Source organism: Saccopteryx bilineata, chromosome 10 (genome assembly GCF_036850765.1).
Source record: "Saccopteryx bilineata isolate mSacBil1 chromosome 10, mSacBil1_pri_phased_curated, whole genome shotgun sequence".
NCBI classification, from domain to species: domain Eukaryota; kingdom Metazoa; phylum Chordata; class Mammalia; order Chiroptera; family Emballonuridae; genus Saccopteryx; species Saccopteryx bilineata.
Window position 1 is genome coordinate 52,114,401 of NC_089499.1, and position 114,909 is coordinate 52,229,309.

Below are 114,909 nucleotides of genomic sequence, written 5' to 3' on the forward strand. Positions count from 1 at the left end.
GAACCAAGTTCATATGAGCAGGTGAATGCTGTTCATTCTATAATAGATAGCAAGGAAGCTCAGTGAAGTCAATGAAGTTTATATCACAGGATTCAGGACAATTTTGAACAGGCTACCAATGACCGCAGATGACCATCAGCAAGGACAACCCTGCAATGGATGAAAAGTTATCAAATACATTGAAATACAGAAATTCATAATGAAACTTAAAATAATAATTGATCACCATGAGAGGATGCTAGGGAACCAACTCATTCTTTTGAAAACTAATGAATAAAAAGGAAGGCTCAAGCAATTTGTTCTGTCTTTGTAAGAGCTCTAGCTCCGGCTAACCTAAGAGCAGATGAGGGAAGGTTTCTCTTTATAGAAGCACTCCAGCTAATAAGTGGAGAAAGCACACCAGAATAGGAATATTACCACGTGGCAGCCCTAATGATTTAATGGATCTATGCCCCGAGCAGTAATAGCTGCTAGCATGGCAAAAAAAAAGAACTGGTCTTCGTGTGCTTCCTAACAGAAGTCCACAGATACCATCTGTGATGTATTAATAATTGTGCAAAAAGAAAAAAACCCAAAATAAAAAGTTTTATAACGCCTCCAAATTAGGAGTGAACAAACCTTCTCTGTAAAGGGCCAGAAGGCAATATTTTGGGCTTTGTGGAGTAGCTGTGTCATAACTATGTAACTCTGCCAATGGAGCACAGAAGCAGTGATAGACAGTATGGAAGCAAATGGATGCGGAAATGTTTCAATAAAACTTTATTAACAAAAAACAGGCAATGTCTGGATTTGACCTGCAGGATTTGCTGATCTTTGCACTAGACCCAGCTGCCAATTTACAGGAAATTCAGAAGACGGAAGAGCATCACAGTCAGCAAAATCCAGGCTGGAGGAAAATCTATAAGAAAAGATACCAAGTTCTTCAACAACTAAATTGCAATTAAAATAGAGGAAGTGAGGGGAAATCTATAAATTAAAAGAGACAAAAAAAATCAACCAATCCCAATGTGTAGATCTTTTTTGAATCACAATTCATATAAACTGTTAAAATAGGGAAACAACTGAAAATTAGAATCCTTTCTGGATATTTGATGATATTAAGAAATTATTGCTACTTTTTAGGTAGAAAATCATGACTATATTTTTAAAAAAATAAAACAAGAATTCTAGGGGAGATTAGACCCCTTGGAGATTCTGCATTTTTTCCATTGATGCTACATTTGCTTAAAAAAATGTGGGAGCCTTGCCTTCCAAACTATGGTACTGCCTCTTCAGGAAATCAGCTCATTCTATCTGCTTTTACACTCAACTGCCACCCCTGCACCTCAGTTTAATCACGCACTTGTTCCAGTCTCTAGATTCTGAATAGCTTCTTACAGTTCCAAAGACCAAACCAGGGCCCACAGCATTTACACAGTGCTCTCTATACTGTTGTAAAGATGAAGAAATGGAGATCAGAGGGTAAGTAACTTTAGTGGCTTTCTCAAGATCACAAGCAAATCCAACACGTGAATTAGAGTTTTTGGCTCAACCTCCAGATGTCTTTAGCCATGATCCCAAGCTGCCAGCTCACATGGTTGACAGTGAATAGAGGGAAAGATGGAGGTCAGAGGAGAAATGTGCCAGCCGCCACTCCCAGCTGACCATGCCAGGAAGGATACAGGGGTGGTGAAGGTGGGCAAGGGAGGTAGCTCAGCAGGGTGAGGCACAGAGATGAGCTGGGCACAAAGACCGCCCGCCCGTCCCAGGAGGCAAAGAAGGCTTGAGATTGGGCAGTGACGCCACGGCTCAGAGGAGGTGAGCACAGGGTGGGCAGTTCTAGAGACACAGCCCACCTGGCGTCCAGTCCTGTCTGTCTGTTGGTCTCGTATGTTTTCTGTGGCCTCTGGCAAATCATCTGCCTCTTTGGGCTTGAACCATTACCCCCACTTTGCCTTCCCAAAAGTTGTTATAAGGAACAAATGAGGGGTTGATATGGCGCAATTCAATAGACCTTCTTGTTGGCATTTATTATGGGAAGATAAGAGAAGGGGAACATCTCTAAGCTGGCAAATTTGAGTTTCCCCTCAAACAGGGCTTTTTCATGCAACTTTCTATCTGTTGCTCTTATCTCACATTTCTCAGATACACCCCCCTTCACCCTGACCTTCACTTAGAAAGTAGAGATGACCAGACAGAAGCTGCTCCATGTCCCCCTCCTGATCTGCCTGCACCTGGCCCTGGAAGGCGTGTCCCTGTTCCTCTCAGAGGCCAACCCTCACCTGAGTCCTGGGTCGATCCCCGTTCCTCCTCAAAGCCCTCGCTGCTGCCACGAGCCCTCTGCTGGAGCACCCCAGGGACACTCGGCATGCTGTGGGTCTTCCGTGTTGGGAAGGAGCCTTGAACGAGACCCTGCACTGATGACCCCCTCTGTCCTCATTGAACACGCTCTCCTCCCACACTGTCCCACTGTCACTCTCGCCTGGGGTTCTCCCCACCTTGCTGGCTGCTTCTGCATGCTCCCTTTTTCTCTCCCCTCCTTCTCTCCATGGTCAAGTGTCATCTCTCCACTCAGGTCCAGAACTTTCCCCTGAGTTCCAAACCATACACACGGCTGGCTGCACGAAATCTCCACATGGGGGTTTGTGGGCCTCTTGCAATGGACACGTCCAAACCAGCTCTGTTTTTCCACCCTCCCACCTCAAGTCAAATCTGCTCTTCCTCGTCTCAGGAAGAGACACTGGGCACCCACATCCATGAGGTGGCTCAGACCAGAGACGTGGAAATCATTTCTGATTCTCTCTCGCTTTCCCCAGCACATCCCATCCATCAGCAGGTCATTTGGTTCAACTTCCAAGCTGTCTGCAGTCTGCTGTTCTGCTGTGCCCTCTGCCCATTCAGGCCGAGTCACCACAGGCTCGTCAGCAGTGCTGGCCCACAGCCTCCCTGGGTCCCCTGCCCCCATCCCTGTCCTCTGTACCATCCTCTCTCCACTCAGCAGCCAGACAGATCTGTTAAAGCTGGCTACAATGTAAAGCAGCAGGATGATGGGACGTCAGGTGGAGGGGCACAGAGGCCCCTGACGCCGACACTGAAACTCCAGACACCCATCTCGGATTCTCACCTTGTCCAGCCTCCCCACCTGACACCCCACAGAGCAGAAACGAGCTGTCCCACCGAGACCTGCTTGGATTCCCTACCCACAGAATCATGAGCAACAAAATGGATACTGTTTTAAGCCACTTAGAAAGCCCTGACACTCAACTATCCCTCATGAGTGAGTTCCTGTTGTACGTAGAATAAAACCCAAATCACTTGCCGTGGCTCACAGCCTGCACTATCCATTCCCTGCCTACCACTTTTCTCTTGAGCACTATACTGTGCCCTGTGCTTTCTTCCTGTTCTTCAGACCTGTCACAGGCACGCCTGCCCCAGGCTCTTTGCATTTGCTGTTCCCCCAGCCATTCCTGTTGCACTTGGCAGGGCTGGATTCTTTCTATTCTTCAATCCCCGACTCTGATGCCCTTTCTTCAGGAAGCTTCCACTAGCCTCATCACTCTGGAATATCATCACCCTCTGTTTTCCTCTTAGCACTTACTGCAGCCAAGAACTATCTTCGTCACGGAATCTGTTTATCTGACTCCCCTCAGTAGAATGTAAGTTCTGTGACTACAGAATGCTGTGTCTTTAATTTATAGCTGCATCCTTGGGGTTTGACAGGCTGAAGTGTCTGCCATAGGCCCTTAGTAAACATTTAAAAGATGAATGTTGATTAGAAATAACTCCAGCATTTAATAATCAAATGATTATGCGTATTAGGTCAGTACTTCTTAAACTTCAGTGTACATACAGATCTCCCAAGGCCCTTGTTAAATACAGGTTCTGATTCCGTAATTCTGGGAATGCTGGGGGGAGGCCTGAGACTGCACAGTGCTGACAAGCTCTTCGGGGATGCTGATGTCGCTGGTGCACGGAACACACTTTGCTCAGCAAGTCATGGAGACCTTTCTACCTGCTGTCAAGTTTGACGACCATATACACATATTTGTCTTGGCAGAAAGCAAAAATGAACACTCAAGTTTTATCTGTTGTTCTAGAATCTTTCTCAATATTTTCAATTAATAACTATCATGTACAGGGCTGTCTTTTGGGTCTCTTGCTTTCCAAGTGAGTTATGAGTTTTATTATTATTATTATTATTATTGATTTTTAGAGACAGAGGAAGGGAGAGAGTCAGAGATAGAGAAACATCAACTCGCTGTTCCACTTATTCATGCTGTCATTGGTTGTTTCTTGTATGTGCCCTGCCTGGGGATTGAGCCCACAACCTTGGCATATCAGGATGATATACTAACTGAAGTGTAGTAAAGAAAGGCTCTTAACATGAGTAATTTTTGACAAAACTTACTATCTCTAAGACAAAGAGGCTTTTAGCAAAACTTACTTTTTTAAAAAAGACTCCCTATTCCTGGCCTTGAGGCTGGTCCCCCAGGCTGTAGCCTTGGGCTAGCTTTGCAAGGTTGCAGGTGCTCTCAGAATGTTTCTCCCTGAATTAACCCTATAGATAAACATTGTAAGAAAGCTTGTTTCACTGCTTTGTTTTACTGCTGTGCTTCCTCTCCTCCCCATTCCTCAGTCAGCATGTAATTTTCTCTTTAAAAGCCAGCACCAAACTGTGTTCCCGATGCATTGATTTGAACGACTTAGGTCTCCGTGAGGTCGATTAATTAAAGACTCACTAATTTGGCTAATTGATTGTGCGGCAAGTAGTCTGTTCCTCGCTGTTCCGATACAACATAACCAACTGAACTACCCAGCCAGGGTCTCAAGTGAATTGTGTTTTAAAGCTGAAGTTCCCTCTCAGAATTCGGTCACCTCCTGTCTTCCACGCCTTAAGGACTGCAGTGGCTGTCCCCTGAGCTGTGGCACAGGGAGGGGCGGTGTCCTCCTGGGCGTGTGAAGATGTCCTAAACGTCGTCATGCCAGCCTCACACGGGAGATCCCGGCCCCTGATTGCCTGTAATCGCTTTAGCAATTAGCTAATGTCTCCGAGACTTTGAGTCACCAGTGCCTGGTGATTCAGAGTCCGTCTGTGTCCTGAGTGTCTTTAAGCAGCTTTGCTGTCTGGCCTCTGACCCTTGTGCCAGCATTCACCTGTCTGTTTCCTTGAGGGTAAGGAGTGCTGCCCAGCAGAGCCAGTGCATCGTGACTTCCTCTGCCTCCAGGGCCGGTCACTGTGGCCTTGGCTGTGGTCACCCATCCCTGTTTCCCAGCCACTGGCCTTGGGGTTCCCACATGCTCATTAGAACCGGAGGGATGGCTGGCCTCAGAAGCATGGGCTCAGGGCAAGGAGGCACTGAGAAGATGTCCTTGTCAGGGCCTGCTCCAGGGCTCGCTGTCCCCAGGCCCCTCTCTGAGCGTTCACTAACAGACAGGCCCATGCTGGGCAGTTGTCCATCAGTAATCTCCTCTCCCTTTTGGGAGAAAGGTAACTGTGACTTGGGAGGAAGCTGCCAAGAGAGACCAGTGGCTGGTCCCCTATCAGCCCAGGGTCCCACAGCTGATAGGTGGCAGAGCCAAGACTGCGGGAGGTTGTCTCAGCCCGCACTGTGAGGCTGCTGCTGCAGCTGCTTCTTGGTTGGTGACATCACACAGGGGGGCCCAGGAAGAAGTTCTTCTGTCCAGCCTGGGCCTCATCTCAGGGCTCAGAGCAGATGCAGAGAGACAGGCCAGCGGGGCCAGGAAGAGGCTGCTCTGCTGGGGGAGCAGTTTCCTGCCCGGGCCTGTGCGGTGGGACCCCACCCCTTAGGGCTCTGACCCAGAGCGACTTTTCCTGGAGGGCTTGGTGGCCTGCCTTGCTGGTGACTCTCCCACGGGGCAGGCTTTTGTAGAGGCTCCAATGCCCAACAAGTCTACAGCTAGTGCCCTCAAATCTGCCCTCGGTGCTCCTTCCTACAAGGTCAGCTGTTTCTGGGACTGTGGTCCTCTCCACGTAGCATCGCCCCAACTAAGTGTCTCCCCACAGAGCTACTCAGTTGGTAGCACCTCCCTGTGAACAGGTTGATTGGGCCATTTCTGAGACAGGAAATCTTGGTCACTGTGGAAGGCAGAGGTGGAGAAGGAGTGAGGTTGTTCCTGAATTGTCTGTTCTGGGGGTGAGGTATGGTGAGGGAAGCTGAGAAGAGGCAGTGTTTAGAGGAGGGAGCTAGGTTGGCAGCTGGGCAAGGAAACACCCCAGGCTTCAAATGGAATGAGGCGTTTATTAAAGATAACACTTTTTGAGTTCGTGCCTGGCATTATGCTGAGTACTTAAATTATTTCCTTCCCTCCTTCCCTCCCTTCCTCCCTCCCTCCCTCCCTCTTTTCCTTCCTCCCTCCCTCCCTCCCTCTTCCCCTCCCTCCTTTCCTCCCTCCCTCCCTCCTTTCTTCCTTTCCTCCCCTCCTCCCTTCCTGCCTTCCATCAGTCCATCCATCCATCCAGTCACACATCTTTCCATTTAACCTACATGTTCTCCTATTCAGACAGTGCTGAAATGTATAAAGCAAAAAGCTGCAGCTGCCCACCTCCCAGCAGTCTAACTCTCAGGGGTAACCAAGCACTGTTACCAGTTTGATATTTTTTCTATGGTCATGGATGAATATAATTCACAAAATATATTTTTGTTTTTGCAAAATATTCATACCATACTCTCCATGTCATTCTTCAACCTGCTTTTCTGCCTTACTGAAGAGCAGACCCAGGTGGGGCTGTTTGGACTGGGCAGATGTTTTGGAGGGGCAGATTGTTTGAAGGTCCTTAGAAAAGGTAGAGAAAGTGGCAAGGACACAGAATCGGGGCACCTAGAATGGTTTCTCTCCACTCAGAAAGTGCCTCATGATCCTGAATTTGGCAGTGGTGGTCCTGCCTGGTGGGTGCTGGTGGAGGGGGTTACCTTGGAGTCCTCGTCTTAGGTTTCCACACCCAAATACCTTCCTCTCAGAAGTCAGTGCAGCCAGGAGCCAGGGTGCTCTGAGCCCCTAGGGGGAGCCAGTGAGCTAGATGTCAATATTCTAAATATGAGATGGAGTTGTGAGAGGCATTGTTTAGCAAATGCATTTGCACTGGGCCAGAGGGTTTCAGTGTTTAGTGAGTGGCAGGTGAGTCACCATGATGGGAACTTCTAAGGAAGCCAGTTTGTTCTTTAGCTACGTTAATGGAAGGATGGTATTTAGGATGAGACAGGACTGTCTCACCAGCCTCCATGCTTGGCAGACATCAGGTGGAATAATGGACTCATCTCTAGTCTGTGCTTTCTGAGAGGCAAGGCAGAATGACTTGGTAAGAGAAGGGTCTGACATTTGTCCTGAGGGTGGGTCGAGGACAATGAAGATGTGTCACCTGAATGAAGGACTTTGTTGCAGAGAATATAGCGGCATTGTGGTTAAGGCCATGGGTGTTGGGATCAGGTAAAATGTACTACCATTAACAGGGTGCCCCTGGCTAAGTGGCTCATCTTCTCAGAGCCCCAATTTTCTTAGCTTCAAAAAAACCCCCAACAACTTGAACTGTGATTTCTAAGGCTAACCCTTGTTTGAGATTGCAGATGTAACTTTAAGTCTCTTTTTAGTTATCCCCTAGTGACAGCTCTAGAAGCACTGAGAACACGGCCAAGCTGAATGATCTGGTGGTGGGGGTGGGGGCATGAAAATGCCCAGGCTGGGTTTTACCAAATTTCAGGACTTAGCTTTCTTCTTGATTACCTGTTGTCTTTAAGTCAGAAAGGAGCAATTAGAGAGAGAGAAAATATAGATTCTGTATCTTGTTCTAGCGGTTGGAGCAGAGCATTGGTTTCTTGAGAATATTTAGACCTTGATTTTCTGTAGCAATATGATTAAGTCTAAAACTGACTTTGTGAAGTTGTGCCCAACTTTCTGGGCAATAATATCTGAGTTTTATTAAATAATAATAGTAACAATATGAAAGACTTAATTAGTACTAATTATGCCAGTCACTCCTCTAAGTAGGTATTATGAACTCAGTCCTCAAAGGACTAATTATTATTATTATCCCCATTTTACAGATGGAGAAACTGAGGTAGAGAGGGGTTAAGGACTTGCCTTAGATCATCTAGCTAGATTAATATCTCTTCCTGCCAATTGAATGCTGATGGAAAAAAATCAAACAAAGGAAATCCCCATGAAATAGTATCTGAATTGAATTACTCTAGAAGCACCCCATCCAACTCCGTTCAACCTCTTCCCTCTAACCCAGCCAAATAGTAGCAGAACAAGAGTGATCTCTGGGAAGTGTGGTTAGCTCCAGTAGAAATAGCAAAACACTTTCTGTAATTGAACAGTGATTAAAATTATTTTCTGTAAGTGGCTTTATCAGTTCAAGGACTCAGTCAAAGAAATAAGTCTCTTCTCTTAATCTTTCACCCTACTTTTAATAGTGTTAATAGAAATGTATCTTTTACTGTAAATCTCCTGGAATCCTTTTATGAAGATGACAGCATGTAAGTGATGAACAATTGGAGTGTATTTTATGTGCCAGCCTCTGCTCCTGGTGCTTTGATCCTGGCTGGAATTCTATGAGATGTTTTTATTTGTTTTTTGTTTTTTAAATAATTCCCACTTTAGCTATAATAATAATGGCCTTCATAGATCAAATGCTTCCTAAGTTAAACTTATGTACATTATCTCATTTTTGTCTTAGTAACACCATTTTTACAGTTGAGATGAAGGTATGGAGGGAAGAACTGACTTGCCCAAGTTCATACCTCGGTCCAGTTGCTTTGGACCTCTCTCTCCAATGTCACCCTCGTCCAGGGCATCATCCTCTCCCTAGCTGCTGCAGTAGCTCTTAGCTAGTCAATCTACACACAGGTCACTCTTGACCTGTGTGTAGATTGTGTCAGTTCTTTACCATTTCTTGTATTCTTGTCCTTTGCTTGGGCTTTGTAGTTCATACTAAAGGAGTGGAATATATATATTTATGCCCCTAAACCTTAGGTTTGGTCATGTGACTTACTTTGACCAAGGCAATAGGCAGATCCTCAGACAATCTGCCTCCACTTGACCTCTTGAGCTTCTGCTGTCACCAACAGAAGGAAATGTCTACACTAGTCTGTTGGTCCCAGGAGAAGAAATCAGCTAGTCTCAGCCTAGATCAGTCTGCTCCCAGATAATTCACAGATGCATAAGCTAAATAAATGATTATAATGCAGTGGTTCTCAAAGAGATCCCTTTTAGGAGGTCTGTGAGTTAAATTGACTTTTTTAATAACAGAAGAGATTGTATGTCTTTTTCACAATGCTGACACAAGCACTGAGTTTTAAAGAGCAATGGCAGACTGTATAAGAAAAACAAGACCAACTACATACTGACTATATGAGACATACCTTAGATTCAAAGATATAAGTTGAAAGTAAAATGATATGATAAATATATCATGCAAAAAGCAGCCATAAGAAAGCTGGAGTGGCTATACTCATATCTCAAACAAGCCACATCTGTCCTCTGTGTACCCTGTTGCTCTTGCTAAATGGCCCTAGACCTGGCACTAGCAGCAGCCAGTTTCAGTTTGCAACATGGCTTCTCCCAGGTACCTCCAAGCCCAGTATAAGTAGCAGCCATCTGCAGATCTCTATGTAGCTGGTGCCTGGTGGCCCCAGGCAGGACACAGGCAGTAGCTGACTTCAGGAGGCCCCAGAGCCAGTGTACCTGGGGTCAGCTTCAGACCATGTCAGATACAACCCAACCACCTCCACAAGTGACACACTCAAGGGGCAGGCTTGACAGGAGTCACCTCTGCACATCATCTGCTCTGCTGTAGTCAAAGCCTGTCCTCATAGCTGGGTGACTTGGGGGTCAATCCTCCCAGTGCTGTGCCAACAGCTATCAAGGCTCAACTACAACAGGGCAGTGCACACAGCCCACACAGGGGGTACACCTGGAGCACCCAGCTTCAGTAACCAGGGAGGCTGCACCACTGGACCCTACAAGACACCTGCTACATAAGGCCACTCTACCAGATCCAGGAGACATAGCAGCTTTACCTGATACACAGAAACGAAGCAGCCAAAAAGAGGAGACAAAGAAACAGTTCCCAAATGAAAGAACAGGAAAAATCTCTAGAAAAAGAAAAAATGAAATGGAGGCAAGCAAAATACCAGATACAGAGTTCAAAACAATGGTTATTAAGATGCTCAAGGAACTTAGTGAGAACTTCAGAAGAATTAAAAATAACATGGAAACCATAAAAAAGAACCAGTCATAAATGAAGAATACACTAACTGAAATGAATTAATTACAGAGAATCAACAGTAAGGTGGATGAAGCAGAGAATCAAATCAGTGATTTGGAATTTATGGAAGCAGAAAACAATCAGAACAGCAAAAAGAAAAAAGAAGCCCCCCCCCCCCCAAATGAGGATAGAATAAAAAGCCTCTGGGACAATGTTAAATGTACCAACATTCACATCATGAAGTGACAGAAGGAGAAGAGAGGGAACAAGGAATTGAAAACCTTTTTGAAAAAATAATGACAGAAAACTTCCTTAACCTGGTGGAGGAAATACACATACAAGTCCAGGAAGCACAGAGAGTCCCAAACAAGGTGAATCCAAAGAGGCCCACACCAAGGCACATCATAATTAAAGTGCCAACTATTAAGTGCAAAGAGGGAATCTTAAAAAAGCAGCAAGAGAAAAGCAATTAGTTACCTATGAGGGAGCTCCCCTAAGACAGTCAGCTGATTTCTCAACAGAAACTTTGTAGGCCAGGAGGGATTGGCAACAAATATTCAAAATGATGAAAAGCAAGAACCTATAACCAAGATTGCTGTGCTATACCCAGCAAAGCTAAAATTTAGAATATAAGGATAAAGAACTACCAGACAAAAATCTAAAGAAGTTGATCACCACCAAACCAGTATTATAAGAAATGTTAAAGGTTCTTCTTCTAAAGAAGAAATGTTAAAGTTTCAAGAAGAAGATGAAGAAGGAGGAGGAGAAGGAGAAGGAGAAGGAGAGGAGAAGGAGAGGAGGAGGAGGAGGAGGAGGAGGAGGAGGAGGAGGAGGAGGAGGAGGAGGAAGAGGAAGAAGAAAAGGGCAAGATAGAGATAATAAAATGGCAATAAATACATATCTATCAACAATTACTTTAAATGCAAATTAATTAAATACTTCAGTCAAAAGACGTAAAATGACTGAATGAGTAACAAAACAAGACCATTACACATGCTGTATGCAGCAGTTTTTTTTAACTGTTGGTCCACCAGAAATTTTGTGCCAGTCCACAAAAGGGTTATCTACCCACACTGGTCTACAGAGACTCACTTCAGACTGAAAGATATAAAGACTGAAAGTAAAGGGGTAGAAAAAGATATTTCATGAAAATGGAAAAAAACAAAACAAAAATCTTGGGTATCAATACTTATACCAGACAAAATAGACTTTAAAACAAAGGCTACAACAAGAGACAAAGAAGCACCCAGCAACTCCACTTCTGGGTGTGTATCCAAAGAAACCCAAACAACTAGCCTGACCAGGCAGTGGCCCAGTGGATAGAGCATTAGACTGGGATGCAGAGGACCCAGGTTCGAAACCCCAAGGTGGCCGGCTTGAGCATGGGCTCACCCGGCTTGAGCGCGGGGTTGCTGGCTTGAGCATGGAATCATAGATATGACCCCATGATCACTGACGTAAAGCCCAAGGTTGCTGGTTTGAGTTAGGGGTCACTTGCTCTGCTGTAGCCCCCTGGTCAAGGCACATATGAGAAAGCAATCAGTGAAAAACTCTGGAGACTAAGGAGTTGCAACGAAGATTTGATGCTTCTCATCTCTCTCCTTTCCTGTCTGTCTGTCCTATCTGTCCCTCTCTCAGTCTCTCTTTCTGTCTCTGTCACACAAAAAAAGAAACCCAAACACTAAATCAAAAAGACATATCCATCTATATGTTTATGGAGTCATTATGTACAATAGCCAAGATATAGAAGCAACCTAAGGGTCCATCAATAGATGAATGGGTAGGCCCTGGCCGGTTGGCTCAGCGGTAGAGCGTCGGCCTGGTGTGCGGGGGACCCGGATTCGATTTCCGGCCAGGGCACATAGGAGAAGCACCCATTTGCTTCTCCACCCCCCCCCTCCTTCCTCTCTGTCTCTCTCTTCCCCTCCCGCAGCCAAGGCTCCATTGGAGCAAAGATGGCCCGGGTGCTGGGGATGGCTCCTTGGCCTCTGCCCCAGGCGCTAGAGTGGCTCTGGTCGTGGCAGAGCGACGCCCTGGAGGGGCAGAGCATCGCCCCCTGGTGGGCAGAGCTTCACCCCTGGTGGGCGTGCCGGGTGGATCCCAGTCGGGCGCATGTGGGAGTCTTTCTGACTGTCTCTCCCTGTTTCCAGCTTCAGAAAAATACAAAAAAAAAAAAATATATAGATGAATGGGTAAAGAAGTGGTATGTACATATATACAATGGAATATGATTCAGCCATCAAAAAGAATGCAATCTTGCCATATGCAGCTACATGGACGGACCCAGAGGGTATTATGCAGAAATAAGTCAGGCAGAGAAAGACAAATGCCTGCTAATTTCACTTGTATGTAGAATCTAAAAGACAAACATGCAGAACAGAAATAGACCCATAGATACAGAGAGCATTTTTATGGTTGCCAGGTGGGAAAGGGGTTGGGGGATGGGTGAAAAAGCGAAGGAATTTAGAAATACAATTGGTAATTACAGAATAGTCATGGGGATATAAAGTGAAAAATAGGAAATATAGTCAACAATATTGTAATAACTGTATGTGTTGTCAGATGGTACTAGATTTATTGAGGTGATCATTTCCTAAGTTACATAAATGTCTAATCACAGGTTGTACACCTGAAACTAATATAATATTGTACATCAACTGTAATTTAAAAGTTTGAAAAAGAGGAAAAAGAGAAAAAGTTGTGCATTAACATGGAATTGGTTTGTTGTCATTTTAAAAAGAATAACTATTTTTAAAATTGCTCTCAGTTAAAAAGATATTAATAGAGTAAGTATCAATAAAAATAACTGATGTAGCCTGACCAGGCAGTGGCGCAGTGGATAGAGCATCGGTCTGGGATGCGGAGGACCCAGGTTCGAGACCCCAAGGTCGCCAGCTTGAGCGCGGGCTCATCTGGCTTAAGGAAAAAGCTCACCAGCTTAGACCCAAGGTTGCTGGCTCGAGCAAGAGGTTACTCGGTCTGCTGAAGGCCCGGGTCAAGGCACATATGAGGAAGCAATCAATGAACAACTAAGGTGTTGCAACAAAAAACTGATGATTGATGCTTCTCATCTCTCTCCATTCCTGTCTGTCCCTATCTATCCCTCTCTCTGTCCCTGAAAGAAAAAAAATAAATAAATAACTGATGTAGGCCCTGGCTGGTTGGCTCAGTGGTAGAGCGTTGGCCTGGTGTGCAGGAGTCCCAGGTTCGATTCCTGGCCAGGGCACACAGGAGAAGCGCCCATCTGCTTCTCCACCCCTCCCCCTCTCCTTCCTCTCTGTCTCTCTCTTCCCCTCCTGCAGCCGAGGCTCCACTGGAACAAGGTTGGCCCGGGCACTGAGGATGGCTCTGTGGCCTCTGTGGCTCTAGAGTGGCTCTGGTTGCAACAGAGCAATGCACCAGGATGGGCAGAGCATCGCCCCCTGGTGGGCGTGCCAAGTGGATCCCAGACTGGGTGCATGCGGGAGTCTGTCTGACTGCCTCCCCATTTCTGGCTTCGAAAAAATACAAAAAAAAAAAAAAAGAAAGAAAGAAAGAAAGAAAAAATAACTGATGTAAACAAAAGCTCTTTGAGATCCTCAGTAATTTTTAAGGGTAGAAAAGTGTCCCAGGCAAACGTTTGAGAATAGCTGTATTTTATAAGCCATTGAAGTTTTTTATTTTTGTTACTGCAGCAGTAGCTAACCAGTATACTATCCTGTGGTCATTTGTCTACTTAGCATAGTGATCTTTTAAAATTGCCAGTAATTCAATGATGATTTTTTAAAATTCATCAACAGATGAATGACTAAAAAAAATTTGGTGTATATGTATACGTGGGATGCTGTTCAGCCATATAAAGGAAGGAAAGCTTACCATTTGTGACAACATGTATGGACCCTGAGTGCATTATGTTAAGTGAAGTAAATCAGAGGAAGGCAAATACTGTATGATCTCACTTACGAATGAAATCTAAAACAAACAAACTAAACTCACAGAAAAAGAGATCAGATCTGTAGTTATCAGAGGCGGGTGTGGGGGATTATAAAATAAGTACTGAGATGTAATGTACAGCATGATTATAATTAACACTTCAGTATGCTGTATTTGGGAGTTGCTAAGAGTAAGTATCAATACTAAAAGGTCTCACTACAAGGGAAAAAAAAACATTTGTTTCCCTCTGTGAAGCCAGTATACACGGCCACCATCACAGCCGCCTGGCCCATGCAGGTTCGCATTGGATTCGGACAGTCAGTAAAGAAACAACGGAGCCAAGAACTGGTGGGCCATCATCTTTAATCCTAGCTTGCACCCGACGGGCAAGAAATACACACACTGGGCTCCAAAACCCGCTCATTCAGCGCTCACAAAGCTACTGACTTACCCGAGTTCCCTAGAATCAAAGGTTTCTAGCTCATCAGTCTTATTCACCTCTGTTCCTCATCTCCTTCCTTCTCCCTGCACAGACTCTGCACTAACTGGCTTCTCTTTCAACACTCCACCATCTTGACTGCCTCTCCTCTCCTCCACGTGGCCTTTCTCTGCTCTCCATCCTGCTCTCTGCTCTAATGCTAATCTCAGAAACCGAGAGAGCAAGCTCCCAGTCTGCTCCACTTTATAGTGCAGAAATCAACACCTTTAATCCAATATACAAAACAGGGAAGTCTCTAATACAAAGTCACTTATCTGAGGCATGATGGGATTGCACCACCCCACATCAAAAAGGGTGTAAAGGCTTAATCCTAAAACCAAGCCCCAGGCTACAAGGATCCTGCCTGCCCACAGCCCACCCGCAACACACATTAATATCACCTGGGCGACGGCTTCCACGTGGGCAGCACCATCTTTAACAAAGTGAGCATAATATATTTTATCAGCCCAACACCCTCCCTCCCTCCCTCCCTCCCTCCCTCTCTCCCTCTCTCCCTCCCTCCCTCCCTCCTTCTTTCCCTCCCTTCCTTTCTTCCTTTCTTTGCTGCTGCCTCTGGGCCTTTGCATTTGTAGTTATCTCTGACTAAAATTCTCTCCTCCTATATCTTTCCATAGCTTGGTCCTTGTTTAGTCAAGTCCTTGCTCAATGTTACCTCCTGAGATTGGCCTTCCCTGACCACCTCATCTTAAATAGCAGCCTCCTTACCTTGACTTTTTTCCTTTGGGTACTTATCATCTCCTGCTATTTATATGAATGCTCTAAGTGTGTATTTGTGTCTGATCCCCTCCACTCCCCAGAGTGTAACCTCCATGAGGGCCGGGACTTTGTCTCCTCATGGGCCTGACTCTCAAGGGCCTGACACAGTGCCTGCAGCCTAGAGGGAGCCGTGTTGTGTGGTTAACACTGTTGCAGAGCTGTGCTCTTGGAGTTCACATCCCTGGGAATTCTCACTGAGCAATAAATTCCTTTTAGCCAGGGTTGCATTTTCTTAAACACTTCCGTGTTTATGAAAGAATGAGGATAATGATTCTTGCCTCTGGCCCTCACAGGGTTTTGTTTTTTTTTTTAATAAAGCGTTAACAAGCTGATAGACCACAGAATGTGCTCTGAGGAGGAACAAAAGCAGGACAAATGCTGGAGGTTGTTCTGATTTGACCTTTGGAAGAGAGGACACTTGGCTCCCTGCAGACTCTGAATTGTGCAGGCTTTGCTTCCAGGTTCAATCCTCCCTGCCTAGAGCCTCATTTGGATGCCAGTGATGGTCATTCCCTTTCTGGATGCCATGGGGACCTCATACTGCCCAGCTGCTTGCCAGGCCAGACAGGACCCTGAGCGCTACAAACCCTATGGAGGGCGGGGGTGGGGGGGTAAAGCCAGTATCCACGGCCATCTTCACAGCCACCTGGCCCATGCAGGTTCGCATTGGATTCGGACAGTTGGTAATGAAACAATGGAGCCAAGAACTGGTGGGCCATTACCTTTAATCCTAGCTTGCACCCAGCAGGCAAGTAAAAATACACACTGGGCTCCAAAACCCACTCATTCAGTGCTCACAAAGCTACTGACTTACTTGAGTTTCCTAGAATCAAAGGTTTCTAGCTCACCAGACTTATTCACCTCTGTTCCCCATCTCCTTCCTTCTCCCTGCACAAATTCTGCACAAACTTGCTTTTCTCTCAGCATTCTGCCATCTTGGCTGCTTCTCGTGGCCTTTCTCTGCTCTCCTCTCTAATGCTAATCTCAGGAACCGAGAGAGCAAGCTCCCGATCTGCCCAACTTTATAGTGCAGAAATCCAAACCTTTAATCCAATATACAAAATAGGGAAGTCTCTGATACAAAGTCACTTATCTGAGGCATGATGGGATTGTACTACCCCACATCAAAAAGGGTGTAAAGGCTTAGTCCTAAAACCAAGCCCCAGACTACAAGGATCCTGCCTTCCCACAGCCTGCCCCCAACACACATTAATATCACCTGGGTGACGGCTTCCACGTGGGCAGCGCCATCTTTAACAAAGTGAGCATAATATATTTTATCTGCCCAACAGGGGGGCAAACCAAAGGTGAGGCTGGAAGAGATCAGCACCCCTCATGCTGCTTCTGTCCCTTGTGGGTAGTCTGTCAAGAAGTGATGGCTCCCCTTCCGTTTGAGTTGACCAGGTGTTGGTCAAATAAGTTCGTAAGTTGATACAAATATTGATCGACTTACAACCTATGCAACTACTTACGACCATTCGACTTTACAATCACAAACGCTAGCCACGACTGCTCCGCGTCTGGCAGCGCAAGTGTTGCCCAGCTGGGAGTACGACAGTGTGGATCAGCTTCCGGCAGCACTAACATCTCTCTGTGCACCATTTCAACTGTTATCCCAGACTCGGTACAGCAATTTGTGTTTTGTGTCTTGAATATTTTTCATCAAACCCCTCCCAAGATGTCTACCAAGAAGAAATTGTCTGTAAATATTAAACCAGTTGTACTCTAATACAGTGTTTTACTTAAACCTGACAAATGTGGGCCCTGGCCGGTTGGCTCAGTGGTAGAGCGTCGGCCTGGCATGTAGAAGTCCTGGGTTCGATTCCCTGCCAGGGCACACAGGAGAAGCACCCATCTGCTTCTCCACATCTCCCCCTCTCCTTCCTCTCTGTCTCTCTCTTCCCTTCCCGCAGCCGAGGCTCCATTGGAGCAAAGATGGCCCGGGCGCTGGGGATGGCTCCTTGGCCTCTGCCCCAGGTGCTAGAGTGGCTCTGGTTGCGGCAGAGCGACGCCCCGGAGGGGCAGAGCATCGCCCCCTGGTGGGCAGAGCGTCGCGCCCTGGTGGGCGTGCCGGGTGGATCCTGGTTGTGCACATGCGGGAGTCTGTCTGACTGTCTCTCCCTGTTTCTAGCTTCAGAAAAAAAACCCCAAAAACAAAAACCTGATGAATGTAAAAATAAGAAACAAAATGGTATAGAGATGATACAAATAGCATAAAATGGACAAAGAAAACTATGATATATAACAATAATGAAAGAAAATTATGATAAAATATGACTTAAAGATTTTTATAACATCATTTCACAGTACTGCACATATAGCCTACTCAACTTATGACCAAATCGTGGTACGACTGGTCTGTCAGAACCAATCATGGTCGTAAGTCGAGCACTAGCTGTATGTATGTTTGCTTGCTTATAGTTTGCATTTGGTGTGGGGACAGGCTGAGTTATTATAGCCTGAGGCTTAGTTTTAAGACTAAGCTTTTAGAACCTATGTCTTCTTCTATGTACTTTATTGTTTCAGGTCTTATATTTAGGTCTTTGATCCATTTTGAATTAATTTTAGTACAAGGGGACAAAACTGTAGTCGAGTTTCATTCTTTTGCATGTGGCTTTCCAGTTTTCCCAGCACCATTTGTTGAAGAGGCTTTCTTTTCTCCATTGTGTGTTGTTGGCCCCTTTATCAAAAATTATTTGGCCATATATATGTGGTTTTATTTCTGGACTTTCTATTCTGTTCCATTGGTCTGAATGTCTATTTTTCTGCCAATACTCCAAAAACTCAGAAACATTGATACGTAAAGACACATGCAGCCCCATGTTCATTGCAGCATTGTTCACAGTGGCCAAGACATGGAAACAACCAAAAAGCCCTTCAATAGAAGACTGGATAAAGAAGATGTGGCACATATACACTATGGAATACTACTCAGCCATAAGAAATGATGACATCGGATCATTTACAACAAAATGGTGGGATCTTGATAACATTATACAAAGTGAAATAAGTAAATCAGAAAAAACCAAGAACTGCATTATTCCATATGTAGGTGGGACATAAAAACAAGACTAAGAGACATTGATAAGAGTGTGGTGGTTGGGGGGGGGGGGGAGGAAGAGGAAAAGGGGGAGGGGCACAAAGAAAACTAGATAGAAGGAGGACAATCTGACTTTGGGTGATAGGTATGCAACATAATTGATTGACAAGATAACCTGGACATGTTTTCTTTGAACATATGTATCCTGATTTATTGATGTCACCCTAGTAAAATTAAAAAATAAAAAAGACTAAGCTTTTCCCCACACCCTTGACTGATTGCATGATGTGGGGTGCTAAACACTCTCATGAGGAATCCCATTATCCCTCAGATAAGTGACTTTGTATCAGAGACTTCCTTGTTTGTATATTAGATTAAAAGGTTTTGACTTCTATACTATAAAGTGGGGCAGACCAGGAGCTTGCTCTCCCTTGGTTCCTGCTATCACTATTGTGGGGGCCTCCCTGATCCCTTGCCCTTCATGGGAAAAGCAGGTTTTCTGCTTTTCCCTTGTCTTCTCTTGTGGCTTGCCTATCATGGTGAGACACCAATAAACAGAATGGCCCATCATCTTCCAACTCCACCATTTCTTTACCATCTGCCCGAATCCAATGGGAACCTGCATGTGAATGGCCACAATGGTGGCTCCTGGGCCTGTGCCACCTGCCCGGGAGCCGCAGGTGGCACATACCCCAGGCCATAGGCCATGTAATAATCTTTTCATTGAATCTGAGCTTCAAGAAGCTTTCAGGAGCAAGAAAGTTGATGGGCCCTGGCCCATCAGTAGCTCAGTTGGTTAGAGCATTGTGAAATATGGCAAGGTTGCAGGTTTGATCCCCGTCAGGGCACATACAAGAATCAACCAGTGACGGCATAAATAAGTGGAACAACAAGTTGATATTTCTCTCTCTCTGTCTCTCTCCCTCCCTCTCTCTCCCCCCAAATCAGTAAATAAAAGTTAAAAAAGAAAGAAAGAAAGAAAGCTGGACCCAGCCTGGGGGCAGCTCCGTGGGTCAGGTAGGGGTCTGTTTTGCTTCTCTCAATACTGAAAGTTAGTTAGATTAAAATTAGAGTTTAAGGTAAACCAGATTTAGGCTAAAATTAGTTAATTTAGGTCAAATAGTCTCCCCAAAGGCAACCTGATATAGAAAAATGTGACCTGGGTTTGGAACTAGCCCCAGCTGGATTTGAGTCACCTCTCTGCCACCCACTGTGCTACGCCTGTGTGGAGGAACAGAATATATAAAAATATGAATTTGAACTCAATTGAACATGAACAAAAAGGGTCACGAAAACTGGTTACAGGAATGACTGAGTCATTTACTCAGGGTGGGATAAGACGTCCTGTTTCAGTTTCCCCGAAGCCAGAGAGGATGTTCTTACCACTTGATTGCCCGCCTCATTAATTATTTCAGAATGTGGTGACCTCTCTTTGTTCCTAGAGGTTATTATTATGCACGAAGGGCCCTCATGTAATAGCCTTCAGCCAAAATTTCCCCATAAAATATGTACAGTCTCAGACCGCCCCTGAAGCTCCAGAGAACTCTTCTTTGGGATGCGCACAGCGGGTGGCTGACTTTAGAGCCCAGGCTGAGGCTTCCCGGTCTGGTAATGTGTTCCTCCACAGTTTGGTGAGATTTGTGCACACTCATAATTCTCTTTTTCTTAGTCTATTGCTTTAATGAGCTATTACTCTTAGAGCCCACGCTGATGTTTCTCTGTCTAGTGATGATGTGTAGCTTATCGTTGTGTTGGCTGTACTAAGCTTTTCCTTTATTTTACTTTAGGTTACATACTGTATTTCCCCATGTATGGGATGCTCCCATGTCTTAGATGCATCTTAATTTTGGGACTTGAAATTTGAAAAAAAAAATGTATTACATAAAGTTGTTGAACTCAAGTTTTATTCATCATAAAATTCATACAACTCATCACTGTCAGAACTCCCGTCCATTAGCTTGTCCTCATCTGTGTCTGATGACGAATCACTGTCTTCAATGACTGCAAAATAAGCACAAAAAAGCAGGAAATGCAAGTTAAAAATCTACAACCACTGTATAAGACACACCATTTTTAGACCCCAAATTTTTCTAAAAAGGGTGCGTCTTACACATGGTGAGTTCAAACCCCTGTTGATTTTGCCTTTATTATTTTTTGTTATTAATCATCATAATTCCCCCCTAAAATCCATCTGTGAGTGATTGCATCTCTGCCCCGCGCCTCCTGCACAGCCTGGCAGAGGGGTGTTGTGCAACCCAAGTTAGTACCAGACGTCCTTCTGTAGATGCATGTTCCTCAGGAAGGGAAAATGCATGACATCTCTAATCCATCAGTAGAAGTAGTGAATCTGAGAGCTTCTTCCTTGAATCCCAGATACTTGTGAGAAGGGATTTGAAAGAGAGGAGAGCTCCCATGATGTCCCCTGCCCCAGGCCCTACGGTGGCCTCCACAAACCTTTGATAGACACTTATTGAACACCTCTCTTGTGCCAGGTGCATTTTCTGCAGTCTCATTCAAGCCTCACATCTGTTCAAGGACAGGATTCTTGTCATCTTGCTATACTGGAGGAGACTTCCCCTGTCCCCTCTGACCAGCCTCACACACTGTCAGTCCCGGATTTCCATGTATGGGGCAGGCATCGGTTCATCAGTCAACCCTTTCAACATGTGACTTGTGTACACGCAGTACGCTAAGCGCACACAGTACAGCGGTGAATGCAGCCAGATCTGGATTCTTCCCTGGGGGACGGGCCTTAGTTCAAACCCACAGGAACATAGGTGCGATCACCCTTGTGGAAAGGGCTGAGAAGGAGAGGTCCTGATGGGGTGATGAGAGCGTGGTGGGTTTGCTGGGATATGAACTTGGTCCTGGCTATGGGGGCAGTGACTGAAGTGCAGAGTCCTGGAAAGATGCTGGTGCAAGACAAGGTGGCCCCGAACCCAGCCAGCCCAGTGGGGCTGTGGGCCACGTTAGAGCAGTCGGTCTACCCTGAGGGCAGGGGGAAGACACTGAACTGTTTCCAACAGAGGATGACATCATCACAGGGGTTGTTTTAAGCGGTAACTCTGGCTGCTGTATGGAGAGCAGGTGGGAGGGGGCAGCGGGTTGCAGCCGTGCAGGGAGTGTGTGAGTGGCGGCTTGGAGTGGCGCAGTGGCATGGAGATAGGACTGCAGAGACAGCTTCAAGAGCTAGTTAGGAGGCAAAGTGGGTGGTGTGAAGGAAGCTGCTGGGCAGGCTGGTTCAAGGGCCTGCAAACTGTGCATTAGCACAGGGCCCACGCTCTGAGGCCCCGCACTGGCCTAACACTTTGTCACTGTCTTGAAATTCTTAATAATGTTTGAGCAGCGGTTCTGCATTTTCACTTTGCACTGGGCCCTGAAAATTAAGTAGTTGGATATGCCCTAGGGGCTGGAACCCAGGATCTCAACCCTCCCCCCCATCCCACCCAGTTCCAGGCAGTCTGAATCAACTTCTCTGGAGCAGGTGGCACAGGCCCAGGACCCAGAGGGCTCACTGCCCAGACTTGTCAAGGCAGAGCTTCTGCCATAGAGGTCCAGGCCCTGTAAGGACCGAGAAAAAACCAGACCCAGTCCTGATCCATTCTGGACCTCAACTTTATTCTCTGAGAAATGGAATGTAAGACAGGACATTTGGAATCCTTTTTGGCTCCAATATTTAATGTGTTTATGATTCTCTTGTCTTTATTTCAGCTCCTGGCAGCCTGGCTGTGCCGTGTTGGACACTCAGGACCACCGGGATGTGTAGGCACTGGCTTGGGGAGTCAGGGGCTCCTAGGGGTCCTTATGTCTTTTTCATCACTTGCCTGATTTTCCTCCATTAGAGATACATGCATCCCGAGGTCAAAATATAGATGCTTCTGGGAGCAGTGATATTTGTGGCTCTTTTCAGATAGAATTTTAGTGGCATGACCTTCACTGGCAGGGGTTGGGGAGACTTGTTAAGATAGGACAGACTTCCCTGTCACAGTTTGGCCCAGAGCTGGGCAGTGCAGGCCTGCTGGTGGGGCAGAAGCGTCCCAGACCACCTGGACGCTGTGCTGTGCTTCACTGGCCTGCAGGGGTTTCCCTTCTCATTGCCACGCTCTCACTTGCTCTGGTGCTTTGTGTCTTGTTTAGGACTGGGCGGTCTCTGTGGGACTAACACTCTTGGCTTCTAATATGGGATACTGGACAATAATTTGGGGTGTGATGGGTTGTGTGAGGTGGGGGCACATGGCATACTTACAAGCATGGTCTCCCAGTGCTCTTGTCATGGGCCCCGCGTTCACTCAAATGGGGGTGACTGTGACGTGGACCTCGAGCTTTCTGGCTTTGAGTATAAGGACAGGTTCCAGCTGATCTCCTGGGCACAGCCATCGCTTCCCAGCCTGTGGGTCCCAGACTCTTGGGCATTGGGCATTCCTGTAGGCAGCAGCAGCCACATAACAGCGACTGCTTACTGGGTGGTGACCACGTGCCAGGCACTAGCCTAGCTCTTACTACGTTTTTTTTTTTTTTTTTTTTACAGAGGCAGAGATAGACAGGGACAGACAGAGAAGAACGGAGAGAGATGAGAAGCATCAATCATCAGTTTCTCGTTGCGCGTTGCGACTTCTTAGTTGCTCATTGATTGCTTTCTCACATGTGCCTTGACCGTGGGCCTTCAGCGGACCGAGTAACCCCCTGCTGGAGCCAGCGACCTTGGGTCCAAGCTGGTGAGCTCTTTGCTCAAGCCAGATGAGCCCGCGCTCAAGCTGGCGACCTTGGGGTCTCGAACCTGGGTCCTTCCGCATCCCAGTCCGATGCTCTATCCACTGCGCCACCACCTGGTCAGGCCGTTTTTTTTTTTTTAATTAATTTTAATTTACTGTGTTTACATGGATTCAAGTGTCCCACTCAATATAACACCCTCATCCCCCACCCATGTGCCCCCCATTACACCCCCTTTGCCTCCCTCCCCCTAACTCATCTCCGCCTTTCCCTCTGGGATTTGCTGTCCTGTTATCTGTATCTCTGTGTTATGAATATATAGTTTCACTAACCCCTTCACCTTCTCTGATCCCGTCCCTTCATCCCCTTCCCTCTGACAGCTGTCCCTCTGCTCCCTGTGACTCTGCCTCTATTCTGTTCCTCAGTTCACCTTGTTCATTAGATTCCACATGTAAGTGAGATCATATATTTTTCTTTCTCTGCCTGGCTTATTTCACTTAGCATAATAATTTCCAGGTCCATCCATGCCATTGCAAAAGGTAAGATTTCCTTCTTTCTCATGTCCCCATAGTATTCTATTGAGTATATGTACCACAGCTTCTTAATCTACTCATCCACTGACAGACACTTGGACAGTGTCCAGATCTTGACTATTGTAAACAATGCTGCAATAAACATGGGGGTATATATCTAGCTTTTATTTTATCAAAGCTTTTTGAACAATTTGATGACATGGTATAATTGTGTATTTTCAAAAAACTGGCACAGCACTACCTTTGGTCTCACCCCCCCAGCCCCTCGCCACTCCCTGTGAGAGGCAGAGTCTGTTTCAACTCCTCCCAACACTGGAGGAACTTTGAGCAGGCCTGTGGTGGGGGATGCGGTGTGACTCCGAGGCTTAGCCATAGAAGGAGATAAGGGCTTCTTCCTTGATCTCTGCCCCGTCTGTTTTTCTCTGTCTTTCTCCATCTCCTCGTCTACCTCCACCTGTCTCTCTGTCTGACTGTCTGTCAGACAGAGAGGATGCTTGCCTTTGGAATCCAGCCACCGTGCTGTGACACAGCATAGGGACCCACACGTATGCTTCTGACCCCCAGCCACAGCTGGGGTCCTGACCGGAGTCACCTGCCATCTGTGAGAGGGCAATCTGTCCTTCACAGTCCTGAGGGCGACTCCACCTCCTGGCCTTCCTGTTTCTTTGGTTGATGGGGAATGGAGCAGAGGCGAGCTGTCCCTGCCAAGCCCGGCCAAACCCTGCCAAACCATCATTTCCCGAGCAAAATGTTGATTTGAAACATTACATTAGGCTCTGACTGGCTAGCTCAGTCGGGCGTCGTCCTGAAACACCGAGCTTGCAGGTTTGATCCGCAGTCAGGGCGCACGGGAAGTGACCAATGAGTGTATAGCCAATTGGAACAACGGCTGAATGCCTCTCTCCCCCCTTTTCCCCCTTTCCTACTCCCCTTCCGCCCTCTCCCCCTTCCTCTCTCTCTCTCTCTCTCTCAAATCAATCAATCAATAAAACCCCCCACTACATTAGGGACAGTTTGTTTTGCAGCCCTAGTAACTGGAGCATGTAGATGTTATCACTATCCTCGCTTGTTAGCTAACTAGGCACAGAGAGATAGGCGATGTCTCTCAAGGTAACACCATTAGTATGTGACAGCATCAAGATTTAAATCCAGGCCCTCCTGACTCCTCCGTGCAATGCTGGTTCCGGGGGCTGTGCGTCTAGCAAGGAGACCCTGCGTGAACCAATTCGCTGAATCCTCTGCCGTCCTTGAGCCTTCAGGGGCCCCCAAAAGCAGGGAGAAGGAACCTCAGGGGAGCTGGGGCTTCAGGACCATCCATTTTGGAGGGAGAAAAGGCAATGCCCACTCCCTAGCACCCTAGTCTAATGGTCCAGAATGCATAGTTCTCAGGAAAAAAGGTAACAGACTCGGAGGGACTCAGAGATGTGATCTGATACCAATTAATGGGGCAATGTTAGGCAAATAATTTCATGGCGTGATCCTCAGTTTCTCTATCTGTAAAGTGGGCAAGGTGTGAGATTTAATAGAGAAATGAATGAGGGGCACTTCCTGTGGGGAAAGGGGCTGAGCAAGGGCATGGGGGTGGGGCGCACAGGCTGGTCCAGGGACGGGGCTGGGCAGCCACAGCCAGTGCGGGGAGCTGAGCAGTGTGGGTGGAAAGGAGGCAGACAAGATGGGCCAGGGCTCAGAGGGGACTGCGGGGCAGAATTAAGAAGAGTCTGCTAAGGGCTAGGAGTTGGTATTGGGAAGGCAGTTTGGGTGGTGGGGAGTTTAATCATACCAAGTCTGGTGTCCTGATCCCAGCTCAGCCCCTATTTCACTGGGTGGCATTGAATAAGACTTCCTTCCTTCCCACACCTCGGTTCACCCGCTGTGAAGTGAATGTAGATGTGTGTCTCTGTTCCTCATAGTCCTGATCTGGAAGCCTGGGTCCTGGCCTCAGGGCAGGAATCCTGGGTCAGCTCTGAGCTGTTGCTCATTCGGGGAAGAGCTCTGTTAGGAGGTCTGCCCCGGGGACACGGGCACCTTGGCTGTCTTGCCTGCGTTTGGTACATCTTTCTTGTGAGGACTTGTTGCTGGAGGTGGCCTCTAGGATACTGTTCATGAAGTGTCACAAGACCAGTGGAGAGAATGCGCTGCGTGTTTGACAATGCTGGACAACTGAGGAAGAGCGAGGCGTGAGAAAGTAGCCGCTCCGTTCTCTCTGTGGCCTCTGGAAGGGTATCCAGCTTCAGGACCAGGGTCCCTGTAAAGCTGTGCTTCCCACTGGGCTGCCCAGCCCCACTTAATCCAGAGCTGGCAGAAGATACTTGGGGACACCTGCAGGAAATGCCCTGACTTCTCTGGCATATTGGGGAAAACACTTTCCATGGTGAAGGCAGAGCAGCTAGTGGAGGATGGAGATAGGTTGATCTGTCACGAGGCTTTTTGGAAATAGATTTCCTCTCTACAAATTGCAAAAATAATCCATATACACTATGAACATCAGGCGATGCAGATAACCAAAATATTTAAACCACCCATAGCCCTACTGCTACAGAATCCCAGGGGTTCACCACGTGGGGTGGTCTATTAGAAAATGAGATGCAGTTGTTGCAAGGTAGTTTTATTTACTTGCAGCTAGTAAAGGAAATGGGATTTATATCGAAACTTCTGCCTCCCCTAAAGGGAGGCTTATATACACCATTTGGTCAAGTACATGTTGATTTCTTCTTCGCAGTAGGCTCCTTTCGACCAGTTTAGTTCTTGTCAGCCTATGCTGTGTACTGCTGTATCTGCAAAATACTGTGCTACATTTTAACATTTATCAAGAAATAACATTTAAAACTGCCCAGACCTTGAGACTCTTGTCCTATCTAACACTACCATCCAGAGATAACTGCTAATTTGTAATATCTTTTATAGACCCATCTCCTCTGCTTCCCCATCCTCCCCTCACTACAACCACCTCCTCCTCCTCTTCTTCTCCTTCTCCTCCTCCCTTCTTCTTCTTCCTCCTCCTCTTCCCTTCTTTTTTCTCCTCCTCCTCCTTCTTCTTCTCTCTCTCTCTCTCTCTCTCTCTCTCTCTCTCACACACACACACACACACACACCACTTTTCCATGTCAGTTAACACAGATCCACCCTATTGTTTTAAACCCCTATATAGCTTTTCACTGGATGTGCACAGCAACAGTCCTGTTTCACTCATCCCTTTTCACTGTTTCCTACAGTGCTTGACTAACACCTATATACCTCTCTTTGCTTGTTTGCCCAATTGTTTCCTTAAGTTACATCACATAGAAGGGCTAATTGCTGTGTCATAAGGTATCCATGTTTTGAGGCTTTTGATACATATTGTCCAGTTTCCTCTGCAGGAGGCTCTTCCAAAATACATTCCCCTCAGTCAGCAAGTTGGGAGTATCAGACCCTCCTCAGCCCCCAAGGTCCTTTCCTTTTCCATTCTCACCAGTCTGGTAGGTGAAAACTGATATTTCACTTGCTGGACTCACTCTTCCTGTAGACCCATAGAGTGCATTAGCCTTTCCCATATAGCACACACTCATTCTTTCTGCTAGTGTGTATTGAGTACCTACTATGTGCCTGAGCCCTGTTAGTACCATGCGTGCTTCATCAGGTGGTCTGTTTTGTGCTCGCTGCTTCACTGTGCATGTTTTGCTGCCCAGACTTAGAGAATGATAGGAAGTGGGAGCTGTGAGGGACCTTAGAGATGGTCTAAGGACAGGAAGTGAGGTCAGGCAGGCATGGGGTCTTATCTATGGCCACACAGGGCCATGCGTTCCTGGTGGAACTGTAACTCAACTCAGGCAGAGACTCTGGACCCTCTGCTTGTCTTTTCTCAAAACATCGCTGTGCTCAGAGCACTGGTTGGTGGAGTGCAGCTCCGGACTCACTGTCTTTTGGTCTGTGATTCAGAATCACTCCACTGGGCACCCAATAGGTGCTTAGAAAATATGTATTAAATGAATGTTTGTGCATAACAGAGCACAGGAAATAGTACATCTTGTCAAAATGTGGTCAACAGTCCAGGAGGAAAGGTTACCCCTCTGGGAAGAAATGTCTTTTTTCTTTCTTTTTTTTTCTTAAATAGGACAGAACAATGAGTGGGCCTGTTGGAATTGGTGGAGGAGGAGAGATGGGCTGCCTGAGGCTTGAGATGGTTTTGTATTTAGAGCTGTCAGGTCAGTGGAATTTCCCTCCGGCTCCCTCCCCACCCTACCAGAGATGGTCTGATAGAGACGGGCAGGGGTGGCGGACGGGGAGAAAGAGCTGTGTTTTCTCTGCGTGTCCTGTGCGAATCTAGACTGACCTCGCATAATTCCAGGGAACTGTCTCAGGTTGTCCTGATCCCTGTCCTCAGCCCACCCCTCTACTCTCCAGAGCAGTCAGTGCTGGGCGGGCCTTTCATGACACAGGGGGCTGGGTCTGGGCGAACTGGAGTAGTGGTCCAGTTTCACTTCTGACGGCAGCAGGATCCTGGGCAGGTCCTGGTGGACCCGGGGCCACCCTACTCAGGTCAGTCCTGGTGGACCCGGGGCCACCCTACTCAGGTCAGTTGCATTCTCAACAACCTCTTAACTGATCTGCCTGCTTCCAATCCATGCCCCCCTCCCCACAATGCATATGCTTATCACGGATCACAGCTCTCTTTCAGTGAAACCCCCAAAGCTTCTGGACACTCGGAGACAGAGAGCAAAGTCCCCACCAGGACCACCAGACTATGTGGTCTGGTTCCCCAGCCTCTCTGTGTTTGTCCCATGCTTCATGCCAGCCCCGCTGGCCTTTTCTAACCAGCTGTGTGGCTTTGGGCAAGCCCCTGCCCTCTCTAAACCTCACGGTCCTCCTCTGTGAAACAGACACGGTAATCCCAGTGATTCTATTTGTTTTGGTAACAGCCACTTTGACCCTCCACTCTGCGAGGCCTTGCTCCTCCAAAAGAAGTCACAAATTCCAAAGACCCTGATTCTCAATAAACCTTTTCTTCTGCAAAAGAACAGTCTGTTTTCATTCCAAGGTCTATTATTCCCCAAAAATGCTTTTCTCTCTAGTTATGCCATAACCTAGGCCAACAGTGTCTACCAAGGGAGAATGCAATTTTTTATGCCACTTCCTTCATAGTTCTGCTGTGACATCCACTGTCAATGAGCATGTTTGTGGAATTAGAAGCATCATGCTTATCTCTGTCATCCATCTTCTCTGGAAGAATGGCACCCACGTGAGAATAACACACTTTCTCACAAAAAGCCCTCCTCATGCTGGTTTCCACAGAAAAGCACAGGTCTGCCCCTAGTGATTAACTTGCTGAGGGATGTTCTTGGGTAATCCATTAATCATTTTCTTGACGTATTTTTCTTGATAGGTGTGTATGATAGGAAAGACGGTGGGTAAATGTATACAGGACTTTAATGTACAAGACTAATAATGCCAGGCACAGCTGCCTGGAGAGCCTGAGCACATTCACATTACAAGTGGACTCTGCACTCATGTAGCAGAGATGAGAAAAGGGGGAACTCGCCATGGGCCAGGTGGTCAGAGAGGGCTTCCCTGAACGGGTCAGGATTTAGGATTCCCATCACACCAGTTAGAGTTCAAAGGAGTTACTTTCCATGCCTGGCACAGTCACACACACACACACACACACACACACACATGCACGCACACACACACACGCTTTGTCTAACTGAATTGAAAAGACACTCTACTCCAACCAGAAAGGTGAATAAGATGGAGGTTGATTGGATGAGGAACTCTTTTCACAGTATGGTCCTGGGCTGAGGAGTGTCAGCATGAGAACACAGACTCAGTTGTACAATACTTAACTGCTTGCAAAGCACTCCTCATGTGAATGAAGTTTTATTTACTCACACAGCCCCATGAGGTCACCCCCCGGGGAAACCGAGCTGCTGAGAGACTCCCAGGCCGCACAGTTGGTATGTGGAAGACCCAGACACAGAACTTATTGCTGCAAAGTTCAGAGCACTTTCCAATATGCAGATCTCCTTCTTCCCTCCCCACCTTCCATGGAACATGGGAATTAAGCATAGGCTGAGAAGTGGCCCCGAGTGACACAGGCTAGAAGAAGGATGCGAGAGTTAGAAGCTGGTGTCCTGACACAACAGCCTGGTATTGCCTCATGAACTTCCCAGGACACCCCACGTGCCCTGATGTCCCCACATCCGGACAGCATTGCAAAATGTAAGCAGGCCGGGGGACAAGTTTGCTGGCAGGAAGATTTTTGCTAAAATATGTTCTTCATGCCTGAGAGTGTCTCAGATGCCCTCCCAAGCAGAGGCCCCAGCAGACACTGAGAGACCACGCTGGGGGTGGGGGGTGGTGAGGGCTGGCACAGGGAAGGGTGAACTGGGTGTGCTCACGGCTCGTTTCTACCCTGTCTGAAGAGTGAAGCCATCTCAGTGGATCCATGTCTAAATCAATGTACCAGAACTGGGAAATAACCAAGATACTAAAACTCAAGACCCAGTTCCAGGAGGTGAGAGTGGGCATTGGACAGGTCATACCCTGGGCAGCAAACCTTCCTCAGGTGGCATAATACTGCTCTCAAGAAAACAAAACTGCCCTGGGTACATTTATTTCTTCTCTTGCTCCACTCCCCCACTCTATTCTTCTATATTTAATAAATGTTTGCAGAGTGCCTTCTCTGCGGTGCCCGGGGCCTTTGAAGTGCTGTATATACAATAATGGCCTTACCTTCATTTTACTTATGGGGAGATGGAGACTCAGGGTCATTTCATCCTCCCCTGATCTGTAATATGTGTGAGATACTATTAATTGAAATTGTTAAAAGTTCGACAATAGGCCCCAGATGGAGTTCTGCGTATGCTAAGCCCTACATTGCCAAACTGAGACTTAACTTAATAACAGTTTCATTCTTCCAGAGGTGGAATCTTAGACCATCCAGGGATCACCTGACAGCACTAATTAGGTAATCTGCCTGATAAACCCCTGCCCTCCCCTACAGGGAAAGTGACCCTTCAATAGCCAACCTGCTCTGTGCCTAGTATAACTCCCTTGTTCCTCGCTCCCTTCTGCTTATGTCTTTCATTTGTAACAGTACCTCTGAGCCGCTTTCTGTCTGCTGCTCAATTCATGAATCGTTAGATAAAGCCAATACAATCTTTAAAATTACTCAGTTGAATTAAATTTTTTTTCCCATTAAAGAGAAAGAGAGAGAGAGAAGCATCAACTCTTTGTTTCACTTACTTCCATTTAGTTGTGTGCTCTGGGATTGCTTCTTGTATGTGTCCGGACTCTTGCCTTTTGTCCCTTCACAGTGCTGCAGGAATTGTAATTCCTGGGTTTATCCTGGAAGGCTCAATTAACCAGAGCCCAGCACCAGGATGCCTCAGGGTCTGCCACCAGGGTATCTTGGCACAGGACTGTAATTGTGGGATCAGGAAAGTGGATCTTTGGCTAACTCAATTCTATCTGTACAATTAAAAGGAGGAGAAGTGAAATATCAGAGGAAATAGTCATTTAATAAATTTTAAATAGTCATTTAAAGAATTTTAAAGGATTCAATTTTTGAATCCTCTTTTTTTTTTTTCTGTCTTAATTCTTGCCATTGTAAATTACTCCAGAAATCAATTTTAGAATAGAAAAGGAGCTAGGAGCTAGAGAAATGGCCTTTAACATTTAATCTTCTTTTGACACCATTTAGGATTTAAATTTTGAAGCATGGCAAGGAGGCAGAAATGATTTAATACCTCCTATGAGCAGAATTACTTTAAAATGAAAATATAATTTCCCCTCTTGAGATCTCTCCCAAAAACTTCCTAAAGAATAAAGACCTCTCCCAGCGCTTAGAATAGAAGGCATTTCTAATTCCTCATGAATGGGAATATGAACAAATGTATTCCAAAGCAAGGACTTAGTTGAATTCACTCCTAAATCCACCACATCAAGCTCCTGGGAGGAAAAAAAAAGGCCCTGAAATTAAACGCCCAAAGGCGTTTGGGAAATATCAGTTAAATGCTTTTGTAACTTCATCACCAGTCTACTCAGGGGTAAACACTGCTATTCAAGCCTCTTATTGCCTGAGAGTCTAGAGCTTCTAAACCAAGAAAGGAAGAAACCAACCAGGTTATTTACGAGTTCCTTCCCTCCTACACTTTTAAGCCACTCTGAAATAAGCCTGTTTGTTACCGCTCACAGGCAAACGCTGGGCGAGGTAACCCGCTCGCTCTTGGGAGGCCGGCGCTGTTGGCCTTCTTCGCCCCCCAGCGGTTTCCTGTGGTGGTGCAGCTCCAGCCACTGGCTGCAGAAAAGCGGGCCACCCGCAGACAACGCTGCACGCTGACGCTGTCCGCGCGCACAGCCACCGCGGCGCTCCGCGCTCGCCTTCTGTCCCTGTCCAGCCACCAGCTAGGCTGCGGGAGAGGGGATTCCAGCCGAGGCTCCGGAGTCCGAGACCTCAGCTTAGTATCAGACGTTGTCAGCAGCAGCCATCCCAACCTGGGCTGGGAGCTGAAGCATCTTTGGAGCCGTCTGCAGTGGTGCCACTCAGGGAACCAACTTCAGGATAGTCTGTGGACTCTGTGCAGGTAGCTGGGTCCTGCCCGCCGGTGAATGCGATGCCTGGGACTGATGGGGTCGTTAGGACCCCAGTGCAAGTGGTGGAGTACCACGCACTCCCGGTTGCTGTACGCCAGCGGGTGCTCCGGGAGGTTGTAAAGGGATGGCGAGGGATGGAGATGTAGAGCCCCTGGCTGTCGGGGGCCCCGATGGGCGTCGGGTTCCCGAACCTCTGAGGCGGCTTGGCTGGGGAGACTCCCTCGGGAGGTGTCTAGACCTGGGAGGATCTTCGTGGGAGGGGTATTGGGAACGGCGATCGGGCGTCCTGAGGGTAGGTACTGAGGCAGGATTTCCCTAGGAGGGAGCGCAGGACTGCGGTTCCACCGAAGCAGCTGCTGTAGAAGTTCGGGGTTGGGGGGATGGTAATCATCTTAGAAACGGGAGTTTGGGGGACGGTCCTGAGGTGGAGTTTTCCAGGAAAGGGCTGTCGGGGATCTCCGGAGGAAATACCTGGGGTAAGGCTTACTAGGAAAGGTGACTGGTTGTGGATCTTGCGGGAGATGGCAGTGCTGAGGTCCTGGGACGGGGTAGTTAGTTTGGGGATCCCTGGGGAAGGTGGCTGGTTTAGTAGGGCAGCTCAGTTCCAGAGCAGAGTGGCTGATTATGATTTCCCTCCTCCTTCAAGTCGAAACGACTGAATAGTAATACCTCCAGGAGCCGGCGGTCCGGTACATTCGCGCTCATATCCAGTGGCTCAGAGGAGGTACCTCAAACGGGGGTTTCTGGGGTGGCAGCTGAGCAATCCCGGGGCCGGAAGTGGTGCCCCGAGTCTCAGTCGCTCTGGGGATCCTGGGAAGGGGACACTTGTGCTGCACACGCGTTGGGAGAAAAACGCGGTGGTCTTTTCAAGGCCCTTGGGGTTTGTTTCAGGGTCCTACCCAGCATACCGGCGAGCAGAGTCTCCGGGAGTGGAGCCGGAGCTGTCCCCCAGGCGCGCCGGGACGCAGCGTCGGGCTGTGCCCCGTCGCACCACACCTCAAAGGGAACCGAGGTCCAGGAGCGAACAGGGGCGGCCACGGTCATGGAGGGCGCGCTGGAAGCCAACTGGAGCGCGGAGGCGGTCAACGGGAGCGCGGCGCCCGCAGGGTCCGAGGGCAACCGCACCTACCCGCCGCAGCGCAACGAGGCCCTGGCGCGCGTGGAGGTGGCGGTGCTGTGCCTCATCCTCTTCCTGGCGCTGAGCGGCAACGCGTGCGTGCTGCTGGCGCTGCGCACCACGCGCCACAAGCACTCGCGCCTCTTCTTCTTCATGAAACACCTGAGCATCGCCGACCTGGTGGTGGCGGTGTTCCAGGTCCTGCCACAGCTGCTGTGGGACATCACCTTCCGCTTCTACGGGCCCGACCTGCTGTGCCGCCTGGTCAAGTACCTACAGGTGGTGGGCATGTTCGCTTCCACTTACCTGTTGCTGCTTATGTCGCTCGACCGCTGCCTGGCCATCTGCCAGCCTCTGCGCACCCTGCGCCGCCGTGCAGACCGCCTGGCTGTTCTCTTCACGTGGCTGGGCTGCCTGGTGGCGAGTGCACCGCAGGTGCACATATTCTCCATGCGGGAGGTGGCCGACGGCGTTTTCGATTGCTGGGCGGGCTTCATCCAGCCCTGGGGGCCCAAGGCCTACGTCACATGGATCACGCTCGCAGTCTACATTGTGCCAGTCATTGTGCTCACCGTCTGCTACAGCCTCATCAGCTTCAAGATCTGGCAGAACTTTCGGCTCAAGACCACTGCACCGGGGGCGGCCACGGGTCCCGAGGGCACGGCGGTGGGCAGCAGGGAACGGGCGGCGCTGGCACGCGTCAGCAGCGTCAAGCTCATCTCCAGGGCCAAGATCCGCACGGTCAAGATGACCTTCATCATCGTGCTGGCCTTCATCGTGTGCTGGACGCCATTCTTCTCCGTGCAGATGTGGAGCGTCTGGGACGTCAATGCGCCCAAGGAAGGTAGTGCCGGGGAGGGAGGCCGGGAGGAGCAAGCGCGGCTGGGCAGGGCCCTGCTCTTACAGCTTCTGCGCACTCCCAGGGGTCTGAGGGCTTCTTGTGTGGAGAAGCGGGTTCTGCAATCCCGCAGAGCTGGGTTTGAGTCATGGCTCCATCATCCACTGGCCAAATGATTTTGGTGTAACCTCCCTGAGCCTAGACTTCCTCTTTTGTAAAATAGCAATAATCTGAAAAGTACCAGTTTTCACTAGGCAGTAGGGCAATGAAATGAGAACACATAAAGTACTTAGCACAGTCCTTGGGCTACATGAGGAATGTATGGTATATGGTTCCTTATTATGATTTCATATATAACCTTGAAACTGAGGTTCAAATGACTTGGGTTTATGCATGTTTAGTGAATGTTGGAGGTAACTTTCAACCCCAGGCGCAAGCTCGAGATCTGTCTAGTTTAAGTTCACTTTGCATTCAACTTCCATTTTAAGTTCCAATCGGCCTGAACCCATGGGGTTTGGTTTGGATTATGAGTAATGGGAGATGGGCTACTTGACTCGTCCCACTGAGTGCGCTGAGAAGTTGCTGGACGGGGCATCATGGAGACGAGGAGATGAGTCTTAACCTTGGCTTGGTGGCAGTGGGAGAGAGGTGAGCAACACAGGGTGCTGCAGACAGGCTGAAGGCTGTGGAATGTCCCTTCTGCTGAGGGTGTGGGGGAAGGGAGAGGGGCAGGGATGCAAACTGTAAAATTGCTGCTCTAACTAGGAGGTTGGGTGATTTCTTTAGGTGGGAACTTGCCCTCTAGTTGGAGGACTGTGCAGATCAGGGCTGAGTGTGGCAAAGGGCCATTGTCCAAGCTTGGCTGGTGTCTGGGTGAGTAGTAGGACAGGAGGAGAGGATATAATGGGGAAGGGAGTTTGAGGGAGCAGAGAGCACAGCGGGCTCAGGGTCTAGGGGCTTGGAGCTGTCTCTAGTTGACTAGGAGTTCCAGGCAGTTGCTGCCTCATTGCTGATAATTTGCAAAGAGCAGGAGGGGTAATAGTTGATGAATAACTTACACCTTTTTGTTTGAGGAAAAATACAAAAAACTTATACTAGGATGCCAGGGACTCAAATGTTTGTAAGGAGAGACCAAGGGGTCACCCTATCTGCAATGGCCCATTTCCTGAAGTAATCATTCCTGTTCCCAACAGTCTCAAACACAATCATCCTGTGCACCTGAAAACTCCTTTCATTCAGCTGGATAACTTTACTTTGTTCTCTCCTAAAACCGCAGACTCCTGGCTTCCCCAGCCCTCCAGTTCGTCAAGTGTTTGCATTAGTACCGAGGTCAGCTGTCTTTTGATATGTACCTGTGATATGCCAGTCTAGCTGTGAGGGGCGAGAATTGCTATGAGAACTCAGCAGAGCCAGCCTGACTTCATCATGCAGTCCCTGGTCATATCTTAACAGAGAGGATTCAAGAATCCAGAGAGGGGATCCCAAGAGGGGCAGGCACTTGCTCCAGGTCACACAGCCAATCAGAGGCAGAGGAGCAGCGAGCGCTGGGTTTTCCTGCCCACCTCCCATCTCTTCCTGTGCTAGGTCTCTTATGAGGGGCACATGACTGGGGAGTCAAGTGGGGCAGAAGTCAGCAGTAGGGGTTGTAAATAAGATAAGACACCAGGCCATCCCAGTTTCCTGGACAGGCTCCAGAGAGACCAGACCCAGGTCCTGCGGTGCTCAAACACCAGCTGTTGAGGAAGTGAGACTGACACTCCGTTAGAGTGGGTATGGGGAGACCTGGGATCTAGTCCTCTGTCTAGCCCTTACAAGCTGTGGGACTTCGAGTGAGGGATCCCTCTTCCTCTTGACCCTTAGTGTCTTGTTTTTAGGGTGAGGACGTTTCAGCATTCAGCTTGTTCATTCAGCAGGGACTGTGACTCCTCTCTCTCGGCAGCCCCCTCACTGCGCCCGTTCATTTCCTCCCCAGTGGTTTCCCTCCCATGGGACTTCCTGTCGTCCATCCCCTCACCTGCTCTCCTCTGTCTCACTTTCCTTCCTAAAGATCAGGAGTATGTGGTCAACACATGTCGTAATTACTCAGTGAAGCAGTTATCTTTTCTACACTTTAAAACTACACCAGACAATTCATCTGTCTTAAAGACAAGCCACAGGAAAAGAGAAGAGAGTGCCCCTAGGTAGAGCGAGGGCCAGAGGCCTTCTGGGTTCGTATGTTCCCCTGAGGAAATCTGGGGGCAGGCCTTCAGCACAGATGGGCTCCTGCTCGGGCTCCAGGAGCAGGAAGAGAAGCGGACTCTTCCAACCTCAGGTCTTCTCTCTCTTCGCTCCTTTGCTTTTTCCTAGTTCAGAGGAAAGAGTGTGTCTCCCATGAAAAGCCCAGGTCCCCCTGGTTCTCCTGGGCTCTGAGAAGAGTCCAAAGGCAGACCCCAGGGTTCATGACTACGCTGCTGCCAGCACCCCTATCCCTCCCCACCCCCCAGTGTTGCCGGAAGCAGATGCCGGTCCGTGTGTGGGAGGCCCAGAGAGCACGGAGGACTTGGGTTCTGCCCACCAGCCTGGCCGAGGCAGGCAGTGTTCCCAGTGGATGCGGGCTCAGCTAGAACGCATATCCTGTGCCCGCTTGGCGTTAATCTGGATAATTGCAAGTAGCAGGCCTGCCGGTCGGAAATGATGGTGTTTACAGTCACCTTGGAGACATGACTCAATCTAGAAACTATCGGCCAGCGTTAAGGAAAGAATAAGAGAGAGACACTCTAGACTTACTCAGGAGACGGTGATCAGGAAAGTGGAATCAATGCCCAGCCCCTGCTCTCCTGTCCAAGAGGAAGGTGATTTACAAGAGATGCAAAATATCTGGCTCAGGGACAGTGTGATATTCTTCAGGGAAACCTCTGGGCAAATGGGCTCAGACTGAGGCAGGAGTGGAACAGATGTGGGACTTTTTCCTGACAGTAGCTTCATCTCAGAAATCTCTGGAAAACAGAACCAGAAGCTCCGTCACCGCCGGCTACAGATCGGAGTGGATGGAGAAATCACACTAGCCTTGGCAGCGGTCTCGTGGCCTCTGCAGGATGCCAGGCCCCTGTCTCCATGAGGCTCATTCTCTGGTGTCCTCTGCAAACCCAGGTGCCCCTTTTACATTACTCTCCCTTGAACGCCTTCTTCCCCCACCCCCTACACCTTCATTCACCCCCAGAGCTGCCCTGATGGGCTTAGAGCTGACCTCATTCCAAAAGTCATTTGAGGTGGGGCACTAAGGTTCAGTTACTGCAGCAAGAGCAAGTAGATGTAGGAGAATTTAGAGGAAGTGGGAAAAAAAGGAAGACAATTATGACATTATAGTAATAGTAATAATAAAGCCTCTATAGAGGCTCCTTTTTCATAGGAGCCAAAGCCAAGAGAAAAATTCTCAACTTCAATATTTCCACTGTTTGGAAGAAAAAACATCGAGTGCTGAGTGAGAGCAGGCTGCCCCTGTCAAGCCTCACGGTGTTGGACAACCCCCAGAGAGGAAGAGGGGCACGGTGGTAGTTTAATGAGCTCTCCGCTTACAAGCAGCCACGTGCTGTTGGAGCTCGGCCTTGGTGAGACTGGGGAGACCACATAAGGAGGGTTGGGACCCACTCGTGTAGCCTTCAGAATGATTCCACGGCCAGAGATGTGGCACCAGCCTTTCCCCTTGCACTTGATGAAGGTTACGTGGTTGCTGGTCCCAAGAACTCCGGCCCTGGGGACGTTCCGAGGGAGGAGGTGCAGGGGGTGTGCTTGTTCTTCCAGGCCGTGGTGGTTGCGGGTCGGGATGGTGAGCTGACCTGGAGTCTCCGTCCCTAGTTCTCCCCTTCCAGTGGGCAGAGACGAGAGAGGAGAGGGCAGGTGGGCAGATGGGAAGGGACACGCTGCCCATACACACCATGCAGTAAGTGTGGCTCCTGTCTGTCACCAACTGCAGATGCCGGGAAGCTAGAGGAGAACCTTTTGAACAGTTTGTAGGTGAGACATATTCATCTTGCAGAATAGTCCCTTTTTCTCTCAAAGTTGCTGATTCCCATCGGAGCAAGAAAATTCCCCAAAACAGAGCAGGGACCCCCCCCCCCCCATGCAGAGGCCAGGACAGAGGGTGGGCACTGCGGGTCCTAACATCCTGGGTGCAGGGAAGGAGGCACACGGCTGGCCTGCCTTTGGAGCTGCTCAGCCGTTTTCTCCTGTGTGTCCTTGAGCGAGTTGTTTCATTGCTCTGAGCCTCTGCTTCCTCCTGTGTGTAATGAAGATGCCAGAACCTACTTGTGGCGTTGTTATGAGGATGACGTGGCGGAACTTGTGGCACGTGGTGGCCATGTGATCAGGATCACTCTTCTCCCTCCCTCCCCCCATTCTGCATGTGTACAATCCTGTTTGCATTCTTGGGATTGACTCTGAGAGTCTGCAGTGACTCCTGAGGGAGGAGATGGACAGTTTTCTCCTGAGAACCTGGGTGGAGGAGAAGGGGTACAAGAAGAGCCTGCTGGACAATAGGCTCTGTGTCCAGGCAGGTTGGTATGTGGAGGAGAGACTTGTTCGGGCGGGAGTGGTGGACTGTGAGCCTTGTCACAACAGGGACACTGCCTGTCCTGTTCTCTGGTGTGTGCCCGGTGCTTAGCAGAGGGCTGCGCCCCCTGTGGGGTCCCTACCAGTGCTTGTTGAGCACATAGGTGGGGTATGGAAAGAGGGGGTGCATGAGAAAGGAAAGGATAGGTGTGTCGAGTTGGACTCAGAAATGAGAACTTTCTAAGCGGCCTTCCAATAGTTGAACTGGCTACCTAGTGAAGAAGTGAGTGCCCCATCACTGGGGGCAACCAAACATCTGTCAGGAGTGTTGTATAGAAAGAAGGTTGAAGTGCACAGGAAGCCTGGCTTTAAGTGTTTTCCCATCTGAAAATGAGCTCCTCCCCGTTTCTGTGGGACTGCAGCCCCTCCAGTGCAGCGTTTACAGGGACACTGTGCTCCAGGTGTGGGTGGGCTGGGCCACTCAGAGACAGGTCTGCCCTTCAGATGGCCCGTTGATCCGGAGAGCAGTCAGAGAGAGTGGGCAGGAGGAGATTGGACGGATCATTCTTGGCCGAGGAAAGATTTTAGCTTGGCCCTTCTGGGTATAAATTGTAATTAGAGGGACAGTTAACGACCATTCTTTGCATGTTCTTTTATGTTCTTGGGTAGTGCTAATATTTTCCCTATGGGTTACTGCCCCAAGGTGACTTGACTTTTTTTTTTTTTTTTTGCCAAAAGTTTTGATTAATAATAGTAAAAATAAAAAATCTGTTGGTGAGGCTTTGCTACATATTTCCCCCCATTTGATGGATGTCTGAGTGGGTTGTGGAGAGGGCGGAGAGTGGGAGCAGGAGTTGTGGGAGGACCTGTAGGAGGAGATCAGCTCTCTGGAGAGACTGGGCTGGGCCTGGGGGCAGGGGCTGGCTAGTCGGCGGCCTGAGGGCCTGGCCCACCTGATGACCCCACCACCTTGCACTGGCCACTGTTGGGAGCAAAGGCAAGCCCATAGGGCTCACTCACCCCTAGGGGCTTGGTGAGGCCTGAACTGTGCTCTGTCAGACCCATAGCTCAGTTTCTACCAGCCAGAGCAGCTGGGCCCCAGATCGCATTGGGAAGTCCCCTTGGGGCATGTCTCTGGTGGTCTGTGGGCCTCTGCTATTCTCATATGAGCAGTGGAGATATCTTGTGATGGGACAATATGGGACACATGACCTGTCTGGGCATCAGATTCAGTCAAGTAAGGAGTTGGATTAGCTGATATCAGTACCACCCCTTGGTAAATGCCAGACCCTGTCCCTGGCCTTGTCTCTCATCCTCACCCAAATGCAGCAAGGGAAAGAAGCTTTATCCCCATTTTACAGATGAGGAAACTGAGGCTCAGGGTGATATGACCTGCTCAGGAACACACTGAGTAAGTGGTGGAGCTAGGATTTGAACCCAGTCATCTCACATCAGACATTGCCAGATTTCACTACCCCTACCTCAGACCAGTGTTTTTGTTTTTGTTTTTTTTTGTGACAGAGACAGAGAGAGACAAAGAAAGGGACAGATAGGGACAGACAGACAGGAAGGAAGAGAGATGAGAAGCATCAATTCTTCGCTGGGGCACCTTAGTTGTTCATTGATTGCTTTCTCATATGTGCCTTGACTAGGGGGGTTCCAGCAGACCGAGTGACTTCTTGTTCAAGCCAGAGACCATGGGCTCAAGCTGGTGAGCCTTGCTCAAACCAGATGAGCCTGCGCTTAAGCTGGTGAACTCAGGGTTTTGAACCTGGGTCCTCCGCATCTCAGTCCAACACTCTATCCACTGCACCACTGCCTGGTCAGGCCAGGCCAGCATTTTTAAGGGGTTCTATTCCCAATAGTGTCTGAACCTCCTGGGCACTTGTGAAAAAAGCTGATTCCTGGCTCTGCCCCAGACCCACGGCACCAGAGCCTTGCACCCTGTCTGTGGCCCAGACACCCCAACTCCTGGGCTCTTCCCAGCAGCACCCAGCTTCCTGGCTGCTACTGGCCGTGGCTCTTGGCACTCTGGGCTTGAAGCCTGTGCCGCTCGTCTCCCCCGCTCCCACTGTCCCCCCATCTTAACTGCACACCTCTCACGTTGGCACTGCCCTTTCAGTGACCACCTTCCTGGGTGAAAGCAGAGGTTTTTAACTTTGTTGACGTTTTGGGCCACATCATCTTTGTTTTGAGTGTTGCGTGGGAGGGGCCGCTGCCCTGTGCCTATAGGAATAGCAGCCCAGAGAGGCCGGGGCAGCTGCATGTCAGCTGTTCCGGGCTAATTTGGGCCTTCAGTGACTGAAGCAGTGCTGGGAAATTTGAGCAGAGGGAGTGCCAGGAACTCTGAACAAGGGTGTTCTTGGGCTTGAGTAAGGCCGGCTGGTGGGCGGACGGCAGGCTTGAGCATGCCCTGGAGTGGCCCTCAGCCGCCCACCCGCCATGAATCACAGTGCTGACTGGAAGCACAGAATTGTTTCTGTCTTCTGGGGTGAAGTTGCCCAGCATGGCATGTCTGGTTTTGGTACATGGCCATTTCTGCTTATCATCCCTCCTTGAGGCCCCCCTTAAAGATCACCTGTGGTCTCCAGTCTTGGGCCCACCAGCCCTGCCCCCAAATGCTGCAACTCCCTGTTTAATAGTGTCTTGTATTTTTCTCTTTCCCACTGGTGTGTGCGAATCCCTCGAGGGCTGGTCCCCAGGGCTGGCACCCAGTGGAGTAGCATGAAAGGACGCATAGGTATCTGGCAGTGTCCCTCCCCCTCCTCCCCCTCCTCCCCCTCCTCCCTCTCTTCCTCCTCTTCTCTCTTCTCCTACCTCCCAACCCTCCCCCCTCCCCTCCTTCCTTCCTCTCTGAGCCTGAGGTCAGCCAGGTGTGAGAGCCAGTCTCTGGACCAGTGCCTCCCATTGCCCTCCCTTCTAGGCAGGAATCAGAGGGAGTGGCCAGGCTGGTCCTGGGGGGAGGGCGTTATTTTTATTGGAGGCAGCATTAATTGTTTCTTACGTCACTGGCAGAGTAAAATTTTCTAAAATGGACTATCTAAAGTTTTTTTGGTATTACACAACCCAATCCCAGGGCTCTGAGTGGTTTTTTAAAAAATATTTTTATATTTTTTATTTTTAAAGTCATGGAAAAAAGGGTAAAAGGCAGTTTCTTTTTTTTTCTTTTAATAATTTTATTTTTTTAATGGGGTGACATCAATAAATCAGGATACATATATTCAAAGATAACATGTCCAGGTTATCTTGTCATTCAATTATGTTGCATACCCATCACCCAAAGTCAGATTCTCCTCTGTCACCTTCTATCTAGTTTTCTTTGTGCCCCTCCCCTCCCCTTTCCCTCTCCCTCTCCCCCCTCCCCCCCGTAACCACCACACTCTTATCAATGTCTCTTAGTCTCACTTTTATGTCCCACCTACGTATGGAATAATGCAGTTCCTGTTTTTTTCTGATTTACATATTTCACTTCTATAATGTTATCAAGATCCCACCATTTTGCTGTAAATGATCCGATGTCATCATTTCTTATGGCTGAGTAGTATACCATAGTGTATATGTGCCACATCTTCTTTATCTAGTCATCTATTGACGGGCTTTTTGGTTGTTTCCATGTCCTGGCCACTGTGAACAATGCTGCAATGAACATGGGGCTGCATGTGTCTTTATGTATCAATGTTTCTGAGTTTTTGGGGTATATACCCAGTAGAGGGATTGCTGGGTCATAAGGTAGTTCTATTTTCAGTTTTTTGAGGAACCACCATACTTTCTTCCATAATGGTTGTACTACTTTACATTCCCACCAACAGTGAATGAGGGTTCCTTTTTCTCCACAGCAAAAGGCAGTTTCTTTAATCAGCCTGGGATCAGGAGTCTACAGACCTTGGGCTTTAAAAAAGTTATATAATTAATTATATCTCATATCCATTAATAATAATAATGCTAATTACTTGAATAAATACAAAGCCTTTTTATACTATCCTCTCCCCCTAGTTTTCCCAAAGTCTGTGAGTGTCCCGTGTCTGACTCTGGTGTGAGTGTCCTGTGTCCCGTGTCTGACTCTGGTGTGAGTGTCCCGTGTCCCGTGTCTGACTCTGGTGTGAGTGTCCCGTGTCCCGTGTCTGACTCTGGTGTGAGTGTCCCGTGTCCTGTGTCTGACTCTGGTGTGAGTGTCCTGTGTCCCGTGTCTGACTCTGGTGTGAGTGTCCTGTGTCCCGTGTCTCACCCTGGTGTGAGTGTCCTGTGTCCCGTGTCTGACCCTGGTATGAGTGTCCTGTGTCCCGTGTCTGACCCTGGTGTGAGTGTCCTGTGTCCCGTGTCTCACTCTGGTGTGAGTGTCCTGTGTCCCGTGTCTGACCCTGGTGTGAGTGTCCCGTGTCCCGTGTCTGACCCTGGTGTGAGTGTCCTGTGTCCCGTGTCTCACCCTGGTGTGAGTGTCCTGTGTCCCGTGTCTCACCCTGGTGTGAGTGTCCTGTGCCCCGTGTCTCACCCTGGTGTGAGTGTCCTGTGCCCCGTGTCTCACCCTGGACTTCCTTAGATTCTGAGACACAGTGAGCCCAGGGAGCAGCCTGCCTGTTGTTTTATCTGTATTGGCGCTAACTCTGCTACTGGTGAGAAAAGTAACATTTATTGGGGATGTATACATCATTGTAGTAATAATGACAATAGCTTAGCTTTATTTGGTGGTGTTTACAGGTGTTGAGTGCCAGCACTCATGGTGATCACTTGGAATTCTGTCTAATTAAACTTGGTAATGATTCTGAAAAGAAGTTCTTTTTATTATTCCTGTTTCACAGATGGAAAAACTGAGGTTAAAGGAAGTTAGGTAATTTGTCCAAAACACACAGTTGCAAAGGATTTGTGCCAGGCCTGGGTAATTTGAAAGCAAAGTCCTGCTCCTGGGAATGTGTGGAGAAATGGGCTGAGTGAGCCCTGTGGGTCTGCCCCTCCCCTTTTCGGGGCCTTTTCTATGCTTTTTAACATCTGCCCTTCCTATAGCAGTCAAGATTGTCTAACTTTTTCTGTTAAAGGCCGAATAGGAAATATTTTACTTGTGGGGTATAAGGTCTCTGAAACAGCTCCTTAGCCTTGTCCTTAAAGTGCAAAAGCTGCCATAGACAATGTGTGAGTGAATGGGCATGGCTGTTTTACAAAAATGAGCTGAGGGTAGGGTTGGTTCGCTGGCCCTTGGTCTAGACCCGGAGACACTGCTGCCAGGAAGGATGGTGACCTGGTGAGAGATCTCGGGTTTAGAAAGACCGTCCTTGGGGAGTGGGCAGTGCTTGGCCTGGGGATGGGAACAGGGAAGTTTCTCTCGGACTCTGTCCCTCAAATCACACCATGAGGACAGTTGCCTGGCCAGCCTGTGTCTTTGTGTTGGGACTGAGAGGATTTGCTGCCTGGTCCCAAGCTGACATGTATGAATGCTGACCTGGTTTTAAGAGGAACCAGACATGTTATGTTCAGGTAGAAACAGGATGGCTTGATGTGTGCCCTTGGGGAAGTCACTTCCCTTCTCTGAGCTTCAATTTCCTTATCTATAAAATGGGGAAAAGGCTGCTTTGAAAACCATCCTGTTCTGTGCAATGGATGACATTGCTGCATTGTCATGTATCTTTGGAAAGATCATTGTGAAATGCAAGGACAGTACTTTCATACTCTCTTCTGTTCCTGCAGTCCTATGAAAGGGCAGTGTGGACGCCTAAACAAGATACAGTAAGTGCAGAGAGCAGATGAGGTGTGGTCACTTATCTGCTTGGAAGCTATCGATGGCTCCACATTGCCTATAGTTGCAGTTCAGACGATGGCTCCACATTGCCTATAGTTGCAGTTCAGACGCAGCCTGGATTCCAGGTCCTTCTCAGCCTGGCTCTGTCCAGTCTCTTCTCCCAGGAAACTCCCCTTCCCAACCCTGGCTGTCTCCAACCGCTCTTGGACGTTTTCACTGTGTATCTTTATTCCTGCTGCTCTTTCCCTTTGAAATGTTCTCCATAGCCCCTGGGTTTTTTTCATTTTATTTTATTTTTATTTATTTATTCATTTTTAGAGAGGAGAGAGAGAGAGAGAGAGAGAGAGAGAGAGAGAGAGAGAGAGAGAGGAGGGCGGAGCAGGAAGCATCAACTCCCATAGATGCCTTGACCAGACAAGTGCAGGGTTTTGAACCGGCAACCTCAGTGTTCCCAGGTCAACGCTTTATCCACTGCACCACCAGAGGTCAGGCTCCATAGCCCCTGTTTTTTATTCCCAAACATCTCTCCTTTCTGCTGATGGCTTGAAATCCCACCCCTATGGATTCATGTCTTGGGTGATTAGGATATTTGTCAAAATAAAAAAAGGCCAAATATGTCCTCAGCATTGGCAACTTGATGTGAGCAGGTTCAGCTTAGGGAGGGCCATCTGTCACCCAGGAGCCAGGCCAGGCAGGTTATTGGGGTCTGTGGCCACCAGGTGGGGGCAGAGGTGCTGTCCATGACCCTGACTCCTCCCACCCACTTCCAGTAGGGAACTCATTCACTGTTTTACTTTGTTGTTGATGTAAGTTTTTCTTTTGTTTAATGAAATAAATAAGTTTAAAATATCCAAATATCAAGAGTGAGGGAAGTAGCTTCAATGAACAGCTAAGATTATGCTAGGTCACTACACAGCGAGGTAAAGCACCGGCCTTTCTCTCCAAGCCTGAACTCCATCCTCTCCCATTTTATAGCCTGACATGCCCACGTTCTTCCCCTGGTGTCTGATAGTGTACTTTTCAACACCTTTAAATATTTGGACTTTTATGCGTTGATTTTGCCTTTTTCATTTTATATTTTAAATACTGATGTTGAAGACATCCTGTTTAGTCTCAGTGCTATTTCATCAGAATTTCTAAACATAAATTCCTCTTCTTCTTGTTCAGTCTGATCAGAGAACATTTCTGTTTCATTCTCTTTTATATACAGTGAAAAGTTCAGGATTATGACCCCCCCCCCTTTGTTCTTTCTCTTTTCTTTTAAAAATCAGTTTAGTGTACAGATTAGATTTCCCTCTTTCAGTTTCTAAACTTTCTCTTTTGCAAGATAGTTTTCTTTTTTTGGCCTGTTGTAGCCTATTGGAGTCCCAGGTGCACCAAGTAATCAGACCAGTGGTTCTCAGACTGGGGTGTGTGTCAGAATCCCCTGGAAGGCTGTTTACAACAGATCATTCAACCATGCCCCCAGGGTCTGATTCCTAGTTTTAGGGTGGGGCCCGAGAAGCGGCTTTTCTAACAAGTTCCTGGGTGACCTGGGGACCCCACTCTAAGAACCACTGAATGTGCTTCACAAACAACCGCCCTCCTCCTTGTGGTGCTGGGACTCTTTGCAGACAAACAGCTCGCTCTGCATTGATGGTGGTGTTGATGTAAGAAATGTCCAAACCTGAAGAGAATTTTTACGAGTTTATCTGAGCCAAACTGACTACAGTTGCTTGGAAGCAAAATCTCAACGGATTGAGAAAGCGCTCCAGAGAACGGCAGTTTTGCTTTTGTTTTATATGTTAGAATCAAAGGAGGAGATGTAAGAGGGTTACATGAAGTCCATTGGTGGAGGTCTAAGGGGCAGGAGGAAGCAAAGCGGGGAAGTCTCTGCGATTGGATGGAGAGCGAGATGGAGAGACGTTTATTTTACATTGGTGGATACAGGATGGTTATGTTTACAGCACGTAGAGATGGTGTATGCAGGGGACAAGACAACAGTGAGGGGGCCTGCGGTCTCGCTCTTGGGCTGCGTGTGAGCCCCAAGGGGTCTGCAAAAGAACATTCCTCTGACATTTCGAATCTATGTTATCTTAGAAACAAGACAATAGACAGGCTCACTTAAGGTAGAGATTGACCTTTGTCAAGGAAGCTGCAGGCCCAGGATGTGACTGCCCACCATGACCCATGTTTAGTTAGGGATTTTCAGGCTCAGACGGTCCCCTGTGGTTCTTTCCGGTCTCTGGGTTTGTAGGACCACCATGCAGGTCTCCCCTGAGCTCGTCAGGTTTACTGTGAGGCCCCTTCCGTCCATGGTGGTGTCTAGATCTCACAACTTCAGCATCCTCATGAAAAACTTTCCTGGATTTAGCTTTTGAATTTTGGAATTCTTTTTTGAAAACTTTTCTCAGAAAAGACCGAAGGCTAGTGGATTTCCCGAGCCTTTGCGATTGCCTTCACTCATGAGGATGTGGTTCTGAACAGAGTTCTTGGGATTATTATCTCCCTTGGGTTTCTGGAGGTGTTGCCTGTCCTCTGTGGGCGGGAGATATCTGATGTTTGCCTGGTTTACATCCATTGAAAGAAACGCAGATTTTCTTTTCCTTCCACTTAGATATGTTTAGGGTTAGGAAGTCTCTTTCCCTTGGATTGCATTGTGAAAAGCAATGTCTTGAAGTTGATTTCTGATCATCAGTTCTGTCTGAAGCTTAATATTATAAGTTCTCAATTTAATGGCTTCTACACAGCGCTCCATATACTTTTAGTGTCTTTTTAAAATTTTATTCTGTATGAGTCGTTGTCATGTTGAAGCAGTGCTTTTAGTGGCATCTTCACAGAAATGCCTGCGACATTCTCAGCTACGAAGGTAGATCCACTTTCCGGCCTCCGTGCCTTTGCCTGTGCCCCTCCGCCCCCCGGAACACCCTTCCTCCCTTCTCTGCCTGGGAAGTTCCTGTACACCCTTCAGGTGTCAGCTCCCAAGCTGGCTTCTGTGGGGCCAGCCGGGATTCACTCTTAAGAGAGTTGCACCCCCTCTTGGTGTGTCCACCTGAATCATGTTGTCCCCTCTAGTGGGGCTACTCATTTTAGTTTTATATTCCCGGTACCTAGCCTGGTGCCTGGCACATGACCGTGATATGTTCTAGGCTCTCTGTAATTTGTGTAGCAGTCCCATGAGGTTGGTGTACTCTTGCTCCCATTTTGACATCAGGAAACAGCAGCTTGAGAGGAGTTAAAACTATTTGCCCCAGATCAGGCTAGAGTACAGGTGAAGTCTGGCAGCTTTCGGACTCTGTGCTCCTCTACTCTGAGCAGCAGGCGCTCCTCCTTGCTGGGTGAAGGATAGATGAGCAGGTGGCTGCGAGGAGGACAGCTTCTATGGGGAAGGCATGCAGTGGGGACGTGGTTGAGGAGAGGAAGGACTGGGAGCATCCCAGGGCTGGCTGTGCCTGGGAAGGCTTGGGCTGCAGGCTGAGTGCACAACCAGGGCAAGGGTGTGGAAGCAAGACAGACTTTGTCTCCTTAGTACTCCGTCTTGTGACCCAGCTCCCGGACAGGGAAATGCTCTTCTCAGGAAGCAGTGGTTACCACTCCAGTCCTGACACCTTGTTCTGTGCCCTGCCCCACAGCCTCGGCCTTCATCATCGCCATGCTCCTGGCCAGCCTCAACAGCTGCTGCAACCCCTGGATCTACATGCTCTTCACGGGCCACCTGTTCCATGAGCTGGTGCAGCGCCTGCTCTGCTGCTCCTCCAGCTTCCTAAGGGGCTCGCGGCCTGGGGAGACGAGCGTGAGCAAGAAGAGCAACTCGTCCACCTTTGTCCTGAGCCAGCACAGCTCCAGCCAGAAGAGTTGCTCACAGCTGTCCTCCGTGTGACAACCTGGGGCTGGACTGCCGCCCTCGATCAGGTTGTGTGATGTGGACAGTCTGCCCCTTGGTAGCCGTATACATGTGTATGAGGTACCTCTCTGTTTGCGCACCTCCACACCTTGGGGCAGCTTGTGTGGGGTGGGGGATTCGGACACAGGATGGGAACGTAGTCTCCATGGGGAAAGGTGATGGGGTGACTCGGCCACCAGACTGTATTTGGGTCTCCCCTGGGCTCCCACAGATACTTCTGTGACCCTGACCCCACTGCTGCCCCTGGCTGCTGGATGGGCTGTTTTTGTTTCCTATAATTTCACTCCAGTATAATTTTTCTCCTTTATCCTGAGATCATATGAAAAGTGGTAAGTATAGGATTGGTGAAACTATTGTGGAAGCCTAGTTTCCTGAGCTTGGAGTAAAAAATGGGAACAGGGCCTCTAATGGGGAGATGTGTGTGCATCCTCCTGACATCAGTGTGTTTTTGCCTCTGAGTGGATTAAGCCCAGCATCCTGGAGTACCAGCTTGTCAGGGGATGGCCTTAGAGCAGGGATTCCCTTATGAGACAGTTGGCACAGGCAGCTCATTAAAACCTGGATTATAAATGTTTAATAAGCTAATATTTAAATAGCAAGTGGAAAAGAAATAAAAGGCATCCAAATTGGAAAAGAAGTAAAACTCTTTGTAGATGACACAATTTTATATATAGAAAATTCTAAAGGTTTTGTGCATACACATAACACACACATTAGAACTAATTAATGAGTTTAGCAAAATTGCAGAATACAAGGCCAATATACAAAAATCAATTTTATTTCTGTATATTAGCAATAAACAATATGCAAATGAAATTAAGAAATAGTTTATAATAGTATAAGAAAGAATGGAATAGTAATAAACTTAATGAAAGAAGTAAAAGCCCTGGCCTGGTGGCTCAGTTGTTGGAGCATGGTCCCAGCACACTGAGGTTGTGGGTTCAATCCCTGATCAGTGTACATGCGAGAGACAATCAATGAGTGCACAACTAGATGGAGCAACTGAGTAGGACAGCGGTTGATGCTTCTTTCTCTCTCTCACTCTCAAATCAATAGAAAAAAAATTTTTTTAAAGAAAAAGCAGTACAAGATTTATATCATGAAAACTACAAATATCACTGAAAAAAATTGAAGACTTAAATAAATTGAGAGACATTCTGTGTCATGGGTTAGAGACTTAAATATATATTATTAAGATAAAAATATTGTACAAACTGGTCTAAAGATTTAATGCAATTCTTGTCAAAATCCTAGCTGGCTTCTTTGTACAAATTGATAAGCTGATCCTAAAATTCATACAAAAATGCAAGGGGTCCAGAATAGCCAAATAAATCTTGAAAAAGAAGAGCAAAGTTGGATGTACATGTCCTGCGTTTAATACTCACTGCAAAGCTATAGCAATCAGGACAGTCTGGCACTGGCATAAAGGTAGACATAGTGACCAATGGAGTCGAAGAGTACAGATACAAATTCTTACAGTTATGGCCAATTGAGTTTTGACAAGTGTGATAAGAGAATTGAATAAGAGGAATAGTGTTTGCAACAAAGTGCTGGGGCAACTGGCTATCCACAGGCAAGTGAATGAAGCTGGATCCCTACCTCACACTCTATGTAATAATTAACTCAGAATGCATCAAAGACCTAAATGTAAGAGCTAAAAACTACAAAACTCTTAGAAGAAAAAGTAGGCACAGATCTTTGTGACCCTGGATTAGGCAATGGTTTCTTAGATATGACACCCCAAACACAAGGAAAGAAAAACTAGATTAACTAGACCTCATAAAAATGGGGCACAAAACCTTAATGCTGTGAAGGACACTATCAAGAAAGTGAAAAGAGCCTGACCTGTGGTGCTGCAGTGGATGGAGTGTTGACCGGAATGCTGAGATCACCTGTTCGAAACTTGGGGCTTGCCTGGCTGAGGCACATGTGAACAGGCAATTGATAAACAGCTAAAGTGAAGCAACTATGTGTTGATAATTCTCGTTCCCTTCCCCACTCTCTGTAAGATCAATAAATAAAATCTTTAAATTAAAAAAAGAAATGGAAAAGACAACTCACAGAATGAAAGAAAATGTTTGCAATTCATATACTAATATCCAGAATATATAAAGAACTCTTACGGCTTAACAATAAAAAGACAAATAGGCCAATTTTAAAAGTGGTAAAAATATATATTTGAATAAATATAAATAGACATTTTTATATCTACTCCAAAAAAGGTAATATAACTGGCCAATAAGCACATAAAAAGATGCTCAGTATTACTATTCACTACGGAAATGCAAATCAAAACCACAGTGAAATACCACTTCATGCCCAGTAAGATGGCTATAATCAAAGAGGTGGTGACGAGAGTGTAGAGAAACTGGAATGCTTGTACATTGCTTGTGGGAATGAATGTAAAATAGTGCAGCCACTTTGGAAAATAGTTTGGCCAGAAATACCACTCTTAGGTATTTACTCAAGAGAAATTAAAGTAGACATACACACAGAAACATGCACATAAATGTTCAAAGCACCAAAATTTATAATAGCCTCCCAAAATGGAAATAGCCAATTATCTATCAACTGATGAATGGATAAATAAAATGTGTATATCTATACAACAGCATGTTATTCAGAATAAAAAGAAGTACTGATACATGCTACAACATAGATAAACCTTGAAAACATTATACTAAGTGAAAGAAGCCATTGTAAAAAGCCACATAGTATATGATTTCATTCATTTAAAATGTCTGGAAGAAACAAACCTATAGAGACAGATTATGAAATAGTGCTGGCCAGGAGCTAGAGGCTGGGGTGAGTGGGGAGTGACTGCTAATAGGTTCAGGCTTTCTTTTTTGGGTGGTGAAGATTCTCTGGAATTAGTGGCGATGGTGCACAATTTTGAGAATATTCTAAAAACCACTGAATTGAACACTTTAAAAAATAAAAAATGATTTTTTTTTTTTGCTGGCTGAATTCAGCTTGAAGGATGAATTCCTTGGAATTTCTTACCTCCCAGCACTTTTTGTTTTTCTACTTGACTCACCATTTCGGGGAATCCTATGGTTTTCTTACTTAGTTTTTCTACAAGAGTTGGTGTTTTCATTTTGGCCAAAAGGACCCACAGTGATGATATGTCTGCCCTGTTCTAGTAGAGGCACAAGTGCTGCTTGTGCATGTTTTGTTTTATTTTATTAAAAAATTGTTTTTTTATTAAGTGAAAAGAGGGGAGGCAGAGACAGACATCTGCATGCACAACAACAAGGGTCCACCTGGCAAGCCCCCCTATAGGGCGATGCACTGCCCATCTGGGGTGTTGCTTCATTGCTCAGCAACTGAGCTCTTCTTAGTGCCTGAGGCAGAGGCCATGGAGCCATCCTCAGCACTCAGGGCCAGTTTGCTCCAATCAAGCCATGGCTGTGGGAGGGGAAGAGAAAGAGAGAGAGAAAGAGAGAGAGAGAGGTGAGAGGGGGATGGGTGGAGAAGCAGATGGGCACTTCTGTGTGCCCTGACCAGGACTTGAACCCAGGATATCCATACACCCAGCTGACACTCTACCACTGAGCCAACCTGCCAGGGTCTGTGTTTTATTTAGAAGAACAATTCACCAAGGGTCTCAAAGGCTTTACTTACCTGGTAAACAGGTTCTCAAATGTCCTCTCAGCCTTGAGGTCGGACATGACCATGTCCAAAAGAAAACCTTTAAGTTGCTAAATCATAGATCTGAGGTTTTCTGGCTGAGACTGGCCAGTTCAGTGACACTATTTTTAAATTTCCACACCTATTTTTAGATTCACTGTGATAATGTAAGAACATTTTCCAAAGCTACACACTTTCCTCTTCTCTTTCCACACGGCAGTATACACATAGATGCACACACACGCACACACATGCATGCACACCATATGGTGAGCTAGCAGGGTCTAAATGTTCAGGGAGAAGAGAGGCATGCGCTGAAATGCCAGGGTTCAGCCTCAGCATTAGTTCAAGATCTGCAGTACTAACTGGAGACCAAAGACAATAAATATCATCTTTGGACCCAGAGGCATTGCACAGTGTTGCCGGGATATGCACTGAGAGTGTCAACACCGGCCAGTCTGTGCTCTTTGGGAAGCTAACAGGAGGCTGGTTAGGGGTCTCAGTGTCCACGTGCAGGACCACTGGAACACTCTGGTTGGACAGGCAGCAGTGGTGGGGTCTGTTGGCATTTGAGTCTCTCTGCTCCCCAGCCAGAGATGCCCCTGTCCCTGCTGTTCCTAGGGAAGCTGCCATCCTAGCAGCCTACAAAAGCCACTAGGGATCAAGGACACGATGACTCACAGATTTTTTTGACTGGGGTGCAACCTTCCTGAGAACAGTTCTTGCAACTCTAGAACCAACTAGGACACTTTCCTAGTTCTGTGAAAGCTCTGAATGGTACCTCAGGTCTTACTATGGAGCAGGAGTCTGTGTTTTGTTGCAAAGAGTGGCATTTGATTTCAGCAGCACCCCCGGCCATGCAGCCCTCCTGTCCCAGGCTCATCCAGGAGGATATATTCAGTCTCCTAGCCCTTCCTCAACAACCACCTGGGAGAAGGCGTGTGAGTCCAGAAGGCTACCTGGAGCTCTGTCGCTTCAGCCCTCCAGTTTCCAGAGCCAGTGTGTGGCTGGAGGCGCCAGTCAGTTGGAGCGTGCAGACTTTCTTTTGGAATGTTTTCTTGTTCTGATAGTCAAAAGGGAAGTGTTAATACTTGAAGACTCTGAGCCTTACTTCTTTTGGCCCTGAAAAAAATTCTGTCACACAATTTGAGGTCCTTTCAGGACAGGTCTGATGGGTTGAGACGGCAGGAGGCTGCCTTTTATAAAGATCCTGGTTTCCAAGTGCTTAACCTTTTTAAATTTAATTGCCGTGAAACACCACTTACTGCAATGTGCACTCCTTGACTTTGTTCTCCTGTGGGGACTTTCTGTGGTACCCTCATGCACTGTGCCAGCTGGTGAACGGTGTGGCCAGTAATGAGATGTCTGCTTCATTAGCTGCTTTACAAAAGGTGCACTTAATAAACTTGTTTTTTTCATCCATTGTTTCACCTTCTTGCTCCCTCCCAAGAACAGTGACTGTACATGGTGCTAGCAGACTTGCATTCCCTGGTGGGGCTGCAGATTTATCTGCCTGATTGTTACGGAGGTGCACCTGGGCAGGGGGCGGTGGGGGAAGGGGTCCTGGTCCCATTGTCCTTGGACAGTTACTCTCCTTAATCAGAATTCTGTCAGAAAACATTCTAAGTCCCAGAAACAAACCTCTTGTATGATTTAGTCATACCCACTGTGTGCCACAGTCTAACTCTGGAGATAATAGGGTTCTAGATCGTCACCTTGAAGGGACCCTAACAAGTGTTTCCTCAAATGAGCTATAGGGGCTACCTGTGAAATCACACACGGGTTTGCGGTCATTCCTGGGCACCGGACCTTCACTTGAAGCAGGAGCCAGCCCCTCATTACCTGGATGCAGCTACAAGGGGGAGCGGTGCTCTGCCTCCCCCTTCCGGCCCATCGCATCACCGCCGGCGTGCCGCTCCGCGTCCTACTTTTCAAGGGGATTCCTGGAAAGATCAGAACTCCTCAGACACACGGGCGTCTTAAGTGTGTGTCCTTCCTCCAGTTCTGTGAACTGCACAGGTAGTTGAGCACATGCCATACTCTGCCTCCAGAGGAAGAGGGGGAGCTTGAAAAATTGGTGTTGGAGTGAAATCAGGTTTCAGCAAATGTCAAGATGGTAAAAATCTCTGCGTATCCCAATTCCAAGTTTGAAACTGGATTTCAAAAGGCATTTGGAAGGACAGGCTTTCTGAGGAGGATGTCGGTAATATTGATTGGCGTCAGTCAGCATCTTTCAGCAGGATCCTGGGTTCGCTGAGTGCCCTTGAGAATGTGCAGAGCTCCAGGCTAGAGCAAAGGGCTGGAGTCTGGGAGCATAGTGCAGATACTGGCTAGCTGTGTAACTTTTGGCAAACCTGCTAACCTCTCTGGACTGAACTTTCTCACCTGGAAAAAAACTAAGGGATTGCTTATGAAGCGTTTAGGAGCAAAATATAGGCAGTCCCTGGGTTATGAATGAGATAGGTTCTGTAGGTTTGGTGTTAATGTTAGTGGGAACAGTTACGTTTACCTATTAAGTGCAATTTCGATGTTTGTCTTAACACTGTATTCATTTATTTTTACTTTTCGGTGAGGAGGATGAGATGGGTGGTTGGATAGAGATGTGACAAAACAGGAACAGTTCATTGTTCTTTGTGGAGCCTAGATGGCGGGTGTATAGGTGTCTGCCACAAACCCTTCAGCTTTCCCCTGTGTCTGAAAATGTCATTAAGATACTAGAAAAACAAGAATGGGTAGAATGTTAGAGCTGGAATTGGCATTAGAGATCTTTCTGTGGATGACAAAATCGCGGCCAGCGAGGCAACTAGGAGGAGAGGCAGGGTTAGACAAGGCTGCCTGTGCCCTGTCTCCCCTTTGTGTGTGGTCCCTTCCGGCACACTGCCCCATATGGCCAGGAACCAGGGAGGTGAGGCCTCTGAAAACTTGAAGAGTGCTATGAAACCTTAATTTTATGAAACTTAAGTGGGTATTGCATTAAAAAAAATAGTCAAATAGGATTGGGGGAAACGGCCTAACCAAGTTTCTTGACTGCAGGACTTCTCAGAGCCTTTAATGTGCTAAGGTCTATTGGAAATCTTTTAAGAGAAATATATAGCATTTTACACACAAATTTAACCACCAGGGGTAGTCAAACTTTTTATAAAAACTGCCCACTTTTGCAGTGCTGGTCAACCTGGTCCCTACCGCCCACTAGTGGGCGTTTCAGCTTTCATGGTGGCCATAGCAGAGCAACCAAATGGCGCTGCGATTGGCCCACCATGAAAGCTAGAATGCCCACTAGTGGGTGGTAGGGACCAGGTTGACCAGCACTGCAAAAGTGGGCGGTTTTTATAAAAAGATTGACTACCCCTGCAAATCATGCCTTCTTTTTTTTTGAGGATTAAGTTCTGGATGACACAGTTGGGAAAAGCATCTCTAAAGACTATAAGATTATCTATGAGTAATTGTTTCTGATTTTTCAGGGGTGAGGGGGAGGTGAGCATGCCCCCTTTTATTGCTTATTTGTATTGTGAGTCCACACTTGCACACATTAGACCTTATGCCCTCATCACATCTCAGGGCTGAAGGTGTCCACATGTCAACTGGCAATGCCAGGGGTTTGGTGTCTGGAGAGCCATAGGGGAGGTTCTGAGAGGTCTGAACCCAGGTCCTCACCTCACTGTTGCCAAGGAGGCCCCCTGCCCCTTCCAGCCTGGGGGTCATTTTCTTCTGTTGTTGACCAGGGGCAACAGAAGTCAGTGGGAAATGATCTCCTTAGGAACATGGGTGGTGGGGGGAGGGGGATCAGACACCCAGCTAACAAGAGGAATCCCACTAGAAACCAAACTCTGTTCTGGTTGTTGAATTTGGCCAAGGGAAGGGCCAGCTAACGTGTCCTGAGTCTGTTTCTCAGGGCAGCGAAATGTATTTTTGGAGCTGATCAGGGCCTGCACGCCCCTTACGGACACGCACAAAACACAGCATTCTCCAATTGCAGCCGAAACCCTTTATTGGAGCCACCCTGCCAACGCCGACAGTCACTGGGGGCTTTCCTGGGTGGCGCATGGGGACAAGTGGACCCCGGCGGGAACTGATGCTGGCTGGTGCTGTTACAGTACACGTGAATGCAAAGACTTGCGGTAGCTGCCTCTTAGCAAATAATCTTCCCACATGCCCAGTCATGGGGGCATCGTGGTGGGGCAGGCAGGGGCAGAATGAAGGGCCACTGAATGAAGGGCTGTCTTTTCTTTCTGGTTTCCCTAAATTCTGTGCTCCCATCTTGGGGGGAGGAGAAGAATAGCAGTCCCTATGGAGAAAGAGCTCTCCAGCAGTCCCTGTGGAGCAGTACCGTGGGGCCAGCCCGGCCCGACACCCCTGCACCCCCCTCATGTCATCTGGCTTTACACTTCCTTCCGCAGCATCACCTTGATGCTGCTGCACATCTGGCCCAAGGCGGCGAAGAGCGGGTTGCAGAAGGTGCGGATGCAGAGTGAGTAGATATGGCTGATGCACTGGATCTCGATCAGGTAGCTCTTAATGCACGGCACCACGGCCCAGATGTGGCAGAAGGAGATGCAGGCGAACAGGAAGCCCCAGAGCAGGGCCAGCGGGACGCCCAGCAGCGTGGACAGCAGGCGGTAACACCAGTACTTGGAGACAGTGAAGGTGGTATAGCTCACCTTCCACACGCCGTCGAAGCTGTAGGTGCCCACGGGCTCTGCGATCACGTCCTCGAAATCCACCTGCAGGGGCAGGAAGAGGATCCTCAATCACAGCACCCACTTTGGTGAGTGAGCATCAGAACCCCCTGGAGGGTTCCTGACCCCACAGGTCCTGAAGGAGACTTGACCTGTCACCGACCTCTGGGTGTGCAAGCGGGCCAGAGGAGCTGACCGACCTCTGGGTGTGCAAGCGGGCCAGAGGAGCTGACGGACCTGCTTTAAGCCAGAGGTACGTCAGAGGCAGGCCTAGAGGTGTGGCTCCCAAATTCTGTTATTTGATGATCCTAGGGAGTTGGACAAAGTGACACGGAAAACATTTACAGGGTATCTGCTGATAAGGTGGTGGACAGGCAGAGGTTCCTGCTGTCCCAGAGCTACGGCAGGTGGTTGTACCACAGCGGTGAGTGTTTTGGTCAGGAGGGGCAGGGGGCTATGTGCACCCACAAGAGGACACTGAATTCAGTCTGGGGAAAGGGAAGGCTTCCTGGAGGAAGAAACATCTAGCTAAGCTGATACCTGAAGGTAGTCAGGTGAAGGGAGGGATTGTGGGCTGCTCAAAAAGAGTGTTTGGGGCAGAAGGAGCAGTAATTGCTGTGAGCAAGGAGCTGGTGGGACAGTGTATGCCCTCAAGGAGATTCAGGTGTTTCCAGAAGGTGAGTGAGTGCAAGCCCAGACGACTGGAGTGAGACTGGAGACGGCGGCAGGACAGACATCTGTGCGATGAGGAGCCTCTGAGGCTTTTGTGCAGGGAGCAGCAAGCTCTGGCTGCCGAGGCGGGGGTGGTGGGAGGGTGTGTGAGGAGACGGGCTGCGGGCCGTCGCAATAGTCCAGGCAGGACCTGGTGGTGACCTGGGTTGGAGTGGTGGTGATAAGTTTGAGAGAAGTGCACAGGTCTGAGGGCCATTTTAGGATCTGGCATGTGGCAAAGTGAGGGCCACACCACTCTGGCAAGTGAGGGAGTCTGGTATCTGGTGTGGCCAAGCTGGCCTGAAGCACCTTGTGAAGAAGGCAGAGTTGATTTCCTTGATCTGGTCCTGCAGGGACCTCAGACTCCCAACCCCTGCTGCTCACAATGTCCCTCTTTGCAGCTGGAAGGAACATACGTGCTCAGAGAATCCAATGCAAACATCCTACTGAAGTGATGACTAAGGCCCCGTTGGGGGAGTGGAAAAATAATCGGTGAACTTAAAAAAGGATAATTTGCCCTGGCCTATTGGCTCAGTGGTAGAGCTTCGGCCTGGCGTGCAGGAGTCCCAGGTTCGATTCCCGGGCAGGGCACATAGGAGAAGCGCCCATCTGCTTCTCCACCCCTCCCCCTCTCCTTCCTCTCTGTCTCTCTCTTCCCCTCCCACAGCCAAGGCTCCATTGGAGCAAAGTTGGCCGGGGCACTGAGGATGGCTTTATGGCCTCTACCCTAGGTGTTAGAATGACTCCGGTCGCATTGAAGCAATGCCCCAGATGGGCAGAGCATCGCCCCTGGTGGGCATGCCGGGTGGATCCGGTCGGGTGCATGCGGGAGTCTGTCTGACTGCCTTCCCATTTCCAACTTCAGAAAAATAAAAAAAAAAAAAAAAAAAAAAAAAAAAAAGGATAATTTCCAGCTATGTCACTTTGTTGAATCCCTGCTATGCACTAAGCACTGTTCTAGCTGCTTTCTCTGATGTGATGTCATTTAGCATCACCAAACCCTAGCTGATCTGTCTATTAAATGGGGGTAGTGCCCACCTTCATTGCTTTTGAACCATTTTAATAAAAATTGGTTGAATGAATGCACTGAGTAATCAGACTAATGGGAAGAGGACCCCACAGGGTCTGTTGTGGCCTGAGCTCAAATTCTGGTCTTCCAGGGTGGGCCCCTTCCCCACTTTTACTGGGGGGAGGAAAGTCTCTCCTCTATGCACAATGGTATTATTACAATTTTCATTATAAATTAACATAGCCACATTGCAGAAAATTAAGGGAATAGCAAAAAGAAAACAAAAGCTTCTCCAGTTTGCATTTCCCTGGTACCAAAATTAGTGCTTGGGTGCATTTCTTTCCAGTGTAACTTTTAGGGGCAGGGATTGGGCACAACCATATTGTACATACAAGGTTGAGTCCTGTTTTCCTGACATGACTAGCTTCTGGGCTCCTGTATCACGCATTAGGTGCCCAGATCTCCCAGGGACAGCTCTGGATGAGGCCCCCCTGGGGTGACATGTCAACAGGGAGCACAGTTTAGAGGGTGAGATTTCAGGCCACAGGCGATGTGGAGAAGCTGACTCAGGGAGTCAGTAGGGGGCCTGCCAAGACCCTCTGGTAAGTCTCACCTCTGGCTCCCTCTGGCTCATAAAGCCCCTGGATGGAAGGGGGAGAATGTGAATGTGGTCCTCATCTCTTGGGAATGATAGTACTTCTTCCTGGAGGGCTTCCGGTAAGTGGTGGCTGGCTGGGAATTTGGGGGACCATGCAGTTTGGAGGCAGAGATGGAAGAGTGGTGTGCTGGATATTTGGGAAAGAAAGCTCATGCTGATTGGGGGATGTCTCACGGCTTTGAAGAATGGGTGGAAAGTGTTGGCATTTTCTAGATCTGGTTTATACGGGGCAAAAGTCCAGTTGCTGTTTTTAGGGGCGCTTTCAAGTCTAAGCAGCTGGGGAGAATAGGCCCTGGGGACCATTCCAGCCTTGATCTGGGTACACTCCCCATGCTGGTCGAGGTTCAGTGGAACTCCCGAGGCCTGGAAGGTGCTCTCTGCTGCCTGCCCCTCGGCCACCACCACTGCCACTGGGGCCCGTGCTCTGGCCCAGGCCTCTCGGCACGGGGCAGCTTCTGGAGCAGGCTGCAGCCCCTGGAACTTGGCCAGCAGAGGGAGGCGTGTGGACAGAGACTGCCTCCCTGCCTGCGTCCCTGCCGGCATGCCCTCTTTCCTTCCCTCTCCTGCTGAACACTGTGGCCTCTGTTCCTTTCTTGGGGGTGTTCCTTAGGACGGTGCTTCCCGACCCACAGACCACCCAGCCCTGCTTGCACACTGTACAGAGGGGCAGACAGCCCAGTGCAGGGAGGCAGGGCCCAGGCTGAATCCAGGCATCCTGATTCTAATCTAAGCACTTCACACTGCCCCAGCCAGGGTCTGACCATGACGTAGATGCTGGCTGTCAGGGAGGGCGACTGCCCCCTCTGCGGTCTGGTCCTGGTCGGCCAGAGACTTGTCTCAAGGCAGTGCCCTCGACCCCTTCTTCCCAACAACCGAGCCTGCTCCTAGCAGTCATCAACGTCCCCAGCCGCTCCGCAGCCCAGCCTGTTTTGTTCATTGATTCCAGCATATTCCTTAATTTAACACATTCAATTATTTATGTCTGAACTCTAAGAGGCAACAGAGTGGGAAAGAGCCTGGGCTGTACTCATGCTACTAGGTGTGAGTCACTCTGCTACTTACTGGCTCTGTGACCTCCCGCAAGCGACTTAGCTTTTCTGTGCCGCATTTTCCTAGACTTAAAAAAGTTTGTAGGAGGATGAAATGAGTTAAAACACATAACTACTCAGACCACTCCCTGGCACAGAACACCTGAGTCAGCACTGTTAGCTGTTGGTGGCGATGGTTGTTACAGAGAGCTTTTTTTTTTGGAAGCTAGAGTCCCAAACCTGGATTTGCATCATCTGATGAAAGACTTTGGCAAATACCCGTAACTTAACCTCTTTGAGCTTCATTTGATCACCCGTAAAATGGGTCCGCTACTTTTTTTTTGGGGGGGGGGGTCTGCTACTTCTTACAACCTCATTATGAGGAACAGAAAAAATTTTTCATCTGTTCGTCCATCCAACCTTCCATCCATCCATATCCATCCATCCATCCATCCATCCATCCATCCATCCATCCATCCATCCACCCCAGCAAGCAGTCATTCATCATCCACTTTGTTCAGGCACACCACCTCTTGGGCAGTGCTTAGAGCAATGCCTGGCATGTGGTAGGTGCTCTGTGATGGTAATTATTTGTTCAGCTGCTCTGAAGTTCCTATGAAAATATATGTCAGAAAATCTGTTGGCACCCGAGATCTTAAGTACAGTTCTTCAACGGTTCTTCAACCTACCTGGCTACAAGCGTGTGGGTGCACACGTAGCTCAGCCTGTGCTGATAACATGGGTGGGTCCTCTTTCCCTTATTTTCTGTTTATGGTAATAATCCTATCTATCCCCTGAGGTCTCTCTGTTGTGTCTTTTAATTATCACTTTATTGCAGAAGCCATTGGTGCTGACACTGGAATTCATTCCAGTAATTGCCTTTGGGCACTATGTGTGGGGCAACAGGTCTGTCTTCTGTGAATCAGAAAATGTGTCCTCAGAGGGATGGGCTGCTGGGAGGAAGCAGCTGTCCTAATTGGGCTTAAGCGCGGAGACAGCTCTGGTTGTAGCGTGCTGATTTGGGGAGGTATTTATAAGACCCGGCTCAGGCAGCTCTGGGCAGTCATGTCAGTGTGTCAGAAGCACACAGTGACTTCAGTTCTTAATTTGATTTCAGGAGCAGGAGAGGACATGGTTTTTTGGGGTAAGGTGGTGGGGCAGGGGTTGGATCCATCAGCAGAGCCTCAAGGCTCGGTGTGTAGCTGGGGACTGGAGGGAGGGGTTGGGGTAGGAGGGGGAGAATGTGGCTGTTCATTCAGTTGGTGTCCCCTTCTCTGGCATATTTATTTTTGGAACAGCAGGAGAGCCAGTTGATTTATCGGCACCAGCCAGCGCAGGCCCTGCAGGGAAGGGGCAGGACAGCAGGGCCAGGCTTTGCTGGAGGATGCGGGGGAGGCCAGCAGCCACCCCTGTCAAAAATACCTCCCCCAGATTCCCCCATGACTCAGTCCTTGGGCTTCCAGGGCCCTGGACGATTCAGATAGGCATTTGTGGTGGGGGAAGCAGCTCTAGGCAGGAGGATAGACATAGTTCCAGCATCCACTTGACCACCGAGTTACTGCTGTGTGATTTTGGGCACGGTGCTTTCCCTCTCTGGGCCTCTGGGGTTTTTGTTTTTGTTTTTGTTTTTAATTCTACACATAGAGGATTGGGTCAAGATCCCTTGTGACACGGAGTTAGTTTTGGAGTCAGAAGACCCATGGGTGGCTTAGCTTTGCTGGGTCTTAGTTTTCTCACTTATTACCTTGCTGCTTCAAGAGTGGCCCTCAGTCAGTGCCCCCTCCACAGCAAAACAGGTAGAGAAAGTTGAGAGTAAGCAGTTAGAAATACTCATGGCAATCTGACCCAGTCATTTTATGTCTGTTGATTTTAATAATACTAAAAGTTGGAGCTTACATTGTGGATGCCTTTTTAAAATTTGATTTCTCTAGTAATTAATTCTTATTGAATTTTACAGAAGAATTGGTTTATAAGCAGATTGGAATAGTAATAAAACTGGCCCACACTGAGATAGTTTGGGAAGCACTGGCCTACAAAGCAGGAAGCTGAAATGAGGCAATAGCAGCAAACAGCTGAAAAATGGCCAAGCTTTGCTTCTTGAGTTATAATTGGTGAAAACAATAATAGAATTCTGTACAATCTGGGAAAGCCAGACAATACCCACAAGTTGGCCTTTGCACGTGTCAGTTACTGGCCATGTAGCTTATATCTAGTATTTCACTCAGCATGTGAGAGACAAGCAGGGGTGGAGCCCAAGTTGGCCTGGCATCAAATCCTGAATCTCCTCTGCCCCGGCCACGGTCACCGCAGCACTGGGCACCCCGGTAGGAGCACAGAAAGCAGCACAGACCAGTTCCGAGGGCAGGAGGAGGGGCCAGGGATTCCCCGGAGCTTGCGGTGCAGAGCACACTCCACGGGGGCCCCGGGGCACCTGGGCTGGCTCTTACAGGGATTTGGGTTTATGTGAAAGAGCTGTGAAGAGACCAAGATAATGGAGGGTTTCAGGTCCAGAGAAGGGCCTGTGTCAGAAGAACCCCCCCCATCTCGCTAGCCATGTCCTTTCCCTCCTACCCGCCTGTTCCCATTGTCTCTCCGGCCACTCATCCCCTCTTCAGGACAGTAGGTGCAGGTGGGCTGGAGAGCAGTAGAAATAGTCCCGGGATGAGCTCTAGGCTTGGCTGTGCACCAGCTTTTGGTGGGTGGTTAGATAGTCTCCAAAGATGACCCTCAATTAGTCATGCCTCTCAGCATTCATGTTCTTGCAGAGTCTCATCCTTACTGAGTCTGGGCGTGCCCAGTGACTCACTTTAACTACAAGAATGAGGTAAAAGGGATGCTGTGCCGTTTTCAGAACTAAGCCTTGGGAGGGTCTGGCATCCTCTGCTTTTGGGAGCTCCGAGCCACCATATTAGAAGTTCACTTTCATACCCTGACCAGCGGGATTACAAATCCATTGCTATACCTTGCACTAGAAATTAGTGGAGAGGACATCTAAAGGGAGAGGCCCCAAACTACATGAGATAAAAGCTCAGCCATCGCACCTTGGGAGTTGAGCCCTCCTCCCAGCCATACCCGCCAAGGCACCAGGCGTGTGCGTGAGCCGTTGCTGGTGTTCCAGCCCAGTAGGAGCCCCAGGTGACCATGGCCCCAGCTGCCATCTGACTGTAGCTGCAGGAGCGGCCACCAGTGAGACCAGCAGACTTCCCAGCTGAGTCTATATGTGGCCCTTCCTAGAGGCACTTGACATAGGGCAGGACATTTCCTGAAGGAAGAATTGCCCATGTGGAATGACTAGCAGGCTGGATGACCTTCCATAATCCACCTTCAATGTGCCCCTTCTGCCTTCTTTCCCACAAATTCCCTTTCAGATGCTTTGTCTTAGTCCCCTTTTTCTCCTGCAGACAGAGTAGCAAAGAGGTTTCATCTGTGAGCCAGCAGCGCTGCCTAGCTGATGGCCCATGGCTTCCTGGGAAAGTGCTGTGATCCATTAGTCATGTCTGCCATGCACACGGGTTGGAGAGAGGCGATACCCATCCCTCACATGTGCTGACTCTGTCCATCATTCTTCTCAATGATGCGGCCTTGCCTATGTTGTTTCCTCTTCTGGGAAAGCCTTATTTCCACTTTCTACATTTTTTCCCATTTTTAATGCTCCTGGATACCACCTCCCCCTGAAGCTGGCTCCTGATTTTCCCAGATAAAAGTAATGTCTTCCTTCCTTGATCTCCCGTGATGCCCCATCTGGAACTAATTTATGGCGTTTAGCGCCTCCTCTCCGTTTTTATTAGTTCAGTCTCATCTTGCCTGTTGGGCAGGATTCTTCTCAAGAAGGAGGACACACAGGTCAATTTGATCTTTCTGTAATGGGAAGTCCAGATGGGCGCACACTGGGAGCAGAGCTTGTGCAACTGGTGGGCTGCCAGGTCCTCTGGGTGTTTGCACAAAGCCTGTTGGTTTTGTGTTTTTCTGCAGGAGGAGGGCGTTTGGTGGCAGGTGTGGGTTGGGGTCTAGAATGCTGGGCTAGGACCATGTCAGTCCCCTGCCTCGTTTGCTGGGCTGACTCTGAGCGCCCAAGGAAAGCATGGGCAGGGCCGGAACCTGAAGGGCGTGTGTGAACCTCTGGGCTCAGGCAGCAGCACGATGGGAGCCTGTGTGTGAGGTAGGGACAGAGCCTGTGATGAGGTGACCCTGAACCCTCACAGAAATAACTCAGGAGGACTACGGGTGGAGGGCTGGGGCCCTGCAGGAATGCATGGGGGAGAGGGCTGGAGGATTTACAGCGTGGGTCTGAAGGGAGAGATGTCCTCACTGGCAAGCACAGAGTCCGGGGACCACTGGCACACGTTCACCACCCCAGAGCCTGGCACTACCAGCTCCTCCGGGACAGCACAGCCCCTGGCACATAGCAGGCGCTCAGTAATGATCTGCGCATCAGTGTTCCCTGAGGGTGGTGATGGTGGGTATAGGGAATCCCAGGGTGTGCTCCCAGCTGCTCAGCTCCAGTCCCCCGAGAGCCTCCCTCTGCCCGGGCCCCGTGCAAGCCTTGGGGGCCACAGTTCAAGTCTTTGGGCTGCACAGGGCTTCCCTCTGTCTTTACCACTTATTTCCTAACGTGGGCCCAAGGGCAGCACCAGGCCTTGCTTGGGGAAGTTTGGGGAAGTTTGAACTCTGGAATGTCTAAGGGAACGCCTTCCTCTGCCACGGGTCAAATCCGTGAACACATTGGATCCATTCCCTACTCTCCATTTTTGGCTTTTCTGTGTGAAACCTCAGCAGCTGGTAGAGGGGACAGGCCTCTCTCTTTTCTACCCAGCCTCTTTCTACTCCAGGGGTTCAGGCCCAGAGAGGGAAAGGAGTTTGCCCAGAATCACACAGCAGGCTAGTGTCAGGTGCCAGGACCAGAACTTGGGCCTCTGTAGCCCGGTCTTATTTCAGCATCTTACTGTAGCCCTCGTCCTAGGCCACATGGAGCCTGTGACCACTCATGAAACCACCCCTGACAGGTGCCTTCTGAGCTTCATCACAGCCTCTGTCTCCCCCCCCCTCCCTCATTCCCTATTCCTTCTTCCTCCCTCCAGCGTGTCTTTCCCCCAGCTGACGGAAGACGCCTAGGTGATCCACACTCGCTCTCCTTCCTGCCGCCTGGACTCTTCCACAGACCGTTACGGCACCCTGCAGTATGACTGAACCTGTGTGTGGCACTTCTCTGACTTTGTTTGAAGATCTCTGTTCTAAACTTTAAAAGTTTTCATTTCTCGTTAAAAATGAAAGAAAGAAAAAGATAAATAACTACGCAAACTGGGAAATGCCCAATAACTATACCAAATAATATTGGCACGATTATTTGCAGGGCCTCTTGCTTCGCCTGTGAGAGATGTTTTCCTGGCGCTCAGCCCCAGGGGAGGCTGCACGAGCAGCTGAATCTGTGGCCCCCGTCCCTCCTTCGGGTTATAGTCTGGGCCTGGAGCCAGCCCACAGCCTGCTTCTGGCTCAGCAGGACCTGAGAGCCCATCTTCACTAGTCACCCATTGGGGGTCTCCTTTGGGAGCCACGTTCTCCCTTGGGGCGCTCGTCTCCATTCCCAGCAGCCGGCTGGGGACCAACAGAGGGAGCCGGGTGTAAAAGCTGGCGCTGGCTTGGTCTCCACGTCCAGCAAGACCGTCCAGGCTCCCACGCCGCTCACGTTTGTCCTGTCCTGGCTTGGTGCCCGGGACTGTGTCAGGTACTTTCAACCCCGCGTTGCTCTTAATCCTCACCATGTATTTCTATGGCACAGCGCCGCCCTGAGATTCATTTACCTGGTGGAGGCAAGTGCTCATTATGCTCGTTTTACAGAGGAAACTGAGACTCAGAAAACCTAGATGACATGTCTGGTGTCATCATTTTAAGTAGAAGAGGCTGGATTTGAAACCAGATCTGCTGAAGTCAAGTCTGAGACTATCACTGCACCGTGCAAACCATGACGAGTACTATTTTCCACTTACGTAGTACTGTTTAGCCTGCAAAATTTGCTCCCCAATTTTCCCCTTTATAGCACTTTTATGTAATATCATTAATTACATATATATATAACACCATTAATTACATATATATTACATTTATAGCAGTTCATAAATATATATATGAACTGTTCTAGAGAAATGCCTGAGTGAATGAAGTAGGGACACAGACAGCCAGCTATCAACTGCCTGGAGGAGCTGTGGAGGGCTGCCTGGAGGAGGTGATGGACAAGTTGGGTCTTGAAGGCTGACCTAGGCTTTCGCCATGACAAGGTGGGCACTCCTGGCATAGACCCAGGAGTATGTTCTGGTTGGTGTGGTCGGCTTCTGGCAGAGGGGTTGGAAGATGGTAGAAGGAAGTTGGAGCCAAGACTGTGCTGGGGTTTGAAAGCCAGGGGGAGAAGTTAGACCTCCTCCAGCACAGGAGCTGTCCCGTTGGAGGATGGCAGTGCGGGCTGCTTTAGGACCCCTCCTTAGCCATACTGTGCAGTTCAGTGGCCATGAGCTTCGGGCAGTATAACTGAAGAATTCTAAATTTTATATAATTTTAATTACAGTGTAAAAGCTGATACTCAGTTCTAGGATTGGCAAATTTTAAGAATGTTTGGAACAATTTGGCAAGTTAATAAATTTGGACATTTTAGCTGTACACTGTATGCAATTAAGTACAGAACAAGGATTCCTGATAAAAATTTGGAGTCTGAACTGAGATGCACCCTAAGTCTAAGGTACAAACTGGATCTTGAAGATAAAAAAGGCCGGACAGTAGTTTGTTGATAATTGTTTTATATCAATTACATGTTGCAGTGATACCATATTGAATATATTGGGTGAAATAAACAACAGGAAAATTAATGTCCTTTGTTTGTTTTCCTTTTTTAAAATTGTGGCTGCTAGAAAATGTCCATTTGCATGGGGAGAGTGTGTAAGGGTTGCATTATGTTACTACTGGGTAGTGCTTGTCTGAAGTCTGATGCATTCAGTAGGACCCAGGAGGCCCAGGCACCTGCTTCTAACAGCCCTTCCAGCGACTCCGATGCTGGTGGCTGGGCACCCTGCTGTGGGCAGATCCCTGTGGGTATCGAGTGGAGGTCAGAGTGAGGGGGTGGGCCTGGAGGTGGCCTGGCGAGGAGAGGCGCCTGACTCGGGCAGTGGCCGTGGCTGCTGAGACTCCCTCATGGCTGCCTACCCACTCCGCTTCTGAGCATGGGTGCCCTCTGGGAGGCCTCTGCCCTGGCCTGGCCACTGGACCAGGGGGCAGGCTGGGAGCTGGCATGAGCACTGGGCATGGCCCCATACCTGAGGGATGGACAGTGGGCAGTGCTAAGTGGGTGGGATTGGGGGTGGGGAGTGCCATGGGACGGCCACCACCTGCTGGAGGCTGCCCTCCAGGGATTAACCCTGTGCCCACTACGGAGACCGCAGCAATGCCCCCTGGCATGGGAAGCAGCCCAGGTTGGCCACCTCGTCTTCATCCTGGGCCAAGGGCCAGGAGCTAATGAGAAGAGCTTAAGAGTAGTAAGGCTATGCCTCCCCCACCACAGACCATGCCTGGGTCACGCATGTGCGGCTCTTTGCTTTTGTTTATATAAAGGTTCTTGGGGATGGGGGTAAAACCTGTTTTTTCAGGGAGGGATTGAAGAAGACAGAGGAACAGGCCTCTTTGCAGGGAAGCTGTGTGTGGAGCAGAGCCCTCCCCTACCTAGCACCCATCGCTCGCACACTCAACACCCTCTGGGCGGGGGCCTGGGCGGGCCCGCTGAACCTACCTTCACTATGTCCTCATTTATGTTCTTGGGGTCTCGGTTCACCAGGTCGATCTCCTTGCAGTGAATGTCCTTGACGATCTGGGCCTCCAGGTCTGTGTGCTCTTCGGCCATCATCGTGGGGCTGGGGGACCCGTGGGAGGAGATGGGAGCCGCGTGGCTGGCCGGGGAGGAAAAGGCTTGGGGCAGGGACACCAGTTCAGTGTCCCCAGACCTGTGCCCCTGTCGGCTAAATAGGCCCCACCCAGCATGCCAGCTGACAGCTGTCCCACATAACTTCAGCCGGCCTCTCACCAAAGCCTCTGTGGCAGGCCTCCAAGCTAAAATTAAGACCGGAGCTCTGCTGGATGGCCCAGCACTCCTTAAAGGGGGCTGCAGCGGGCACCGAGCCTCCCGCGAGGAGCAGAAGGCCTGGCATTCCCTGCCTGCAGCACAGCTCGGCCATTGGTGTGAGGTCCTAGAATTTGCCATGCCATGTCAGCTTTTGAGTTCCTGGGAGTGGGGAGTGGGCTGGGGCCCCAGCTCTGCCTCTTCCTGGCTGTGTGAGCTGAACACATCTCCCCTCTCTGGGCCATCATGTCCCCACCTGTAAAACGGGGCCCTGATAATACTAATTAGGGATCTGCTTCCCCTTGTGGAGAGGAGGAGACAAGCTCATGTGTGGGAAAGGGCTTCACAAAGTAGCTAAGTATGCTCGGGAGGGATCTGTGTTAGAGCAGTTTGCACCTGGCCCTGCTACTGGGTGGGCTGGCAGGGCTGAGATTTTCCTACTTCTGGGGTTCTCCCCTGGACAGGGAGGTGATGGACTGTGGCCTGGGGTGGGGCCAGGGGTAAGACAGCAAAGGAGACCACTGATGGGGTTGCCCACCCTCTGCCTTCTTGACATGACATGGGGAGGACGTGAAGTCCACGTTTATGCTGCCCTTTGTCCTACCCCTAGTATAACTTTCAGGGAATTCTTGGGCCACAGGCATTACTGGGGGTACCTCTCTTAGGTGACTTCTCAGTTTTTCTGTGTCCTCTTCCAACTCAGCCATCACTCAAAGCCTCCACAGCATGAAGAATGAAGACTCTGAGTCCCCAGGTGCCAGGGTCTGTGCATCCATTCTCCACCCACCGACTCACTCATTCAAGATTCGCTAACAGCTGGGGCTAAGCAGACTCATCAGGCTCTGTCCCTGCCTCAAGGAACTCAGAGTCTACGGAACAGACTGATCAAAAATAAGTAATTATAATACAGCATGGCAAGTGCCACAGGTCAGCATATTTTTTAAAAACTTGCCTTAAAAATCCATAGGAGGCAATGGCTTACTCTGAGGGCATCAGGGAAGACTTCATGGAGGAGGTGGCTTTAGAATCAGGTGTTAAGTATAAGCTGGAGTTCATCACAGAACATTTCACATAGAAAGACTATAGCTCTCAGGGACTGGTGTAAGGGGACCGACTTTTTTACAATGAAAAGGAAGACAAAAATAAATTGAAGAAAACAATACTGTAAATAAAAGAAACATTTTATTCATTGCAACAATAATATACTATAATATGATAAATGCATAATAAAAACATTTGTAATATTTTATATTGTAATTATGCTTACATGCCTATTAATTTTTAATAATAATTGTAAGAAAAAAGTACTCATTTAGATACTGAGCCTTGACAAATCGTCATGTCAAATACAAATACGTCACATTACACACAATGGATCGATTCTACATCGATCGAATATAGACATTTACAGATTAGTCTTCCAATATCAAAAAGAAGGACATGTAGGAGACCACTTTTTGAGGAAGGACAGAACTTACCAAAGAAGGACTGTCCTCCCTAAAGGAAGACGATTGGTCACCTTAACTGGTTAGAACTAGAATGCTGAGAAGTGTGCAGGGCTGGAGCATGGGTTGTCTGGGGAGTAGGCCTGAGGTGTGGCTCCACTGGGGGCTGGGTGTGAGGATCCCGAATGTCGTTCTGAAGAGTATGCATTTTATCTGGAGGTGCTGGGATGCCACTGAAGACCGCAGCACAGTGGAGGGTCTTGATCAGATTTGTGTGTGGGGAATATCCCCGGCGGCTGGGACTGGGTGAGGTCTGAGGCAGGAAGACTACTCAAAGAGTGGAGGCAATAAGGGCCCCAGCAGTAAATGTGCTTGGCTACTTACTGATACTAAAGATGCAAAATGAGACGATTGATGCTTCTCATCTCTATCCGTTCCTATCTGTCTGTCCCTGTCTATCCCTCTCTCTGACTCTCTCTGTCCCTGTAAAAAAAAAATAAAATAAATATATATATTTTTAAAAAAGGGGGCCTCAGAGCCTGACCAGGTGGTGGCGCAGTGGATAGAGCGTTGGACTGGGATGCCGAGGACCCAGGTTCGAGACCTCGAGGTGGCCAGCTTGAGCGCGGGCTCATCTGGCTTGAGCAAAATAAAAAATGCTCACCAGCTTAGACCCAAGGTCGCTGGCCCAAGCAAGGAGTTACTCGGTCTGCTGAAGGCCCACGGTCAAGGCACATATGAGAAAGCAATCAATGAACTAAGGAGCCACAACAAAAAACTGATGATTGATGCTTCTCATCTCTCTCCATTCCTGTCTGTCTGTCCCTATATATCCCTCTCTCTGACTCTCTCTCTCTGTCCCTGTAAAGAAAAAAAAAAAAGATGCAAAATGATAGTGGCTTGTATGAAGTAGGGACTTTTTTACTCTCCCACATAACACGAACAGGTAGTTCAGAACTTCTGTGGTGGCTACATGATGTTATTAGGCACCCAGACCTCCGTCTTTCTGTCCTGCTATTGTCAAAGCCACCTCAAAGGCACAAGATAACTGCTGCTCTTCCAGCCATTGTATCTGTGTCTACACGGGAATAAAGGAAAGGGCAGGGAAAGGAAAAGCCTCTTCCAGCTGAGTGAACTCCAATAGAAAGATTTTTCAGAAGTCTCACTTGACAACTTCTGTTTATTTCTTGGCAAAGAAGGCTAAAAATGGATTTTTTTATTTTTATTTATTTTTTTAGCTGAGCGCATTGTCAGCCATCACAATGTCACTAGGCATAAAGGATTGGCATCAAGAAAACTCTGTAGGCCCTGGCCAGCTAGCTCAGCGGTAGGGTGTTGGCCTGGTGTGTGGAAGTCCCGGGTTCAATTTCCAGCCAGGGCACACAGGAGAAGTGCCCATTTGCTTCTCTACCCCTCCCCCTCTCTTTTCTCTCTGTCTCTCTCTTTCCTTCCCGCAGCCAAGGCTCCATTGGAACAAAGTTGGCCCTGGCACTGAGGATGGCTCCATGGCCTCCACCTCAGGCACTAGAGTAGCTTCAATTGCAATGGAGCAACGTCCCAGATGGGCAGAACATCGCCCCTGGTGGGCATGCTGGGTGGACCCCGGTCGGGCTCATGCGGGAGTCTGTGTCTCTGCTCCCTGCTTCTCACTTCAGAAAAATACAAAACAAAACAAGCAAAAACTCTGTTGTTAAATCTCTTGGGAATTGTCTGTAGTTTTTTTTGTTTGTTTGTTTGTTTTTTATCCCCTGGTCTGGGCCTCTGGGTCCTAGGGAGATGTACCCCACCTGCAAAGCAATTGTGACAAAGAAACAATGTTGTTGCTTGTGTTCACATGGAATACGGCAGGAATCTGAACTTGAGCTTGAGCCTCGTCCACTGCGGGACCAGATGGGGTGAAAAGCTGGGCAGTGGTATTGTCACAGGGATGGGGGAGCCACCTGGAAGAGACTCATCCTAAAGGAGAAGTGATGATGGCAGATGATAGTAATGCTTCTGGAAGATTGTATTTTTCAAAGATGGCTGCCTCTATGCTCTTACAATGGGAATGAGACTGACATTCCTTCCACCAAGAGATAGGTGTGTGTTCCTCCCCTTTAATCTGGATGGGGGGTTAGATCACTGACTCATGGGGCAGCAGCACTGATGCACTGTGACTTTGGGCCAGGCCATAGAAGGATCCAGCGTCCTGGTTCTGTCGTCTCAGGATTTTTGCCCTTGGAACTCAGCCATATTGTGAGGAAGTCCAAACTAGGCCTTGTGGAGAAACCACAGTAAAGAAACTGAGGCCCACCACAGCTGTTGGCCAATATCAACCTTCAAACATGGGAGTGAATGAGGCTTTGAATGACTCCAGTCCTATTTTCAAGTCACCTTAAACCTTCATGCCTTCCGGCTGTAGCCCAGACAACATGGAACAGAGACAAGTTGTTTTCTCCATGCCTTTCTTGAATATAGTAACCACAGTGTCCATGAGCCATATATATATATATATATATATATATATATATATATATATATATATATATATATATATTTAAGTGAGAGGTGGAGAGGCAGAGACTCCTGCATGCATCCAACCAGGATCCACCCGGCAAGCCCCCTACCAGGTGATGTTCTGCCCATCTGGGGTCACAGCTCTGGTGCTTGGCAACCGAGCTATTTTAGCACCTGAGGTGAGGCCATGGAGCCATCCTCAGTGCCCGGGCCAACTTTGCTCAAACCATTCAAGCCATGGCTGTGGGAGGTGCAGAACGAGGAGGGAGGGAGAGAAAGACATAGAGAGACAGAGAGAGAAGGAAGAGGGGTGGAAAAGCAGATGGTTGCTTCTCCTGTGTGCCCTGACTGGGGATCGAACCTGGGACTTCCACATGCCAGGCCAATGCTCTACTGCTGAACCAACCGGCTAAGGCCTCCATGAGTTTTAGACTTCTTTTAGTGCCACTAAATTTGGGGGTAGCTTGTTTCACAGTCATAATAACTGGGACCATGATAGAAGGCATAGCAACTACTGTTTGTTGTGGTTCACTGAGTGCTGGTGTTATGCTAAAGCCCCATGGAGGTGTAAGTTGTTCCTTTGTCATGTGAAACTGTTGCAGCCTTGGGTTGGTGGTCAGTGACGAGGGCCACGGTAGTGGGGCAGCTAATACAGATTTTGGATTTCAAAGCAAGAAAATGCTGTGGCCTAAGGTGACCAGGGAGTGCTTTCTGTAGGTGGCAGCACTTCAGCTGAACCAGAGGGATGACCAGAATAAGAGAGGCAGAGTGTGGAGAGGCAGACATCGGAGGCAGAGCCGTCTCTCATTTCACTATGACAATCCTATCTCCAAAGATGAGGTAGTTGAAAGAGCACTTAACCCAGGAACCGTGAGTCTTGAGGTCTTTCTTGGCCCCATCACTAACCAGCTCTGTGACCTTGGCTCAGCTGTTCACCTTCTCTGTGCCTCATGTTCTCACCTGTCAAAAGTGGATGGTGGGCCCTGGCCGGTTGGCTCAGTGGTGGAGTGTTGGCCTGGCGTGCGGAAGTCCGGGGCTTGATTCCTGGCCAAGGCACACAGGAGAGGCGCCCGTCTGCTTCTCCACCCCTCCCCCTCTCCTTCCTCTCTGTCTCTCTCTTCCCCTCCTGCAGCCGAGGCTCCATTGGAGCAAAAAGATGGCCCGGGCGCTGGGGATGGCTCCTTGGCCTCTGCCCCAGGAGCTAGAGTGGCTCTGGTCGTAACAGAGCGACGCCCCGGAGGGGCAGAGCATCGCCCCCTGGTGGGCAGAGCATCACCCCTGGTGGGCGTGCCAGGTGGATCCCGGTCGGGCGCATGCGGGAGTCTGTCTGACTGTCTCTCCCCGTTTCCAGTTTCAGAAAAATACAAAAAAAAAAAAAAAAAGTGGATGGTGAACATGCCAGGTGTCTCACACACGGGGAGAAAACCTAACGGGGCCCCACCAGGCCCAGGGACCCATGGAGAAAACGTTGTGAAGAGCACACTGAAAGAGGAAGCTTTCCCATCAGCCCCGGGGTGATGCGTCTGACCTGAGACACGTAAAGGAAGGAGGGAGAGCGACTCCCCGAGCTTATTTTCTGCCTGTGGTTTTATGGAGGACCCTGCTTCTAATTTTAAAGGCATTTGTTGTTGTTGTTTGGGAGAGAGAGAAAAATCTTTGAAAATGGGATGTTTAAGAAGATAGAAATTTGTGGAGTGTGAAAGAGGAAATAATTGGAAAGAGGATATGGACTCACTCACTGAGAAAGTCGTAGCCCTTCAATCTGAAGACTCAGTTAACGGGCAGACGTAGAGCTACCATTCACCAGCAAGATATATCACTTATGAAAAAGTAAGGCTAGGACGAGTCATTGAAAAGGTCAAGTTTTTGTTTTTTCCTAGGGGTTTAGATCTGGGCAAAGGGCTCCTATTTTCTGTTTACCACTTGGCTTTCAGGAGTTGCGTTTAGAAGACAAACCACAGCATTACAGCTGGAAGAGACTCACTTCTGCATTTTAGTGAAGAAACAGAGGACCAGAGTCTTGGTCGATGGAGGGGAAGAGTTTGGGATTAAGAGAAAGAACTGGGAATAATTTGCCACATGCCAGTCATTCTCCTCCAAGCTTCAGCTTTCTCATCTATGTAATAAGTATGAGAAAACCATATTTTCTTACCAGATGTTGGTACCTGATTCCTACCAGATATATTGGTGATCTTTGGAATGGTTCCCGAAATGGACACTGTGATGTCAGGATGCATTAAGAGAGATAGATGGAGGTGACTATTTTACTCATATCTGCACTGGTCAGACTATACTTGGAGCCTTGTTTGGGCTCCATGGTTTAAGAGGGATTTTGGGGAACTAGGTCCTATTGAAAGAGGGTAAATAAGAGGGTGTAGATTCTTGAAACATGTCTTATGAGGAACAGAACAATTTTTGGCTGGAAAAGGGAATATTCAGGAAGGAGGGACAGAACTTTACTCAGATCCTTGAAGGTTTATGAGATAAGATTTATTCTGGATGGTCTGAAAGACTGATGATTAAATGGAAATCCCTGGCTTCACTCAAACTAGTGCCTGGCTCATAGTAGGCCCTCTTGATAAGAATAGCTGATAGAATTACTGTTAACGGTACCAGAAACACTCAGTTTTCCAAAAGTGTAACAAGCTGCTTCAGAAAGGGGTGAGCTTCCTGAGGCCAGAATTATTAAGGCAAAGATTAAAAGGTAGTCTAGGATTAGAAAAGTCAAGGGATAGGCAAACTTTGGTGCCAGATAGTACATATTTTAGGTAGATCTGCCTATATTATTTATAGAGTTCTATAATCTTCATACAACATCAGGGTTGTTAACTCTTTCACGGACTAGCACAAAATTTCTGGCAGATGGCACCAGTCCACGGACCGGCAGTGGAAACTCACTGATTTACAGCAACTGGTGAAAAACAAAAACAAGAGGCTCTTGCTCAGAAATGATTAAGAATTTCAGAATGGCAGCAGCAGAGCATTAAGGCAAGCTTGTGGGCATCTTCTGATCCGGGGTCCTGCGGATTGTGTGCCCATGAAGTTGACCCTGGCTTTAGGCCGTGCTGTCTCTGTCACAATGACTCAACTCTACCATTGTAGCTGCAAAGCAGCCATAGACAGTGTGGAAATCAAGGGACATGGTTGTGTTCCTGTAAAACTTTATATATGAAAATAAGCGGCCACCAGATTTTGGCCATTGGGTTGTAGTTTGCCGACCCGGCCCCAGGATGGAGTCATTCCCGAGTCGTGTTCTGGCCAGTCTGGCCCAGGTCTGAGCCAGCACAGCTGTACTCTCCTGCCTTCTCCCTCCTGGGGAAGAACACCTCTGCCTTGAGTCCCCCACCTCTCTGGGGTGCCTTGAACCCTTACCTCTCTTTGGAGTAAATGAACCCATGGTCCTCTCAGAGGTAATTGCCAACTGGGGAGACTGGCTCTGACATTGCTCATCTAGAGTCCACTCACTCTGCCTCCCAGGTCAGCTGGGAGCACTGCCAGCCTCAAGGACCCACAGTGACAGCACTGTGGAGACACCAGAGCAGGCTCCCGGAAAGGGAAGCGGCTGCAGGCGCAGGCAGGGGAGAGGCGTCGGCTGTTTTCCTTCAGCTTGCTCTCTGAGAACATCCATAAAGACCTGGTGTCTGAACCGGGTTGTGCAGGCTGGATTTCTGCATTTCTCTTTGAGCTACGTGGTGGCCGATCTGCACCCCCGTTGATGTCCCAGAGGCGGGGTGCCCTGGAGGGGACGGTTTGGTCTGAAACATCATTCTGCTGAGTTCACAAGGGGCTACGATGCCCCTGTAGCTGTCTACTTCGTCTCCTGTGGGATCTGTGTCTCGGCTTCAGAAAGAATTGGTTCCAGTTTAATGTTGCCTGAGCCGGGGAGCTGAACTGCAGGAGGAGTCCTGGACATTCTGAGAATGCCCACTTCACAAACAATGCCTGGTTTGGAAACAGGTTGAGCTCAGCTCCTCTGTGTCGAGGACGCTTTCTGGGACTGTTTTTCCACTCAACAGGCAGCAACTGAGAGCTGGTGTTTTTGCTGGGCGCAGCAGCTGGGAAGAAAGATGAACGATGTATTGTTTCAACACACACTTACTGGGCGTGGGCACGTCCTGGGGGCTGAGGGTACGGTGGTGAAGATGACCGGCCCTGACCTGGGGACTGCACAGCCCTGCTGGGGCAGCAGACAGGGAGAGACAGTGACCATCAGGGGGCCCGGCACCATGTCTGCACAGGGTAGGCGAGCAGCAAGAAAACCACGGGCAGGGGACCAACGTGGTTCCTGCCCGGGAGGATTTCACTGCCTTGCAGGAGATGAGAGAGGCACCCACAGGCCCGCAGAGTGATCAAGTTCCGGTGAGCAGCTGGATGCACACTGCTGCCCTGAGCAAGGCAAGAGCAACATGAGGACGTTGGGATCGCTGATTTTTGCAAGGAATTATTGGCCTCCTCCCTCCCCGGGTTTTATAAAGGTGGGCAACTTTCATGAGTAAAATTATATATGGTTTGAACTGTGTTCCCTCCAAAAGATGTTGCAGTTCTAACCCCCGGTACCTGTGAATGCGATCTTATTCAGAAATAGTCTTTGTAGATGATCAAGTTAAGATGAGCTCATCCCATATGACTATGTCCTTACAAAAAGGGGGAAATGTGGACACAGAGACAGACATGTGCACAAGGAGAACACTGTGTGAAGACGAATCATGCTGCCATGAGCCGAGGAACCAGCAGAAGCCGGGAGAGACTTCTGGGAGAGACCTTGCCCTAGCGCCTTCAGGGGGAGTGTGGGCCTGTAGATGCCTGGATCTTGAACTCGTTGCCTCCTGAACTCAAAGGGTTGTTTGAGTCCTCTGTTTGTGGTACTTTGTTACTTTGTTGCAAAGTGTACAGTGGAAAACCGAAATTTCTAACAGTGTTTAGTTTCCTTTTGCTGCTGTAATGGATGGTAACTTACTATAAAATAACCAGACATTTCTGTCTTACACTTCCGAGTCCAGAAATCCTCACGTCCAGGTGTAGCAGGCCCTCAGAACCCATTTCCTTGCCTTCCTAGCTTAGAGAGGCCGCATGAGTCCTTTGGCTCGCGGCCCCGCCTCTGTCTTCAGAGGGCTTCCCTTCCGTCTGCTCCACGTTAGGGCTGTGTTCCAGGCCCTTGCCTCCCGTCTGCCCTCTGAGTACTTTCCAAACCCCACACTGCTGGTCTCCAGGGAGCTTTTGATTTTTGCCTGCTGACATATGAGCACCTGATTTCTTTGGAGCCTGCAGCCTCTGTGGGGCTGTGGGGCTCTGTGGGGATTCTGGGTCCCGCATGCCAGGGCAGTCTGTCTGGACAGCAGAGACACTGCTGGCCCCAAGCTGAGCAGAGCCTACTGGGCAGCCAAAACGCATCCAGCCCCAGACTTCACTTCCCTCCCTCTCTTTTCCCACGAATGCTATGTTTGAAGACAAAAAGCAGATTTGGGACTTCTCTAAAACGGGACTCTCCACAGCCAGAGCTGGGAGAGTAGAATAGGGTGGAGAACTAAAGTAGCTCACAGGAGAACGCAGACTTCTGTAAGCGTGGGTTTCTGAGTCAAACCTACCTGAATGGATCTTCCAGTCATGAGTTGTATGACCTTGAACCTGAGTTTTCTGACCTGTGGCATAGGAATGATATAAGAGGATGACATGAGGACACACCCCTCTCCTTTTAGATGTGGGAAAACTGGCAGGGCACACATGAATGATGGTATTGAGGGGTGCTCAGTCATAGTGTGGGGGTCAATAAGGAGTGGTAGGGACTCTGGAAAGCTGGAGATCATTTGCCTTAATGCCTCAGAGAGAAGTTGGATGTTCAGTTTTGCGTATGTTGCTGAATCGCTTAGCCTAAGTGAGGAGGGGCTGAACAGCCAGAGTATGGGGCTGTAGTCCCTAGGGCTGTGAAGAATCTTGTAGTAGTTGGTTTCTCATATGCGCTTTGACTGGGCAAGCCAGGGGCTTCCGACCAGCAACCTAAGCATTCAGGTTTACTTTCTATCTACTATACCACCACAGGTCGGCTTTTTTTCCTTGTTGTTAAGGAGAGAGAAAGGGAGATAGTGAGACAGACTTCTGCATGCACACTGACTGGGATCCACCCGGCAGCCCCTGTCTGGGGGGGATGCTTGAATCAACTGAGCTATTTTTAGTGCCTGAGGCTGACACTCAAACCAATTGAGACACTGGACGTGGGAGGGGAAGAGAGAGAGAAGGGAGAGAGGGAGGAGAGAGAAGCAGATGGTTGCTTTCCTTGTGTGCCCTGACTGGGAATCGAACCTGGAACGTCCAGACACCAGGCTGATGCTCTATCCACTGAGCCAACTGACTGGGGCCACGCTTTTCTTAAAGACAACTTTTTTTAAAAAAGATTTTATTTATTGCCTGACCGGTGGTAGCGCAGTGGATAGAGCGTCGGACTGGGATGTGGAGACCCAGGTTTGAGATCCCGAGGTTGCCGGTTTGAGCATGGGCTCATCTGGTTTGAGCAAAGCTCACCAGCTTGGACCCATGGTTGCTGGCTTAAGCAAGGGGTTAGTCCATCTGCTGTAGCCCCACAGTCAAGGCACATATGAGAAAGCAATCAATGAACAACTAAGGTGTCGCAATGAAAAACTGATGATTGATGCTTCTCATCTCTCTCCATTCCTGTCTGTCTGTCCCTATCTATCCCTCTCTCTGACTCTCTCTGTCTCTGTAAAAAAAAAAAAAAAGATTTTATTTATTGATTTTACAGATAGAGGAGAGAGACAGGAGGAACAAGAAGTATCAACTCATAGTTGCTTCACTTAAGTTGTTAATTGATTGGTTGTCGTGTGTGCCTTGACCAGGCAAACCCAGGGCTTTGAACCAGTGACCTCAGTGTTTAGGTCAATGCTTGACTTACTGCACCACCTCTTGTGGAGAATCTCAATGCCCAGGCCACAGTCCAGATCAATTACAGCAGTATCTCTAGGCTAGAACGCGGCATTAGTGATTTTCAAGCTCCTCTTCTCGAAGATTCTCACTCTAAGAACCAGCAGTCTAGCAGTGGGGACAAGGAGGTCAGGCCATGGGACCCCTGGAGATGGGGGCCAGGGTGACAGCCTGAGGGAGAGAAGGGATTCATGGTGGGAATTTGGGGGTGAATGTTATCGGCTGTGCATTGTGACTCCTCCCTGTGACCCCTGATCGTCTTCATAAAGCTCCACGTATCCCAGTGTGCCTGTTACGGGAGGGAGGGCCGAGTGTAGTGTTGAAATGACTCAGGCTAGAACAGCTCTCGTAGTAAGAAGAGCAGCCGACTTTCCAAGAGCAGAAGGGCCAACGCTCTCGTGAAATTGCTTAGTCGTGGTTATTCTTTTATGGGAAACAGCAGATCCTTTTCAGGACTCAGACAAGAAACGTGACAAGATGTATATTTACAACAAGAAGGAAGCTTGACAGATTGGAAATTAGGGAGATAGCCTTTGGTAGTTATGGAGGCTGGTGTCGGAGTTTGAAGTGTAGGGTTAGCTGCTGAGGGGCTGAAAGGAAAGAAAATGTCCCAACCGTTAGTTTAAATGTAACCCCAGCTCAAAGGAGACAAAGATAATAGGATGGGTAGGCAACCACTGTCAGAAGTTTAATAGAGTGTTGTAGAAAAAAAGAACCCTTGGTCTAGGAAGAATTAGTTTTATTAGGGGAAATAGGATACCCTTTGGACAGACCTTGGTTTTGTCCCCAGTTAGTGGACCAGGCAAAGAGTGGTCTGGGTGGTCGGTTCCCTGGAGCTGAGAAAGCTGGGGGGAGGGAAGTGGTAAGGGTGTAGGAAAGGGGCCGTATGATGCTTTAATTTATAATAAGTATATATTTTGTCTTTGTCCCCATTCCTAGCATAGTCCCATATCCCCACTCTCCTGGACACTGAGTTCTATCACCAGTGATTTAGTCAGTCCTGCCTGTGTCATAAAGCCTCCATAAGAACCCAAAGGACAAACATCTGAGAGCGTCCATCTTGGTGAGCACGGGAGATCCAGGGAGGGTGGTACATTCGGAGCAGGTCCGTCCCCTCCCTAGACCGTGTTCCTGGCTTCCCGAGTTATATCCTTTTCCAGTGAACTGGTGAACTACTAAGTAAACTGTTTCTCTGAATTCTCTGAGCTGCTCTAACAAATTAATGGAACCCAAGGAGGGGGTAGTAGAGACTTTGAACCTATAGCCAGTTGGTCAGAAGGCCAGGTGGCAACCTGGATTTGTAACTGGCATCTGAAATGTGTGTGCATTTGGGGGGACAGTCTTGTGAGACTGAGCTCCTCACCTGTGGGGTCTGAGGCTGACTCCAGGTAGGCAGTGTCAGAATCAGGTTGAATTGTAGGACCCTTCGCTAGTGTTGCAGAACTGCTTGGTGTGGGGAAAACACACATTGGAGGCAGGTACTAGGCATCTTGCCCTGGAGAGGTGCCGAGGAGAAAATGGCTTTGGAGTTGGGACAAGGAGACCGAGGGCAGTGGAGCTTGCAAACCAAGAGAGGAGGACAGTACACTAAAGGAGAGTGCACTCGTGGCAGGAAAACCAGCAGCCTCACATACTGTCCAGGGCGGGGCTGCAGGACGGAGAGGGGGCTTCTAAAGGGATCTGAACAGGCCAGTCTTTCCTTTTAAAAGAGTCACCTTATGTGGGGAGTTGTTGAGCCTTTCAATGTTTCTGACAATATGTTCTGAGGAATTAACTGTAACTGGCCCCTTCAGAGACCAAAAAAGACTTTGGGAAGACACGGATTCATGGAAAATGAGTAACAACCAGGAATAAATCATTCCTTTGAATTCAGCGTTTCCAAGACGAGTGCCCGATGCCCAGTAGGGGCTCTCTAGATATTTGTTTATTGAATAAATGCAGAATGGGTGGTAATACCACATCGATTCATGTCTGCTAAGAGAAAAATAGTAGAAAGGATGTTCAGTCAGAAAATCCTGTGAGTGGAGAATGACAGAAAAAATGTGTGCCTTGTTATAGATGTCCATGAGCTATCCAGGTCTGGACCCCTGTACCTCTGGGCTTGCGCCCCCCCAGGGGGAAAAGTCTAGGATTGTGATGTGGGTTCAGTCAAGTTGAGTGTCAGTTCTGCCAGCAGGGAGGTGGATGACAGCATCTGCTTGCTCTTATCTACTGGAAGCGATTAGTAGTGGCTATTGTGTGCACAAGAATGACTCATGCAGAGCTGAGTCAAGAAATATGGCAGCTATTAGCTGGATTTTGAGTGCTTTTGAATTTGACGTTGAAGGCCATTATACTTCTATTAAACACAGGAAGTCTTGAAATGTGTGTTTTTGAGAAGATGAGATATAAATTGGGCTGCATAAATTCAGATTCATCCTGGCTCTGCCACATACCCTGTGTGACTTCAGGCAAGTGACTTCATCTTGCCATGACTCAGTTTCCTTCTCTGCAAAGTGGGTGATGATGTTTCTGTACTCCTGGGAGTGAGTGAGTGAATGCACAAATTAGTGCACATGGCAAGAGCTCAATTCATTAGTTATTGCTGTTAATCAATGACAGTGATGTTTTTTTTTCAAATGGAAGGAGGGTGAGATTTGTTAGCTACATGTTTTTCGAGTGAGTGGACTCTGAGGATTTGATACCAGACACAGTGCTAGTATCCACTCTCCTTGGATGTCCATCATAATTCTCAGAAGAGAGTGGGAGCCCCGTTTGGCTCAGTGGTGGAGTGTTGGCCTGGCGTGCAGAAGTCCCGGGTTCGATTCCCGGCCAGGGCACACAGGAGAAGCGCCCATCTGCTTCTCCACCCCTCCCCCTCTCCTTCCTCTCTGTATCTCTCTTCCCCTCCCGCAGCAAGGCTCCATTGGAGCAAAGATGGCCCGGGCACTGGGGATGGCTCCTTGGCCTCTGCCCCAGGTGCTAGAGTGGCTCTGGTCACAACAGAGCGACGCCCCGGAGGGGCAGAGCATCGCCCCCTGGTGGGCAGAGCGTCGCCCCCTGGTGGGCGTGCCGTGTGGATCCCGGTCGGGCGCATGCGGGAGTCTGTCTGACTCTCTCTCCCCATTTCCAGCTTCAGAAAAATACAAAAAAAAAAAAAAAAAAAAAAAAAAAAAAAAAAAAGAAGAAGAGAGTGGGAGGTTTAGAGACTTCCAATGTGCTGGGATCACACAGCTGCTGAGAGGTTGTGCTTTGAACTCAGCGAGGCGGAAGCTTTCCTTCGAGCCACAGAGCCACAGGGTGGTTCTGAAAGGAAACAGGATGACCTATAGTTTGCAACTGCGGATGGTCTTTAGGTGGAGAGTGCAGAATGCTACACAGGGATTCTGAGACTACTTTTACAAAGGGGGTTGAAGGGTCCTCACTTGGAGTATGAGATAGGAGATCCTGGGTCTGCTCGTGTGAGCAGTCTCAGACAGAATGAACCTGACTGTCTTCTGGGTGGCATCCTGGGGTATACTTTGTAGGACAGCTGGGAGGGAAGGTGCTGGGGAGAGGTCCTGGTGGGTGGGAGCAGCCAGCAAGCCATGGTTGACTAGAAGTGGTGTGTAAACACCCTCGCTCCCTCACCCTGTGGAGTAGGGGGAGAGAGGGGTGGGTCAACACTGCCCCCTAGAGGGGTGGGTCAACACTGCCCCCTAGAGGTCCCCAGCAGGATCACACTCTAGTCACCTACAGTGGCGGCTGATTGATAACACAGCCTCTGTTGGCATCTGTTTTTTGAGATATAATTTCCTAGCTCCCCTACTGATTTCCCTTGCATCTCCCACATAAGCTCCTTGTACTGAAATCCTTGTCTTAGGGTCTTCTTCTGGGGAACCCAAACTAAACAAAACTACCTACATCCAGTGGACAGTGGCAGGGATGAGCACTCTACCATACATACGCAGCCACCCAACAAAGGAGTATCTGACCCGGAAGTCAGTAGTGCCAAGGCTGAGAAACCCTGCCTCAGACAATGGCGCTGTTCATCCTGGCATGAGTGCCCGGCAGGAGGGAGTCCCGTTCCCCCGGACAGAACCTCGAGAGCAGACACAGCCCTTGAGACTCACCCGATGGTACCCGCGAGGCCACTGGGGACAGAGGAGACCGGTTTGTTTGAGGGCGTGCCAACAGCTCAAGGTGTTAATGAATCAGCTGGAAAGAACCTCAGAGAAGTGGCGTTGAGACAGCTGAGTTGGGCTGCCTGATTACACAGGGGAGGGTGGCAAAATCAAGAAATTACAGTGGAAAGAACACAGAGTATTCTTGTCTGGGCTGGAAAGAGAAAAATGGTTATTAGCAAAGCCACAGCTGTAAGGCCCCACCTCCCAGATGTTCCCACCATCTGCATTGTCACGAATCTGGGTTCCTGCAGCAAATCCCCTCCAAAATCACTAGCCTTCCCCTCCATAGGTAGTGGCAGATAATGGGCTTGACAATTAAATATCCCACTTAGTCACCATTTAAAGAAACAAACACTTATGTAGCACTTGCCGAATGCCAGAAATCGTTCTGGGCGCTTCACACATACTCACTTATTCACGTCTCACAAGGAATCTTGTCAGATAGAAATGATTATTTCACAGAAGAAATTGAGGCACAGAAATGTTAGTTAACCTGCCCAAAGTTACACAGCTTGTCTGTGGCAGGTCCAGGGTTTGGTTCCCAGCAGCCAGGCTTCAGAGTCAGGGCCTCTGACCACTGCTCTCTACAGCCTCTCAGCACCAGGACCGCGGGGTTAGCTCCTCTCTCCTGGGAGAGGAAGTGACGTGGCTGAGTTTATACAGCCATCAGGTGGCAGAGCCCAGACTCTCACTTGGGGCTCATGACTCCAAGTTTAGTGCTCTTCCCCTGGGGTTATAACTGGGCTATTTCTTAAAGAGCTCTTCTTCATCCCCTCCCCACAAATTCACACCCCTGGCACTCACACCCCTTTGACACTTGGCACGAGGATTCGGCTCCCCTGAGTCACACAGCACATGGACAGCTCTGGGCCACGCTGGGCTCTTTCACAAGTGCCCCATCCATCCTAACGGCACCAGCCTGCAAACTACTAGAATGAAAACCCCAGTTCACCAGGTTGTTAATTCAGCTCCCTGCTTCTTCACTTCGTTAACCATTTTAAATTAAAATAACAAGGTGGGCCAGTTGCCAATTAAAACCCACTAATGTGTTAGCTCATGACTGTCTAAAGCAGCAGTTCTCAACCTGTGGGTCGCAACCCACAGGTTGAGAAATGCTGATCTAAAGGTTTTATAATACCAGCTCCTGGTAGATGTTCTGTAACTATCTGTTGAGCTCACACATGAATCAGCTTTCTGAGGCCATTTTAACAGAGGATCCTGGCCGTTGCTGCAGCCCTCCTTGAGGAATCATCTCCTGTGGCAGGACTTCAGCGTCATCACGCCAGCCACTGCGGTTCAGGGTGCTGGCCCAGCTGTGCCACCTCACCTCCTCGTGCCCAGAGAGCAGTACAGCTGCTGACTGAGATCGTTTCATTCACACCATATTCACGAGTGCATGACAACATCATGCCCGTGCATGATAGATGTCATGGAAGACTGCCCTTCCCCTCTGTTCACCTGCTTTGTATGTCAGCTGGCTCTGCCCACTGGAGCTTCCTGACGTATCCTCAGTCCCCTGGTACCATAGCCTTGAATGTCCAAAGTCTGTCCCGCTAATCCAGGTGGCTGGAGTCCAGATTGCCAGCCTGTCCATCTGCCCGTTGTTGGCCACCTGTCCCACTTCTGTTCCCAGAAGACACTGGATCACTCACCCCTGAATTCCCGTGCTCTCTAGGTCCTAACACTGAGCACTGGTGATCCTAAAGGCGGTAATGGAAGTCAGTTCTGGAGTGCAGGAGAGGGTCCTCCTCACAGCACTGGCCTTTCTCCCATCTGCTCCACCTTCTCTCATTACGCTTCCCTACCGGGAGCAAAAGGGTGGATGCATTTGCTCCTTGGTTTCCATGAAGATCACTATCACTTCTCCCTTCCCTCCCAAGAACATCTTGAAGCCCAAACACTTATCAACCACTTCTGGACCAGTCGTTCTGAGGTTTGGAAACCTCAGGTCTAGACAACCAGTGTTCTTTTCCTTGGGAAGTTTCTGGTGAGTCCAGATGTCTTCTCCTTGTTATGAAGATTTCAAGGGGAATTGGACTTGTAGGGAGGGACTCCGCTTCTACCAGTAAACTCCTGATTTAAGCAACAGAGTATGGGCTTTGGAGTCACAAGCCTGGCTTCTGCCCTTCCTGCCACTCACAGGCTGTGCAGCCCTGGGGAGGGTGGGCCACCTCTCTGAGCCTTGGCTTTCTCCTCAAATGATATTCTTCACTTTACCTCCTTCCACAATTCTTGTGAGTTTCTGAGGAGACCAGAGACTTGGAGGTCCTTCATGGACTGTCAACCCCGAGGAAGTGTGGGGTTAGTTTTAGGCTCTCAGACTTCCTTCCTGCCTGGGGCTGCTGTGGTCTCTTTCCTTTGAACAAATCTCTGTTGTGCTGAAAGCCTGGGTTTCCTGGGGATAGGAGTGGATGCAGGGCCTGTTGATAAACTAGTTGGAAGACAAAAACATTAGGGGTGTGAGCAGAGCTGGCCAGAGACATCTCCAAATCTGACTTCCCCCGAGACGCCCCTGCAGGCGACCCCCTCCTAGAAGCCGGGGCTGCAGGCGGAAGAGGAGCATGGACTGAGGCTGCTCTGTGCAGGGTTCTTCTCATACGGTGTCTCACTCAAACGCCCCTGATTGCTGAGAGAAGGGAGACAGCGCAACAGAGAGAAACACTGACCCCAGTTCCTCGATGAGAAAGCTGAGATTACCCTGTTCCCCATGACCCCACCAGTTTCAGCGCTTTTCATTGTTCTGAGCTCCTTTAATTCTTGCACCCCTGAAAATAAAAATGTTCCGTAATTATAATTCTCACCTCTGTACATTTTTCTTTTCTCTTCTTGCACTAGGCATATTTAAAGCATTTTTTAAACTTGTTACATAATCCTCACAATCGTCATTTTATTTATTTATTTATTTTTATTTATTCATTTTACAGAGGAGAGGGAGAGACAGAGAGAGAGAGAGAGAGAGAGAGAGAGAGAGGAGAGATAGAGAGAGAGAAGGGGGGAGGAGCTGGAAGCATCAACTCCCATCTGTGCCTTGACCAGGCAAGCCCAGGGTTTCAAACCGGTGACCTCAGCATTTCCAGGTCGATGCTTTATCCACTGCGCCACCACAGGTCAGGCACAATTGTCATTTTAAATGGCTCCGTAATATTCCGTTAGGAGGGCATAATATAAGTTTTTGAACTCATTCCATATTGTGGCTATTTACATTGTTTTAAAACTGTTTTTGGTATACCATTAAATTCTGCTGCAGTTCCAACATCTTTAAACATCAGGATTTCAGATTCTTTTAGAAAAATATTCTGTGGAGTGTAACCATTGGGTTATAGGGTTTCTACAATTTTGTGGCTCAAGAAACACTTCCAAATTACTTTCCAAAATATTCTGCCACTAGCTATATTTGAACTCACCAGTTTTTCTACAACTTTGCCATTGTTAGGCTTTATCATTATTTATTGTTTTTGTTCATTTGTTAGATATCGTGTTGGCACATCATTTCTACAAGAATTTTCTACTTAAATTTCTTTGGTAATTGGTGATGCCAAACTTTTTATTTCTAAGTTATCTGATGTTTCTTTTCTCTTCTGGGGAAATTTTCTCTTCGTGTCTTTTTCACATTTTAATTATTTGTATGAGCTCTTTACATAGATAATAACTCTCTGATATGTTTGTTTGCTAATGAAGGAAAAACCACTTGTTTACCTCATGTTATTTTCCTCAACCATTCCCCAACCCCCTTCATCCAGATTCCTCCGAGGAGGGGGGATGAAAGGAGAAACAACTTGTTTACCATTCCCCCACCTCCTTCTTGCTTCATCCGGTCATCTGGTTTCTTTGGACCATTCTCCAACCCTGTCATCCAGTTAATGATATTCCCGTCTATCCATCTCTCCCATCCCTCTTCGTGCAGCCATTTGAACTAGCCAATCGAGAAGGAGTAAGATTGTACGGTCAACACCCCAGCCAAAGGGGCAGGACCCAGCCTAGTGCCTGCGTTAAGAATAAAAACAGAATCCGCCTTCTGCACACTTACTGGCTGGCTTTTACTAGCGGCAGCACACCATTCTGCACAAGTTATTAAATTGCCTTACTGAGGTATTTTGTCTCCAGGAGTCTTGATTAATTCTGCCTCTAACACTTATATGTGGTTAATGTTTTTTTCTTCTCAAGCTAGTTTTTAAACTGAGGGCTATGATGACCTAACACTGTGCACCTCCAACTTATGTTATGATGCCTGATGAACTCAGTGTTGCTAATGGCTGAGCACTTTGAATATTAGAAGTTCAATTTGCAATGAAATGGATTGGCTGTGGGTGCAGGCTGACGTCTAGGCAGGAATGGATTGCTGAGCACTTGACATCTCAAGTCCAGTGCCAGCTGAGCAGCTGGCTTTCTCCATTCCTTGCCCTATTTCCCTCCTTTCCTCTTTGTTCTCCCAGCTCTAGCTGGAAAGGACGTCAATTGGGCACCGCTCAGGTACCAGTGAGCTTTGCTGCTGCCGTCAGTCACTGCAAAAGAAATGCCCCTGGTGATCTGATTGCCTTTGACATCCTTCTGGAAACTTCCACCACTTCCCAAAGTAGCCTCTTTGTTCTCTGGGCCCCGGGGAAGGCTGGCTCTGTCTGCCTGTCTGGCCAAGGAACCCACTGAGTCAGGCAAACAACAGCCCTTCGTGGAAGGCTTTCACAGTCATCACTCCCTGAACCCTGCCTCAAGCAGGTCATTGATCTCCTCTTTCGTCAGTGCCAGGTCACCTGTGCAGGTCCTTCCTTCAGGAGGCGTGTTAGAGTAGACGGAGACTAGGCTTGGCGTCTACAGCCTGTCTGCGAGTCCACCTGTCCTTACCTGCCGTGTCACCTGAGTAGGTCGCAGATGATCCCTCTGGACCTCAGCTGCTCCACCTCCAGAGTTTGGATTATAACCCAAAGGCATCGAATCTTCAAGCTGGGAGGATCTTCCCTGCTTTATCCCACCGAAGTCACATAGCACCCTTCTGAAGCTGGCTCTATTTATTAGCCCCATTTAGTGGAGGTGACTCAGTTTCAGAGAGGTTAAGACGGGAGTGTTAGTACAAAGTAGCTGACCATTGGCTCTCTGCCTTCCATTTGACATCACTGCCTTTACACCAACATGCCCTGAGCAATTCACATTCCTTCATCAACTATCAGCAACTTTATAACTCTTCTATCTTTAGCTTGCATGTTAGTCAAGGACCGTATCAGAAGCAAGGGGACCTTGTGGGCTCACAGGCTAGAAAGGAATTTGGAGTAGCTTGCAGGAAGCAGGACCTCAGGGACCGGAGAGGGGTTGATGCCACTAGGACACTTGCTCAGTCTCATTCTCCGTGTCTCAGGTCTCTGCCAATCTCCCAAGGGCTCCATTTCCTGCTGCTGTCAACAGGCTTGATCCACGGGACAGGTAAGATGGCTGCCTAGGTCTTAGGTTCAAGTCCTCCCGGCACTAAGAACCCAAGGCAAGGCCCCTCTGTCCCTTCTCAAAGTTGGGAAAACCAGAGAGGGCCTGATGGGCTGGCTTGGGTCATGCTAGCCAGGTCTGGGCAATGGGTTCCCTGGCTGGCCAGAGTGGGGCCACATGCTTATTCCTGTGCATGGGACCCGGCGTGGGATGGGACTCCTTACTCCCTCAGCAGAGGAGGAGGATTAGGAACCCTTGTGGGGCCCATGAAACAGTCCAGTCCCTGTTTCTGTGCCATGTCCTCTGGGAGTACAAATTGTAGATTCTAGGAAGACTTTCAGGGTGAAGTTTACTTTTGGGAAGTAATTTTTTTTAAATTATTGATTTATTTTTAGAGAGAGAAGAGGTAGGTGGGTGGGAGAGAGACAGAAACATCAATCTGTTCCTGTATGTGCCCTGACCAGGGATCAACTGTCAATCTCTGCATATCCGGATGATGCTCTGACCAACTAAGCCAGGGGTCCCCAAACTTTTTACACAGGGGGCCAGTTCACTGTCCCTCAGACCGTTGGAGGGCCGGACTATAAAAGAAACTGTGAACAAATTCCTATGCACACTGCACATATCTTATTTTAAAGTAAAAAAACAAAACGGGAACAAATACAATATTTAAAATAAAGAACAAGTAAATTTAAATCAACAAACTGACCAATATTTCAATGGGAACTATGCTCCTCTCACTGACCACCAATGAAAGAGGTACCCTTCCAGAAGTGTGGCGGGGGCCGGATAAATGGCCTCAGGGGGCCGTAGTTTGGGGACCCCTGAACTAAGCTATCCAGCCAGGGCTGGGAAGTGATTTTTATCTTGAATTATCCCGTTTATCCCAGTGAAATGAAAAACAGTACTGCATTTTGGGTTCTTTTTATTTTTTATTGATTTTGGAGAGACAGAATAGGAAGGGAGAGGAAGGGAGAGAGAGTGAGAGAAGAATTCATTTATTGTTCCACTTAGTTGTGCATTCACTGGTCATTTCCTGTATGTGCCCTGACCAGGGATGGAACCCGCAACCTTGGTGTTTCAGAATGACACTCTAACCAACTGAGCTAACTGACCAGGGCCTTGGGTTCTTATTAATTCATTTTGGTTCACCCCTAGAAGTAGTGAAGCTCTGAATGACAGTTCTATATAACGCTTTGATTGCTCACAAAAAAGTTACCATTGGAAAGAATCATTGCAGCATTGCAAGTTCCTCGTATTCCAGAATTCTAGAATTCTGTAGCTGAGCAAATGCATGAGTTCTCTTAGCCTACTTCCCAGCCTTCAGGCAGATGTTGTTTCTTCCTGAATCCATCAGGACTGGAGTCTTTCTGGCCTCTTTTGGAGAACATAGTAGGTCTTTTTCATTCTTTTTGGCTACTTAGGAAGTGAATTTCCTGCATTTTGGAGTATTCCTACCTCATTGGCCAGAGTTCACCATCTCCATCAAAGGCTGATCAGATGCCCCAACTGGGACTGAGGGAATTGCGGGATGTGAAATTTGCAGTTTAAAAATGGGAACTGTCCCAGGCCAATCAGGAAGAGTTGGTCACCTTACGCTAAAAATGTCAGCCAATTTCTTCCCAGCCTCTCCCTTGCAGCTAAGGTGCGGGCACAAGTAACTCAAATAGGCACATTGGACTGACAATAAGCTACATTAAAAATCACACCCAGTGTTTATAAAGATTGCAACTCTCAGAAAAGATGCATAAGTACAAAGATAATATCTCTTATCATAAATACTGCTTGGCCAAAATGATAACTCCAGTATTCCTATTTGATAGAGTAACTGGCTAGTGTCTGTTTTGTATTGTTCTCTTTGCTCTGTTTTAGAACAATGCCTCTGTAGCACCCACGTGTCAGGGAGCAAACCTTCTGGCTAATCCTGCAGGCTGGCCAGATGATCCAATGCAATGTGGAGCACTGTCTGCATTTCGAAGCCAGCAGGTCCAGTCCTTTTCCCACTGTTGTGCTATCTACTCACAGAGCAAGAACAGCTTCGGAAGCTTTCCCATGCTAACACATTTAGTCACTGAGATTGCCCAGGAGGCAGGTAAAACAGGGACAAAAATCTTCACAGGATAGTTGAATGGGGGCTTAAAGGGGTAAGAAATTCCCCCAAGTCAGGATGCCGGTGGAGCCTGGAGCTGGATGAGTCAGGGCTTCCGACTGTCTCAGCATTGCCTGGTCATGTTCAGTCTCAGCATTGCCTGGTCATGTTCAGTTTCTTCGGGAGCTCTCTGACCCACAGGGGCATCTGGTTGGGATGTCAGCTCCAGCTTTCACATGTTCCTCCCTCTGGGGCTGTCCCTGCCCGTTTGCACCCCTGAACATGACCTTGAGTATGAGAAGGATCAGGGTGCTAGAGCCAGTGTGTGTGTGGGGGGGTATTAGGGATCTGCTGCTAGTCCTTCCTCTGTGACACTTGCTGTGCGTCCTCAGGCAGGTCACTTCAGCCCTTGAAGCCTTGGGCAGTCCAGATCCAGCTCAGTCTTGTGCTAAATGAAATTGTGCTCCACCTCTCTGGTGGCCTTCGATTTTTGACGTTTCCTATTGCCCTTCCTCCTCCAGATGATGCCTCTATTATCACTGGGCCCAAGATTGCTGTGGGTTTTTTTTTTTATGCTTTTGGCTGATTTTTAACAGTTTTTTATTCTCTCCTCACTGTCAACTGGCACTTCTTTCTACTGTCTGCCACCTCTCTCATTTCTGCCCTTCTTAATTCATTATTTCTGACTGGCTGTATTCTGGGATATCAGATAGCTAACCTCGTTAAAAATCTGCCTCAAGTGTGAGTCGTCACTACGAGCAAAGGTCTTGCTGCGTGTACTGGGTGATGACAACAGCTTTGACTTTGCCAAAGTGCTGTTGGCCTTTTTCTATATTCTAAGTCATGTTTCAAAAGGGGAAATTCCCAGATTAAGCGACATTTTGCTATCGTGGGTAAGTGTAAAAGTGTGACTGCAAAGGGCGGAAGGAATGGCAGATGGGATGGGCCACTGCAGGGTTAGCCTGAGTTGGGGACAGCGTGACGGCCGGCAGCCAGCTGGCCCCTTCCATGTAACACCAAACCCAGGTGACTCTTCCCTTCATACATGCAGGCAGGTAAATATTTTGATTCCATGTGTCAAGCCTAATCCGGAGGGACTCGAAACATTGAAGACATGAACAAAATTCGTTGATTCCGCACCAGAGCTTTATTGTCTAGCTTGGCCAAGCGGTGGCAACTCCGACAGAAATCTGAGGGAGAGCGCGCCGGCCCTTTGTTCTACCTAGTTTTTATAGTTTTGCAAGTGGGAAGTACAGAAGCAAAAATTGCAATTAGGAACCCTTTACCACTATTGGTTATAGTCATATGTCCTTTAACATGACAGGACCATGTTCAATTTGCAAGCCATACATCATTTTGGAGAAAACAAAATTTACAAGTCAACACAATGGTAAAAAGATGTCTCTTTACATATTAAAAGGCATTCCTATATTCTCTAATGTTTATCCGCCATCTCTCTGTCCAGAGTCACATGTGTTAACCACATGCATTCACATAGGAGAGTAGTTTCCGTGAGGACAAATACCCGCAAATGGCTCATTGCTATAAGAAAAGGTTTATTTTGGCTTTCCTCTTCCTGCACCTGGCTAGCCATTCACCCCTTTCCCCACAGGTGTGATGGAATGTCAGGAAATCCATGTTTTCCTTCCCTTTGCATTTACAATACAATGCCAAGGGCCATCCTGGTCTTATGCCAATCACACAGTACAGAGATTATTCACAAAATTTCTCTGCACACCTTAACCCAAATTAATAAAATATTCTTCAAGCCTCTTAAAATATTAATATTAATTCTGCAGCTTTTGGTACTTTACAATGCCTGCAGCTGAAGTGGCACAGTGGCTCCTCACAAGGAGAACCACTTCACAACCTGAACTCAGAGTTCTGACACTTGGAGTTGGGTTATTAAGAAGCAGTAGCCAAGGCCATAGGTCATGGATGGTATTGGAAGGGGACCAACACAATCGGTCCCAGAACTGGAGACTCGGATGACTGGAGATATTCCAATTCTGTGTATCCAAGGCTCACATACATAAAGATATCCTAAATCTAAGTAATCTAAAAGAGATCATCTTTAGATGCATGTGTTAACCACATGCATTCACATAGGAGAGGTAGTTTCCACTATCTATCTAAAGTGGTTTGTGTAATTTATCCTTTTAAGAGGGGAAGGTTTTAAATGCCAATCTCTAGCATAGTCACTTTACATACATTCTCTCTCTAACCCTCACAGAAACCATGTGTAGGATGAATATGACTATCGTTTTACATATGAGGAAAAGAGACCTAGAGAGGGAAAATTGTTTTCCCAGGGTCACCTAGCAAGCAAATGAGAGGACTGAGATCCAGTGCCAGGTCCGACTGGCACAAATGAAGTTAAGTTTCTGGGTGGTGCTGCAATTAAATTTCAAAAACTATTTTGATGACATCCTTCCATGAGTTAGAATCCCATCCCCCAACTTTTGCCCAAGAGAAATCAGAGTAAGGGCACACAGCCAGCCTGTACAGTCCCTTAGATGGTGAGATGGAATCGTAGTGCACCTGGTCCAAGAACTGGTCCCAAGCACAGCTGGATTCCTGGGACAGCTCTGCCCCCAGCAGGTCATCACTGAGCCATTCGTTGCCTTGAAGAGCAATCAGCCCCTCTGCTCATTGTCACGGCCCTCCCTTCTTCTCTTGGGCATCTTCATGATGACAAGGGCAGCAAATACTTTTTCTTCTCGTATTTCTAAAGCTCATATCAAGTATGGGTCCATGTTTATTGCAAAGAATAAGGTAATTTCTTTGGAATGACTTATATCTAGAAAAACTGAACAATGCCACCATATAGCCCTCCTGACTTGAAAAACATTTGAGTTAATTCTAGTATGGCAGAAATGGAGATACTGATAGATTTGTAGCTTCCCTGCCAGTTATCTTTTTTTTTTTTTTTTAATAATTTTATTTTTTTTAATGGGGTGACATCAATAAATCAGGATACATATATTCAAAGATAACAAGTCCAGGTTATCTTGTCGTTCAATTATGTTGCATACCCACCACCCAAAGTCAGATTGTCCTCTGTCACCTTCTATCTTGTTTTCTTTGTGCCCCTCCCCACCCCCTATCCCTCTCCCATTCCCCCCTCCCCCCCCGTAACCACCACACTCTTATCAATGTCTCTTAGTTTCACTATTATGTCCCACCTACGTATGGAATAATACAGTTCCTGTTTTTTTCTGATTTACTTATTTCGCTTCGTATCATGTTATCAAGATCCCACCATTTTGCTGTAAATGTTCCGATGTCATCATTTCTTATGGCTGAGTAGTATTCCATAGTGTATATGTGCCACATCTTCTTTATCCAGTCATCTATTGATGGGCTTTTTGGTTGTTTCCATGTCCTGGCCACTGTGAACAATGCTGCAATAAACATGGGGCTGCATGTGTCTTTACGTATCAATGTTTCTGAGTTTTGGGGATATATACCCAGTAGAGGGATTGCTGGGTCATAAGGTAGTTCTATTTTCAGTTTTTTGAGGAACCACCATACTTTCTTCCATAATGGTTGTACTACTTTACATTCCCACCAACAGTGTATGAGGGTTCCTTTTTCTCCACAGCCTCTCCAACATTTGCTATTACCTGACTTGCTAATAACAGCTAATCGAACAGGTGTGAGGTGGTATCTCATTGCCGTTTTGATTTGCATTTCTCTAATAGCTAAAGAAGATGAGCATCTTTTCATATATCTGTTGGCCATTTGTATTTCTTCCTGGGAGAAGTGTCTATTCATATCCTCTTCCCATTTTTTTATTGGATTGTTTGTTTGTTTGTTGTTGAGTTTTATGAGTTCTTTGTATATTTTGGATAATTAGGCCCTTATCTGAGCTGTTGTTTGAAAAAATCATTTCCCATTTAGTTGGCTTTCTGTTTATTTTGTTATCAGTTTCTCTTGCTGAGCAAAAACTTTTTATTCTGATGTAGTCCCATTCATTAATTTTTGCCTTCACTTCTCTTGCCTGTGGAGTCAAATTCATAAAATGCTCTTTAAAACCCAGGTCCATGAGTTGAGTACCTATGTCTTCTTCTATGTACTTAATTGTTTCAGGTCTTATGTTTAGATCTTTGATCCATTTTGAGTTAATTTTTGTACAGGAGGAGAGACTGTAGTCCAGTTTCATTCTTTTGCATGTCCCTGCCAGTTATCTTGAAGGACACTCTGCTACTTGCTTTGGACTCTGGTGATGAATGGAGCTCATACTAATGAGCAGGCTGGGGCATTTGCAGGAGCTGGGAAGGTTGAATTGGTTTCCACTTTCAAGGGTAGGGAAGTAGCCACAGAAGAATGGACTAAACAGAGTAGATTTAGAAGGCTGGAGGTGGGCAGTGTTGAGATGAATAAACAGAGAAGGAAATCACTTTGGGGTAGAAACTTGGAGGTAAGGAATACAGTGGAGATAGAGAGAAGGTTTTTGAGCAGGGACTGTGAGAGCCCCAGAAATAAATCAGGGGTGTAGAGTGGCTCCCACATGGCGCAGAGTGGGTATCCAGCAACAAAATGACCCTTTGAAGCCCTTTCTTTTTAAGCTTTTATTTTGCAATTACAGTATGCATGCAACATTGTTTTGTATTAGTTTCAGGTAGCTATCATAGTAGTTAGACAATCATATACTTTACAGACTGTTCCCCCTGATAGTCCAGTGCCCACCTGGCACCATACATAGTTATTACAAAATTATTGACTATATTCCTATGCTGCACATCCCATGACTATCTTGTGACAACCAAACAGTACTTCTTACTCTCTTCACTTTTGGAGCCTTTTAAAGAGACTTATGTAAAAGGTTAAATCAAAATGTTTACCTTACTTTCCTCAACAACCAATTTTTTAAAACACACAAATAAAAAGCAAAGGGAAATACCTCAGTGTAAGTGTATGATATGTATATATGTCTGTATTTATTTTATGAGCAAAAGAAACTATAAAATTAACACTAAAGTGGCCATTCAAGGGGTGGGATGAGGGGGAGGGAGGGTGAAGTTTTTCTTTATACTTCCTATTTGGTTTGACTTATTACAATAAATATGTACTATTAAAAATATTTTTAAATTGTGGATTTACAAGAAAGTTGCAAAGAGAGCTCTCATACACCCTTCACTCAGTTTTCCATACTGTTAACATGGTACATTTAGCAAAACTGGGAGTTAATTCTGATATAAGACTACAAACTCCATTCAGTTTTCTCCAGTTTCCCCACGGGAGTCCTGGTTCTGCTCCAGGACAACCCGGAATCCCACGTTACATTTAGTCATCATGTCTCCTTAGCCTCCCCTTAATCCATGATCGTTTCTCAGTCTTGTCTTTCATGACCTTGATAGCTTTGAAGAGCACTGGTCAGGTAATTTGTAGAATGTCCCTTACTTTGGGTTTGTGTGATGTTATCTCGTTTTGGGGAAGAATGCCACGAGGTGAGGTGCCTGGTGAGGGTACATATATCTGTATGTCTGTTACTGCTGATGTTCACCTTGATCGTGCGCTATCTGCCAGCTTTCACTGGAAAGGGCTATCTCCTCTTTTGTCATTAACAAATACGGGGCAGGGGTTCTTTGAGGTTATCAAACATCTGGTTTCTCCTTGAACTTTCACACACTAAGCTTACTTTCCGTAGTGGACCTCACAGCCATCCTTCCTGTCGTGCCTTGGTACGGCCTTCTCTGTCCCCCAGTCCTCGCTATTTATTGGAATTCTGTCAGGAAGAGTTATCACTTTCTCCTCATTTATTTATTTGTTCAATTTTTTTTACATCAATATGGGCTATCATGTTTATTTAGGGGAGTTATAATATATATTACAGCTACTTATTTTATTGCTCCAATTGTTCCAGCTTTGCCTAGTAGGAGCTCTTTCAGGCTGACTCTTGTATCCTTTTTAATTTATTTTTATTTTATTTATTCATTTTAGAGAGGAGAGAGAGAGGGAGAGAGAAAGAGAGAGAGAGAGAGAGAGAGGGAGAGACAGGGAGAGGAGCTGAAAGCATCAACTCCCATATGTGCCTTGACCAGGCAAGCCCAGGGTTTCGAACCAGCGACCTCAGCATTTCCAGGTCGATGCTTTATCCACTGTGCCACCACAGGTCAGGCATCCTTTTGACATGATGTATTACATTTATAGCTTAAGCAATACATAAAAATGTAAATAATTAAAATTGTTTTCTACTACGTTGAACTGGGGTTGCATTTGACTGGGAGAGGACGTGGAGACTGGACATGAGGCGGCTCAGCTTTCTTCATGTCACTCAATCTTCTTTTTTTTACACTTATGCAAATTTAAGTAACATACAAAATATACGCAAACACTCACACATATTCATAACTGAATAAGAAAGAATTATAACAATCAGATTTATGTTTCTGCAGCTGGTCACTCTTTTGGGGTTTGTATTTATAACTACTTTCATCCATTGCCTACTAAATGCATTCCCTTTGCCCTTTGCAAGTCCCTGAGCTGGCTGTGGTTTTGCTTGGTTGGATGACTTGGACTGACCTTGACCTTCATTTCTAAGGGATGGGGCCCTCACTAATCAGGCCTGGATGTCTTTCCTGTAACTTTGCTTTCACCATAGAGCATGTCAGTACTAAAGAAGCCCTAAGGAACGTCCTACATTCCATATGGTGATTGTGGGGTAGCAGTCCAGTTCCCCTGGTGATCAGGGTCAGTCACCACAGACAGTTCAGAGGACCCCTTTGTTTGAGTCATGAGGAGCTGTCAGTCCCCAGTCTTACTCTCCAGTCCCATGAAGTCAGTGTGTTTCGTGGTGGACAATCACCTCCCTTTGGAATAAAGACTGCTAGACTAGCTGACCATGAGATCACATGGACATGAAACATAAATTATGCTTGCGGACCACTAAGGTAGCATCGGTAATATCGAATGGTGCCAACCTATGTCCATCCTTGACTGCTGAACTTGTCATTTCTGGCTATGGGAAAATTAGTGCTGCACCATGGACACTGGCCCGGAGCCTGAGCGGCTTCCTGGGGCACACGGCCCCCGCCCCCTGCGAGGACTGCCACCTGCATAGTGCTAGTAACTCAGTCTTCACCAGCCCGTTCTTTCCCACCAGGTCAGCTGCTTTGGGGTGATGAGGAGTTCCGTGGGCCTGGGGCCCCCAGCGGCACTTCATTTTCTGTGCAGCCAGTTCCTTGGTTAGAAGCCACACTGAATGGAGGGCCCTGAGGGTGAATAAGGAATTCCGTGAGTCTGGAGATGGTCATTACTAGGAACACTGTGTGAAGGGAAGGCAGCTCTGCATCCAGAGATGGGGTCTAAAGCGCTAAGAATAAAACACTGTCCTTATTAGATACTCTAGCCAGGATCTAATATAATTGCCTGCTAGGCGGTAGCTGCCTGATTACCCTGGGGCATAGTGCCACAGGAGGGACCCTTTTTTGTCTAGGTTCCTGGCAGATTTGGAACTCAGCAGTGGCTCTAGGAGGTCAGACTTGAAGAGTGGAAGCCATGCTGCTGACCCCATGCATAACCCACATACTACTTGCCATTGTGACCACTCTGCTCCTGACCCCTTGAACACCGGCAGGAGACGGCAGCTTAGCCTTGAGTTACACAAGCAAACCTTAAACAAATGACAGAATTTTTTCTTTTAATAAGGCACAATTCTCTTTGGCATAGGAGGCTGTATTGTACTGAATATAGAATCATGGATCTATTGAGGTTATGAACATCTGAAATAGGTTTTTATTTAAAAAACACAAAGAATGACAAAGAATTGATATTGTTGAAGGGACTCATGGAAACCATGAACTCCGAGTTAACAAAACTTCACTTAGAGAGAAAATTAAAAATAAATTCCAGAGTATTATATTGCTTGCTTTTGCAGTCCATGGTTAAAAAAGATGACTTAGCCTGACCTGTGGTGGCGCAGTGGGTAAAGGCGTCGACCTGGAACACTGAGGTCGCTGGTTCGAAACCCCGGGTTTCCCTGGTCAGGGCACATATGGGAGTTGATGCTTACTGCTCCTCCCCCCTTCACTCTCTGTCTCCTCTCTCTAAAATGAATAAATAAATTTAAAAAAAAGATGACTTAGCTGAGAAAATAAAATTTCCAGGTGAATCTATCCGTAGAGAAAGGTGGTGCTTGCTGCATGCTTACACGTGCTGCACAGAAGGAGAAACTGTGTTCCTAGGCCCTTGTGTTTGAGATGTCTTTGAAGTGCTGTCAGAATACTTTGAGGGAATGAGCTTAATTAGAAAAAATGAGGCTGTCTGTCTACGGATGCTATTTCAGCAATGCCAGGTTCAAGATCAGCATTTAGGACGAAGATCAAAGAGAAGGTGAATCTTTTTAGGATGTCTTATCACTGCCAAACATTAGTGTGAAAAACTGTGTGGGGAGCTCGAGCTAGCTCTCAAGATCGCCAGTTTGTGCAAAACAGTGTGTTCAAACATCAGATCATTTGCCTTTTTGAGGGCTGATTTCAGACGACTGAGGTTTGTTTATTGCCAAAGGGAAATGAGCTTGGCTGGAATCAGTGAAGGTCACAGTCACTATTCCTTTGCAACTCAGGGAAAGACCTTTTCGAACTTACTGAAGTGTTACCTTTCCAAGTAACCTGGTGTAGTGGACACTCTCAGCACTTCACCCAGAGCCCTGCATCTCTACGGGTGTGCAGCGTTCATGTCACCAGTTCTGTGTGCTTTGCTTCTGTCATTTGCACCTGCTGTCCCTTCCAGGACCGCCATTGGTTGGCTGGGGCTCTCTGCACAGGTGCAGAGAGAAGTGTGTTCTGGGAATTTCTAGCACCTAGGGGTGCTGTAGCCAGTGACTGCAGGGCTGGGTATGAAAGTCCAGCTCCCACTTTAGGGTGGAGGGATAAATTCCAAGCTGTAACTCAGCCTCCAGAAGTTCCCACGGGACGAGGGCAAGGTCAAGACCTGCTTAAATGGCCCCTTTGCCCATCCTGCTTTCCTCACACCAGTACAGTTTCCCCTTAATAAACCCCTTGCACATGCGTCCTCCTCTAGGGTCTGCTCTTAGGAGCTTGACCTAAAAGACTTGGCATACTTGGCAGACATATTTGTATGTATGTATGTATGTATGTATGTATGTATGTGTGTATGTATTTTAGAGAGAGAGGAAAGAGCAAAGAGAGAGAGAGGGAAGAGTAGAGAGAGAGAGAACATCAGTTTGTTGTTCCACTTATTTATGCCTTGATTGGTTGATTCTTTTATGTGCCCCTTTCCCTTCAGCATTCTGTCTTTTCCAGATCTTCAAGAGATGCTTCGGAGCTCAAGTTTGACCTAGTGGCCAAGACAAACTTCCATCAAATTGACTTTAAATATTTGGGGGAGTAAATTATCTCTCTCATTTCTTGAAAACACGTAAGCATTCCTTGTACATCATTTCCCATTTCTGTCAACATGAAAAAGGCACACAATGGCCTTGATGTCAAAAGCGATACAGGCTGTGCTTTAGCCACGTCTTTTGACCCAGGAGAGAAAAGCTGGGGCAAGCAGGTAGATTGATAACATGTGAATAAAATCAAGATTCGATTTCCCTTGCAGGGAAAGAGAAATTATTTTCATCTAAAGTTGCGGTAGCCTTGCTTTGTTTGTAGTAATGGTATTTAAACTGTTTAGACATTCTGAGTGACATTTAAAAGGAAGCAGGTGTTTCTGTTGGTTTGTGTTTGGGGCTAATAGAAAGGGGACAGGGACCAGAAGGTTGAGAGCTCTCCCTGAGAGATCTGTGTGGTCTTGCCCTGTTCTGACATTCTTTGCAGGGTAACAACATTCTCTTTTTTCTCAGATAAGGTTTGTCTCTGAGTCACAATGCCCTTTCTCCCAATTAGGGGATGTTGTGAAAGTTGCATTAAACTTTGGTTTTAGACCCACGCACTGAGAGAGACTGCAGAGCAAAAATCCTTCTGTTTGCACAGACAGTGAACATTAGAACCACTGTCTTTGGCTGTTCAGATCCTTCAGGTGGGAAAATTATTAGCTGACCCATGGTCTGTCTTAGCAGACATCCCTCTCAACTGTCTTTCCTCCCTCTCTCCTTCCTTGTTCCATTTTCTTCTCTCTTCTCTCTCTTTTCTTTTCATCTTTCCTCTCTTCCAATATCTTTTTATCGCTTTCTTCCTTTCTCTTTGTTTCTCTTTCTGTTGTGGCATCTCAAATGCATCCAAACTGAAATGATTGCAGTCAGCGTCTTTTTGACAACATATATTCTGGCACATTGACACTAGAACTCCCACAACTGAAAGTGAAGCAGAACATTTGGTGGAGAAGGAGCGGGTGTGTGGGACAGAGATGGTGTGTGACAGCTGTTCTTAAGGAAGGCGTTTGTAAGGCGGGGTCTGCAGGCACAGGGTGCCATAGACAATGCCAGCCTAGTGTCTGTGTGATTCAGTATAGAAATGACTTGCAAGAATCAGACGATATCTCCCTAGAGAAACAGTTAAGAGTTGATCTTGATAACATGTCCAGGTTGCCTTCCAGACGCCTGAGTTGGCTTTTCCGTAAGGAGGGAGCAATGATGTGGCTTCTTTCCGAAGGTCAGAGATATTGGGGAGGTCGGTGGCCCGCTGAAGGGCAGCCAGGGGAGGAGCCTGCGCAGTCGGTCTGTCATCATCAGCACGGAAATAGCTTCTGAAAACCGCAGTTTCCTCATCTGTGAAATGGGAAAGGTGGTTTTTTCAAAATGGGAGGCATTTGCCCAATTCAAAGTTGCTCGGGCATTTTGGCTATGTGTTTTTGTTGTTGTTGTTTTGTTTTAAAGCAGAGACTATTACAGGATCTGGCAAAAAGCAGTTGCTTAGAAATACTGTTGAATGGGTGGATGAAGAGATGGATGGATGGATGGATGGATGCTCCCCATCAGGACCTGCAAGTGTGGCTATGCTATGCACAACTCCAGGGGAAGAGGGACCCTTCGTGAGTACTAGGATGGGAACCATGCCTCAGGAGTTGTACAACATGGTAGGATTCTTCAATGTCCTGAAATCCCAAGAAGGGTGTAAGGCCCTTGGAAGATGTAACCTCTCCTATGCTCCTCGGCTTAGTTTCATTTCCAGGAGCTATGGAGCAACCCCGTGGGTTCCCTCACCCTACAGGAACGCAGGATGTGGGCGTTTGCTGGGTTAGCAGCGGCCGCGGGGCTGCATGACCAGCAAGAACCTCTGGCAGGACCCCGGATCAGCAGATGCTTGGCATTGCTAAGACTAGACGAGCCTATAAATAATCTCATCCTTCAAGCTCTTCCACTAGAAATTATATATTGGCAGTTAAAGAGCCACAGAATCCCTCCCTTTCTAATCAAGGAAAAAATATATTTATATACCAGTAAGAAAGCAAGTCCCTATATTTCCAAGTGCATTTAGAAGAAAACCAAGTTTTTTTTAGAAGATATGTGATTATTTAACATTTTTATAAGTTAATCTGTATGCCTTTTACAATACTATTCACTGGGGCCTCCCGACCCCCTTAAATTAAGGGTATCCTGAATGACATTGGATTGAGGTTGCTTAATTCCTCAGTTAACAAATACATAGCGCCCCCTGGTGGACATGTGGCTTAATCGACCATAGAATTCTTGGCCTTAGATGAAATGGAAACGGCATTGCTAGCCACACTGCTGTGGTTCCCACCTCACCCCAGCTCTCAATCAGTCTCTTTAATTTTCTCTGCACTTTAACATCATTTTGTGTTTGTCCCTCATGAAGTCCTGGTGAAGCTATCAGAGAACACAGGATGGGGGGGGGGGGACAGAAGTCAGGACCCAGAGTTTTAAGAGTTTTAGTGCAAGTACTTTCTCGAATTTCGTGCGGTCCTTGGCTGTTCTGCAGGACCCCATTCCTCGTAGTCACACTGCACAGGGGAGGTGACCTCCCAGTTCTCCTGGTAGCAGCAGAACGCGGTGTGGTAACGCTTGGACTTTGGGGTCAGGCCAGCATGGGTTTGCATCTGAGCTTAGAACTTGAGGCAAGTTATTTAGCTTTCTGATGTACAAAATGGAGGCTGTCCCTGGGATTGTGGTGAGAATCGAAGAGGGGCATAGGCAAAGCCCCGGCTCAGGCTGGCGCGGTCATTAGCATGCTCAGCCTGTGGCAGTGGCTGTTTTCATGAACGCCATTATGGTCGTTCAGCGGTGTGTGTGGTCCACCGCATGACTGCCGGGGTGAGTAAACAGTGCCCGAAAGAGAGTAGGAAGAGTAGCATGGATGTTGTCGTGGTGCTTATTTTGCATTGGAAAGATTCTAAAATTACTCATTTATCTCCATTTTTTAGTGGGTAATAATTTGTCCCTAGCCAGCACCACCAGAGTCTGGGGCCATGCTCAGCCATTTGGATGTCATCACATCCCATGGTGGAGATCAGGGTCAGTGGTGTGGGGAACTGCATCTGCCCGGGTGCCCAGCTAGAGCCTGGGGACAGAGGAGGGGTAAGTGATGCTCTCTGCCTTGTGCAGCTGTAATTCTGCTCCCTGCTCTGGCGAATGGAAGGCTGTCTGGCCCATATGTGCAGTCTCCTCCTCCTCCTGCGTATCAGTTATTTTTTCCTTCGTTTCTTTTTGCTAACACGTATGGCCCTACTGCGTGGCAGCCTGAGTAGTCCCCAGCACCCTGTGAGCTAGCTACTGTTTTTACATTTTTTGTAAAAGTAAGCCCCTTTTACATTTGGGGGAATGAGGCTCATTGGTGAATTCTGTACCCTGTTTTGGGTTCTCCAAACTCTATTGCTTCTCCTCATTCTGGTCTTCTCTGGGGCTGAGGGCCGCATGGGTTTGGAGGAACCAGTCAGGTACGTTTTACCCCTCAACCCCTCCCCAGTTGCTGACGGTGATCACATTGCAAGTCCTGGCACTCACTGAGAGAGAGACCCCGGGAAGGGCCAGGTCAGGGCTCTGTCCTGATGTTTGTTATCAGGAGAGCAGAGTGAGACCAAGGGTGTGCACATCACGCACAGCAGGTTCTGTGGGGGGCTACTCTTCATGGGCCTCAGGTGTGTCTGCATGTCTTGCCAGCAGAGGCCCTGTCTGTCCTTATTCTGGGCTATCTTTTCCAGGATGTTTGTAGAACAGGCATCCTCGGGAGTCAGACAGCTTTCTCTGGAACAGAGAGCTTACTGCCCACTATAAAATATTTGGGTTCTCAAAGCTCAGCGTTGCTCTCCTTCGATGCAACCCACTGCACGTGCTACCCGACTCTCGCATGTCCTATGGAACTCGGGGTTCAGGAAACTGGGGCGAAACGCCGGCCATCTGCATAGTGCTAGTCTGTGAGTAATAACGTCCTTTGCCTCTGATCTAGGGTCTCGTGTCCTCTGCCAGCATCCATGAAACTGGCGGGCTAACTTGAGCTTGCCAGTAGGTAAATTCTCAGACCCTTCACAGTTCTTGACAGATTCCAGGCTCATGACTTAGAGGAAACAAAGATTTAGGATTTTACAGATGAATCAACCACAGCCCCTGCCCTTGGAGGGCTCAGATACTAGTGGAGGTGGAGGGAAAAAGACACACAAGAGGATGATATAGCCCTGAAAAGGTGAGTAGATAAGAAAAACACTCAAAGGGCACAGCCTGTGGGTGAGGCTTAGAGTAGGCATAGGATTTCGAGGGGCGTTGAAGGCGGACAAGGCAGTTGCAGGTGGTGGGAACAGAATGAGCAAAGGCTTAGAGAATGAAGGCCAAGGGTGGGTTCAGGAACGGCAGTCAGTCCCAGTGTACTGGAGTCAGGGAGTCTTATCCTAGACTCTAGGATAAGGAGAGAAGCTAAATGAAATTACTTTTGTTAAGAGTGTTGAGGCTGGCTTATTAGGAAACCTGATCAGCTAGTCCCCGCTTGCTTAGTTTACAAGTTTTATACATATAAAGAATTTCAAAAGAGATGATTATTAGAAAGTATATAAAATGTTGCAGAATACAGGTTTTTCAAGCAAGGGGAGTGGGCTCCTGATCCCTTTGTCTAGAGACATACCTCACTCTCAGGACTCCAGGAGGGAGGAAGAGTTAGGGTCAGGGTAGGGTTTTTAATTAAGATATGTAAACATTGTCTCCTAAAGGCTCTTAAGAAAAGGGAAGAGGAAGTCTTCAGATAAGTTTTACCTTCTTTGCTCTGTCTAGCAAGTGGCCTCAGTCCTTCCAGAGCAATGGTCCCCACCCCCCGGGCTGCGGACCGGTACTGGTCCGTGGGCCATTTGGTACCGGTCTGCAGAAAAAGAATAAATAACTTACACTATTTCCGTTTTATTTATATTTAAGTCTGAATGATGTTTTAATTTTTAAAAATGACCAGATTCCCTCTGTTACATCCGTCTAAGACTCACTCTTGACGCTTGTCTCGTAAGTTCGACAATTATATTTAAAAATACCACAGTTTTTACACTGGTTGCATAATTTTATTTTGTGCATTTATCCGTCCCACCCTAAATGCTGGTCCGTGAATATATTTTCTGACATTAAACCGGTTTGTGGCCCAAAAAAGGTTGGGGACCACTGTTTTAGAGAACTATAATTAAACTATGATTAACTACTAACTAACTTTTTCCCCTTTAATCTCTTTCTCTTGGGTTTTTTTCTGCTCAGAAAGGAGGGGTAAGGTGGCCTGGCTCTTCTTTTTGAAATACCAGTGTCAACAGTTTTGCAGTTCCTTGACACCTTATCACAACTGCACTGTCTCAAAAGGTTCGCCCACCTGCCCTGCTGGGTATAACTGTCCCCAGAAAAGCAACAGCTTCTCATGTAACCCTTGCTTGAGCAAAGCCAGCCTTCCTTCCTGGGACCTGACTGTAAGGCCAGGGCCACGGCCGCCAGCACAGCCGCCCGGCCCGTGCAGGTTCGCATTGCATTCGCACAGTCGGCAAAGAAACAGCGGAGCCACAAACTGGTGGGCCATCGTCTTTAATCCTAGCTTGCACCCAGTGGGCAAGTAAAAACACACACTGGGCTCCAAAGCCCACTCACATTCAGTGCTCACAAAGCCACTGACTTATCCGAGTTTCCTAGAATCAAAGGTTTCTAGCTCACCAGCCTTATTCTCCTTTGTTCCCCATCTCCTTCCTTCTCCCAGATACAAACACTACACAAACTGGCATCTCACTCAGCACTACGCTATCTTGGCTGCTTCTCCTGGCCACATGGCCTCTTTCCGCTGCTCTCTGCTCTGCTCCCTCTGCTCTCTCATGCTAATCATCCCAGGAACCAAGAGGGCAAGCTCCCGCTCCGTCCCCATTTTATAGTGTAGAAATCCAAACCCTTAATCCAATATACAAAATAGGGAAGTCTCTAATACAGTCACTTCTTTGAGGCATGATGGGATTGTACCACCCCACATCAAAAAGGGTGGGAAAGGCTTAATCCCAAAACCAAGCCCCAGGCTACAAGGATTCTGCCTGCCTTTAGCCCACCCCAACACACATTAATATCACCTGGGCGACGGCCTCCTCATAGGCAGTGTAATCTTTAACAAAGTGAGCATAATACATTTTATCTGCCCAACACTGACTGATACAGTGGCTGAGGGGGGACAAGGATGTCAAGTCAGACCCTGGAGGGAGTGTCAGGAAGCCTGTCTGAGAAAGGTCCCTTGCACCTAACCAACCTCCATTCTCAGGTGTTTGCTTCCCTGGAAAGACTCCCACGACCCCTACTTCCCTCTCCAGGGTGTTGATTGGCTGTATTTCACTTGCCTCCTTCCGTCTCTCTCATCTGACTGTAGGTCAGGCTAATTTGCATATCTCTTATACTGCACACAATAACTATTTGTTGAGTGAATCAATAAGCATATGGATGGGTGTAGGCATGGACAGAGGGTGTGTGTGATCCTCTGTCACCAAGGGTTTTGGGGCAGCGTGATGTGAGCAGAAGCACAGCTGTAGTCCTGGCTTCTCAGCAGCTTCCCGTCCACTTGGGAAGGCGTGACATGGACATGGGGCAGTCTCTAAGTGTGAAAAGCCACCTCTGCAGAGGTGCCCCAAGCACACAGCAAGTGTGGTTGGAGGTCGGACAGGAGGTAGTTCACTTTTCTCTGGGTAGGGAGAGATCAGGGAAGGCTGCCTGGAGGAGAGGGGGCTGGAGCTGGTGTCTTAGTCATCTTGGGCTGCTATAACAAAATACCATAGACTGGGTGGCTTAAACAACAGTCATTTGTCACAATTTTGAAGGTTGGGAAGTCCAAGATCAAGGCATTGGTAGATCTGTGTCTGGTGAGGGGCCTCTTCCTGGCTGTGTCCTCATGTGTTGGACAGTAGAGAGAGGCAGCTCTCTGGGATCTCGTTAAAAGAGTGCTGATCCCATAAGGAGGGTCCCACCCTCATGACCTAATCACTTTATTAAGGTCCCACCTCCCAATACCACCACATTAGGGGTTTGAATTTCAACATTTAAACGTTGGCGGAAAGGTACACAAACATTCAGAGCACAGCAGATAGAAAGATTTAGGTGGAGGGAGAGGAGAGGACAGAGGTCCTGAGACCACAGGAGAGAGCAGCACAGGATGTTTCCAAGGGAGAGAAGTGAGGATGCTGTGAGGTGGGAGTGGCCAGACTTGGGAGGGATGCAGGGCTGTGCCCAGGAGCCTGGAGTGTGTCCTCAGGGCAACAGAAAGCCACTGGGAATGCCCTAGTGGAGTCGGTGACTCCAGGAAACAAAGAAGAGCAAGGGATGGGCTTGCTTTCCGGGAGGCTCAGAAGTGGCTGGAGGAAACTGTGGATTTGGAGTCAGGCGGACCTGGAACTGAATCTCAGACTCTCCGATTGTTAACTGTGTGACCTAGTACAGGTTATCACACCTCTCTGAACCTCAGTTTCCTTTTCTAGAACGTGGGGCTTGTAGTAGGTACCTCCTGGGTCTGCTGTGAACAGATGATCAAATGAAAACAACCTGCCAATCATAGCGCTTTGTGTCTGGTACATGCTTTATAATAATAATAATAATTATTATTATTACTGTTACTATTCCTACAATAGCCTTTCTGCTTTTTGTTTTGTTTGAGGGAACATGCCTTCGAGCGTCATTGCATTGTCTGCAGGGGCTCTGGCAGCTGCGATTGTGGGTAAGGAAAGGACGAATCTGTAGCCACAGAGCTTTCTTTTCTTGCTTTTCTGGCCTGAAGGAATGAGATACTGGCATACTAATACCACTCTCTGGGAGCCTGATGCGGGGCCCTATGAGGCTTGTTTTCATAGCCTGAAATAGTCTGGCATCTGCCTTTGTAGTGGGCAGGCTGCCAGGCCACAGAGTGTGTAACCTGCCTAACAAAGCAAAACTATTTTTATCTTGAGGGGGTCAAGAATGCATCACAGAGTCCCCATGCCAGCCCCACCCTCCTGGCAGCCCCAGGCGGTCACCAGAGCAGGCTGGTCTCTGAGGCGTCAGTGGGAAGCAAACAGCCAACCCCCTGGGGACCAGTTTCTCTGGCAGGGAGGCCAGGTGTGCCAGAAAATTCCTGGAGTGACTTGCCCCCCCCTTCTCTCAGATGGAAACTAGGAAACCAGAATTTGCACTGAGAGAGGTTCTGAATTTAATCAGGCAAGAAGCAATAGGGTTTAGTTTTATCCCCTAATAGAAGAATGAATAAAAGCAATGATACTACTAATAATAATGATTTCCACTTACTGAGATTCTTCTACTGACTATCAGGCACTGTGCCGATGGCATTACATGCACCATCTCTTATCCTGTAATATCTATGAGGAATAGCCCCATTTTTCAGATGTGCAAACTGAGGGCTCAGAGAGGTTAATCACTTGCCCAGGGTTAACCAGCTAGGAAGTGGTTTGCCCCCAGGCTTACTGGCTGCACAGTGGATGCCCCTCTCACCTCCCTTACTGCCTGCTCTGCAGGGGAACAAGAGCAGGGAGGAGTCAGGATACTGGCCTTAGTCCTGGTCTTGCCCCTGACCCAGACTTCGAGCCTAGTACTCAGTCAGGCTGTGGAGTTACTATGGGGAAGACAATGCCTGTGCTCCTAGCCATGCAGGGCTGTGAGAGCAGGCAGAACGCAGAGAGCTGTGGTGAGCCCACACTCCGGAGGGTCATTGTCACTGTGCCTGGTCCTGTGATGAGGGAAAAGTTGGGGGTCAGAAGCCTGTGGAGCCAAGCCTCCGTAAGTTACCTTAGAGAAGCTAGTCTTTATCCCTCCCTCCTCTCTTTTTATCTTCTTCACGACCTTCCTCTCTTCCTCTCTCTTCCCCTCTCTTTCCCTCTTTTTCCCTTCCCTCCACCCATTCTCCCTCCTCCCTCCCATCTTTCTGTCTTCACTTTTTGGTAGGATGTAGAAGAGATAACAAGGTCATCAGAGCCAACCTTTGTTCCCTCCTTGTTACAGTAATATAATGTTATAGTAATTAATTATATAGAAATACATAAAAATATTGAAGATATATAGAAATAAATTAGGATATAATATTAAAAGCTATTAAGGCAAGTAAATAAGGCAATGCTGTCTGTACAGGAATTAATATAGTGGGTGCAGACGTGATAAACAGACTGACTTTCGAGCAGGGCCAGTTAGTGTGTGTGTGAAGTTACACACAGATAAGAAGAGGCCTGATGTCATAACTCCTGTAGGTTAACATAAACAAGAAGCTTCCCTAGGAACACCTTAAAAGTGGCTTGATGCGACAGTTTGGGAGATTAACATAAAAAAGGCTCCCTGCTAGGAACTTCCAAAAAGGTGGTGAGGGGAAAATCCTGTAGATTGACACCTGTTAGAAGGCATTGGCCAGAAAAAGTACTAAAGCTGAGGGGCCCCCCTGCTGCGGTAGTCTCCCAGACTCCAGCATGAACATGGACTGTCTCCACGTCGCTCTGAGCTCTGACCAAAGCCAGCCAAGAAGAGAATGCAGATGGGGCCCCTTAAGCTGTACCCGGGCACGCCATAGGGGAGGCAGTTTATTATTTGTGAGTAATAAACTGCCTGTGTGATTCTTGCAACTAACTTGTGTGTCGGTCGTGTCTTTCCTCCGGTGGCAGTTGGTCTCAGCACTGATAAGTAGAATCCTCATAGCTGCCTCAAGAGTAGTTTCAAAGAGGCTGTGGGCCCTGCTGATAAGCAGGAGTGTTCCACTTTGCAGGGAAGTCAAATTGGGGGTGCCTGATCTACGCAGAGCTCGGACTCTACTGGGTCACTCCTCTAGCTCTTCCCATCCTTCAGGGTCCAGTTCCAGCCCCACCTCCTCCAGGCAGCCTTCCCTAACTTAGCTCCTTCCCAGAGCAGAATAAGATTCCTCCCAATTGAATTTGTGTCACACCCACTGCTGTTAATATGGGATACCTCAGTGGAAGTGGCCTCACAGGGTTAGAGACATTTCAAGTGTCCGTGTCCTCCCCACTGGATTGTAGGCTGCTTGAGGGTAGGCCTGAGGCTTGTACATCACTTTGTAGCAGTCCCTGCCCTCAAGCCCTCAGTGACTGCTTACTGCACACAGGATTGCGTGTTCCTCTGTCCACCCATCTGCCTTCCCACCGCCCACCCACCCACCCAACGAGCACTGCGTGCAATGTTAGCACGTAGAGATACATTAGCATTAAGGAGTTTCTGTATGGAGGGAAGCAATTACAAAACGGGATGGTAAGTCCTGTGAAAAGGTAAAATGTTGTGGGGGTTAGAGAAACCATATCCAAGTCATGGCTCCGCCTCTTCCAGCTATAGGAGCTTGGTCAACTCACTTCCTGTCCTGTGCCTCAGTTTCCTCATCTTTAAAATGGGGATAACATGAATTCCCACCTCGCAAGGTTGTAGTGAGGACTAAATGAGATGATGTATGAAGAATGCCTGCTCTTTCTGCTGTCGGTCGTGTTAGTTCCACATGGGCAGGGGCATGCTGGACTCGTGGGAACTATTGGTGGAAGGGCTGTTTCCTTGTCCCTGAGTCCCTGTTGCTGGTCATGGGGACCTGAGAGCCAGACAGTTGAGACGATCAATCCACAAACAGGTTTTGTGCCAGTTCAGCCCCGAAACTCCTTTGACTCAAACTTCCAGTCAGTCTTTTTCATTTCTCTTCAGCCTCTGTTTATATAATGCATTTTTTGGGGGTGGGGTGGGGGTGATTTCTAGAGGTCCCTTTCTCTGGAAAGGCAGCCCTAGCCTCGTCCCATGAGCAGAAAAACTGAAGCCCAGAGAAGGGGAACAGAATCTGCTGGGTTCTGTCTGCAGTTCAGATCCAAACTTTGGTTCTTTTGTTGCCTTTGCTCTCCGAGGACAATGATGGCAAGATCGTCAGGGGCCTGGCTGTTTGCATCCCTGTCCCACCTGCAGACTCATTTTCCAAGGACACCCCCCCCCCCCATATTGGTCTGTGTGCATCATTCCACAGCATCGGAACCAGGTCATTTTCCTCAAACACTCTGGAGCTGAACCGTCCTGATAAACGGACAGTCAATCTCTCTCTCCTGAGCACCAATACTGCCGGAACAGAGGGCCCCAGGGACTCAAGAGGGCGGGGTGTGTGTGGGGGGGAAGGTGGCAGCCAGTCTTAGAGGTCTCGTTTCCTAGGGGCTGTTGGAATAAATACCAATGTTTGTCCTGGGCTGGACATTTTGTTCTCTCTACTGCTAGACTTGTTGATGGGAAATTAGCTGTTTCGCCGGAGACGAGAAAGGGGAGGAGTGTGCTGTGAGAGATCTGAATTTCTCCCTTCGGAGCCTGTATGGGAAGCCTTTTGAGTTGTGTGTTCTGTTTGAGATTTGCACCAACCTGCTCTCTCTCTCAAAATATTTCCTTGGCCATTGTTGAAGTGAGACACAGATTATTATTAAAAAAAAAAACACAAAAAGAAACAAAACAAAAAAACCCACCAAAACTTTGTTTCCATAGCAGCACAGGCTTATACTTAGTTAGAACAATATCCTTTGGAAATTCCATTTTTTTTCCTGCCCTATAGTGTGCAAGGGGAAGAAAAAACAGTGGAGAAATAGAAAAGATTTCCCAAAGTCCTGAACTTGAAAAAGAGCAGAGTGGGCTTTCAAAACCACTGTCTGTATCTCTTTGCCTCCCATCCCACACTGACTGGCAATCCAAGTATTCTGCGTTAGAAACCGTCCAGTTCTGTCCGACAAATGCTGAGTGGTTGTGAGGCTGTGTCACTGGGCAACCTGCTTTGCTCTGAACAAAGGAACAGCAGTGCTTTCTCTCTGCACTGTCAGCTCCACGTGTCAATTAGAAAGCTGGCCTGACATGTGTTTGGGATTCCAACCAGTTCATGTGCATAACTAATTCCATGTGAATATTTTCAATGAAACGAGGTAGGTAGAGGGAATGTGGATGGATGGGGTAGGCATGGAAAGTCAGGGACGCATGCTGCCTCTGCCACCCACTCAGTGTGACCTCGGGGAGATCATTCACTCACTATGGCCTTGGAGAGGTCACCCACTGACACACTGAGGTATTGACCTTTCCCCCCCTGAGCCCCAACATGTGCTGTAGGGTGAAGTCTTGCTACAGTGGTTCTCTTTCTACCAGGCTGCCCTGAGGAAGCATGCGCACATGGACAGGTCTATGTACAGCAGCTGTTCTCAACCTGTGGGTCGTTCGACCCCTGCCGGGGTCACGACCCACAGGTTGAGAACAGCTGATCAGCTGATGTACAGGGTGGTCTTCCTTCCTTCCTTCCTTCCTTCCTTCCTTCCTTCCTTCCTTCCTTCCTTCCTTCCTTCCTTCTTTCTTTCTTTCTTTCTTTCTTTCTTTCTTTCTTTCTTTCTTTCTTTCTCAAAATGCTGTCTGTAGTTGGGAAAAACAGGAAATGATTTGGAAATCCGTCAAGAAGAGAATGGTTGACTACCTCACAGTCCATTCCTACAATAGGATACTATGAAATGTTAAAAAGGAATGGGGCTGAGATGCCTGGAACCTTTCTCACAAATACAATGTTGAGTGAAAGAAGCCAGATGCCAGGAGGCCTGCTGTTCATTGCATTGCGTCCCCCAAATCCACACATTGGAGCCCTAACTGCCAGTGTGATGTATTTGGAGGTGGGACCCTTGTGGAGGTGATTTGTGTCAGATGAGATTATGAGGGTGGGGCCTCCATAATGAGATTAGTGCCTTTATAAGGGGAGACTAGAGAGCTAGGTCTCTCTCTCTCTTTACCACCTGAGGACACCATTAGAAGGTCTGTAAGCCCAGGGGAGAGCCCTCACCAGAGCCCACCATGGTGATGCCCTGAACTTGGACTTTTGCCCTCCAGAACTGTAAAAAAGAAGTGTCTGTTGTTTAAGGCCCCCCCATCTATTGTTATGGCACCCCCAGCTGACTCATACAAGTACCTCCTGTACAAACACAAGAACATAAAGTTCGCCTGAGCTTCGGCGTTACCGGGCAGTGGGGTGATTACCCTTGGGGCAGGGGCAGGGGCAGGGGCAGGGAGTGGGTATGGGGAAGTCACATGAAAGGGTGCGGGGACCCTGTCACATTCTGTCCTTCACGGACTGTTGAGCACATGCAGGTGCCTTTACTTTGTGCAAGTTCATTGATCTGTGTGCTTAAGACTTGTGCATTTTTATAATGTTATATTTCAGTAAAATGCACAAAAGGATATAAACTGTATCCAAGGCTAATGATTGCCAATAAAAACTAAAGGCTTGTGAACAACATTACAGTCATTTCTGTTATTGGTATTGAACCCGGTGCCCCAACTAAACCCAATAATTATATGCTACAGACAAATGTAAAATTTGCTACTACAATAAAAAAAGAAATGAATGGGGTAAAACTATATAGGCAGACATAGAAAGATATCCAAGATATGTTTTGTTTTTAATAAAAGATGCTGAGCAATATTTATAGTATGACCACCATTTATGCTTTGAAAAATTCTAAGTGTGTATACATTTATGTGCAGGTCTAAATATAAATTCACATACGGACATTGAAGTGGGGGCCATTAATTTTTAATTATCTTTTGTAGGCTTGATCATTTTTATAGTATTAGGGTAATTTTTAAATAATATAAAAACAGATAGTGAAGATAGGTAAAAGGGGGAAAGACATGAGGGGTTTGGAGCAAATGATGTCTGAGGTCCCCCATCCGCTCCAGGGTCGGTGGTTAGTGATGAACCCCCCTCCATGTCCGGCAACAGTGGTGGCCAGGTTTGAACAGTATGGCACTAAATCTTCATCTGTGGTTCTTAATTTAGATCCACAAAGGCATTCAGCCTTGTTCATTCCTGTGGCTGTTGTTTTGGTTTTTTATCATGGATTCTTAAAGTCAAGTTTGATGTGTGGAAGCTGGTGCAATGGACATGCTTCAGGATGGCCATTTCCCCTATCCCTTGAGAAATTGCCCTGGGGCTTGGGAGAAGCAGTCCCATATCCATAATAATGAGCCTGTGCAGAGTGGTGTGGAGACATGGAAGAGAGAAAAATTGGTTCTCTCCCATGGAAATCAGGGAGGGCTTCCAGGAAGAAGGAATACCTCAGTTGGTCCTTGGAGAATGAGTAAGAGTTTGACAGGCAGAGAATGGAGGAGAAAAATGTTCCAAATGGAGGGAGCTACAGGCACAAAGGCTTGAAGTTGTGGCTGAGCTTGGGCATCGGGACAATGCAGGAGTGTAGCATGACCAAGAACTTGGGCGTGGGTGGACCTGTGATGGGGACAGCTGGAAAAGCTGTTTGGGGCCAGATTGAGGATTTGGACTTTATCATGATGACAACTGGGAGCCATAGAAGACTGAAGCAGGAGACTTACTCAGATTAAAGCGTGACTGGGCAGAGCTTTCAATCCTTTTTCTTTCAATCCTTCCCCTATCTTTCCTCTCCTTCATCCTCCCTTCTGGGGTGGGGAACTTGGACCAATAAAAGTAAAAGACAGAATCTTGGTAGACATTATAGACATGGAGGTTATGCTGTGAGAGGTGGGTGCTCCTCGTGACTGAAAGTTTTGCTGGCTCGTGGGTGTTTTATTTGGAGGAATCCAGAGCTGACGAAGCCATGCACATTTCTGGTCTGGAGTGTTGCAGGTGCCTCTCACAGAGCACCTGAGACCCAGGGATGTGAGTGCAAAGGGGTGGGGCAGGAGGGGGAGACCTGAGAGAAGGACCTAGGGGACTGTGTGACCTGAGAGGTGACCCACAGGAAAAGGTAAGAATGTCCTGTAGCATTCTCCGGATCCTGACTGGACTCAGGATCCTCTGATCATTCGATTTATCTACTGGAGATCTTGTGTGATGCACCTGTTACCTCCACTCTTTGAGGTCATCACAAAGCATATGCACATGTTTTAGACCAGCTTCCCCTCGGGGGCGCTGCAGAGCAGGTGAGTAGAGGCCC

General features: G+C 48.0%; 2 protein-coding genes across 2 annotated transcripts; one reads left to right on the top strand and one right to left on the bottom strand.

The window, feature by feature from the left end:
* Positions 1–33,252: 33,252 nt before the first annotated feature.
* OXTR (oxytocin receptor) lies at positions 33,253–48,294 on the top strand. The gene is made up of 2 exons (XM_066245150.1): positions 33,253–34,186; positions 48,047–48,294. Exons 1-2 carry the CDS (start codon positions 33,268–33,270, stop codon positions 48,292–48,294), a joined length of 1,167 nt encoding a protein of 388 aa, XP_066101247.1. The 5' UTR covers positions 33,253–33,267.
* Positions 48,295–55,918: 7,624 nt separating this feature from the next.
* CAV3 (caveolin 3) lies at positions 55,919–68,048 on the bottom strand. Its single transcript, XM_066244818.1, has 2 exons — positions 67,799–68,048; positions 55,919–56,669 (listed from the first exon to the last, which is right to left on the bottom strand). The coding sequence occupies exons 1-2, from the start codon at positions 67,910–67,912 to the stop codon at positions 56,328–56,330; spliced, it is 456 nt and encodes a 151-aa protein (XP_066100915.1). The 5' UTR covers positions 67,913–68,048; the 3' UTR covers positions 55,919–56,327.
* Positions 68,049–114,909: the final 46,861 nt, after the last annotated feature.

Coding starts and splice junctions, on each gene's coding strand:
- OXTR (XM_066245150.1), top strand. CDS start 33,268: ATGGAGGGCGCGCTGGAAGCCAACTGGAGCGCGGAGGCGGTCAACGGG. Junction 34,187..48,046: donor CGTCAATGCGCCCAAGGAAG/GTAGTGCCGGGG, acceptor CCTGCCCCACAG/CCTCGGCCTTCATCATCGCC.
- CAV3 (XM_066244818.1), bottom strand. CDS start 67,912: ATGATGGCCGAAGAGCACACAGACCTGGAGGCCCAGATCGTCAAGGAC. Junction 56,670..67,798: donor TAAATGAGGACATAGTGAAG/GTAGGTTCAGCG, acceptor CTGCCCCTGCAG/GTGGATTTCGAGGACGTGAT.